Source organism: Delphinapterus leucas, chromosome X (genome assembly GCF_059928025.1).
Source record: "Delphinapterus leucas isolate spDelLeu-1000000601 "Yukka" chromosome X, BTC_Dleu_Yukka2, whole genome shotgun sequence".
NCBI classification, from domain to species: domain Eukaryota; kingdom Metazoa; phylum Chordata; class Mammalia; order Artiodactyla; family Monodontidae; genus Delphinapterus; species Delphinapterus leucas.
Genome location: NC_143150.1, coordinates 97,224,744 through 97,366,264, shown reverse-complemented (window position 1 = coordinate 97,366,264; position 141,521 = coordinate 97,224,744). Strand labels below are relative to the sequence as shown.

The 141,521-nt window shown below is 53.8% G+C and overlaps 1 protein-coding gene and 1 long non-coding RNA gene across 18 annotated transcripts; one reads left to right on the top strand and one right to left on the bottom strand.

The window, feature by feature from the left end:
* Nucleotides 1-44,291: 44,291 nt before the first annotated feature.
* On the bottom strand, nt 44,292-131,045 carry BCOR (BCL6 corepressor). 17 transcript variants are annotated; one of them, XM_089904626.1, is made up of 16 exons: nt 89,022-89,787; nt 70,037-70,162; nt 68,627-68,726; nt 64,825-67,665; nt 64,104-64,157; nt 63,446-63,632; nt 57,796-58,056; nt 57,098-57,457; nt 56,176-56,501; nt 55,590-55,844; nt 50,661-50,827; nt 49,308-49,453; nt 48,798-48,875; nt 48,439-48,595; nt 46,693-46,980; nt 44,292-45,259 (listed from the first exon to the last, which is right to left on the bottom strand). In XM_089904626.1, coding segments are annotated over exons 2-16 (5,307 nt in total). In that variant the 5' UTR covers nt 70,123-70,162; nt 89,022-89,787; the 3' UTR covers nt 44,292-45,258. The 17 variants fall into 17 exon arrangements, with proteins under 17 accessions (XP_089760752.1, XP_089760749.1, XP_089760747.1 ...); XM_089904623.1 differs by lacking the exons at nt 44,292-45,259; nt 89,022-89,787 and adding an exon at nt 130,905-131,045 and having other exon boundaries at nt 45,810-46,980; XM_089904621.1 differs by lacking the exon at nt 44,292-45,259 and having other exon boundaries at nt 45,810-46,980; nt 89,022-89,786.
* On the top strand, nt 100,726-108,429 carry LOC149744341 (uncharacterized). The gene is made up of 3 exons (XR_016391383.1): nt 100,726-101,009; nt 103,672-106,194; nt 106,664-108,429. It is a non-coding gene; the product is annotated as an uncharacterized LOC149744341 (long non-coding RNA).
* Nucleotides 131,046-141,521: the final 10,476 nt, after the last annotated feature.

Below are 141,521 nucleotides of genomic sequence, written 5' to 3'. Positions count from 1 at the left end.
GCAGGCTGGAGCCCAACATTGCAGGCAGGCAACAAAGAGTTCAAGTGTGCTCATGTGTGTAAGGGACAGTGCACAGAGCAGACTGGTTAGAGGGAACGGTAAACTGAGTCAGCTCACAGAGGCTTTCAAGTTCAAAAGACTCTGAGTTCTCGCTCCATCTGATATGAGGGCTTACTATACAGCTACCATCATCAAGATTGTGTGGTGTTGATGGAGGGCCAGATGCATACATCAAAGGGAAAGAATACAGAACCCAAAATAGACCCACACTTTTATTGTGTAAAAGCTTTCTTTATTCTTATGTTGAAACATAGCATTTTGTTCTTGTCATTTTCTATGAAGTCCACTTTACCCTCCTGTAGATGTTATAAATATGCTTCTATTTTCTTCTAAGTTTTTTTTTGTTATATTGTTCACTTTTTTGTTATGTTTTTATATTTAACTCTAACCCATCCAGAATCTCTCTTTTTTGGGGGGGTGGGAGCAGGGTCTGGTGTGAGATCCAAATCCAAGTTAGTTCTTCTCTAGACCAATAATTTGTGCTAATGGCATTTCTGAAATAAGTATTAAATATTAAATAATGTGATTCGGTTGCTTTGTTTGTCATGGATTAAGTTCTCGTGCTGTTTTCAATCTCCTTCTACAATCTTCCCTATGCAGTTGATCAGTTCTCTGTTTTAGAGCCAATTACATAGGATCTTCGTTATCACGGTAGTATATTCACCCCTTGACATTTGTAGGGAATTTTTTAAAAGGACTCAGTATTCTACTTTGTGGGTAAGAAGAACCATTAGCAATTTTCAAGCATAACAAAGCAGTCTTCCTATAATTTGGGTTAATCAGGGGGTAGTGTGTGAAATTTAGAAATGAAGCAATACATAAACAACAAGGACTTACTGTATAGCACGTGGAACTATATTCAATATCTTGTAACAAACTATTATGGAAAAGAATCAAAAAAAAGAATACAGATATATAAATATATATATATTTAATATATATAAAACCGAATCACTTTGCTGTACACCTAAAACTAACACAATATTATAAATCAACTATACTTCAATTTAAAAGAAAAAAAGAAAGTGGAGCAGACCTGGAAGTCAGGAGGCGAGGTAGCAGTCTGAGAAGATAAGACCTAAACACAGGCAGAGAAAACAGAAAAAGACACAAAGCTACATTCATAAAATCAGAATCTGTTAGTTATAAAAAATCTTCTGGGACTTCCCTGGTGGTCCAGTGGTTAAGAATCTGCCTTCCAATTCAGGGGACAAGGGTTTGATCCCTGGTTGGGGAACTAAGATCCCACATGCAGTGGGGCAACTAAGCCCTCAAGCCACAACTACTCAGCCCATGTGCCACAACTAGAGAGCCCGTGTGCTGCAACTACTGAGCCCGCACACCACAACTAGAGAGAACCCCATGCGCCACAACGAAGAGCCCAGACACCGCAACGAAAAGATCCCGCATGCCGCAACTAAGACCTGACGAAGCCAAAAATAATAAATAAATATTTTTAAAAAATAAAAACATAAAAATAAAAGAAATCCACACCTAAGCACATCATAATGTCATAGCTAAAATAAGAGTCTTGTGGAGATATACATATTATATACACACATAAAAAAAAAATCTTCTAAAGCATGTACTCACAAATATTCATTTTCCAAATAAGGAAACAGAGGCCCAGAGAGGTGAAGTCACTTTCCCAAGACCACACAGTTAATTAGAGCAGAGCTGGGAACAGAGCCCAGCTGTGTCAATTATAAGAATGCTACGAGGGACTTCCCTGGTGGCACAGTGGTTAAGAATCCGCCTGCAAGTGCAGGGGACACGGGTTCAAGCCCTGGTCCGGGAAGATCCCACATGCTGCAGAGCAACAAAGCCCGTGCGCCACACCTACTGAGCCTTCACTCTAGAGCCAGAGAGCCACAACTACTGAGCCCGTGCACCACAACTACTGAAGCCTGCGTGCCTAGAGCCCGTGCTCCGCAACAAGAGAAGCCACCACAATGAGAAGCCCGTGCACCTCAATGAAGAGTAGCCCCCACTCACCACAACTAGAGAAGGCCTGCGTGCAGCAACAAAGACCCAACGCAGCCAAAAATAAATTAATTAATTAATTAAAAAAATGAATGCCACGAGTAACAGAAATCCTGACAAACAGTGGCTTGAGTAAGGGGTTAAGTTTTCTCTTGTAAGGGAAGTCCAGAGGAACATACAGTATCCAGGGCTCACGCATCTGCTCCAGTTATCCAGGACCCAGACCCTTCCTGTCTTCCTGCACTGCATGCGGGTTTCATCCCCACGGTCCCAAGATGGTTGCTGCACCTCCAGGCACAGGATCTGAGTTCCAGACAGGAAGAAGACAGAGGGATTAAAATTCTTCTCTGTTCAAGGTTTTGCCCTATTTGGGAAGGGAAACCCTTCCCAGAGATTTCTGCTTACCTCTCCTTGACCAGAACTGAGTCACATGGCCACCACTAGCTCTAAAGTAGCCTGCAATTTGAGAACGTCACTATCTAGCCTCTATGGTAGAGAATAAGAAAGTAGAAGAGAGTTGGAATAGGTGTGAGTAAGACTAACTAGAGTTATGCCTGACGCCGGGTCTCCTCTTATCTCCTAGTCCAGGGCTCTTGGTATTTTACACTGTGACAGGGCTGGGGTAGGGAGGAAAGGGGGCCACACACGTTTATCTAGGCTAGAGCCAGGGAAGATGGCCACCTCTTTCTCGGATATTGCTAAGGCTTCATGAAAGACTTGGGGCCTTAGGAACTGTTCAAAAGAAGGGAGACAAAGTATCAATGCCTGGTGGAAAAGGGGAAAGGAAGCAATGTCATTGAAGCCACAGCAAACTAACAATTACCAGGCACTTACTACTATGTGCTAAGAACTGTTTCCAGACCCAGGCCTGGGAAGTGTCTTTAAAGTAGAATATATAGAAAATCCGATTAAGGGAATGGATGGGAGTCAAGAAAATGTCCTTGGAACAAGGAAAAGAAAGCAAAACCGAAAACCAAAAGAAAGGAAGTTAATCTCGGGAGAGGGTTTGAGAGCAAAGCATGAAACCCTGGACAGGCTCCACCAGACATAAAAGCAAACATTCTCCCCTGGCACCAACCACGATGAAGATGCCCCAGCATACTAGGGTCACTTCTGGGTGGGTCCTTTGGAAAGATGTAAAGCGGGCAGAAAAAGAGAAAACTACAATGTTGATAAAGTTCCTTGGGCCAAGCACTGTGGTGGAGGGAGATCTGAGTTCCCATCCTGGTTCCGTACCTCTTGGATTTAACTTTTCTGAACCCGTCAGGGGGTAGTGACCTTTATGCTTCCCCAGGGTGGCAGGTAAATTAAGACTCTCTCAACTACAAGTGACAGAAAACCCAGGTCCAAGTGAGTTAAGCAAAGAAAGGGAATTTATTGGCACATATAACTGAAATATCCTGGGGCAGGGCTGGCTTCAGGTTCAACGGGATCCAGGGCTTCAAACAATGAAGACTCTGTCACTTGGCTCTGCTCTGTCTTTGTTGGCTCCTTCCTCAGGCTGCCAGCCAGCCCAGGCTTATAGCCTATCTTTTTGGTAACCCCAGTAGAAAGCATGATTCTCTTTTCCACTAGAAACAGCAAGTTCTGAAACTGTCTCTCTGGGACCCACTCAGGTCACATACCCATCTCTGAACCAATCACTGTGACCAAAGTGGGGTGAGGGGGCAGGTTCAAATGCCCCGCTCATCCCACTTGTGCAGCTGGGAAATGGAGCCAATCCCCTCCCACAAAGCACTCGTACTTAGAAAGAAGTGGTTCCTCCAAACAAAGTGTGGGTTCTGAATCTAGAAGCGGGACCAAGTGTTGAGCAGACAAGCCAAAGCTATCTACCACATCTGAGGATCGGCCAACAAAGACATAAACACCAAAACCTCCCCATCAATCAAAACTTGCCTTTTCCCTGTATCGTGTCTTAAGGATGCGAACCCTACCTCCTTCCAGCCTTGTCAAAGAAATTACCAGAATGTCTGAGCTGAAAAGTCCCTTTGAAATCATCTCCCCCCCACACCAGGGCGCAGAGCAGGGGAGGCCTGCCTAAGCATGTAGGGCTAGATCAGCTGCAGAATGGACTAGAAAAGACCTATAAAAATTCAGCCAGGCATTCTTTCACTTCCTCCTGCAGCCTCTCTGGGAATGGTGTATAAAGGACGAAACAAAACCCTGGAGAATGTCACCAGAAATGGGAACAGGCCTGGTCAGCGTGCTGTGATAGCTCAATGAAGAAGTTCGGGGGTGGGGGGGCAGTAATCCTCGCAGGCTGAAGGCAGCCAGGCTGCATAAAGAGCTAGGACGTCCGAGGCCCGAGGCCCTGGATCAGGGACAGTGTGGCTAGGGACAGAGGTGGTGGCATGGCATTTTTCCATGACAGGCTGATCTGGGCTGCAGAGGGCAGGTCCAGGGCTGGAGGACCCCTTAGGGACAATCATGCAACAAACACCAATGAAAAGAGTTGGCTGAAGACGCTCCGAGAAACCACACACCTTTTTTTTTTTTAATTAATTTATTTTTGGCTGGGTTGGGTCTTCGTTGCTGTGCGCGGGCTTTCTCTAGTTGCAGTGAGCGGGGGCTACTCTTTGTTGCGGTGCGCAGGCTTCTCATTGCAGTGGCTTCTCTTGTTGCGGAGCACGGGCTCTAGGCGCACGGGCTTCAGTAGTTGTGGCTCATGGGTTCTAGAGCGCAGGCTCAGTAGTTGTGGCGCACGGGCTTAGTTGCTCCGCAGCATGTGGGATCTTCCCGGACCAGGGCTCGAACCCGTGTCCCCTGCATTGGCAGGCAGATTCTTAACCACTGCCCCACCAGGGAAGTCCAACACACACCTTCTTTCTGATTCCAACAGCACGTCTTATCAGCAGCACCTCAAACTCTGACCTGCTCCCCACAATGCGATATGCTTCCCCCAGCTCCCCAAGGAGGTCAAGTGTCCCCTTCATGTTTTCACCAAAAGGGAAACTATGGCCCCCTCACCTGGTTTCCCTTTGATCTTCCCCTTTGCCGCCAACATCCAGACCTGGCAGTACCATTTCTCAGAAACCTAGGGACCCACTTAGGAAGCTTATCTGGGCAAAAAAGCCATGTCAGGGGGGGTAGTTTTCAGAGCGATATGTTGCAATGTTCTTTATTACAGGCTGCCTTCTTCTCTCCTTGTCTTTTTTTTTTCCTTAAACAGGACTCAAGTAGGAACACCAAATGGCCTCAGACCCTAAGGAATTTGAAAGGATTATCATGATTACTTAAGCAAGGGTTTTCTGAAATTCCCAGCCAAGCGGGAGAGAGAATGAAACTTCTAAAGTTATATATACCCTTTCAGTGATTGGTTAGATAAGTGTGGGGCCTGAGCAAACAGACAAACCAGGAACAACATTTCTCCCATTAACTCTTTCAAGGCCTAGAAAATACACGCTGGAGGCCTCCCTGTTCCCTCAAGGCCCTGGAGCTCTGTAATTTACCAAGACAAGCCTTGGTTCCCTCTATAAAAGTTCATGATCCAATCCTTTCTTTGCTTTTACTCCTCCCATACCCCCTAAGCACTACAGCTCCGGCCCTTCCAGACCATCACATTCTTCCAGGTGGAAAGCAGTCCCTTTGGGAGGAGAGCCCTCATTTCCCAGGGGGGTGAGCAGCCAGCTCTGGACTGGATCCCAGGAATGCCCAGCCTTACCTCATTCCCTCCTCAGCCACCACAGGGCTGGGCAGAGACTGTCAGAGAGTCCTCACATCTGGTGGCCACAAAAGGCATCCCACCTGCCAGTCGCTCTGGCCACAGAACCAGATGGAAAAGCTCGGCCTGGTGGCTGCAGCTTCCCCAAGATGGCATCACGTGCCTCACCTGGGTCTAAGGAGCACCTGAGAGGGAGCCTCAGGCCACATACATCACCAGAAGCTTTTGCTGGAAAAAGAAAACTGCAGGAAACAATACTGAGGTGAGAGCTGGCCTGTACACAGGCATGGTGGCACAGAGCAGGGAGCCCCAATGTCAGAGCAAAAAGACAGGGAGTCTCTGCTTTCCATTTCCCCGCGAATTTGCAAAAGAAGAAAAGAATCCTACAAAAAGTGAGCTGAATCTGTACAAACCTGAGGGTTGAGGATCCAGATTCCAGGCCTGCCTGGGCCTGGGGGCCCCTGGCTGCTCCAAGGGATGGGTTCATGTTCAGTGAGGGCAGACCCAACACTTGCAGCTTGGACAAATGAAGGGAAATGGGTTTAAAAAATCAAAAAATAGTTGCTTTTGAATTCTGGAAACAACCCCTAAAACGCGTGAGCGTATCAGGACAGGAAGAAGCAGTAAGTTTCCCAGAAATTGGCAACCCCTGTGGGCCTTGCCAATCCCGGACCCCAGAAAGGGGGAAAGAGTTTAATCAGCCCCTCCTGTGAATGCGCCCACCCAAAATCAGCCCTCATTCGCCACAGACCACCACCTGCCCCGCGAGAGAGGCGAGAAGGGCCTCAAGCCCCCGGAACCCATCCCCGCCCCCGCGCCATTTCCAGTCCTACGGGCGAGGGGCGTCAATGTCGTTCAAGTAATTTCTCTGCGAACACAAGATGGCAGCCTTAAATAAATGCAACCCTGCGCAGCTTTTAATCTTACACATCATTAAATTCCTAATTTACACATTATGTTTTCGTGGGCCAACCCATAACTCATTAGTGTTGAACTCACGAGGTATAAAGACCAACGCACGACGGGCGCCAGGGCGCCATCACCTGCTTGTGTTAACAGTCCCTGCCAGGGGGCAGGGAGAAAGCTCAAGAGGGGCGCCGGGGCGTCCGCCGGGCCGAGGCTGGGGTGAGGGCGAGCTCCGGGTGCCAGGCCCTGCGCCGCACGACGCGATCGCAGCGCTGCAGCTGAGAAAGTGCTGAGGCCGGCTCCTTCTCCCTTCTCCCGGGTCTCGTGCGCGCGCGCGCACACACACATATATACACACACACACACCCGCACACACACACCCGGGTGGCCGCGCGGGGCTCCGAGCCGCGCAGGCCTCCTAGGCAGACATCTTCCTGTGGGAGGATTTCAAACGAGCCGTGAAAGCCAGAAACTACACGGGTTACAAACTCCGGAATCCCTGGCCGGCCGGGGCCCCCTTCTCCACCACCGACCCGGCCCCCTCTGCTCGGCGCAGGGCCAGGAACCCACCAAAGGGCAAAGTGCACCAGCCGACGGCGCGGGGAGATCCGGGGGCGCGGAGAGTGCCCGAAGTCCATCTCCCCTCCGACCCGGGGACAGGCGGCCAAGTGTGCGCCGCCAAGCTCGGCCTCGCCGAGCAGGGGTGGCCCAGGGCGACCCCCGAGGCCCGCGGGCTTCAGGGCTCGCCCGGGGCGAGGGTGGGGTGGAGGGTCTCCTAGGTCACCCACCACCCGAGGCTGACCGCCGCGCCCCCTCCAGGGAACGCCGCTCTCCAGTGACCAATGTCACCCGGGCGCGGCTGACTACCCCAGGCCCGGGCCGGGGCGCACCCTAAGGAAGAGGGAAGCCGGTGCCTGGAAGGGCCTGGGAGCCAAAGGAAGTGGCCGGCGCGCAGGAGGAAGGCCCCAGGCGGGAGCGCCGAGGACGGCTGTCCAGGAGGCGAGGGCTAGCACCCGCCTCGCCCTGCGCTGAGCCGGCCAGGCCCTCGAGGTGTTCTGCGCCTTCCCAGCCAAAAGCCAGTTCCGCGCCGGCGGCGGAGTGGGAGGGAGGAGGCCGGGCACGCGCCCCGCCCTCGTCACCCGCGGTCACAGGGGCAATTACACTCCTCGCTGCAGACGGTTACCAGCTCGCCCGCGCATCCCTCCCTCCCTCCCCTCCCCTCCCTTCCCCTCCCCTCCCCTCCCTCCCCTCCCCTCCCCTCCCTCCCTCCCCTCCCTCCCTCCTTCCCCTCCCTCCCCTCCCCTACTCCCCTCCCTCCCCTCCCCTACTCCCCTCCCTCCCTTCCCCTCCTCCCCTCCCCTCCCTCCCCCCTCCCCTCCCTCTCCCCCTCCCCTCCCTCTCCCCCTCCCCTCCCTCCCCCCTCCCCTCCCTCCCCTCCCTCCCCCCTCCCCTCCCTCCCCTCCCTCACCCCTCCCCTCCCCTCCCTCCCTCCCTCCCTCCCCTCCCCTCCCTCCCCTCCGCTCCTCCCTCCCCTCCTCCTCCCCTCCCCTACTCCCCTCCCCTCCCCTCCCTCCCTCCCCTCCCTCCCTCCCCCTCCCCTCCCTCCCCTCCCTCACCCCTCCCCTCCCTCCCCTCCCCTCCCTCCCTCCCCTCCCTCCTCCCCCACCCCTCCCCTCCCCTCCTCCCCTCCCTCCCCCCTCCCTCCCCTCCCCTCCCTCCCCTCCCTCCCCCTCCCCTCCCTCCCTCCTCTCCTCCCTCCCCTCTCCTCCCTTCCCCTCTCCTCCTCCCCTCTCCTCCCCTCCTCCGCGGAACTGCTGGCTCCATCTTAGTGAGTGCGGCCGGGAGGCGCGGCCGAGGCCAATGGCCCCTGGGTATCTCCCGAGGCTTCTCGCACGCTGCGCGCCCCCCAGGTCGCCGGGACCAGTCCTCCGCACCGCGCAACACGTCCCACTCGCGCCACAGCCCCGGAAGCCGCTGTCGCGGTCCCTTCAGGACCCCTCTCCACGCGCTGCAAGACCCTGGCAGCCGCGCTTTGCCCCGCAACCCTGCCCCCAGCCAGTGCAGCCACCCTAGCGCTCCAAATCCCAGGCGCGCCTCGGTTTTCCAGGTCTCTCTCCCGTCCAGCCGGTGTGCTGTCCAAATGCCGACTCGACGCCTAGACCACTCCGAGGCCTTTGCGCTGCTAGGCCTCCTCTGCTGCACGCCAACCGCCCCCCTCCTTCCCCCTACGGCTTACACTATTCTGGAAGGTGTCTTTGAAGCTGTGAATGAAAACGCAGGTTTTGAATTAAGGGCTTCATATCCAAGTAACAGCGTGATCTGAGGCAAGTTTCTTAACCTCAGTTTTCTTATCTGCAAAATGGGAGAAATGATGCCTATATAAATGCGCGACAGCGAGGTTTAAAGAAGATGTATGTATATATAAACTGCTTGGCACAAAAAGTCCTGGTGGTTAGCATTATTATTACCATACGGCCAGAACCGTAGCGGCATTAAAAAGTGAAGTGGCCTTTTTCCGACCTGGGGTGAACCCCTGCGGAGCCCAGGGTCACAACTCACAGATCTTGGTGAGTCCAAGACACCGGCTAGGCCTGAAGGGAAGACTGAGGAGTAGAAGGGCAGCCAAGCGAGCGAATCACTCAGCCTTCCGCCTTTGCAAATGAATAGGGCTCTGTCTACAGCCTCCGCCATTCCAGCGCCAGGTCTGCAACGCCTAAGGCTTAAACCTGGCGCGGCGGTAAATTTAGCCTGAAGGCAGAGCCTCCTAAGGGGCGGGGAGGTCTCCTTGGAGGAAGGAAAGGGAACTGGGTAAGAAAATGGAGTTGCCTCTAGGAAGAAAAACCAGGGAGAGGAAACCTTCAGGGCCGCTGGCGGACCACTGACAAAAAGAAATCGTACGCAAAAAAAGGCTCCCCAGAAATTGGGCCACCGTGGGAGCCGCGAGACAGACTTCCCATCTGGGAAGGGCTGCCTACGGGTAATTGGGTTTGCTCGAGTTGCCTCTATAATTAATAAGTGATTTGACTTGGAGATTGGAAATAGTCGTTGAAAGGAAGCCGCGGGCGTAGGGGTGCGTGGCCAGCGAGCCTCCCTCCGAAATCCAGTGACCGCGGAGGAGGACGGTTTAAGGAGCACGAGGAATGTGATAATATTGGCATCTAACCTTCTAGTGTTTGAGTAATTCGTTGCTTAGCTACTTTGGATAGACCATTACTTTGCAAACTGGAAACATTTGCAAGTGGTGATATTTTGCTCCTGCCTGACGCAGGGGCTGCAAACCTACCCCGGCTCTGCTGAACTCTTCGAAATATATATGCATAAATTGTTCCTAATGAGACCATCTGTTTTTTATGGCCCCTCTGGAAGCAGGAGGAACCCGAAGACTGCTCTGTCTTGCAGAAATCTGTGGCCAGGCAGGCCCGGGAAATAAATAGGGAAGATTAGAAGGGTGTGCGTGATTTAATATGCGGACAAGGGGTTCGGTAGTCGAGGAGGTTCCCATTTAGGGGGACTCTGGGCTGCTTGGGGCATGAGGGTTCCAGCCAGTGGGCCTCCTAGAAGGCCCAGGGATTGTGCGGGGTTTCACAGGACACACAAACCTCGCTTTTCCATGCCTGGAACATCGCCAGAGCCACTACACAAAACCACGAGCCTGCCGCTACTCCGGAGACCCAGGACATGTACCCTGTGGAGGGTGGCCCCCCGGCGTCGCCCTCTAGCCAGGGCCTCCCCACCTGCAGAGGTGAAGGGAGCCGCGCCTGGGGCACAGAGCCTGAGAACGCGCCTCACTCCACCCCCGACTCCCGGGCGGGAGTGCGACGCTCACGCGGGGCCTGTCCCAGAGGCTGAGCTTTCTGCCCGGCGTGCGTCTGGCAGGCCCAGCGGCGCAGCCTGAGCCCGCACTTGGGGTGGCAGGGCAAACACTTTTCACATTACCCGGTGGCTGTTAATTGGGGCAGCGCAAAAGACGCCGGGCCTACCCGCTTTGCGGCTGGGGGTGGGGTCAGGAGTGGGCAGTGGGGGCTGCTTAATAATTGAGGGGCTGCCCTGGGGAGCCTCAGATATCGGTAACCCCCATGATTAATTCATAACTCTCCACTGCGCCTGGCACCGTCTCGGGTCTTTAATCGGTTCTGAATGTCAGCGAGGCTTCCCCGACAGGCTGAGCGCAGCCTTTTGAATGTGTTGAAAGTCGCTGCGCGCACACCAGGAGACAAAGTTGCCATCTGCTCCGGGGACCACGGCAACTGGGCGCTGGGAGGGGCCTTCCTCCCGCGGCTCCGGCTGCCCCGGGCGGCCTCCACCTCCCGGCCGGCCCCAATCCTGCCCCAAAGCCCACATCCCCGCCCCCGCCCAGGGCTCACGCCTGATGGAAACTCCGGGTCGCGGCGAAGTACAGCGCTGCGCCGGGTCGCGCGCGGAGCCTCGCGGCCACCCAGATCCAGGCCTATGCTAATGAGATTATGAACCTGGGTTGTTTGTGTGCGCGGACGTGGAAGGGGGGCAGATAAAGTGTGGAGCCGGGGATGACTTAGAGGGGGGAGGGGAAGCCCCGGGAGAACAAAGCTCCGGGCCGTCGGCCTCCAAAGAGTCGCAGAAGTGACCGCCACTAGCTCGTGCACGGGCGGAAGCGAGGGGGAGGGGGGGAAGCCGGGCCTAAAGTGCCCTGGCGGGTTTAGGGAACGCGGAGAGGGCACAGGGGGTGGGGAAAGGCCGAACCCGTAGCTAAACGTTCGGCCCTTAGGCTATTTTTTAAGGAAATGAATCTCAGGAAGGGGAAAGGGGGCATCGCGCCCCGGAGAGGTAGGCGGGAGAAGCCCCGTACCCCTCCTCCCCCTCCCCACAGTCCCGCAGCCAGCAGAGCGTGTGCGGTGACGAACCTTCCCGCTCCGGACCGGGAAGGGGACGGAGCCGCAGGGGCGGGGGTACGGCGAGCCCGAGCCAGCCGGGGCGTCTCGTTGCTGCGGGCCTGGGCTTCCGCACCCCCCGGCTCTGCGCGTCGCGGCTCGCGGCAGCGCCTTGCCTCCCGACTGTAATTCCACACTCCCGCGGGCGCTGGGGCTGCGGAATCGTTTGAGGGAGTTGGAACTGCATCAGATGAGCACGCCGGGAGGTGAGATCGGGTAGAAAATGGGCGAAACTTTGGACTGTGCGCCGCCGCCCGCCCCACGCCGCCACCACACACCCACAGACACACACACACATTCTTTCCCCTCCCCCTTCCCAGCCGCCACCTCTCCCACCCTCTCGATTCTTCAAGGTTTGCAGCCCAGTCCTGTCATATGGTTTTGTTTCTGTACTGCTGCTTTTTTTCAGACACGAAAATTGGACACGTGGAGAATTAGCCCGGCTGGAGAAGCGCTGGGTGCAGACTCAAACAATGGTTCCCAGCAGCTAAGCTGAGGCAGCACCTGCCCCGCCTCACCCCCCAGTGGCAGCGGTCTCGGTGTGCAGTGGGTCCACCCCACCACTGCCCGCTCCCTCGCCCGGAGCCTGGGAAGCGACCGGCGGGGGCTGCACTTTCTGTAGCCCCTTCCACAGACGCACGCCCCTGGGTGAGCCTGGACTGCCAGCTCATTGTACTTGGGGCCTCGGGGGACTTCCAAGTAAAGGGCCTGCTGTTTTTCCCCGGGAAGGTGCTTGTCTCAAAGACGCCACCCCAAATCTTAATGTTTAAAAACCCAAGCTGGCTCCAGGCTCTCTATCCTTTGGCAGTTCTAAATTCTACCCCCTCTAGGCTGTACTTTCCTAAGTTGCTTGGAACACCTTCCCCCCATGCCCCCCAACATCTGATGAGCCAGTGTCCAGGTGCCTGGGCCTCTTAAGAGCAGCTTCTTTTAGCAGTTGTCTTCTCTGGAGGCCCCATCCATCACTGCAGCCCCAAACTTGGCCCCCAGCCTCCCTGTGAGCCTCCCCCCACTGCCGACTGCCCTACACTGGCAGCAGCCTCAGCCTCCCCCCGCCCCACAACAAAGGCAGTTCCTCTCTCGATGAGCGGCCTGTGCACGCATACACACACACACACACACACACACACACACACACACACACACATCGCACAGAAGCTCTCAGGCCTCCCGGAGCTGGTTTCCTCTTACAGGCTCCCGTCAGAGCTTCTGGGGCTGTAGCAACGCCTGCGGCTCCCTGTGCAGCCCCGGGTCTCCCAGCAGCGCTGCGAGCTGTGAATCCGCCTTCTCTTCCCTTCCTGTAAAGGTCAAGCCACCTCCTTCTCTCGCATGGCCACAGTTCAGCTCTGGTCCGCACAGCTCCAACACTGCGGCTTGAAAACGGGAATGGGGTGGGCATGTGCGCAGGCGAAAAGTCAGCCCCGCAAGCCAGGGGGCAGGGACCAGAGGGTGTGGGCTTCAGGAAGGGAAGCGCTGCAGGTAAACCCCAGAACGCAGCTGAGGATTTGCAGCCAGAGACTCAAGACAGGGAGACAAACCCAGGCAAAGGCTGTTTAGGCCTTGACTCCTGAAGAGACCCGGGGCTGCGCTAGGGGAAGGCCAGGAGAAGGGTGTCTGTATTGTGTCCTGTGCACTTCCTAGGGCCCGAGCACCTCTGGTCAGGCTGCCCTTCACTCCTAGCAGGAGTCAGAAGCAAGCAAACAGGCTAAGACTTCGAATTCAGTGGCCATGAGAGACCAAGTCAGCTGCGGGCCCCACAAAGAGGGACCCCAGAGAAGCCTTTCTGCCACCCCCAACCAGAGAGAGGCTACTGAACTCTGCAAGCAGCAGGGGGGACGACTGCAACACCTCGCAGTGGAGAAAAATGAGAGGAAATGCCATTAAACCTACTTCCTCTAAAGAGCGCCACCCCCAGTTTTCTCTGAACTGCACCTAAAAAGTCAGGAGAGAGAACTCATTAACCTTGGTTTGGTTTAACATTGCCAGCTTCAAGTCAAAACCCCCAAAAGGTTTTGTAAACTATTTCACCTAGCTCAGACAATTTCCTGCAGCCCCTAACCGGACCACCCCACTTACTGAGTAGCTGCCTGTACCCTCCACTCAGGAATCTGGACAAGGCCTTTCCCAGAATCCAGAGAGACCAAGACCTGGATAACCCGAGAAGTCCAAAACCGGAAGGAAGAAGCCCAGGAAAAAGAGTTAAAGACGCTTTTCTCACTAAGCTGGTGTGTGTTGTCTGTGTGAATTTCTGTCCCCACCCCAAGTCTGTACAATGGACCTGCGGATATGCTATGCATTTTGAAGAGCGGCACTGTGGGAGGGGGTGACCCCCCTGTGTACCCCCCCCCCCCACAGCGCCCTCCACTGCCACCCGTTCACTGTTTTCCAACGCATCATCTCACTGGGGAACACAGCAAGCGGGAGTGGGATCCTTCGACTGCGCTGAGCCTCAGCCCCTTCAAAAAACGTGAGGCTCACGGGGAGAACTCCTGCTCTGCCCAGTTTCCACTCCCGCCTCCAGAATAACGAGCCGAAAACATGTGTACTGTAAATAAAGCCTGTCTAAATAAAGCACTCGGGTGAAGGCTGCCGAGAAAACACTCGGCATCGCTCTGTGTTCGGAGCGTGAGTCAGCTTCCCAGCTCCCGGGGAACAATGGGGACCTTGCCAAGGGTCCCCTTCTGTCGACCCCTTACGGTCCCCAGGCCCATTTAGGTAGCGGAGGCGCCGGCCCATTGGGACCTTCGACCTCGAGGTTCGGGAACGGGAGGGGCGCTCCCGGCGGCCCGAGGTTGGGGTCCAGCTCCGGGATCAGCGCCGCCGGGAATCCCTCTACCCGCAGCTGCCGCGGAGGGGTTGAGGGTTAAATAAACACGGGGCAGAGGAGCGAGCCTGGGGCGGTGTGGGGCTGCGGCCCGGAGACGGGAGGGTAGAGGATGCTGGGGGGCGCTCGCTACGGAGCCTCCCGGGGGGAAGACGCCCCCTCCCCGTTCCCAAGCCCGGCTCTCGCCCACTCCGCTGGCCGCCTCTCCTCCGCGGCCTCCCAAGTCTCAGCGGAAACGAACGTAGCAGCTGCCAGAGTCACCCCACTCCTTTGAGAGTCCCCGTAGGCCCGTACATGTACACTGCCACACACACACGTGTGCTGGGGACTCGAGGAGGCCCGGCCCCAGACTTCGCAGTGTGGGCGCCGAGCCGACTGAAACGGCGCCCCTTTGATGGAGGGCAGTGTTGGGACCCGTGGTGGCCTCTGCGCTACGTCTTCTATCTCGTCCTCTGGGCTCCGTTGCGGAGCTGCGCACCCCCCAGGAGGGTTACGACTGGAGCGTTGGCCTCAGCTCTGGCGTGGGTCGGTGGTTTCCCCGCGCCCCGTGACCTTGAGGGTCAGTGATCCACCCGGCAGGCCCGCGGTTTCCGGAGTGGCGCGGCCAGCCCTTCCTCCCCGCCTCTCCGGCCAAGGCCGCCCCCTCTTCGCGCCGGGCGGGGGCGCGGGGGTGAAAGCACCGAGGACCTCACCCACGCCCTGCGGACACGCGCCCCGCCGGGGCCGGGGTTGGCGCTCTAGCAGCCTGCAGTTGCCAAATCGTCGCCGGGCAGGGTTGGGGGCGAGGCTCTGGGAATGGGGTTTGAGCTGGAGAAGGCGAGGAAAACAAGTGAAACGGGAGAGGCGGGGTGGGTGACGGCTCATAAATCACCCAGCCCCACCCTCGGGCCACACCGCAGAGGCGCCCCAGGCCCGCAGGGATGGTGGGTCACTCGGCCACTCCTGGCCGACCTCTGAGCTTTCCCGGAGCCAGCGCCCCACCCTGGGCTCAGGCCGCGCTAGGACCAGCTCCCGGCCTGGATGGTAAACCACCCGCCTGATTCGGCGGGAAGCCACCCTTGGACGCAGCGCGCATCCGCCCAAGGGGAAGTTTATTTATAGCTTGTAAACGTAAAGGAAACCAGACCGCGCTGGCTCGCCGCGCTCGGGCTCCTACGCTCCCCACCTGCCCACCAGGAGGGCGCGGCGGGAGGCGAGTGGGGCGTCTCGGTTCTTTCCCTGCCCCCCATCCCCACCCCAGCTCCGCTCCCGGGGGAGAAAAGGGTAGGGTCCTAAGGAGCTGGCAAGCCTTAAATTCCTCTCGGGGAGCCTATCTAGTGCCGTGAAGGCTGGGGAGAGTGGAGAACAGGGCCCAGGCACTGGCCTGGTAAGGGTAGGGGCGGCCGGGCTGTCCCACTTGGCACGCACCGGCGGCAGGCCCGTCAGTGCGGCGCGGGATTCCGCAGCTCCCGCTCCGGTCCCGGGGAAGTCCTGGAGAGCCCGGGATGGAGTCGCTCCGGGAGCCTCTCCTTGGAAGGCGGGACGCTTCCCCGGTTCCTCCCGAGCACGTGTCCTCAGCAGAGCAGGCAAGCGCTGCGTGCCTGGGGCTGCGATCCGCGGGTGACAGCGGCTTAGAGCGCTCCCTCCCCAACCCCCCACTGTCGCCGCCTCTCCCGGGGAGCTCCAGGCTCCGGGGTGCGCTCGGGGCAGGCCCGAGGAACCGGAGAAAAGGAAAAGTGCCGGGGAGGAGATTAGGGAGAGAAGACATTAAAAAGCCCAGCCCTGAATAGACAGAACAGCCGAGCTGAAAGAGACGCCTGCTAGCCCCTTCTCCCCCCAGCCCCCCAGCCCCAGCGGCCTCTCCCAGTCCCGGCGGAGCGCACCCACCCCCGGCCTAGGCCCAGGCGAATTCGTGTATGTGTGTGTGTGTGTGTGTGTGTGTGTGTGTGTGTGTGTACGCGCGCGCGCGCGCGCGCGCGAGCGCCGGGCGGGCAGTTGCGAAACGGGCTTTTGGCTGCAGCGCGGCATAATGGAGGTGGCTGGAACAATGCGCGCTTTGTGCGCGCGGGGAGTTGTTTTCCACCCGCCTCGCCCCCCTCGCTCGGGCCGTATGGCACTTTAATCCCCGCCACGGCTGGGCACAAATGCACTTGTGTCCTGCGGGTCACCGGGGGCCGTGCGGCTGGAGCCGACCCCCTCCATCCGCGGGCCCCACCGCCGGCTGCCCCGTCTTTCTTCTTGCAGCCTCCCAACCACCACCGGCCAGTGAGCCGGCTTGGAAGCTTCCGGGCCCGCGAGCCACTTTTTTTTTTTCTGTGGAGACGGCGCATCGCCCCCCCTTCCCCTCGCGAGCTCACACAAACACACACCCCGGCCGGCCGCGGGCCCCACACTCGCCGCCCTCCCTCTCCCAGTCTCAGCCCGCCCCGTGCTCCGGACTCCTGCGAACAATAGTAAATGTCAACAGATTCCGCGCGGCGAGTGTCTGACTCGGCCGAGATAAGGGTGCGCGGTTGGCCCCGCGCTCCGCGCCGCCGCGGGGGGAACCCGCCCTGACCCCGGCAGGAAAGAACCGGCTGTGACGAAACCCGTGCCGCAGCGAGGGTGGATAGGAGGGGAGGCCACCAGTCCCGGCCCGGTGGAGGAGTCTCGCCGGGAGCTCAAGCCCTGCCCCGCCCCCACCCGGCTTAACCCGGTGCTAATGCGGGGCCGGTGGGCACGGTGAAAGCGGCGGGGTAGACGTGGCGCTCCGGCCTGCTTTCAGATCACGATTCCAGTGCCCTGCGGATGTCGTAAAAACGCTGATCCGGGTCAGGACGCGGGCGGTTTTCGACCTACTGGGAGCCGGCGCCCGAAAGATGCGAAGGATTCGAGTGCTTGTCTCCGGAAACTCATTAAAATATAGGTTTTGAGCGCGCACCCACTCTCGCAGGTCCTCCTCCTCGATCGTCCGCAACCCACCACCCAACCGAGTTAAAATTCACAAATTGATTCTCACGAGTTGGTATTAACGGGTTGCTCCTCTTAAATTGTTGCCAACTTTGCTAATAGATTATTACTTAAATGATTTCTTTTTTATAAAGTACGTGTTGTTTTACAGATGCGTATTTACTTAAAGAAATCAACTGCATCTATTAACATATTAAAGAGAGAATAAAGCATCGGGGCCGGCGTAATGTGCTGTTCAGCCTTACTTTGGGTGCTCGCGAAGATAGGAAAATCTTATTTGTTTAATAATAAGTCACTCATGAATATGCAAATGACATCGGTGCAGTACCTCACTTCTGTCACTATTAATGAGTTGCAAATTAATGTGACAACAAAAGGAAAATCTATTTAGTGGAGGAACTCGGGTTTCTACCTGGGGAGATCACAAGCAGGCCTAGAACCTGGGTCTCCAGGAAGGACAGGAGTGGGGATGGACACTTCCTCACCCAGGCTTTTCCTGGAGACCACTATTGTTCGGTCTCAGGGACCTGCTTTGTCAGGAGCCCCTTAAAATTCCTGCTCCAGGCCTAAGGAAGAAAGGCTGTTCCAGGGTAATTAGGGCCAAGTGTGATTAATGGAAATCAGCCCACAGTTTGAAGTAAAGCAGTTGGTGAAGCAGATTTGGGGGGATCTCCTCCAACCAGCTTAAAGATTCCCCAAAGCCCTTTTGGTCTCTGTTGCTTCGGACAGAGTTAGGACTGTAAGTACTAAATCAGGCCTCACAGGCCTTACTACAGGTATTAAGAAAGCACCCTATGCGCTGATGCGAGGTTTAAGAGCAGATCAGCTCATTTTCCTGCTGACCTACTTCCCAGAGGTTACAGACTGAAATCTGGTCGTCTTCTATTCGAGCCTTTGCTCTTTTCTGGCCTACACATCAGAGCCTGTTTCTATTCCATCGATGGATGCTGAAGAGACTGTTTCTAATCCAGGAAAGTTTGGAAACATCTCTGAGAAAAAACAAATGCTGAGCTGCCCAGAACTGTGGGCTCATAGCTCGGGTGCCTGGTTAGTATTTCAAGAAGCTGTTTGACTGGGGAACCTTCTGGGGAGATGCAAATATCTATATCTAACCTGATTGATGACTACTTGATTATTTACAAATATAAAAGTTCATCAGGCTGTACATTTAAGATTTGTATGCTTTACTATGATGTAAACAGTAATAAGCATTTATTTTGCTCGAGAATCTGCAGTCTGGGCAGGGCTTGGCAGACAACTCACCTCTGCTCCACGCTGCGTCAACTGGGGCAGCTCAACTGGGACTCAAGAATCCATTTTCAAGATGGCTCACACCCATGGTTGGCAAGTTGGTGCTGGCTCTGGTTCTTCTCCACGTGGGCCTCTCCACAGGATCACTTGGGCTTCCTCACAGCATGGTGGCTGGGTGCCAAGAGTGAGCACCTAAGAGAGCAAGAAAATGGAAGCTGCCAGTTACTTAAGGAAACTAAGCCTGGAAACTAGCAGTGTCAGTTCTGCCATATTCTGTTGGTCAAGCAGTTACAGAGCCCAGATTCAATGGGGGAGAGGACGTCAACCCCTCCCTTTTATCTTTCAGTGGGAAGTATGTCAAAGAATCTTGGGGCTCTGCTTTAAGACTGCCACCTAGGGAATTCCCTGGCAGTCCAGTGGTTAGGACTCCGCGCTTTCACTGCCGTGGGCTGGGTTCAGTCCCTGGTCGGGGAACTAAGATCCCTCAAGCACGCTTCGTGGCCAAAACAAAAACCTGCCACCTATCTTATTTTAAATGAAAATAGAACACATAACTTCATTTTTTGCTTCACATCCTACCCCTCCTTTTTTTTTTCTTTTTCTTTTTTTCCGGCCCCTCCTTGTGGCATGCAGGGTCGAACCGTGCTCCCTGCATTGGGAGCGAGGAGTCTTAACCATTGGACCGACCGCCAGGGATGTCCCTCCTACCCCTCCTTTGCTTTCTTCCACATCTCTTTCCTCCAAACCATCAGTGGGAATTATTTGATATCCCAGTTAATTTGTGTGGGTGTATATAGAAAAAAACCATTCAATTTCAGGTGTTAAGTTACTATTGATTTTTTCAAGTTCCAGATTTTAAAATCTAGAGTTTCACAAGTTTTTAACTTGCATTTATTAACCTTGTTATTTTTATACAAAATTAGAGCAGTCATTTTCAGAGAGGGGTTTGATTAAGGCTCAGTCAAGACAAGTTGAACAGACTAAATGCTCTTAAACTGTCCCATCCCTTTATAAATTTAGCTAAATTTCCCTAAACATTTTATATATATTCACACACACACACACACACACACACACACACACACACACACACACACATATATATAATTTGTTTTATTTTCTTTTTAAGCATTCGAATGCCTGAATGGGCAAACTTATGAACCTAATACGGTATCCACAGGGGATTGGTTCCAGGACCACCCCTCAGATACCAAATCTAAGGATGATCAAGTCCCTTAAATAAAGTGCTGTACTATTTCCATGTAACCTACACATCCTTCCATATACTTTAAGTCACCTCTACATTACTTATGGTACCTAATACAATGTAAATGTTATGTAAATAGTTGTAAATACAATGTAAATGACATGTAAATGGTTGCCAGCATGCAGCAAATTCAAGTTTTGCTTTTTTGGAACTTTCTGGAATTTTTTTTGTTCCCGAATATTTTCGGTCCGCAGTTGGTTGATTCCTCAGATGCAGAACCCGCAGATACAGAGGGCCGACCAAAAGCAAAATCGAATCAATTAAATGTGTAAATATAGTGAATATCCAGTTGGCTTAAACATTGCAACTCTTGCCTTCCAAGTCAAATTTTAATTCCTTTTACCTTAAAATTGCGAGTCTAAAGTCTATTATACAATTTTAAGTTGGAATCATAAGGCTAATCTGTGAGATTCTTTACTACCTCCAACTTGTCATAAACACTACAGATTAAATCACATGCATAGATCGTTCCTGGACTTAACACCAAAATATCACTACAGTATATTTGATTGATTTCATCTTCTCCATATTCAATTCTCAACCTTCCCAAGGTTCAAAGGACACCCTCTGAGGAGTGTGTTTTGCCAACTCAAGAGAGTTGAGGTTACTTGATACAAGGAAAAATGTAAGGCTTTGGAATAAGCAAAAAAGATTACTGGCTATTCTTTCAATGGAATGCTGGAGCCTGACGGTGGGGGTATTTTCGGAACCTACAGAAAATGAACCTTTGTCTTTGCCAGGCTATTTTACAACTCTATACGACACAGAGAACTAACGGCACTGTGGATACTTCTCGCCTATAGATAAGCAAATAACTTCTCTCTGGGGCAGTGAGAACCCCTACTCCCACCCCAAAAGCCAGTTTTGCGTCCATTTGCAAATTTATTTCAATATTCCCGATCTACAAATGTTTCTGTTCTTGGGATGCTCCTTTGAGCCAGTTATACCTCACCCATTCCCTCATTTAATTAATGAGTTATATAAAACCTGTGATGTGTTCATTTTATATTTGTATGAGAGTCATGATTTTGCCTTCTTTTGAGACAGCCTTTAACACTGGTCAAGAGTTCATCACACTACATAGATAACATTAGTGGCTGGCTAGAAATTGGAGGCCAAGATGCAGGATGTGGGCCCTACAGATCTCCAAGGAGAATTTGCTTACGCCCCAGACAGACAACCAGAGCCCTTCTTAATTTTGTTTATAGTTGCTATGACAACTGAAGATCCACGGCCATACCCTTCAGGTGGAATTTTTTTTCTTAATCTCAGGTCCCCACTTCGAGGTAAATCCTACCCTGATTCTTTTCGAACCTCTGATTTCTCTCTGCCCTGTCATCCGATTGAAGGAGAGAGGAATATGTAGCTACCACCCATGTTGCCTCAACATTTGATTGGATTCAATTAACATATTTACCACCTGTGGTGGGTTTTTTTTTTTATTTTTTATTTATTTTTTTTTTTGCGGTACACGGGCCTCTCACTGTTGTGGCCTCTCCCGTTGCGGAGCACAGGCTCCGGACGCGCAGGCCCAGCGGCCATGGCTCACGGGCCCAGCCGCCCCGCGGCATGTGGGATCGTCCAGGACCGGGGCACGAACCCGCGTCCCCTGCATCGGCAGGCAGACTCTCAACCACTGCGCCACCGGGGAAGCCCTGTGGTGGTTTTTTAATATGTCCACAAATTCTTTGATTCTCCTCCCTTCAAAAGGTGGAGCCTGCTTTTCCTTCCCTTGGTTGTGGGTGGTGCTTAGTGACTCACTGCTAATAAATAGAATGTGACAGAAGTGACTGTATGTGACGCCCATGATTAGGATAGAAAAGGCGTTGTGGCTTCCTCATTACTATCTGGGGAAGCCAGCTGCCATGACATGGGCACATTCAGCCTCCTGAATGTCATGGGCACATAGCAACCCTATTGGGTGAGCCAAGAACTGAGGCCTCCTGCCAACAGCCATGTGAATGAGCCATCTTAGAAACAGATCTGGTAGCCCCAGTGGAATCTTCAGACAGACATCTTGAATACAACCTCATGAAGGCCCCTGACTCCTGAATTCCTGACCCACAGAAACTGCGAGATAATAAATGTTCTGTTGTTGTTAAGTCACTGAATTGTGGGGTAATTTGTTATGCAGTAATAGGTAACTAATACATGAGTCAACCTTGCATTTGGACACAGCTCTAAACCATTCTAATAACACTAAACACATTTCTGTTTTGCCTAGGGGGATGGATATGCCTCTGCCAACCCCCAAAGCAAGACACCCACCCAACTCTCAACCTTGAGAACCGTGTTCTAAAAGCCACGAGAAATAACCTAAATCACACTGCGGGGAGTGAGAGAAAAGAGTGAACTAAATATATGGCAAATTAATATTTCCAGCAATAACAGTGATGATAAACTAGCAGAGGCAGTAAAACAATTTTAAATATTTCTTTTGATCGCTTTGCAGTTGAAAGTCAGATCTTTGTAAGAATTCATTACCGTTTTAACTTACAGAGAGGAACCATTCTTGGAGGTGGATTCAAAACGAAACAAAACACACACTCATACCCTGCAAGAAGTCACCAAAAGTGTGAAAAGCTAAACTGGGATGATTAAGTTCTAGAGGAGCGAATCTCCTATAGGTATGCCCCGAAGTGCTACTTAAAGATAAAATAACTTCCTTTCTGTGTGCATGGTATTTTTCAACAACTGAAATGATCAAACATTTGGAGTGTGACCTAAATGACTCAAGCTGCTTCCTGTCCCAGGAACAGGGACTTCCTAAGGTAGCTAAGACTCTCCTCCTAGAAAAGAGTAGATAGACCATCACATAGTCAAATTAGTCCCACTGCTTTCTGAATTTAGATAGGAAAAAGGAAGCTCTGTGTGTGTGCGTGTGTGTGTGTGTGTGTGTGTGTGTGTGTGTGTGTGTGTCTCACATTCTTCCACAAAGGATTTTGAGTAAATTTTTAATAAAAATGTAACAAACTGATCGAAAAATATAAATAGTAAATAACAGAATCTGGGAGAATCTAGGAACAGAAGGATGAAACAATATGAAGGCCATAGGAGAAATACTTTTCTCCTAGCAATTTATCGGCATTCAGTATTCATTCATTTAAATAATATTTCTTGAACAGCGACTCTAAGCTAGATGATGATGAGACAAAAATATGTAAGACACAGCCCGTTGTTAAAGATGTTCACAGTCGGGGACTTCCTTATAGTTAAGAATCCGCCTGCCAATGCAGGGGACACGGGTTCGAGCCCTGGTCCAGGAAGATCCCATGTGCAGTGGAGCAACTAAGCCAGTGCACCACAACTACTGAGCCTGCACTCTAGAGCCCGTGAGCCACAACTACTGAGCTCGTGTGCTGCAGCTACTGAAGTCCACATACCTAGAGCCTGTGCTCCGCAACAAGAGAAGCCACAGCAATGAAATGAGAAGCCCGTGCACCGCAACGAAGAGTAACCCCCACTCACCGCAACTAGAGAAAGCCCATGCGCAGCAACGAAGACCCAGTGCAACCAAAAAAAAAAAAAGATGTTCACAGTCTAGGGACTTCCCTGGTGGTCCAGTGGTTACGAATCTGCCTTCCAATGCAGGGGACTCGGGTTCGATCCCTGGTTGGGGAACTAAGATCCCACATGTCCTGGGGCAACTAAACCTGAGCATCGCAATTACTGAGCTCGAGCACCACAACTAGAGAGCCCTCGCGCTGCAACTAGAGAGAAGCCCTCAACAAAGAGCCCCGTGAGCCACAAAGAAGACCCAGCGCAACCAAAAACAAAAATAAAAACAAAACAGTTCTTTGTGGCACTCTGAATAACAGTAAAATTAAACTTTGGAACATGCTATTTGAAAAACAAATAAATAAAAATGATGTTCGCAGTCTAATAGAGGGAAACAGAGACACAAATTATAGTGATTTGTTGGGACTTCCTGACGGTCCAGTGGTTAAGGCTCCGTGCTTCTACTGCAGGGGGCATGGGTTCAATCCCTGGTCAGGGAACTAAGATCCCACGTGCTGCATGGTGCAACCAAAAAAAAAAAAAAATTATAGCGATTTGCAAAAAAATGTTGCAGTTGTTTTAACCTGTCTTTGTAGGTTACTAGGAATATATTCAACCAGAATTGTGTACCCATGTTCCTCAAAAGGCAGGGCTCATTGCAGTGCTGTTGGTAGTGACCCCAAACTGGAAACTACCCAAATGCCCATCTACAGCAGAATGGGGAAGGAAACTGTGGTGTCTTCACACAATGGAATACTATACAGCAGTGAAAATAAACAATCCACAATTGCACCTAACAATAGGGAGGGATCTCATAAACATGATATTGAGTGGGAGAAGCCAGACATCAAAAAGCACCAACTAACACAACATTGTAAACAACTATACTTCAATTTTTAAAAAAAGCACCTACTTTGTGATTCCATGGATCTGAAGTTTAAAAGCCGGCCAAACTAGTGTTTGCACTTAGAAGTCTGGATAATAGCTCTCCTCAGGTGGGGAGGGGCGTAGTGAGTGGGAAGAGGCACGGGGGACCACTGGGGGACTGGGAAAGTTTTGTTCCTTATTCTGGGAGCTGCTTACACACAAGTACAAGTCTCTCCAGTCCACAAAAATCCATAGAGTGATACACTTACGACGCATGCACTTTTCTGTATGTGTGCTGTCCTTCAATAAAATGTATGAGAAAAAAAATCCACCCTTTGAGCAAGTAGGTGGGCCAATGAGGAAGGCATTGTTAGTTACGCTTAGGGTGGGGAGCTTATGAAAACTTCCTGGAGGAGGTGATGCTGGCCTAGTTTTCACAGGTATACCCACCTTAGCCTTGGGGATGAATTCGGAAAGATGTTGGGAGAGGGCAGAAAGGCAAAAGCAAACCCGGGGAGGCTGGAAGCAGCCTGAGCACTGGGGAACGATGAGGGAAGTGTCGTAGGATAACAGTGGCCAGGAGAGAGGGGCCTGCTTCCGGCTTGTCTTTGTCAGAGAAGCTTTTCTCCCTCTCGCTCACCGTTGTGGACTTGGGAGCTGGAGCTGGAGAGAACAGGATTACATTTGTGTTCTAGAAAGTTCTCTCAGGCAGGAGGGCAGTGGGTGGGTGGCACCGCGCAGGACTGAGAGAACCTTCTGCGTGGTCCAGCCCAGGAGCATGGGCACCAGAGCAGCTGGGTTCTGGGGATGGAGAGAAGCAGAGAGAACACTAAGGAGACAGCGAGAGCTGCTGTAGGAGAAAAATGAGAGAGAACATCAGAGAGCGGGGAGAAGAATGAAAGGAGGGGTATTTTTAAAGCTTCCGGTAAAACACATTTAAAAATACAGTCTGTTCAGCTGTCTATAAAAGCTGCTTCACTGAATTCTTAAGAAGGACAAACTCAGTCATCAAAGGGATGCCCCGATTTCTCTCTAAAAAGGGCTTCTTAACTTGGGATCCGTAGATAGAATTCAGGGGACTTGTGAACTTGGATGGGAAATCTTTTTATTTTTCTTTTCATTAAGCTTTACCTGAAATTTAGCATTTCCTTCAGCCCTGCATGTAGGCAACCATTATCATTGTATTAGCAGCACCTGTGACTTGGTCACCTCTCAAAATCACAGATATTTTCGTATCACAGTATAGTCGACGCCGATACCTCAAAATACTGATCAGACTCATCACTAATTTGAAATTATGGTATTTGTTAGGACTGCTGTTAGATCTTACTATTTAATTCATCATTAAATAGGCCCACCCATTAGCGTTCTGGTTATCTGTGCTCTGGAACAAATTACCTCAAAAGGTAATGGCTGAAAGCAGCAAAAATCATTTCTTTTGCTCATGAACCTGCCCTTTGGGCAGGGCTGGGTGGGCTGTCTCTGCTCCAGGCAATGTCGGGGGCCTCAGATTGGATGATCCCAATGACTGGGGGCTCCTTTATGCATCTCTGTCTCTCTGCACCCCTAGGCAGCCTCCTAGCTTCCCCCATGCCCTCTGCCCAACTGGGCAGCCTCTGGGTAGTGGGACTTCTTACATGGTGGCTCACAGCCCCAAAAAGAGTGTTCCAGAGAATAGGGAGGAAGCTGCCAGACATCTTCTGATCTAGCCTTAGAAATTCCAGAATGTCGGGCTTCCCTGGTGGCGCAGTGGTTGGGAGTCCACCTGCCAATGCAGGGGACACGGGTTCCAGCCCTGGTCCGGGAAGATCCCACATGCCGCGGAGCAACTAAGCCCATGCACCACATCTCCTGAGCCTGCGCTCTAGAGCCCATGAGCCACAACTACTGAGCCCTCGTGCCACAACTACTGAGCCTGCACGCCGCAACTACTGAAGCCTGCGTGCCTAAAGCCTGTGCTCTGCAGCAAGAGAAGCCACCGTAATGAGAAGCCCGCGCACCGCAACGAAGAGTAACCCGCGCGCGCCGCAACTAGAGAAAGCCCGCGCGCAGCAATGAAGACCCAACGCAGCCAAAAATAAATTAATTAATTAATTATTTTTTTTAAAAAAAGGGAATTCCAGAATGTCAAGTGGGCAAAATGGATGAAGGGGGTCAAAAGGTACAAAGTTCCAGTTATAAAATAAATAAGCCCTGGGGATATAATAGACAGCATGGTGACTATAGTTAATAACACTGCGTTGCATATTTGAAAGATGCTGAGAGTAGATCTTAAAAGGTCTCATCACAAGGAAAAGAAAATGTTGAAACTATGTATGGGATGGTAACTAGATTTATTGTGGTCATCACTTCATAATATATACCAGTATCGAATCATTATGTTGCACACCTGAAACTAATAGAATATTGTATGTCGATTGTACCCCAGTTAAAAAAAGGAAGTCCAGAATGTCGCTTCTGCCACGTTTTATTGGTCAAGCAAATTTCTTACTAAGGTCAGCCTAGGTACAAGGGGAGGGGACAAAGACCCCACCTCTCAATGAGGGAAGTGTCAAAAGACTTGCGGCCACAATGACAATATCACAAATTAGTGGGGTTTTGGTATCTTGCTAGCATATTTCAATATAATTGGTTTCCTTTGTAATCCTGTTGTTTTATTCTATGCATTGTAAAGCACGATTCTGAGAAGGGGGTTATATGATTTATCAGACCGGCACAGGGGTCCATGATGGAGAACCTCTGCTTCAAAATGTCCCTCTGATTATAAGCATCCTCCTTCTGTCCACTCCCCACAGCCTCAGCCTTGGCCCAGGCTCCCATCCTCTCTCTCTCTTTTGTTTTTTTTTCTTTTTAAAGCATAGTCTTTATTTATTTTGAAAGAAACACGTTATTAACTGAACATTTATTCTTTTTTAAATTTATTTATTTGGTTGCACCGGGTCTTAGTTGTGGCAGGCGGGCTCCTCTTAGTTGTGGCTCACGGGCTACTTGGTTGTGGCATGCGAACTCTTATTTGCAGCATGCACGTGGGATCTAGTTCCCTGACCAGGGATCGAACCCAGGCCCCCTGCATTGAGAGTGCGGAGTCTTAACCACTGCGCTACGAGGGAAGTCCCTCCCATCCTCTCTTGCTGGACCACTGCAATAGCATCCTGATTGGCTTCTGCCATTGGGCTCTTCATGTCAAATCCTTCTTCCAAAATCTATCCTTTCTTGGGAATTCCCTGGCTGTCCAGTGGTTAGGGCTCTGCACTTTCATTGCCGAGGGCCCAGGTTCAATCCCTGGCTGAGGAACTAAGATCCCGCAAGCTGTGTGGCGCCGCCAAAAAAAAATGCCATCTTTAAGCCCAGATTCATTACTTCATCTATTCATCCATCCATCCATCCGTTCAATGAATGAAATGTCTTTGATGGCCAAATATAAAATGATCCCATGTTGTCCTACTGAGAAGGTCCCCGAACACCTTTTTTGACTATCTTGAACTTTTAGGCCTAGAATATTCGATGTGGGCCACGGCTGCAGGGCTGCAGGGGCTGGAGAATCGCATAGCTGTTGGCAGGCCTCAGTTCCTCATTTACGATGGCCAGAGGGAGGCCTCCCTCACTCAGTCACCACGTGGGCCTCTCCCTCAGGCCCCTCCCAACACGGCAGGTGGCTTTCCCCGGACACAGTGATCCAAGAGAGAGCAAGAAACCGAGCAAGTAGATGCCCACAGTACCTCATGACCTAAGCTCCAGAGCCACACACCATCATGTACCCTTTAGTCTATTCATTAGCAGCCTCATTACCACGTCCAGCCCACAGTAAGGGAAAGAGGATTTGGCTCCGCCTCTTGAAGGGAAGAGTGTTAAAGAATTTGTGAATGTATTTTTAAAACCATCCCGGTTACCTTTATTATTTAGAAGAACTTATTATTAAAATAACACATAAGTTGAGATTGTATTGCCTTTTCCACTGTCATAGCCCAAAGCCACTTTATTAAACTTTCCACAAGTCTTTGACGTTAGTGATTTCTTCTGCACTACTCACTGAGTAGTTTGAGACCCTACACTTTCTGTGTGGAAATTTTATCCAAAGCCATAAGCACTTGTTGTCCAACCATTAGGTTCTCTCTTTCATGCCTTCCTTCTGTGTGCATTTGTGGCCTCCACAACAGAAACACTGACTGTGTTGCTTTTGAAAGCAGGCATTCAAGGGCTTGTCCAAAACAGCATCCAATATTTGTGTTGTAACCAGGAATAATGACTAAATCTTGGTTACCTTTCTTTGCCTCTACAAAGGACTGAATATTTGTGTCCCTCCCCAAATTCATATGTTGAAACCAAACCCCCTGGCATCAGGAGACAAGGCCTTTGGGAGGTGATTAGGTCATGAGGGTGGAGCCCTCATGAATGGAATTAGTGTCCTTATAAAAGGGACCCCAGAGAGCTTCCTGGCCCCTTCCACCATGTGAGTGCACAGCAAGAAGACAGCAGTCTATCAACCAGGAAATGGGTTCCCACCAGACACCAAATCTGCCAGCACCTTGATCTTGGACTTCCCAGCCTCCAGAACTGTGAGAAATAAATGTCTGCTGTTTTAAGCCTCCTAGTCTGTGGTATTCTATTATAGCACCCTGAACAGCCCCTCCTTTTCTTTCTTCTTCCTTCCTTCTCCTTCTTCTTCTTCTTTTTTTTAAATACACCAATTCTGCTAGGTGACCTCTCTAAGCATTGCAAACCAGCATCGATTGAGGCCATTTCGGGTTAATGGGTCTTCCCTAAACACCACTTTGTTGTTGGAAATAAAGTCATTGAGAGTGTCACCCAAATCAAGAGAGTTTTCTGGGACTCAAATACAAGGTAACTGTCACCAGTCAAATGGATCCATACATTGGACACATTGGGTCCATACATTGTGGACAGTTCACAGAATGGAACACCACATAGCAATGAGAGTGAACAGGCTACAACCACGCATAAACACATGAGCGAATCTCCCAACTTAAACGTTGAGCAAGAGGAGCCAAAAACAAAAGAATAGGCACAGTAAGATTCCATTTATATAAAATATAAAAACTGGCCAGACTCATTTATTGTGATAGAAGATAAACTAGGGGTTACCCTTGGTGGGGAGGTGCTTGGAAGGGGGCATTGACGGGCCTTCTGGGGTGCTGGTCACGTTCCGTTTCATCTGGGTGCTGCTTAGATGGGTGTGTTCAGCTTGTGAAAATTCATGTATTCATCAAGATGTGTATTTATGATTTGTGTACTTTTTTGTATGTTACACTTCCAAAAAAGTTTCTGTGAAAAACCTCTGGGGTAGCTTCTGCTTTCTGAGGGAAAATTTGGTTGCAGTAGTACTTGGGCTGTAGAGACAGGTCTGATCATATTCTCTTTAGTTTTATTTTCCTACTGCTCATAGTTATTTGACAAGACAGACGCTTATTTCTCTTCCATTGAAAGACATATAGAGGACTTCCCTGGTGGTCCAGAGGTTAAGAATCCGCCTTCCAGTGCAGGGGAGGCGGGGTTCGATCCCTGGTCAGGGAACTAAGATCCCACATGCCGCAGGGCAACTAAGCCCAGGCGCCGCAACTACTGAGCCCACACGCTCTGGAGCCCGTGCACCACAATTAGAGAGGAGCCTATGCGCCACAACGAAGAGCCCGCACACTGCAACAAAGATCCCACGTGCTGCAGCTAAGACCCGACTCAGCCAAAGAAAGAAAGAAAGAAATGTGGTGTTTTTTTTTTTTAAGTTAAAAGAAAAAAAAAAGGAAAGAAAAAATTGGAGGAGCACATGGATAAGCAGGAAGGGGACGGCTGTCTGAGGACGATGTAGCATGAGGCTTCCAAGGTTAAAGGCCCTGGCATAGGGGTGGCCTCAATTCTGAAATCGCCGGACCTCTTGTGTCCAGAAAGATTCTGGATAGTTTAATTAACTAGAAAATAAATAAATGAATAAACAAAAGCATAGGTCCCTCTGCTTTAGGCTTCCCTGAGGGAACACTGATTTCCTGGGTTGGGTCATTTCTCTTTGCTGATGGGGGGAAAGAGGTACAGTTGCACACATTTAGGCGGGGCCTGCCCTGACTCAGGCCTGGTGTTCAGGCTGAGGGAATACAAAGAAAACCCTCTCCAGCTTAATTTAGTGACTGACAATGCAAATTCTTACAGGTAGATTGCTCGAATCCAAAGTGGCTGGTGTATACGGAGTGAGCACTGACAGAGGGGCCATGGTGGGCAGACTTCTTTTTCTTTTTTTAATTAATTAATTTATTTATTTTTGGCTGCGTTGGGTCTTTGTTGCTGCGCGCGGGCTTTCTCTAGTTGCGGCGAGCGGGGGCTACTCCTCGTTGCGGTGCGCGGGCTTCTCATTGCAGTGGCTTCTCTTGTTGCGGAGCACGGGCCCCAGGCACAAGGGTTTCAGCAGTTGTGGCACGTGGGCTCAGCAGCTGTGGCCCACGGGCTCTAGAGCGCAGGCTCAGTAGTTGTGGCACACAGGCTTAGTTGCTCTGCGGCATGTGGGATCTTCCCTGACCAGGGCTCGAACCCATGTCCCCTGCATTGGCAGGCGGACTCCCAACCACTGTGCCACCAGGGAAGCCCTAGCAGACTTCTGCGGAGACTCAATACTCAGGTGGACACCAGAAAACCTTGGCCACTGTCCTCAAGGAACTTACAGCACCACAGGGCAGAAATATAGTGTGCCCGTTCCGTTCCAGGGGCCAGAAAAGACATAGGCTCCTCCTGGGTTTCCAGAAGCTTCATTCTAATCATGAATTTTTGGTGGTGGCTTACATTTTACTTCATTTGTTTTATTTCCTTTTTGTTTGTTTGTTTTTTGTTTTGGCCGTGCCACGCAGCTTGCGGACTCTTAGTTCCCCAACCAGGGATCAAACCTGGGCCTCCAGCAGTGGAGGCACGGAGTCCTAAGCACTGGACTGCCAGGGAAGTCCCTTTATTTCCTTTTAGAATGGCGTTGTAGGGGACGGTTTCTGAGAGAGCTAAAGGAGGGGGCAGCTGTGAGGGTGAAGCCACAGCTATGGGAACAGGAAAGATTTGGAAAGGTTGGTGCAGAAGGGGAGGGTCGGTGGTGGTGATATGACAGGAGAGTTGGGAATGTGAAGCCCTGGATGCTTTGGAGTGAGAGAGGGATAGAGGCAGGGGTGATATTTGAGGCTACCCCGACTTGCTGCTGGGCCCTGACTAGCCTGGGTTCTGGCCTTGGACCAGGGGAATAAGAGGAGAGTGGTTCTGAGGGACGTGGTAGCAAACACGGGTTGATCTGGGGGTTGAGAGAAGGACGGGCTGTGAAAGGGAGCTGGGAAGTGGGATGGGGGGAAGCTGGGAAGGGGAGAGGGGTCTCAGTGAGCAGAGTGTCATGTGGGCCTCAGCCAGGGAGAAGTGGGAGCTAGAAGCAGGAGTGCACTGAGACTGGGCCTAGTGTGTGGAAAATGGCGCTCTTCCAGTCTCCAGAGAGCTCCTTGAGGTGAGACCGAGTGTCTCAGCTAAGGGCTCCTGGGCGTCCAATCTGCTCAGAATATCCGCCTCCACCCTATCTCCCCCCCGCCCCCAAGCAAGGTGAGTCAGGAGAGCAGGGCCAGTTGTTGGAGATTCTGGGGGAGAGTCAGGGGCTTGGACAGGTCAGGGACTGAGGATAGGGGAAGGCAGAGGAAGGGAGAAATTTAAGGGAAAGCAGAAGTTTTTACATGAAGACCCAGGTGACATCAACAGATCCATCAGGCCTAAGGGGCCTAAGGCTACTTTTTTTCTTTTTTAGCCTGTTTCAAAGTTTATTTTGATCATTACATTTCTAATTCTTTCAAGATAAGAGTCTTTCTAAAAAAACTCAAAAAATTCCACTCCAGGTATATATCTGAAGAAAACGAAAACACTACTTGGAAATGATACATGCACCCCGATGTTCATGGCAGCTCTATTTACAATGGCCAGGACATGGAAACAACCTAAGTGTCCATCAACAGATGAATGGATAAGGAAGATGTGGTACATATATATACGATGGAATACTACTCGGCCATAAAAAAGAATGAAATAATGCCATTTGCAGCAACATGGGTGGACCTAGAGATATCGTATTAAGTGAAGTAAGCCAGACAGAGAAAGACAAATATATATGATATCACTTATATGTGGAATCTAAGAGGCTACTTTTTAAGAGGGGACTTTGGGGGACTTGTGAGGCCTCACCACATGTCCTTGGCCTCCATTCCAGTTTGTGGCCGTGTCTGGTCTTTAGCCCACCTGCTGGGCCTAGGAAATGTTGCTCTTAAGCTATGGGAAGTGTCAAGGTGATGGTAGTGGGTGACCATGGGAACAGGATCCAGGACTCACGGGACTAACATTCTTATAATAAAGTGAGAAGGGGAATCCAAGAAGAAAAACCTGTATGGGAATTCCCTGGCAGTCCAGTGCTTAGGACTCCACACTTTACATTTCAGGGGGCATGGGTTCGATCCCTGGTCGGGGAACTAAGACGCAAGTGTGGCACAGCCAAAAAAAATTTAATTAAATTAAAAATTAAAAAAAACACAACTGTATGATATGAAAAATCAAAACAGATATATGAACAGAAAAGGAAAGTTGAAAGGCTATTCACCAAAACCTTGTCTCCCCCCACCCATGGGCTTGCAGTTCATTTGCGTAATAAAAATTTTTTAATTTTTAAATTAAAAGAATTTTTTAAGTTCACGCTCTATACTGGATTCACTTATTTATTTACCAGGAAATTAACCAAGACCCCAGGCTCAAAAGCCTCACTGCACTGCTTCTCGGGGGACGTTTGAAGCAGAGGCTCTTGAAATTGTCTCTTTGCCCGCCCCCGCCCCGACAGGGGGTGAATCATCCATGGGCAATTTCCATGGGCAATTCTGGAAGTTTGTATTCCATATTTTCGTGTGAGTGAAAAAAAACCTCCACGGATTTACATCAGAGTTTGCAAACTGGTGGGCCCGGGGCCTCCCTGGGATGGTTCTGTTTGGCCTGGCCTACCCAGTGTTTTATCAATGTCATGAATGTTAGCGAGAGTTCACGCAAAAATCCAGATTACTGGCTTCTCTTCTGAAAGGTCAGAAGACCTGACAATCCAGGGTCTGATCGCAGCAACAGCCCATCCCAGAGCCGCACTGCCCCTTCAGACAGGGCACCGATGGTTCTCATAGCCCCTGTCGCAATCAGGTGTAACCCCAAGTCAGGTGCGTGTGAGTATTTGGCCCAAACTTCTCCTTTATGCCGTTTTGTGAAACGTAAATTCAGTGGCGTTCCTTGGTTTACACTCACTGAATGGTTTCCCTTCCATAAAGATTTGGAGCACGTATGGAGCAGAGGGAATGTGATGGCTTGAAAACCTGCCTCCAAATTCTTTGATCCTCTTCCCGCATAAGATGGAGTCTAGGGAATTCCCTGGCCGTCCAGTGATTAGGACTCCGCGCTCTCACTGCCGAGGGCCCGAGTTCAATCCCTGGTAGGGGAATTGAGATCCCACAAGCCACGCGGCGCAGTCTAATCCATCTCTTCTTGAGTATAGGCTGGGCTTGGTTACTTGCTTCTAACAAATAGAATGTGGGGAGAGTGACAGTGTGTGACTTTCAGAGGTGGATCATAAAAGGAAAGCTTCAGAGCGGTCCCCGCTTTTACAGGATGCTTGCCCTTGGAACCCAGCCGCTGTGGAGGGAAGCATCCCAGGCCACATACAGAGTGTAGGTGTTCCAGCTGCCAGACCCCCGGTGGAGCCCCAGCCGACAGCCAGCTTCAACCGCCAGACGTGTGAGAGAGAGAAGGAGCCTCCAGAAGATTCCAGTCCCAACCTCTGAGCCGCCCCAGGGGATGCCAAGCGGAGTATAGGTAAACTCTCCCAAAGGAGGCCTGCTCGAGTTATGGATTCAAAAATAATTGTTGCTGTTTTGAAACAAGAAGTTTCTTTTTGACATCTTTATTGACACATAATTCATATATCATAAACTTCACTCATTTGAAGTATATAACCCAATGGTTTTTGTATATTCACAGAGTTTGTGCAACCATCACCACAATCACTTTTAGAAGATTTTCATCACCCCCCCAAAAAAGCCCCATGCTCCTTCCACCCTTGTTCAGCCCCTGTCAACCACTAATCTGCTTCCTGTCTCTATGGATTTGCCTATTCTGGACATCTCATATGTACGGAATTGTGTAATACGTGGCCTTGTGTGTCTGGCTTTCTTCACTCAGCATAACGTTTTCAAGGCTCATCCACATTGTAGCAGGTGTCAGTACTTCATTCCTTTCTACGGCTAAGTAATATTCCGCTGTATAGATAGGCTACATTTTCACATTTATCCATTCATCAGTTGACGGACATTGGATTTAGATCCACATTTTTAAAAATAAATTTATTTATTTATTTTTGGCTGCATTGGGTCTTCGTTGCTGCATGCGGGCTTTCTCTAGTTGTGGCGAGTGGAGGGGCTACTCTTCGTTGTGGTGCGCGGGCTTCTCATTGCGGTGGCTTCTCTTGTTGCGGAGCACGGGCTCTAGGCGAGCGGGCTTCAGTAGTTGGGGCTCGCGGGCTCAGTAGTTGTGGCTCGCAGGCTCAGTAGTTGTGGTGCATGGGCTTAGTTGCTCCCTGGCATGTGGGATCTTCCTGGACCAGGGCCCAAACCCACGTCCCCTGCATTGGCAGGCAGATTCTTAACCACTGCGCCACCAGGGAAATCCCTATATCCACATTTTTTCGCTCATGAATAATGCTGCTATGAATATTCATGTACAAGATTTTCTGTGGAAGTGTTTTCATATCTCTTGGGTATATATCTAGGAGTGGAATTGCTGGCGCATATGGAAAATTCTCTGGTTAACATTTTAAAGTACTGCCAAACTGTGTTCTAAAGTGGCTGCAAATTTTCCATCCCTACCAGCAATGTACAGAGGTTCCAACTTCTCCACATTCTTACTAACTTTTGTTATTTTCTGTCTTTTGATTAGAGCCATCCAATGGGTGTGAAGTGGTATTTCATTGTGGTTTTGATTTGCATTTCCCTGATGGCTAATGATCTTGAACATATTTTTTAAGTACTTTTTGGCCGTTTATATCGATATATCTTCCTTTTTTTTTAAGTCCAAATCTTATTTTTTTTAATTAATTGATTTATTTTTGGCTGCGTAGGGTCTTCGTTGCTGTGCGCAGGCTTTCTCTAGCTGCGGTGAGCGGGGGCTACTCTTTGTTGCGGTGCACGCGCTTCTCATTACGGTGGCTTCTCTTGTTGCGGAGCACGGGCTCTAGGCGAGCGGGCTTCTGCAGTTGGGGCTCGCGGGCTCAGTAGTTGTGGCTCGCAGGCTCAGTAGTTGTGGTGCATGGGCTTAGTTGCTCCCTGCATGTGGGATCTTCCCAGATCAGGGCTCAAACCTGTGTCCCCTGCACTGGCAGGCAGATTCTTAACCACTGCGCCACCAGGGAAGTCCCTCTTTTCACTTTCTTGATGGTATCATTTACAACACAAAAGTTTTTAATCCTGAGAAAGCCCATTTTCTTTCTTTTTAACCTCATTTATTTTAGTTTTTAAATTGAAGTATAGTTGATTTACGATGTTTCAGGTGTATAGCAACGTGATTCATATATATATATATATATATATATATATATATATATATATGTACACCAGTTCATTTTTTGTTTGGTTATTCATGCTTTTGGTGCCATATCTTAAAAAACATTGCCTAACCAAGATTTGCTCCAATGTTTTCTCCTAAAAGTTTGGTAGTTTTAGTTCTTACATGTAGGTCATTGCTCCATTCTGAGTTTCTTTTTTGGTATGGTATGAAGTTGGGATCCAACTTCATTCTTTGCAGGTGGATCCTGTTTTCCCAGCATCATTTGTTAAAAAGACTGTCCTTTCCCCACTGAATAGTCCTGGCACCCCTGTTGAAAGTCAGTTGACCATCTACGTGAGGGTTTCTTTCTAGGCTCTCTTCTATTCCATCCCATTGATCTATGTACCTGTCCTTATGCCAATATAAGCCATAAAGCTTGGGAGTGACTGTCATGCAGCCATGGTAACTGGAACAGGAAGGAAGCAAGGAGGGGAGTTGACTAGAAGAGATCAAGTGTAAGATGGAGGAGAAAGGTGGCTGAAGGGAGAAGAGACAGGAATCTTCCTTGCTCCTTGTTGAGTCTCCTTAAGCCTATCTTTTGCTTAAATTTGCCAGCCTCGCACATGCATGAGCAGTTTCTTCCGAGCCCAGGGAACGGGCCACGAAGACTGCTCATTTCTGGGGAACTGCAATCTTGTGGTGTAACAGAACAAGTAAGCCAATTTACAAAGGTTTCAGGCTTGTCCTCCTCCGGCCCATCCTTTTAGCTTGGAGCCTTTGGCTGGGGGCATTGTTAGGACTTGTATAGACCTTGCAAATCTAGCAGATTTGGGGATGGGAGTGACAGAGGCAGAAAAGTTCAGTCTTGGGCCAAACAGCCAGGCTCACAGTTACCTCCAAAACGTGTTCAGGGTGATGCTCCCACCTGCTAGCGAGATTAATCTGTAGAGGTAAGGCAGACAGATGAGCTATAATTGCAAACTCTTGTAATTTTCCTTCTAGGATTGTGGACATAGGATGTGCCTGAAGACCAGAAACTATTTGTTATTTTATTTTAAGCATCACACAGGCTTCGGTCAAAAAAAAATTTCTGCTTCCAAAGTTCATATCCTTAGCATTCCCTTCCTTCCTTCCTTCCTTCCTTCCTTCCTTCCTTCCTTCCTTCCTTCCTTCCTTCCTTCCTTCCTTTTCTTCCCCCCTCCCATGCCCTCGTCCTTCTAGTAACCATTTCCCTTCCTCCACTGCCCCCTTCTGCCCCGCCCCACAGAGGTAACAACTATCCTGAACTAAGTATGTATCACTCTTCTTGTTTTTATATCTTTAGTAACTGGTCAGAAACCCATTAAGAGTATAACACGGTACTTGGCCTATTTGGAAATGTTACAGAAACATGTCATGCTGTACACATTCTTCTGTAACTCGCTTTCTATTTTGGTCAATATTACATTTGTGACATGCGTCTGTCTTGGTTGGTGTAGCTGGGGTCTAGTATCTCTTTGGTTGACTATAAACCAGTTTATTTATTCACTTGCCTGCTCAAAACGCCACCTTCCCAGAGAGGCCCTCTCTGTCCTGACCAGTCATCTAAAGTGGACTCTTTCTTTCTTCTTCCTCCTCTGCCTACTTTTGATATAAACACCTTGGGCTTCCCTGGTGGCGCAGTGGTTGAGAGCCCGCCTGCTGATGCAGGGGACACGGGTTCGTGCCCCGGTCCGGGAGGATCCCACGTGCTGCAGAACGGCTGGGCCCGTGAGCCATGGCCGCTGAGCCTGCGCGTCCGGAACCTGTGCTCCGCAACGGGAGAGGCCACAACAGTGAGAGGCCCGCGTACCGCCAAAAAAAAAAAAAAAAAAAACACCTTGAGGAAAAAAAGCAGTTTCCAAACTCATACTGGGTGCCTGCTAACTCTGGTCTTAGTCCTCTTTTATAGCATGTGTGGCAGAGGGAAAGTTGTATGCGTTTGGGTCGCCCAAGAAGTAGATGCCAAGATGGGATTAGATAGGAAAGCCAGCCGTCGGCGAGGAAGCAGGAAAATGAAAGGACAGCTTTCAGACCTCAGTCAGGTCAGACACTCGTGGAAGGAGAGGGGAAGGAACACTCTCAGAGTGCGGTGTAGTGCCAAGAAATCTCCAGCCAGGTTGTGGAGAGTCTTGAGCTAAAGTCAACCGTTGGAGGAACCCCACATCTGGCCAGAATGAGCGGCCTCTGTACTGCTGCTGTGCGCAGTCACTGGCTGGAACAGCCTCCGCCCCCCGGGGAAATGTGGCCTTGGCCTGAACGCGGTAGTGGTTTCAGAGGAGAAAGACAGCTGGTGCCTTCCATGAAATATGCTCCCCGAGCGGCAGGTTGGAACAGTGCGCTCTCATGGCCGGCACAGCAACCCTCCCCAGCAGCTTGGTTCTGGCTGCCTGCCTGCAGGGACTTCATGCAGGGACAGCCTGCTCAGGGTGAGGCCTGGCTGATCAATCCTCCCGTTTGTCCAAGCCAGAGGGCTCTGGGAAGGAGGGTGTTGTGGACTGAATGTTGGTGTCTCCCTCAAATTTCATATGTTGAAAGTTTAACCTTCAAGGTGCTGGTATTTGGAGGCGGGGCCCGTGGGAGGTGATTAGGTCATAAGGGTGGAGGCCTCATGACCGGGATTAGTGCCTTTATAAGAGGCCAGAGAGCTAATTAGCCCCTTTCTGCCATGTAGGGATACAAGGAGAAGTTGGCAATCTGCAACCCGGAAGAGGGCCCTCTCCAGAACCCAACCATGCAGATACCCTGATCTCGAACTTCTAGCCTCCAGGACTGTGAGAAAGAAATTTCTGTTGTTTATAACGTCCCCAGTCTATGGCTTTTTTTTTTTTTATAGCAGCTTGAACAGACTAAGATATGGAGTGACTTCAGTGTGAGGGGGAGAGACACCCCCTCCCCCAAACCAGACCCAAATCCAAACCCCAAACTCTGAACCTGGGCTTTGGGGGGGGCCTTAGTGGGGAGAGGCTGCAAAACCTTTTGAGCCTTCTGTTTGTGACAGAATCCTAAGACCTTTTAGAAAAGGAAGAAGAGTGTTTTAACCTGTCTTCGTTTCATCTCTCTCTGCGGAAGCAGTTATGAGAGGCATTGAAAAAAGTCTGAGATGAAAATTACATTTTTTTCTTTCCCCCCCCCCGCCAAACTTATTATTTTGAAATTTTTCAAACCTGTAAAAAGTTGAAAGAACACTTTAATATACCCTTTGCCTAGATTCACCAATTATTATTTTGCCATGCTTTTGTTATCTGTGTGTGTATACTCTTTTTGCTGAATCATTTGAAACTGAACTACAGACATCATGATAATTCACCCCTAAACACCCTAGCATACATCGCCCAAGAATAAGAGCATTTTCCTACATAACTGCAACGCCATTATCACTCCTAAGAAAATTTACATTTATTCAATAATATCCTCTAATTTATGGTCTTTATTTCAATTTCCCCACTGACTCTGTAGTGATAGAAACTACATCAGTGGTTGTCTGGGGTGAGGGGAATGTTGAAAGCAAAGAGGCACAAAGGAACTCAGATTCTTGACTGGGAGTGGTGGTTACATGGGTATAAAATTGTCAAAACTCACAGAACTATACATTTAAAATGGGTGTCTTTTATTGTATCTAAATTATACCTCAATGAGATTGAGTTTAAAATTTTCCCCAGTAGTCTCAAAAGTGGTTTGTTGTTGTTCTTGTGTTTTGCTTATTATCCAATTTATTAGTCAAAGGTGTTTTATAACTATTTTTTCCCTGATCTAGGATACTATCGAGGCTCGTGCATTGCATTTCATTGTCTTGTCTCTTCAATCTTCTCGAATCTAGAACATTCCCTCCTACTTTTGTTTTTCATGGCAGTGATTAAAAACTAGAAATAAAAGAAAGCCAGGCCACTTGTCTTGCAGAATATCCCACATTCTGGATTTATCCATCTCCTCATGATTGGATTCAGGTTCTGAATTTTTGACAAGAACGCTGCAGAGGTGATGCTGTGTCCTTCTTACTCTCATTCACCATGTTGGGAGGCATATGGTGCCAGTCTCTTCCTCTACGGGTGAGGCTCACCTTGTACGTTCCCTGCTACAGACTCAGGGTCAGCCATTTTTTCAAGCAACCCCTGGTTCTTGATAGTGGAGAATGATATTTAGAAACCAAGAACTTGGTCCTGGATGTGTTCATTGCTACTGGGGTATTAATGTTTTTCAGGCCCTTTTAGTGGGCAGACAGAGCTTGTATTTGTTTAAATACTGAATTGACAATTCAAATCCAACATCACAAGGTTCTTTCTCCCTTCTGCACATTCCATATTCATACCTCCCTTCTCACACAGAAGTTCCCAAAATTACCAATGTATTTATCATTTGCTCTATCTTATAATGCCTATAAAATACAATTTCAATACAAACATCACTACAAGAGATCTGCTAAGTAAAGTTCATGATATCTTTGCAGTTATGCTTGTCCTTAGAATATATTCCACTAAGGATGTATACTCTGTGTGGTAATGTTGTCAATGGGATACAAAGTTTCATTTGTTCCTATTTATATTCAAATTCAGCATTTATCTTTATTCATCTATTTTTGTTTTTGAATATTGAAAACTATATAATAGGTGTACACAGAGTCTTGCGCCACCCCTGACTGAGCTTTTGCCATTGAGGACTAGCATTTGCCATAATTTCTCTCTCTGCCAGTTTTCCCAGTGACCAGGTCATCACCAGATGGTAGAGATACGGAAAACAAATCTAATCTGCGGGAATTTACAAATGGTACGTGAAGAGACAGGATCGTTTCAGGGTCCTTTTGTTTATTTATTTATTTTGAAGTATACAGCTTTTTAGAAAGGGGAATCTAAGCATCTATCTAGTGCCCACTACCTGTTGGGTACTGTGCTTGGTGCTCTCATTTAATCCTCACACCTCTGAAAGACAAGTATTGATGCTCATTAATAAAAACGACAAAAACCTTTTAGTGTAGAAAATTTCAAATATACCCCAAAGTAGAAGAGTATAGTGCAAATAAACCCCCATGTACCCACCGCCCGCTTCAACAATTACCCACTGATGATCAGGCTTGTTTCGTCTATACATACCTCCCCCTTCCCCCGCCTCCTGGATGATTTCGATGCAAATCCCAGATATCTTATCATTTCATCCAGAAATATTTCAGCATGTATTATTAAAAGATAAGGCCTCTACCAAAAAAATGTTCAGTGTTCCTATTTCCGTGTTTTTCACAAATATTTTCTTTTTTTAGTTTGTCTGTTCAAACTGGACTCTAAGATCCGTATTTTGCAGTTGGTATTTCTCTTAAATCTCTTTTAGTCTATAGGTTCCCCCCTCCATCTGTTTTTTTTTTTTCTTTCCACTTACAGTTTGAAGAAACCAAATCATATGCCTTACAGAGCCTCAATCTGGCTTTTGCTGAACGCATACCCATAATGTCCTAACACCTTCTTCTGTCCCCTGTATTTCCCGTAAATTGTAAATAGATCCTAAACGTGCATTGTCCAGTATGGTAGCCACTTGCCATACGTGGCTACTGAGTACTTGAAATGTGGCCAGTCCAAATTGAAAAGGGCTATGAAATATAAATTGGATTTTTTTTAAAGTTTTAGTAGAAAAAAACAAAAGGAAACTATCTCGTTAATAACGATTTTTATATTGATAACATGTTGAAATGGTAATGCTTTGCATATATTGAGTTAAAATATTAAGATTAATTTCATCTGTTTCTTTTCCCTTTTTAAAATGTAGCTACTAGGCAATTCCCTGGCAGTCCAGTGGTTCAGACTCCACGCTTTCACTGCTGAGGGCCCGGGTTCAATCCCTGGTTGGGGAACTAAGATCCCATAAGCCGCATGGCATGGCCAAAAACAAACAAAGAAAAAAAAACCCTCTAAAAAAAAGAAACAAAACCCCAAAACACCTCTGAATAAAAAATGTAGTTATTAGAATATTCTAAATTACACAGGTGACTCACATATTTCTATTGGGCAGCGCTGGTCTGGAGGCTCATCATTAAGGGTTGTAACCTGGTAACACCTTACATTGGCTGTAATACTGTTGTAAAGCAAAACATTTCATGTAGGAAAGGCAGGGAGACGCTTCATTTTTCCTCCTATATTTGCCAGTTTCAAATGATGAGGTTTTCCCTATCATCCCTCCAAAGACATCCATGAGTTTGTTTTATATATACCATTCATCATGAACTCATGGATTTGAACATATTTAATGTTTACCGTACTCCCCCCTTATCAATGGGGGATACGTTCCAAGACCCCCCAGTGGATGCCTGAAACTGCAGACAGTATCAAACCCTATACCCAGGGGCTACGATACCGCGACGGCTGATCTGATGACCCAGTTGCCTACTAAGTGACTAACAGGCGGGGGTAGCATATACAGCGTGGATAAGCTGGACAAAGGGACGATTCACATCCTGGGCAGGACTGAGCAGGACGGAGCAAAATTTCATCATGCTACTCAGGACAGTGCACAGTTTAGAACTTATGAATTGTTTCTGGAATTTTCCATTTAATATTTTCGGACCAAGGTTGACCGTCGGTAACTGAAACCTCAGAAAGCGAAACTGCAGATGTGGGGGGGGGTGGGGTAGGGAACTACTTTATATTCTTTGCAGTTATCCTCACTGATGCTAAAAAGTGGCCCATATTTATAGGGGCTTCTCCAAGTTGGCTACTGAGTCTGACACAGCCCTACCAGCTTATACTGTGTATGTCCATACTCCCTGCCAACTCTCACTGGGATCAACCATTTCTCAAAGGAACCTCCATTCTCTTCAGTGAGAAAAGGTATTTAGAAACCACAGTCTGGGAGTTGGTGGTGCTCATTTCTATTAGTTATTATTTCTAAGCATTTTCAGTGGACAGAAGGAAACCTTTTTTTTTTAATTCATCATGAGTGCATACTGATACTTCTAATTCAAGTTCAGGACTACACAATTTGTTTTTCTTTTCGTTTCTTTTTTTTTTGCCACACCACGTGGCTGGCGGGATCTTAGTTCCCCAACCAGGGATCGAACCCACACCTTCAGCAGTGAAAGCATGGAGTCCTAACCACTGGACTGCCAGGGAATTCCCAAGGACTACACAATTTCTATTTAACCTCACCAATCCTATATTTGCATCTCCTTTCTCCCATGCCTAAAATCCCAGTTCTCAACCATGCCAAATACTTTTTGCCTCATCTCAGGACACAAACAGGACAGCATAACAATGCCGACACTATCGCCAAGGATAGGATTAGTGAAAATAATCTAAACCGTTTCTGTACTTTTTTGTCCTTGGGGCAAGGGATTATACAATCACTTTATTGTGTTTTAAAGTCACTTGAAGTGGCTCCTTTCCATGTGGTTATGCTTCTGACTGGATAGTTAAGGTTGGTTTCATTTTGCTTTTTGATTTGACATTGCTTTTGGTTTATAATTATGTAAACTCTAAAGTCAAATCGCTATTCTAAGAACATTCAGAGAAGTGAAGTTTCCACCCCTTTTCCTGGCACCTTGTTCTTCCTTACCCAGAGGTAACCATTTCTAAAGCAATTTAGAGCTAGCTCTCAATTCCTTGTACAGTTGCACAGTACCCACTGTGCAGATGTACCACTGTTACTTCAGACAGGGCCCGGCTGATGGTGATTTGGGTGTTTTCACCCCTTTGCTGTTACACTCTTGGGCCGATTTGATGAGGCTGAAAGAGGAAGATGCCCAAGTGCACACAGATGATAAGCATATTAAGATCAGATTTGGTGGGAGTCGTAGAAAAACTCAAAGTAACAGTGGCTTCAACAGAACTGTTTATTTTTCTCAAACATAAAAAGGCAGGCAGAGCAGGGCAGGGCTGGTATGGTGGCTCTGTGCCACTAGGCCCTCAGGTACCCAGGCTCCTCCAAGTACATCGAGTGCTTGACTTCCATGCTTCATGGTCCAGGGTGGGTGCTGTGGCTATAGCGGTCACAACCACATTGTAGCCAGGAGGTAGGACCAGACAAAGGGAATGACCTTGACCTTTAGAGGCACCTTCAGAAGAACCATACTTCTACTCTCCACCTTGGTAAGCAGTATGAGCGAATCTATACCTGGGAGCCCGCTGCCTCCAGTATGACCTCATTTATACCGTATCTTCACTGTGGAGAGCTCCTCTACACCCAGCGGGTGCACTCCCTCTGCTCCCATTGGGGGGGGGGGCCGGGGGGCGGGCGCGCCTACACCTGTGGTACCTGCTCTTTACCCATGGGGAATTCCTTGACATCCAAACTTTTCTAGGCCATGGGCAGCTCATCTATACCCTGGGTCAGATACCCTAGTTATCCTCTGTCCACGTTTTCTAACACCCTGATGGTTCTTAGAATAAATGTTCTAACTCAACGACAGCTCCTCCAGCCGCATAAACCACAACCTTAAATGCCTCCTAAACCAAGCCCATTACTTACTTCCCCTGCACCCCTTAAACCTGTGGCTCCCACTTATTTTCTTGGCTTTATTAATAAAATGACCTTCATCCAGGATAGAACCTCAGTTGGTCTCGGCCCCCCCCACCCCCGTACTGCCGGCACAAATACAAACAGCCAAGTAACTTGGAGTTACTCATTGCTTTTATTTGGGCTCTTAGGAGCTCCTTGTTACCTAAAGAAGTTCAGGCTCACTGGTATTCTTTCGTTTCGATCATTTCTTCAGGTCTTGCCCTTTACTTTGTCTTTCTCTCCTGTTGTCTGAGATGACTTCCTAATAAACAATATTCAGCAAACTGTGAACACTGGTTTTAACTCCGGGGCGGGGAATGGGAGGAAGGGTTGGCTTGGGATGACAAGAACCTCTATTTCTGAAATGCTGGGATTTTTTTTTAAAGCAATGAAAGTGTACTTGTTTATGATCAAAAGATTAGTAAATCAAGAACACTGTTGGTTCCCTTTTGTCTTCAGGACACATCCCAAGCATCATTTGGTACTCACCAACAATGGGCTCTCCCTCAGCACCTCTGACAGTGCTGGGTTTCCCCATTCCCAAACACGGCTCACTTTTCCCGCCTGCCAGGTCACAGAGCTTGCAGGTCCCCTCCCTCTGCATACTTTACGACCCCACTCCAGTACATCATCTCCATGGCCCCTTCCGTCTACTCTGCCTAGGTGTTCTCAGGGTTGGCTGCAAGACCGAAAAGCACTAAGGGCATTCTGGTCCCAAGTGGACTTGATACAAGGAATCAGATGCTGGGCTAGAGGAATGTGAGTCAGGGATGACACCGGAACCACTGGACTTAAGAACAGTCTGCTGAGGTTGTCATCCAGGCATCACCACGATCACTACTGCGTCTCATTACCCACAAAGCTGAAGACCCAGTGTTGGAAGGCTGGTCAAGTCACTAAAACTGGCCAGCATGTCTCCCTAACCCTTCTTACCAGCAGCCAGTAAAGCAGGAAGATGCCTCTACCTCGCTCTGCCTTCCAAACCGACCATTCAGAATCCTAGCGGCAAGGGAGTCTAGTGGTGTTCAGGTTTCTAGCCTCTGCAATGAAAGAAGGAATTAAAAGGATGTAGGATGGAAATTGATAGTACCCAACGGGGATACTGCTGCAAGAAGTAAGAGCAGTAGAGTAGCTGAGTGGTCAAAACTACAAGCCTCGACTACTGGGCCAAGCGGGTTTGGACTTCGTGTTAAAAGGTAACAGAAAAACACGAGGTCTGGAGGGAGAAGTGACACAATGAAAGTCCTGTTTCTGGAAAAAGTATTCCTAAAGATAAAGGGTTGGCCATGATGAAGCTACTGTAGTCCATCAGGGTCAAAGGCAATGTAAAAGCCTACTAGGGCATCAGAGGAGATAGGGTTGAGAAGGATCTGAGAAACATTAACATATATGTCTATGAATTGAGTTTTCAGGGTAGAACTTCAAATTGTCTTCAGAGTCTCACTCCCCTGAAATCCTCTAGTCTGTTTCAGTTCATAGAGACTATAAATTGCCCTAAAGTTATCTATGGGGAACCGACCATCAACACCGCTTTAAAAAAAAATTGTGGCAACAGTAATGTTTTAGGAAAATACATAGGAAACAAGGTGCTTCAATTTTCTCCTTTCCTCAACAGGTTTATTGCCTTTTAAGAAAATTTTTGTAAAATATAAATACAAAGGCAGAGAATTTACTTACAAAGTTAAAACACAGATTTCAAACATAAACACACAATTCAGAAAATTTTAGTTTTATGTACAATTTCAAGCAACCTCAACATATTATGTTAGTTTTCAGTATTTTACAGGGTACAGAAAAAAATAGCTCAAAGTCTTCTTTAAATAAGAGCATAAAATGTTTAAACATATAAACAATCCGGTTTGATGCGTGAAAACTAATTTCACAGCTTTTAAATTAGGATATAAAAGTTTCATACAATTAGTTGTTGTGTGTGGATATGGTTTGAATTTATATTAATTACACACTACTGGATCACATCCAATAGCATTGACCTGGCCTGAGCAGGTACTCTGTAAACAAAACATAAAGTTACAACGTCGCCAAGTGCCTTCCCCGAATTCAACCCCCCAAACCAGCCACACGGTTCTGACCACACTCTCAACAGTTATGGCCTCTGTCGTCGGAGCTTTGTACGAAATTAAGTCAAAGTGTGGAGCTCCTTTTCCTTATTTTTTTTTCTCCTTAAAAAAAGAAAAGAAACAATTGTTCCGAGTAAAAACAAACATATCCCAAAGCATGTGTGCATTGAAAAGTAAAGAAACATTATAACAACTTCATAAAAACTGACTTAAAAGTTTAAAAAGAAAAAACATGTTTCTAAGTCCTTCCGACTGGAGTCGTGTCTCTTATATAAAGAAGAGATATTTTCATATGTAATAGTGTCCTTTCTTTACAGAAATAGTCGTATTATGACACATATGCACAAGGATTAACACTATGGCACACTGTACATGGCGGGCCCCGGCGAGCTCACCAGTAGTCGTCTGAGTCCATGTCGCTGGGGTGGAGCCACTCCATGGATGAGCCCAGCAGAGTCTGAAGCTCGTTCGTGAACTCCACCAGATCTAAGAGCTCCTTACTTTCCGGATTAAAGGACTCCAGGTCTTTGGGGCAAGAGAATAAGAGACTTGCTGACACTTGCCGGTAGAACTCGGCCTCCGCGATGGTGACAATTTCTACATTTGGGAAATTGCAGCGGAATATGCGGGAGGACATTTTCAATTTCTTGAGCGTGTCTGACAGCAACAGCCAGTTCCGAGGCCTGCACCAGAGAAAGGACAGTGGTTTGAGTTTCCGGCAAAATGGGAAGGGCTCCCAACTACGAACTACCCGTCTCCTGGCGGTGAAAGGGCCCGTTACTTCCACTTTGATTACCCCACCCCACTTCTCACTGTCCTTAGAAGATCTACTTCTTTTTAAATTTTATTTATTTATTTATTTTTGGCTGCGTTGGGTCTGTTGCTGCGCACGCGCTTTCTCTAGTTGCGGCGAGCGGGCTTCTCACTGCGGTGGGTTCTCTTGTTACGGGCTCTAGGCGCACGGGCTTCAGTAGCTGTGGCTCGCGGGCTCTAGAGCGCAGGCTCAGTAGCTGTGGCGCACGGGCTTAGTTGCTCCGCGGCATGTGGGATCTTCCCGGACCAGGGCTCGAACCCGTGTCCCCTGCATTGGCAGGCGGATTCTTAACCACTGCGCCACCAGGGAAGCCCGGAAGATCTACTTCTAGGGGGGGAACTCTGGACTCGTGTGCATGTGTTAAGAGACCATCTAGGGCGGATCAGCCAACTTAGACCAAAGAAGGAGCAGTGTCCCTGGAACGAGCCTCGTTGCAGGCCACCCCGGTGCTGCCCTGGCTCTGGTCACAACTCAGGTCACCCCTCTCCAAGTAAGTGCACCCCGTTCTAGTCGCTGGGGAAAACCAGTCTGTATGCCAACCCAAGGGAGATGGCAAACGCCTCTTTGATCTCTCCTCCCCTCCGGCCCTCACTCGAGGTCACCTGGCTTTCCCTTCCTTTCCCACACCTCCAACCCGCCCCTCAATGCTTCCGGGAGTGAGGCTCTTTCGAGAAGGGAGGTGGTACAATCCTTCCTGGTACCCTGCCACGCCTTATGATCTCCATCCCGAATAGAATGTCACCACAAAGGCAGACACGTTCCCAGCCTCAGAGTCCAAGGAGGATGCTACTCCTTAGGCACCGGGGTCAACACACAGCAGAGCAAGGTCTCCTGACGTGTTCACTCCGAAGGGTTGGTCATGGGGCACGGCGGCCCGACCGTGGGGACAAGACTCGATCTAAGCAAATCTGAAGACACATAAGATCCCAGGTGCCACATATGGCTTTCTCTAATCTTATACGAGAAGAGGGTACGTCAGTATCGTCCCGTGGACCTCACGCGCCTTGGAAGGCCCCTACGGTAGCCGTTTGGGGAGGATCCCTTCCCCAAGAGTTTAGTGACTGAAACTGTGCGATTCCAGTCACTGACTCCCGTGTCCTTTGGGCCCTAGGGGTGTGTTCCAATGAAGACAGTTTGCTGGGGGGCCCTCCCACCCCCCACACTTTTCTGGAAAAGTTCTACTGCATTATGTGAGGTCAGTGGACACTTGGTGAGGAATTCACTCACCCCCCACCCATCCACCTTCATCTGCTGAAGGGGATTTCTAACTCCTGCCACCCCATAGAGCAGCTGGGCTGGCTCTCGACCACACGCTGGCCACGCTCACCCCTGAGCGACGGACACCTGGACGTTGTAACATGGCAAAAGGGGGCTTTCGGAAAATTCAAATTCGAATAGGTCACCATAGGCCTCGTCGCTGTCATCCTGGTCCTCCGGTCCTGGGGGGTTTGCTAAGACATCGTAACCACTTTCATCATCTGGTTCTAACCGGGAGGCAAACAAGAGAGAGGTCAGTAAGCTGGAGCAAGATTCCAGCTGTTCTCCAAAAAGGACCCTGGAAAAATTATTTCCCGAGTGAGCCCTGCTCACAGCACCACCACCCCCGCAAGCCCTCGCCCGCACCAGAGAGAAACGTTCGGTAGCTCGTGCACATCCCGCCCAAATGAAACGAACAAGGCTGCTCACCACACACAGAGCTGCCGTAGAACTCCCAAGAGCCACTGGGGTCATAGTCATCAGGAACCTGCAGGTCGTTTAAATAGTCTGGAGAGAGAGGGGGAGAGAGGGAGAGAGAGAGACAAGATAACGCCTGCTGGCAAGGGGCAAATGCTGCTGGAGCTCGGGAACATCTCACGCCGGGGATGGTGTCACCTCCCGACAAGTCCCACTGCACACGCCTCCAGGTACCTGACTGAAACCTACCCACGCGTCCACCCACCTCCCTGAGGGACTGCCCGCCTCACCGCCCCAGCCTGCCAAAGAAAAGCTAGCCTGGCTAGCTAAGAGTTTTCCAGCCCTCCCTTGCCAAACTCAAAGTATGTATCTCTTCTTTGACAGACTAACGTTAGGCCACTTTTCCCAGTAAAGTGTCACTTAGGGTAAACGGGGGGGTGGGGGTAGGGGGGAGCCAGGTGAAAGCCTGTGAAGTCACCGTCTAGATGCTTGAACAAGACCGTTTCTTGATCTCCGTCATACCTGTTAAGAACTTCTCCAGGAGTTCGCTGTGGGTCATTTTCATGATGGTTCTACCTGAGTACGTAGCCAGGGTGGGATCAGCACCATAGGAGAGGAGCAAGCGGACAATTTCGAGATGATCATTCTCGACAGCATCATGGAGAGGCCTAGGAGAGGTGCGGGGGGTTACACCTGTGCACGCGACGCGTGCTTCTAGCGACGCGTGCTTCTAGCGACGCAGGGCCAAATCGAGCGTGTGCGGCCAAGCCTTGTAGGCGCGCTATTTCACCGAGGAGGCGAGTGTACGGTCACTGCCATTCCACGTAGGGAACGGAGGCACTGTGGCTGGCCCGTGACTCTGTTAGTTCGACACATAACCCTTTACAGGACAGGTGAAGGGACTATCTCAGGCCTAATTCTTAAATGCAAATCTCTCTTAATGCACGGCCCGAGGAGGAACTCAGGCCACGATGAAAACGTTTCCAATGAACTTAAATAGTGACAGACTATAAGAAGATAACTTACGGCGGGGTGGGGGGAAGAATCCCAGCATCATGGAAGCCAATACGACAAGCAATCGTTATACCGTTACAAACAAAACCAAAAAGAAGTGCAGTTTGTAAAAGAAACTAGGGGCAAAGCGGAACCTCTCCTGAAACCAACTTGGAGATGAGTGATCAACCCTCACGCCCAGAAGCAGTCGACAGGCAGGGCGAGTTCTCAGGAGGGTACAGAGTCCTCCTGCCTGTGTCCGCTGGGGTCAGGAGCGCTGTCCGCAGTGCCATCCAGAAAGAATGCTATTTGGAAACCACGAACCACCAAAATACCTTTCGGTTTTGCTAATTTTATGACTGTCAGGAAAGCGCCAGTGCCCTGCCTCGTGGTAGCATCCCAGGCACAACCAGGAAGATGCTTGGGCTGACTCAGACCTGGGCCTCTGGCCAATAAACCGAGGTCAAGGACAGAGTGGGGGCCAGGCCCGGGGATGCGGGTGGACACGGCAGGTCCTATCAAGCCAGTCGCCATCGGACCTGTCTGTGCTCCTGGCACTTTCAACTCACATATATTTTAAATATTGTGATTCAACAGACGCTGGTGGAGAGTCCAGGGTCTTAAAAGAGAACACCCCTGATTACTCAGGCAGGCCCAACATTTTCAGGGACTTTCTGCCCCTGAAATAATAGCGTCACAGAGTTTTAAAGTTCTATGGAGGTTTGCCAGAAAGATCTGTCCGATTCCATTCTAGAGGTCTCCGCCATCGGTGTGCCCACGTGGCACGCACTCTCCGTCTTCCCTTCTGGGCTTCCCCGCACACCCTGAGAACCACTGCCTATGCCCCAGCAGGGCCAGGCCAAGAGGAAGACCGCCACTGACCTGGTTCCATCCTGGGCACTGCAGTTGACATCGGCGCCATATTCGAGGAGGTGTCGTACAATGTTGAGCCAACCCCTTGCACAAGCCTCGTGCAGGGCGCAGTAACCCGCGTTGTCGCGGTGGTTCACATCACAAATCTTGTTCTCCAGGCAGTACAAGACCACTTCCTACGGGGAGAGGAGAGGAGATACCATCAGACCACCATACAGTGAACCCTGCAAGGGTGACCTCTCCATAGCCTGGCGGTGCCCACTTTCAAAGGCATACATCCGTGGGTCCAAAAGCCCACCATGGCGCGGGCAGGCGGCAGGCATCTTGGGGCGGGGCAAGAGTGCGTGCGAAGGGCTTGGAGATGCAGACAGTGTTGTCTAAGGCTCTGCTGCACCAGTGGCCTGGCCACGGGCAAGTTACCCGTGAACTTCTCCAAGCGTCCATAGGGCTGCTGAGAGGACGCATTCGGATAGCGTTGAAAGCCCTCAGCCCAGGGGCCGACGTGACCAGTACAGAGGTGTCACGGCTGCTAACATCTTAGATGACACATTGCCGAGCACAGACCATCCTCACTTGATGGGCCCGTTCAGTCGGTGGTAGTGGATGATAACACAAGTTCAGATAGAAGTATGGCTGACCAATGCTTAAAGAGAGCTTAAGTCAGCCAGAGAACGTTCCCCAGCTTAGAGAAGGAGGGACACCCAGGTCAGCTACATCCTCGCGCCCCCTGTTAAGACCCCAAATCAGAACCTGGGCCTCAGACGCTCTTGTTCGTATGTTAAGTAGAGTTAAAGAGAAGCTCTCTCTCTCCATCCTCGAGGAATGACACAAAATGCTTCCAATAAGCCCACCCTGCATTTTGCCTCACTCCAGCCTCTCGGGGCAGAATCAGTCTAATATTTTCATATTTACTCAAGTTAATGACAGGAGCCTGATATACCACATGCTGCAATCTCCACATTTTAAGAATCAAATAAAACGTTCACCCTCCCCCGCTCCGAAGGTGTCCTGTGTCAACGCTGTGCGTTAGAATCACTGTTATTAATCTTATTTCTTTGGCTTGTTAAAATATTAATATGGGCCACTCCCAGTAAGCAGAGCAGTAATTTATTCAATGTTTTATCACCTTAAGAAAGTTTTCAAACACGTCAAAAGCATGTGCCACCAGAAAATACGTTATACTGTTTATACTGGTTAAGTCATGCCCAGCAGAGAGCTATCAGGTTCTGAGAGCTGGGAGTAGGCAGCACTTGCATGTGGCCCAACACATGGTCTGCTGGGTAAGGGGGGATGGGATGGGGTCAGAGCAGGCCTCCTTGTGACATCTCTCAGGTAACTTATCTGTTAAACCTAAAACGGGGGTCATTCTAGCCGCCCGTAAGTGCGAGATGGGTTCTGTGAAACCTTTTATGCCCTTTGGAGGACACGCCAATCAAAGGTGGCCACTCACTTGGGAGCGAACCAGAACGTTCCATTTGCTCACCACGTGAACCTAATGGGGCATGCTGGTAAACCTGGCCGTCGGTGCCCTGTTACTTCAGGTCACTGCGGCAGCTCCCTTCCAAAACAAGAGGAGGAAGAGAAAAGGCACGCCCACGAATGCGTTTCTCCGCTCAGATCCCAACCTGCCATAAAGCCCACAATCCTCTGGGCTCCCAGGCCACCTGCCCCGAGCCCTGGTATCCAGGATACCGCATGAAGCTGCTGCTCTTTCAGCAGGCCCTCACTAGCCAGACTTGAGTGGACGGCTGCAAGCTAATGAGTTGTGTGCCCCAGCCAGGGGGAGGCCCTGTCACGTGGCTCTGGGATCAGGTCTGAACGCCACCAACTGCTGTGCACAGATCAATTTACTCAACCCTGGGTTTATCTGCTGTGACAATCATGGCCTTCACCTGGAAACCTTCGTCACTACTAGGGCCGATTCAAGGGTACCTAGAAACGAAAGGCCGTCCAAGCTGATGTTAGGTAAGTCAACTCTCTTCTCCTCCTGGAGGATGGCAGCAAAGGCAGCAGTAGCCCCACGGCCAGGTCAGACTTTTTGCCACGGGCTGTCCTAACTCAACCACGTTGATACCACGTCTTCTGTCATCCACAGGAACCCAGGAGATGTCAGGAAAGGAAGGTAGTACTACCCTCCTCATTCAACACTTGGAAACTGAGGCCCAGAGATATTAAACCCCAAGTTCAGTTAACGTGAAGTACTAGACCTATAACTCAGGTCTTTGGTACCTGGTCAGCTGGGAAGATTCAAAAGGTCCAAGAGGGCCCCAGTTAGAGGGATGCAATCCAGCTGTGACGAGCATCCCACAGGCCTTCTCCGTTGGGGCTCAAGTGGGCTGACTACACTCTCCTCGCTAGGAGGGTGATGGCCTCTAAATGGATGGCAACCGTCGTCACCAACAGTTTCCCTAACTGAAAGGTGAAGAGGCGGGGCGAGTCTGTCTACGCAACACATTTCTTGGTTTATTTTCTCCGCTAGAAATAAACGGGAGCGTTTGAAGGGCAGCCCACCCATTCCCAAGCAAAATCAAACTGCTTTTGTTGGACAACTGTCTGTTAAGCGGCTATAAGCCGAATGCCATTACCCGCAAAATGTAACCATAAAGGCCATAAACCCGACGTTGTTAATTAATTAAATGCCTCATTAACTTTTTAAAAAACATGATTTATTCAATTCATAGAAAATTTAACCATCACCGCTAAAGGCACAAGCACGTGGTCGCACGCTGGCGTTTAGCCTTTTTCCCGGGAGGGAAAGGTTTGAGGTCTTCAGCCACGCAAGTGATCTATTTAACGCGGATCTGAAGCCAGAGTGTGTTTCTAGACTTCCAGAGCCAGATTATCACGACATAAAGCTCAGACAGCCTTTATACTGCACATGGTATCTTTGGCTAAGCAGAAGAAAACAACCAAGAATGCTGAAGACAAAACTTCAGGAAAACCCTCCCAAACCACACCCTTATCTGGTTAAGCAAACTGTCCTTCAATTTTAAAAGGTTTAAGGTGCCCCATCTCCCAACTGGGCCATCATCCCAACATTTAAAATTCTGCCCAGAGAAATCCCAGAAAGTTGGATTCAAAGTTGAAAGCGTTCATCTACTTGTCACAATGTCCAGCATCAAAACTGGTGATCTGTGTAATCTACATACTGAAATTTACATTTGAAGAAAAAAAACAAATCCGACCATAAACATTCCCAAGGCTTCCCGTGCAATCAAAGGCCAGGTAGCCTGAAAAAGTATGGATCTAGTGCCCCTTGGTCCAGGCCTCAGACCCACCAAACCGAAATGGAAACTGTCTTAGAGGACCAACCAGGGTCTTTTGAGGTCTCTGGTCCCAAAGGGAGACTGCTGGAAATGATGCCAAGTTCACAGGTGGGGCTAGGAGCCCCGCCCTCCACGGCGGGTGCAGGAGCACCCCGCCCCCCCCATCTCCAGCATTTGCTGGAAGCGGGAATCTATTTTCTCAACCTAACCCAAAAGTTGGGGTTAGGGGGCTCCCCCCCACCTCCAGCGTTTGCTGGAAGCAAGGAGTCTATTTTCTCAACCACGGGGGCTCTAGCTCAGCACTCTGCAACGTCTGCTCTGTCCTCCTAGGCGCTGCTGCTCTCAGCTCTTGGGAAACCAACTGCGCGCTCCTTGGACTTCACCTGCAAGTAACTGCGCTAGCTACCAGAAAGCGCTCTCTAGCTAGTGGCGAGGTCTCCAAGAGACGTGTACATATAAACAACAGCACATTCAACCAACAACAAAAAAACACCCCCAAACTAAGCATAGCCCTAGAGCTTCCAACTTCCCGCCCACAGTCATGCCTTAGGGCCAAGGCAGGCTCACCTCGAAGGGCTCACGGCACTATGGACGGTGGCGGGGGGCGGGGGGCGACGGGGGACAGGGGCACAGAGCTGGCTGAGGGTGTGGGCGCCAGGGCTCCGGGCCAGCCTGGGTCCTGCCACCCCAGTGCTCGTCCACACCTCCACCCTCGGCCTGCTGAGCCGCATTTTACTGTCACCATTCAACTCCCAGAGGGCTGATGCCAGCACAAAAAAATGCCTTTGCCCTGTGGGCTATTACATCACAATTTCTACTGACAAGTATGGTGGGGGAACTGCACAGGGCAGAGGGAGTCATCTGTCTCACAGAGGTTTTGAACTGTAAGAAGGGCAACTCCAATGTGAGCCAGTCTTGGCGAGAAGTGTGGTGGGGAGTGGTGGGCTAGTCCTCGTTACTCCCACGTGAAGATGTTAAAAGGGTGAAAGGAGTCACTACAGATCACACGGGCTTAGAAAGACATCAGCTATCTTTCTGTCTATGTTGCTCTAGCAATAGAGACTATCGCTGTCACCAGCCGTGCTGGGTTGGGATACAGCGGTGTGGACAGGGAGTTCTGCGCAAGGCTCAACCCCCCCCCCCCCCCCGCCCATCAGCCCTCGGCTCCTGTGCCCTCTCAGAAAGAGACTGCTCAGGTCTGCCCCACTCCCACCCCTACTCTGCACAGACACTTCCCACCCGCTACCCCACAGGGGCATCACCCCGCCCCAAACAGCACAAGTAACCCAACAGAGCTAATACCTACTCTCTCTCTTGCTACTCAGGATCCAAAAGGGCTCATTAAAATTCCCCTGGTCGCCAAGCCCTGGGTTAGGTCAGATTTTATATCAGAGATAAGTGAGCCGGACTGGCCGAAGCAGCCTACCTGCCTGAACGTGAACGGAACATCAGAGAGGCCTGCCTTTCTTTTCGCACCACGACTGAACAAGCCACCGAAGAGCCGGCAGTGTGAGCGGGGGTGGGGGGGGCAACACAAACGTTCCGCTGGAACGCCCAGCCCAGCCCGCCACGTGGCTCTGAGACCCGCCCCCCATCCCCAGCCAGTGCGTCTCCCACCCAAGGAGCAGCAGCCGGCGGATCCTGAATCCGGGGCACCCACAAGGATGCTCACCTCGTAGCCAAGCCGGGCGGCCCGCTGTAGGAGGGTCTCGCCCGCGTTCTTATTGACAATAAGTCTCCGCGCTTCCGGTGGCATTGGGCGGGACTGGGTGGTCTCTGGAGGGGAGCTCGAGCATGTCAGCTGCGAGGCCTGGGAACCTGGTAGCAATTGCTGCAAACGGTCCAAGGGCTTCTGGTCCTGCTTGGCCGGCGAAAGATCATAGTCGGAACTGGGCTCAGGCCGCTTTCGAAATCTCCGGACGGTCACCTATCACGAAACCACGCAGCACACACATTTCAGGCTGTCCTTCCACCACCCGCCTGGTTCCCCTCCTCCCTGAGTTACAAACCTGAGTGGAGGAAAGCACTTTTCCTCCTCTCTGTCTCGGGGAGGCGGGGTGGGAGGAAGGGGTTGCATTTTTACTAGCTGGAAACTTCACCACCACCCAGGAGACAGGTCCCCTAGGAAGGGGCAGTGACGTTCTGGGGGGAGGGGTTCGGGAAAAGGAAAGCTTTGTCCCCAGAAGCAGAGAAGTAGGCAGGCGGGATGTGCTCGCACAGGCCCGAGGGGCGGGGGAGAGCCAGGGGGCAAGAGGTACCTTGCCATCGGCATTGTCCACGTAGTAGTCCCCTGGCAGTGGCAAGCCCCGCCTGGGCTCCTGAGGGATCAAATGCTTGGTTTTGCACAGTCGCTTCCCAGATGGTTTCTCGCTGTTGTCGGTGTATTTCTGCAGCAGGGACGTAGCCTGGCAATCCTCTTCTACGTCCATGCACACCACATCTGTCTTCTGGCTTTCTTTAACTTGGTCATGTTTGGTAGGCAGTCCTGAGGCTGGCATGCAGCTTGGCTGAGTCTGCTTTCGGCCGCTTGCATTGGTGGATGAAAGGCCCTTCACGGGCGGAGAGCCGGAGAACACAGGCAAGGCTGAATCCACAGGGGGGGAGGGCGGGAGGCAGGGGGAGAAGAAGCGGGCGTTACACAGTTGTAGCCAGTGAGGAAAGAAAAGCCCATTGTTAGCACTGATCATTGGAGCGGCTTCAGTTTTTAAAGATACACCAATTATGTTTTCAAAGCATTAATATTTTAATTATCCCACATTCAACCGGCAAATAGGTTAACCCACGAAACGCCAAATGGCAAGTTGCTTCAAAGGGCCGCAAGAGAGGGCAGAAGCCAGCCCTTCGTGCGCTCCCGTCCCCACCCGTGGGGGGCCTGGGTGCTCGGGACAGGGCGACTGCGGACAGCCTGAGGCTGGAACGAGGACGCTGACAAGCGCCCGGGGTCACCCAAGACTTCCCTTCCTGCCCAGCCGCGGGCTGGGTGATGAGGAAGCCGAGCTCCCGCCTCGCTGTACACTCCATAAGGAAGCGTGCAGGCTGAAAGGACCTCATGAAGAAAACTCCCCGCTCGCCACACGCTACTCTTGTCAACTTGGATGGCGCTCAGGTCCCCTCCAGGGCCGTTTCCCACAGAGGGCGGGTGATCCACCCTCCAGGAGCACCCCCCCGCCCCGTGCGTACCTTGTTCATTGTCACTGCGTTTAACTGATTCCTCCAACCAGCTTCTGTTGCTTTTGGCCTCTGCCCTTTTCCTGCCAGGTTTCTCTTCGGAGATGCTATTGCCCTGGGGGGTGACCGCAGGCTGAACCGCCTGGGTCACTTCCTTCCTGCCCTGCCGGCCAGGTTTGCTCTCTGCTGCCGACACCTGCTGCTCCCACCGTTCTCTAAGGTGCAGCAAGTGGCGTTGCTTTTTGGGATGGAGCCCTGTTAATTCAATGCACACCTTCAGGTTGGTCAGCTCACTATAATGTGGCTCTTCTAAGTGGTTAGAGGAACTGTTTGTCATTTCCCTCTCAGGCCAGTCATCTAATGGAGAAATAACTACAAATTAATGAAGAAGCCCCCCGGGGGGTGGGGGGGAACAAACTGTCTTACACATCACTAATAGGGGTGGGGGAGGGGTGGGGTGTGGTCACTGTGTTGGCTGGAACTTGTCACCAAGTCTCGGGAGGGGGCCTACTTGCCTTTGGCCATCTTTGGGCTCCAGCCCCGGCACCTGGCTTTGGGGGGGGTGGGGGTGGGGGTGGGGGTGGGGTGGGGGGGGTGGGGAGGTGTGAGTGGCTCCCCCCAGGGCTCCAGGGTGGGACTGGAACTTTCCACTGCTCCGCTCCAGGACTTCCGCTGGGTGCCCTGCGGGCCTGAAGCCAAACCGAGCTCACCTTTGGAGACCCGTCTCCGCTTGGCTTTCAGCAGAGAGTCCTCCGGGAGCTCTTCCACAGTGGTCTCGGTGTGGTTGCTGTCGCCAGAGACCTTGCACTTTCTGTCCAGCCGGAGGGTGGGGCTGCGTGGCACGTCCGGGGCCGCCTGGTCGGCGGGGGGCTCGCTGGCAGGCTCCGTGTCCATGAAGTACTTCTCCCCGGGAAGATCTCTGTCCTCTGGGGCTTCGAAGGGGTCGTGTTTGCTTCCAGCACTATACTCGCCTAGTGGAGGGGAGACAACCCGGAAAGGAGGGAACAAAGGTCACCAGGAGCAGGCAGGACCCCCATGCCCAAGGCAATCTGCTACCAACAGACCCTCCTTTGCAGGCCAGGGGCCTCACACGCAGGAAGCACAAAACCCTCAGAAAGACAACGTCCCAAAGGAAGGGCAGCTGAACACAACCAGCAAAGAAAGCAGAAAATGAGGCGTGTAGCCCACTCACGATTTCCCTTCCTCCGGTTCATAGCTGGAGCAGTAGTGAGTCAAGGAGAGGCGCCTAGATGACCCTTCTGTAGGCACATGAGGTAACTCCCTAACTGCCTAACTCTCCAAGGTGGCTTACTTTTCAACTGAGGGTGAGTGACCTCACAGTAAGAGCCAACCAATCCAGGGCAGAGCTACAAATTACTATGGAAACAGCTGCTGAGGTCATTATCTTCTAATAAACAGAAAAGGCTGATGTCATAAAGAGACCAAATGTCCCCCAAATGTCATCTACACAGGGATAGCACCAATGTTCACTTGGGTCAGCAGGGGCAAAGGTGAAGAAAGAGAGTAAGGAAAGAATGGTGGGAGGCTGGGAAGCTGGGGAGACCAAGGGAAGAGGGGCCTGGCAAAGCTAAGGGAAAGGTTTCCTGGTGCACACACAAGGGTCAGGGGCAATTTCAAAGAACTCAACCAGATTGCTACAAGTCCGTCTGTCCTCTTTCCACACCCGTGGGGGGAAAAGCATTTCACTGCCATCAAGGGGCTGCTCCTATTTCCTGTCCAGGAAGAAGGCCCTCGGTGACACTAGGCACACCCACAGGGACACCCGTCACCCCACCTGGCACTTCTCCACGCCTTCCTTCCCAGGCAACAAGCATCTAAGGACATTTCAAAGACAAGACTCCAACCCCCTTCATGGGAGGGGGGCGGGGGCTAAACTGCTCACACCCCAGCTCCGCCCCCTCTGCTCAACCTAGCATCCACTTGGGGCTTTTCCTCCAATCACCCCAGCCTAACATCGCTCCTCACTTTTGCTCTAGCCAAAGAAACAGTTTAACTGCTTTGCTAGTCACATTGTTTCTAACACACAAATAATTCCGTAACGATCACTGTGATGTTAATGAGTTCCCCGAAGATGAGCGAAGATGAGGCTGTCCGTCACCGGCCGGGGGTGGGGGTGGGTGTATGAGTTTGGTATTTCGTTAACACCTGAGCTAAGCTCCCACAGCCCCGTTTCCCTAGATGAAATCATGGACACACCCCTCACATGCTGCTAGCATTCCTCCTCCTCTCCCTAGACCACTTCAAGTATCACTCCCACTTCTGCCCAGCCGGCTAGTCCCCTGATCAGCCTCTCTTGGGGGCATTCCCAGCATTTAATGGCAGTCAGTTGTGGGAATGAACCTCACCCTGGCCTTGGCTAGCCTGACCTGTGCTCTCAACGGTGGAACCCACTTTTCTCCAAGGGTATCCCAGGGTGGGACAGATCCCCATCTACTCTTGCCAGAATGGTGGAATCACCCCAACCGCGAGGGTCTCCTGTCATGGCAGCAGGAGAAACCCCAAACTCCTGGCCTGTGCTTACGGGTGACGCAGCCCACGCTACCGCAGGCCCGGTGAAGAGGGTGCGCTGCAACTCGGCCCCCTTCACTTGTAAAGTGGGAATGTTACTGCTAGCCTCCTCCCAGGGGTGGGCTTCATAATCACGGGCTGGGCTCAGCACAGAGAAAGGCTGGAAAAATCCCTTTAACCAAAAGACACCAAGACCGCCAGACCAGCCTGAATTTCAGGCCTGAAATGTATGAAATTTTAAGAGGTGAGCCCTCCTGGTTACACCGTCGGACTTCTCTGGTCCAATCAGCCTTCCCTAAGAGCTCCGTGGGAGGGGATCCATGGAGGAAATGTAAGGGCTACCTTAAGAACCCCCCAGGTCCAATTTTAAAGTTTCTTTTTCCAAACTAGGTCCATCCACCCTTCCCCCAACCCCAGAGCCTTTTAGGGCAAAGATCTCAATTCCCCTCAGCTAAGGCCCCCCAAGACCTTACGCTAGTGTGACCTTACCCAGGCCAGTAATAACCCTGAAGAACACCCACCCCGACTGCCCAAGATACCCATGGCCACCAGCTATGGGGGAGAGGCTCCGTGTCACTTGGAGCTTCTCAATGACTGTTCTAACCACGACCCACAGGAGGATTACCCTTGAGGGCAAAGGAGATGGGGAGATAAACAGATACACGGGGATCCTAACCATCAGGCTTTGCCATCATTGCTACTTTTGGCCCTTCTAAAAGCGGGAAGCCATGTGCCCTTGGTCACCCAGTCTAAGCAAGATGTGAACGTGGCTGTATTGTTTGAGGTTTAATGCTTGCTCCCTGCAGCATGGTCATATGACTCACAGCACATATATCCCAAATTCATTATGGTTGTACCATAGCATCACCTCACAGAAGCATCACCATAGCAACATTTACAAGTCACCGTGGCAACAGAGCACCCTCACCACTGTTGAGCCATGCCCAGTGAGGCCTAAACAAGGTGAGACGGTTCTGAGTTGTTGGAAGGCTCCCCAGGATTAAAATCCCCTTCTCTGTAGCTTAACTATAGCACCTCCAGTAAGGGCTAACCTTGTTAAAACTTACACCCTCTACAGAAGGAGTGCAGGGGATCTCTGTTCCAAAGTAGTTTACAAACGTGCAGGTGCTCAGCTGCAAGAGAAGTTCCCTGAGCAAAGAAGTTTCATGAAGCCCCTTGACCGAGGCTTCCTCCAGCTCCTGGCCAGGCATTGCCACTGAGCAGGTCCTAGGCCTGTCCCAGCCAAGTGGTTGGCAAGGGAGATGGTTACTCCAAGTTTGAGAAGGAAGGGACCAATGCCTCCTTGCCCCGCCCCATCCTCAAATGCCACTGAGGGTTCCTAGTAATGAACTTCCAAGCCTGAGGAACCTCCAAGCTCATTTGGTGAACTTCCAAAATAAAACTTTAACTCAGCCACCCATGTGATCACAAAGAATAAATGAATATCTCAGCCACTGTGTTTTCAAGCTAATTCATTTTTTAAACAAGCCCCTAGCAACAAGATGCACCCACACCGGGACAACCAGGGCCGCGCAGACAGCACCCACCATCTTAGAAGCTCCTGGTCCCTCCATGGATAGGGGCTGCCTCAGAAGGGGGAAGGCATCTTGAAGGCGTCCTGGACCCTCTTTGTGACCCCTGCCCGCCCCAACTGCCCGCCCCAGCTCCCATGTGCTCACAGCTCGGCTCTCGGCCACACCGACGCCCATGAGAAGGACCTGAGTCCATATCAGCTCAAGACGTGATGGCCCAAGAACAAGAAGGCCCATTTATTTCCGGCTGAATGGAATGAACACCTGCTGTGCACCTTGGATGCGGAGGCGGCAGTAAGAACAATGGCTCCTTCAGGTGACCTTTCTTGACCAACTATTTACAAACCCCAAGTCTCTACAAGACAGAGGGTGGATGGTGAATCCACCTCCGTTGCCCCAATCTTTCAAACGGAGCCCCTCACCTTCCCCAACCCTTCTCCTGCCCTCCCATGGTGGAGATTCATGGCTCACTGGGCCATGTCCCGGGTGCTGCAGGAAGAGACCCGTCGGTCGGTCTGAGACTGGAGGCGGGCAGTGGGGGGAGGGGGCTTTCGGAATCATCTGGGGCTCAGGCCCTGCTCCCCATCGGCCACACTGAGTTCTTGTCTCCACGCTCAGCAGGAAGGAAAGACTGGGAAGGACACACACAAGCTTCTCTGGGAAGAAGGGGGGGGTGAGGCCATTGAGACATGAAGGGCAGCGGCCACCCTGGGTTTGGCCACGTTGCTGGAGAAAAGGGCAAGAAGACTCGGGGCCGGTTAACTTCCCGCTCCCTTCCTCCAGCCTCCCTCACCATCCACCCAGAACAGGCAGATCCCCTCCTCAGAAAAGTGCATCCCCGTGAACTTGGCCTTTGCCCACCTTTATCAGATCTCTCTGAGAAACTTCCCCGAGAGCTGAGTTATGAGGCCACTCAGGAGGGTAAGGGCTGCGTGTCAGCTGTGAGCACAGGCAAGGAGGGAGGCTTTCTTGCTGCTTTACTCCAGTGGCCTGGACCCTCCGTCTTTCATTCCAATCCCGAGGGGGAGGAGCTCGGAATCGTCTACTCCAGGCACATCAAGAGCCCCATCACTCGGGTAAGGCCGCCACTGACTAGCCACAGAAATCCCCTTCTACGGGAGCCACGCAGGACAAACCGGTCCCGGTGTGGCTTACCCAGAACCCCGGCCACAGGCCTTTGCCTGACCCCAAAGATGAGCTGAGGGAGGGCAGTGCTCCAAGCAGCAGAGAGAAGCACACGCTGTTGCTGACCACAATTTTCCCGAACTGCATCAGGCACCCAGGACCTAAGCGTGTGCGGGAACGCCGACCCTACGACTGGGTCCAAGGGCCTGGACCTCCCAAACGTGCCCACCACCCCCGACTGTCCTGTCTCGGGGGGATTTCACGCCCACCCTGTCCTCGACGTTCACCTAGATGCCCTCATTCACCATCACCGGTGAGGTTTCTGGGGTCCGGAGCGGGCCGCAGGCCACAAGCACGCACACTGAAGAAAGCGGGAGGAAGACCTCCACTTGCTGCCAACAACATCTCATTAGCCCAGGAAGTCTCGAGGGCAAAGCCCGAAGTCATCCCCAGTGGGGAAGCAGCTGTTGGGAGCGCAGCGTGTGACTCGAGGCAGACGCTAGCTTTCTCTCCAGCTTTGCCTCCAAAACATAATACACCCCCCCCGTCTGGTAGGAAGAACGCCCTCGTTTATCCCACGCCCTTGGAGCGCGTTGTCAACTCCTAATGACTGCAAACAAGCCTGCCATAGAAAATAATTATGCTCATCTTGCTGGTGCCTTTATCAGCCCTCATCTCACTTTAACGAAACCTCTGCCTTTGGAGGGAGAATCCGAGTACTCTCCACTCCCTCCCATAGGAGACTGTCACTCTGGAGGGTCTGGCTCTGGCTGCAAGTGTCATGCCACTGCTACCAAAAACCCGCATCCGTACCTGCTACAAAACGGGACACATACCTGCTACGCTGGAGGTCTTGCACTGCCATTCCTCTGCTCTACCGTAGTAGGCTATTACTAACTACAGGACTAGCGTTTCTCCGGAAAAAGGAGATGCGTGCCAGGAAACATTTCATAGGTGCTTCACTCCTGGATGCCGCAGCGCTCCAAAGGACAAGCAGCCTTGCAATCCACAGCTGGGAAGGATGGCCAGAGCAGCCCGTTCTCCGAACAGCCACCACCCAGATGCTGGGCCATCGGAAGTGTATTGTTTCCTCTCGCCTCCCTCAGCACTGGGAGCGGAACCGCCCCGTTCCCACCGACGTGGTACCACACGCGAGCCGCCTGGGTTCACTTACATCTCTCACTGTCGTTCTGGTCGGCAATGGCCTCCTCCAGGGCGACCGACTTTGGCTTTTTGTCCTGACTTCCTTTCAGCCTTTCCCAGTCAGCGGGGCTGAATTTGCACACCTCGGAGTCTTTGGTCGTGGGGTGGCCACCTTCTCGCTCTTTCATCTCCAACTCTGAGAAGCGCATCATTGCACGCTAGAAAGAGAACGGAGATGGAAAAAAGACACACCTTACCACCAAAGCTACTTCACTGCCCTTACCTTAAAGGAAAGTATCTTCAAAGAAAAGTTTGCCCAAAACCAACCACAATTTATGATACAACTGAGATATTTTAAAATTTAACGATCAAAATGTAAGAGTGTCTATATGTAACTAGTCACACACTCTTTATTCATAAAGCCATATGTATGTAGAGATATATGTGGTGTGTATGTATAGCCATACATACACTGTGGCATAGAGACAGACATTCTCTTTCGAAGGTAAATAAAACAAAACAAAAACACAACGCAAGGAAAGCGAAACAAAAACACAACAGAAAAGGAAACAAATGCACAGTGAATAAAGACGACCATGGCCCACAAACTTCCCTTTGTATATTTGGAAATGAAATTTAACTCAAAAGGTTTATGTAAGATTCTAGTAATAAAAATTTGAAGAACTGACCTCACAGTAAGCAGCGGGTAGACATAAAATACTGTCCTCTTGTAATCCTTCCATCTATGTAATTAAAATGGGCACTCAATGGATCATTTAGATAACTTCATCCATTTTTATAAGCATAAACCAATTTTTTTCTTAACATTGCAAAACAATTTGGCTTTATTTATCTTTTAATTAAAAGTAAAATATCTTAAGGAAATTCCTATACAACATCTATCATTCACTAGCAAGTTAAATACATACTCTATCCCTTTAAGCAAGGTTTGTTTTTTTGGTTTTTTTTGGTTTGTTTGTTTTTTTGGTGGAAAAAAAAAAATTGCACGAATCTCACAGACATGCGGCCGCTACACACCTCCACCAAGTATCACGTAAGGCATTCTAAACAGCGCTTTTAGGTATATTTGTTAACGTACAGTAACGGCAGAGAAATCAAAGCGATTGATAGGTAAACGTCATGCAGTCTTTTAGACATCCTTCGCAATAATTAAAACTTCCGTTATCAGCATTCGAGTGGAGTTCGCTTAAAATCTACAGAATAACTTAAAGTATCCACTTACGTCCCCTTACTGGACACATTTCAAACATTTAAATTTATCATAAGCTTCATTAACCAAATCAGCCCGGTGTCCTGCCCTATCATACCCCTGGCCCCCTCCTCTTCACACATTAAAAAAAAAAACCTGACAACTGGTCAGGCTCCTGAAATTCGGGTGGGGGGGCTCACCTGCAATGCCCGCTGCTCCCGGCTGAGCTGACTGGAGTCTGCGTACAGTTCGGTAGTGACACACTTGAACCGGTCACCCACGTAACCAGCGGAGTTTGCGATTCTCTTTGCCAGCTTAGATGGCTTCGGTTTCAGAACTTTGCCATCGGTTGATTCTGCCTCGCCAGCTCCGTCTTTGGTGTAGGTGGGGGCGACGTCCACACTCGGTGGGGCACTGCCCACGCAAAACGGTTTGGGATCCTCTTGGGTTTTCCCGAAAGTGACCGCAGAGCCCTCGCTCCCCAGGGTCGGCTCCAGGAATGAAGTCGAGACCGGCATCGCCAGGTTCTCCTTGTTGGTTCCCGCCGGAACATTCTCCTTGCTTAAGCCGAAGACGGGCTGGCCCGGAGCCTGTTTGAAAGTATAGGCTTCGTGGAAGTCACTGATGCGCCCCAACTCCTCTCTCAGGGCAATGAAATCCCGGTGTGGCTGCAGGGCCGGGTCAGGCGGGGGTTTGGTGGGCTCGGCACTCTGGCCGACACTCTCAGCTGTGAAGCCGGGTTTGGACACGTTAGCGTCGGTCTTCGCATCTGGCTCTTCCCGGAGGAGGTCTACATAGACGAGCTTGTCACTCTTGACGACGGTCTTCCCTTGATTCCAGCTGGGGCTGGGCTTTAGGTTCTTGTCCGCGGGGACTTCTGGATGTAACTTGGTGCTGCCAGCCTCCAGCATCTCAGAAAACCGGTTCCGGAGGCTTGGGTCCTCGTAGCGGGTCCTCTCGTGGGACCGAGACCTCCTCTCCGGTTTCTCCTCTTTAGTGATCTCGATGGGCGTGTGAGGTATCAACATGGGATGCACCATGCCCAACCCCAGCGCGTCCTGGTAGGTCACAAACTCCGGCCTGCCCGTGGGTAGCCCATAGGGCAGTCCCGGCTTTGGGGCGAGGTGCCCAGGAAAGAGACTGCCATTGGGCAACAACACCGGGTGAGGGTAGACAGGGCCTTTGCCGTGTAAGGAGAGGGGACTTATGGCGATGCCCTCGGGTGCTGGGTAAGGCAGGTAACTCCTGGGGTAGGGGATTGGTGGGGACCTGAACGCCTCGTTTGGTGAGAGAAATATTGAGCTCGGCGGGAGGCCGTTCTCGTTCGCTTTGAAGCTCGGCTCTGGGTTGCTGGCTTTGGCGCCCTTGCTGCCGGTGCCGCCGCTGTGCTTGGCAGGTGTGGTCGGGGGCTGGCCCACGTGCTGGATGACGGATGGCGTGGTATCCACGGAGCTCCTGCTGGTCTTGCTGCCCTCGGCGGTGGCATTTGGGGCCGGCGACGCAGAGGCTGGGCGGCCGGCGCTCGACACCGACCCCGAAACGTTAGTGACCACGGCGTCGGCGGCGCCCATGCGGGGACACGAAGAACTGCGCTGCTGCGGGATGGCCCAGTCCAAGGCCTTGTTTTTCAGCGGCAGGCCCTTGCCATTGTTCTCTTCGTTAGGACTTGGCCCGGGCACCACCCAGGACGAGGGAGCCGTGCTAATGATCTCAGATCTATAGATAGCACAGCCATTTCCTGGAGGAGATAGAGTTTCTTTCGGAATCTCACTTCCGGAGAGCACTAGGCCGCTCCCAGCTCTGCTGTGAACCAGGACCGTGGGAGCCATCTTTTTCATGTGGTCAGCTTTGGAAGCATCTACATCCACCACTTTAGAGGACAAGTCTAGTGGCTTATCGGTGACGTCTTTGGTAACCGTCTGCTTCTCCAAGAGAGGAGGTGAGCTGCCATCTTTTCTGTCCTGACCTGCTGCTTTCCGGGTGTGCCCGGGAGCTGGCTGGCTGCTTTCGGCTCCTTCTGGAGCCTTAGGATACTTGCTGCTGCCGAGCCTGGCCGCGGGGAACTCGCTGCTGACCGTCATGTATGGCTTCGACAGGGTGACCGAGGGCGACGTGGAGATCCTGGCATAGTGCTTATGGAACTCGGAGTAGGTGTCCGCAGCGGGCTGCGAGGGAAGGTGGACGCGGGGTGAAGGCCGAGGCGAGGGGGGCAACAGGAGAGCCGTGTCCCCCGGCAGGCCGCTGGTGACCGCCTTGGCAGAGGGCACCCTAGGCTGCTTACTGTTCTGGATGTGGGGATACGAGTGGGAATCGACCGGGTTCCCAGGACTGACGCCCATCTTCCAGGGCAGGCTTTTGTCTGCGCAGTGGACCAGAGGCGGGATGGCTGGTGAGGCCGAAGGCGTCGAGAGTCTCATGGGCGAGGCCAGGGACGACGGGATGTGGGGACTGACGTAGTGAGGTGGCGGCAGGTAGAGAAATCGCTCCCCGTTGGTACAGACCGGAGAATACAGCGGCTGGGCCAGGCTGTAGGACTGCTGAGGTAGCAAGGCCTTGTACATGTTCAGGGAATACTTATTTGGCGAGTCGAGGAAAGGGTAGATGGCTGGCGTGGCCCCCTCCATGTAAGGATTGACCCAGGGCAGCCGCAGGTAACTAGCACCATTGATGTTGAGCGGGCTCTGTTTGTCGCTAGCAGGTCTGTCCAAGCCCAGTGTTTCTGCCGTGGGGACAGCACTTTTTTGTATTCCGGGTGGCGTTTTGTATATAGCACTGAAGCCATTTGGGGGTTTTCCGGAGACAGCGGAGGCCTCCACCGTCTCGGGTGTATTCGGTTTGAACTGCATCTCTGGGTTTCTTTCGGAAGAAAACCCCAGACCACCTATGGTTGTGGCAGCCTCCCGCCCTTTCTCTGAGCCCAGTCCACACAAGCTAGAATAGACGATGTTTCCGGGGACACGCAGCCCTTCCCGGATCAGGCCGGTGCGGTCCATGCTCAGCGCTGCCAGGCCATCGATCCGATGGGCCGTGGTCGCGTCCACCTTCGCAGAAGAAGAACACGGGTATTACCGAGGACACGCCTTCAAAGCAGCCCATCCCAAAGAGAAACCGCGGACTAGCTCAATAGGACATCAACCTCAACATCTGAGCCGAAAGGGTTTAAAAATAAAGGATTCACAAGGTCTTTGGCCCCCTCCCCGCTTATCCAGAACCGTCCCCTGCCTGCCGTCTCACTTTTGTCCAACTAGTATCCTGAAAGCACGTAAAACGCTGGTCCCTTTAGACTTGAGGCCCCTGCATTAATTCAGTCATCTATTCACTCTGGAAGATCCACCTTCTCAGCAGAAATTCTTTGCTGCAACTGAGGTGATACCAACTCCACTGCTCTCAGAACCACCCTCGTGGGGTACAGAACTCGGACTCACCCTCCCCAGGCCCTGTCAGGTTGGGGCGGGGCGATGTTCACTGTGTCGTCCCCCCCCCCCCCCGCCCCATGTAGCGAGGCATTATTTAACATAACAAAAAACAATCTTCAGGGGGACAGTAAGGAATGAAGGACTTGAGCTGTCTCATTTCTAAATCAATAAAGAGGCCATGGGTCAAACTGTAGTTGTGTCTTTTGACTTCCTCTCCCTGGTATCTGAAGACAGCTCTGTTTCATATTTTACTGGGAAGGTAAACCCTAAGGGTCTACTTGGAGGCTACAAATTTATCCAGCTGGGAGCACTGATGTGGCACGTAGCTTATCGAAGAAAAGGCGGCACATATCCCACCAGTCGCCAGGGGACGAGGACGTAAATGGCGAGCACAGCCAAGAAATCGAGCCAGGAAGAAATTGGGTGAGGCTTCGTCCTGCAGCCTAGGCTTTCTTTCTACTCAAGCCCTGCCCTGAAACACCCAGCCCCGCCCCCAAAAGGCCCTTTAATGGTATGCAAATGAATGCACGATTGATTTACAGATCACTGATACTGGGCACATCAACAGAAGCCATTAATCTCTTACCACGTTGTGATTCAAGGGATTTTCTTCCCTCAGTTCCAGTCTGGCCTTTGAAGCGTCACCATCGTTTACAGGAATTTTCCTATTTAGAAGGACACACCAACTTCATGAAAGCATTCCTCACTTAATCCATCTTTCATAGATTGCCCCAGAATAGACCAGTTTCTAATAACTCCGTTTTTCCAACTGCCCTTAAAAAAAAAAAAAAAAAAAAAAACCCTCCCCAATGGCCCATATTGAAAGTTGTCCCCGAATGGTGATTCAACAGGACTGGGAAAAACAACGGAAAGGCAGGGCAACAGGGATGTGAAATCACAAATACGTCCTCGAGTTGGGTAAGGCAGAAATTCTGCACAACCACGTCACCCTCACAATTTTTTCTCTAGAGAGGCCGGGCAGGGCAGTCCGGGCTCTGCTGTCCTAGCAGACCCTTATAAGCTCTACCTGAGGACAGGCATGAAGTAATACAATGTCCAAAGCCAAAGTGGGGACCTCAAGGCTGGAGTCTGCGAGCTGGCTACATCAATCACTTCTGTGTTACCCCGTGAGGACAGGCTTTCAAAACTTTTCCCCAAACAAAGTTAGGTACCATGTCCTACGAAACTGGTTTCCATGGTGATAATGAAGCCATATTTGACTGCCTCTATCAAAATGATGGGGGATACACACTAATATTCTACAAATGTCAGCTGCTCCAGGGGAAGCCGCACATCTGTGCCAGGCTGCTGCGGCTGCCCTGGAACTCGTTATCAGAGAGCATCGGTAAAGAAAGTGCTTGGTGCCAACTTCCAAATCCCCAGGATAAAATCACTGACAAGCGGCAGGGAAAAGTTTCGTCATTACCCGGAAGAGCAGCTTCAATTATCTACTGCTTAGCTGCCTCTACCCCGCACTCCAAAATTACTGATTAGGAAGCGTAACAGAGCTGTCGGGTGACTGAAACCAGGAGCCAATGGCCTCGCTGAACAGGCGGCGGAGGACGCAGAGAAACCTGGGCTTCAATGATGTGAAGGGTGGCTATCGCCCCATTTATTACCGAGCAAACTATTTGTTTTAAAAGCACATCGAATGCCGATCCACCTGGGCCCACACTCCTGACATTTAGAGTTAAAGCAGCATATAGACTGGGATTAATTCTCCTTCATAAATATGAAATAATAAATTAAGGACGAAAGTGCACTGAAAGGCCGCTTTAGGGGCTAATCTCTTAAAGGGCGGCAATGCTTCGCTGAGCCAGGTTGCCTGTTAAAACTGTAAATCAAGGGCCGCCAGCTAGGCAGGAGATCTCCCCCCTACCCCCTACCCCCTTTGGGCCCACTCTGGCTGTGAGGACGTGAAGGGGGGGGCTCTGCTCAGGAGCCCTGGGGAAGGACCCACGCTCTCCCCAGGCCTCAGCCGGACACGCGCATTTACCTGTCGTCGCTGATCCCACACATGCGGACCCTCTCGCTGTTCATCCAGCTGTGAACGTTCCCATACAGGGGGGTTGCTGAAAGCATGTCGTCTTCTTGGATGGCAGCTTTTCTTCAAGCGTCTAGTCTGTTTAAAACAAAAGGAATCCCAGAAGGTTGAATAAAAAAGGAGCCAAAGAGGGAACAAGAGAAAACCCTCCTTCTAGGCACTTCATACAGAACGCACTTGGGGAGGCAGACCCTGCTCCATGTTCTACAGATGGCCAGGAGCAAAGGAACACGCCTGAGCCAGAGGTTCAAGGAGGGAGATGGAACTTCCCTGGCAGGAGGCGCTGGGGACGAAGAGAGGGTTCAAGAACCACAGGCCACACACCATTCAAGGTGCAGCACATGTCACCCTTAACCTGCCCTTCTCCCTTCCCCTTTCCCAGCCTTTTGGAGAACACACTTGGATTGAAAGCGGACTGTGCTGGATTCCAGGGAGCCCCACATTGATTCTTCTTGCGGCTGAAAGGACCTGGGGACAGGGGTGGGGTGTGGGATAAAAGGCACACAGTCCGGTGTGGCGGCCCAAACTACGACTCACTTCTACGGCTGCGGTGCGTGTGACTTACAGACGGAGGGTTAAAAAGAGTCAGTGGGCTGGCGAGCCACCCCACCCGGGCCCTAGATTAGATTAAGCCCCAAACCTGGGTGGTTTGGCCTGGGAGCTGCAGAGGGAGGCGGCGGAGTAATTCAATGACGCCTGCTCGCTGGGGACCAGCAATCAGTAGCGAGTGCAGAAATCGTAGCAGCCCAGGCTGCCGGGCTGGGGCTGGGGCTGCAAGTTTCCGGCCCGCGGGGAGCAAGCAGAAGCCACCCGTTAACCGTCTACCGGGAGGAGGGGGGAGGCTGCCGAGGCAGAGGGGAGAGCCCCGCCCCCTCCTTAACTTCCCGGCCCACCAGCCCCACCCACATCACATTCTAGTTTGCTGCATGAGTGAAGGGTCAGGACAAGCTGCATTTTATTAACAGGATTATCACGGCGCGTGATTTATCCTCGTGCAGGATTTTAATTGCTCTTTGGAGGTTGAGCCGTTTCTTTTGACTGCGCTTCAGCCCCATATCCTGCTGTTAAATGCTGGGTTAATAAGTAGGGGAGCCTTTAATGCCTGGGACCGATGGCCCTAGGCAATTCCCCTGCTCGCAGACTCCCTTGTCCGGGGCGGGGTGGCGGGGGAGGGGAGGGCCCCCCCAGCCACGGCCTCTTTACACAGGACCCGAACCTGAGTGTGAAATCACTGGTGTGCAGCTCATGGGGGGAACTTTTCTTTCTCCTCCCTCACACACCCACCCACACAGTTTCCGAAAGCCCAAATGTTCCCTAAGTCGACACATTTCCTTTGTTAGCAGGAAGAAATATGCAAATGCTTGCTTTTACACTTTAGCACACGGAGCTGACTGCCAGGTCTGTTGGGTGGGAGCCACCAAGGACTGGGGACTCTTTTTCCGAGAGTGACTAGGGGTGGGGTCAGGGAGCACCTGGGAGACCTGAATCCCAAAGCCAGCCAGGCTATCCCCCTCTGCATTTCTTTGTCCTAACACAGGCTTTTGTCCACCAGCATCCCCCGTCGGCGGCCCCTATACAGAAGGGAACACCGTCTGTGAATCAAGAGCCACACGGCGCGTAGTTAGAACTCAACAATGAAGCTTGAGGAAAGGCAGAGATCTCCCAGTTGTGTCCGGCCTGGTGGGATTCTAGAGAAGCTATTTCTTTAGGAAGCATCCCTTACTTTAGACAGACTGGGGCACTTCCAGTGGCTGGCCACAGTGCCCCGAAAAGGTGGACTCAGATGGACTTGGGCATCAAGGAAGGTTCTGTGGGGGGCTCACGGGCTGTTCTTCCGTGTTTCGAACATACAAATCAAGTTGGGGGCAGGCCACCACTAGTGCAGGGCCGACGAGAAGGCACGTTCAACAAAGTGTCCCCTCCCTAACCCCTGCCGCCCCTTCTAACAAAAGGAAGACCAAAAGGAAGATGTCCAGGGAAGCCTCATCTAAAAGGTGGAGGAGCAACATTCCTCGGTGCAAGTGTCCTGGCCGTGGCTGCAGCGGGAGGACCACAACGTGCCACCCCCTGGCTGGGTGTCACGGTGAAATTTGGACATTATACCAGAAGCCAAAGGGTCACTCCATCAAACCCTTAAGAAAAGGATGAGGGAAGAAGCGTGTGTGCCCTCGAAGCCCCCAATCTTCTGGTGCCCCAGGCTTCAAAACTTACACAAGCTGCCTCTTACATGTCTCCTTTAGTTGTCACCTTGGGACAATGACCTCTGAGCACCTGACTGAGGAAACAGAAAGGCCGCTGCCACAATCACCCTATTGAGTCCTCTCCTCTCCCCCCAAAAAGGGCCAGCAGCCCCCTTCCCTTGAAAGGGCTTTTCTTTAGAAAGGGCGGCCTGGACTTAGCATGAGAGGGGAATGCAGTTTAGAGACACCTGGGACCACGGGGTGCTTTCAGAGCCTCTCCCCGCCCTTCCAGGTCTTGTCTGGTGGGGTTTTCAATATTAACGCCGCACAGATAAATAACACCCAGTGTCAGGATGAAGTGTTCTTACGTGCACAGGGTCAGATGGAGGGTTGAGGCCCCGAGCATGGTCCGGTGTCATGGGAGTGGGGGTGGGGCGGGGGGCTGGCCGTGAAGAAACAAGAGGAGGAGGGGTAAGGCTCAGTATTGGATCCTGCTGGCTACACCTACACCTACACACACACACACACTTATAATCTTTAGCTGCCCCATGAACTTTTTGTGAACTGTTTAAAAGTGGAGGTCTGTTGAACAAACAGCGGCGCCACTGCCAGCCATAATTTCATTGCAACGAGCTAAAGACTTTTAACTCTTCAGGCTCCGGGCCAAAGATGGACCTGGGTGGAAAGGGCCAAGGAGCTGAGGCCCTGCCTGGCGTGAGGCCCGTCTCCAGAGTGACAGCCCAAATCCTGGGCAGGAACACCCTCATCCTGGGCAAAGGCCATACTGCTTACACCCCACCATCACTGAAGAACGGGCCCACCCCCCATCTCTCTGGGATGCAGAACTAACTAAGGGGATCTTGGGCGCAAGGGACACAGAGACGGGGTCAGAGACACAGCCATGCTCACCCCACTCCTCTTCTAGAAGCGGCTATTCAAACAGTTGGGGGGTCTTTCTTACTTTCTTCTTCTTTTTTTTTAACCTCCAAGGAAAAGTTCTTCAAAAGTGACTTCCCTGACCCTTGGCTGTGGGTCATGGTGCAGGGGGGCAAATGACGTGATTTAGATGACAGAGCGGGCGCTTTGCTGCTGTATATAAGAGGCTCATCTGCCCTTATTTCTCAACGACCCCCCCCCTTTTCTTCCACAGGTGGGTGATGCTTCTGGAAGTGCCAAGACGTGTGAAGTCAGTCACGAAAAGCACTTTACAAGCACCAACCTGTTTCCAGTGGGAGCTGCTAAGCTACACCTTGGCTCTGGGTTTTAACCCTTTTTCCCAGCAGTGGAGAGAAGGGGGCAAGGATGTGGGATAGGGATGAAGAGGGAAGGTGGCCAAGAGAAGGGGTCAGCCGGGGAGACGGAGGAGCGTCTGGTTTCTGAAGAACAGGCCAGGAATTGTGGTGGCTGCCCGCTGAACACCCAGTTCTGGGAGAGACCCGGCTTGCAAAACGCAGACTCGCAGCGTGGTCTCCGGCTTTCGGTCTGGCCCTAAGGGCAAGCACAGGAGAGCCTGAGACTCCCTCGACAGACTTGGGCAGTCATCTGGCCCAGGAGCCAAGAGTTATGATTAGCATCGGAGCTTGGCCTGGACACTGGGGAGAAGAGCCTGATTGGCAGAAAGAGGTCAGAGGGACCAAGATTAGGAGCTGTCACCCCAACCTCGGCATCCCTGAGTGAGGGCACCTTGGCCCTCTGTGAAAAGACACGAGGGGGCACACGGGTCCCCAGCTGCACCCACCACCGCCCTGCCGATCCCTGCCATGAAGACACCATTATGGAACGAGGAAAAGGAGAGAACATTTGTTTTGTTTTGTTTTTCTTTAAAGGCGACTTCCCTTGGCAGGCAACAAACAGGTTGCAAAGGAAGGAGCAGTGGCCGTGAGAGGCTGGCGTGAGTGCAGGGAGGCAGCACCAGGCCACTCCTGGCACCTCTCCTTTCTCTCCACCCCAGCTCCTCCTGGCACCGGGCCACTTTCCACTGCCTCCGCCCTTGAGGCGCTGATGGATTGGTTCAAGTCTGCACAGCACGCTTGTCAAGTGACAGCGACGGAATGAGAAGCAGCGCCACCAAACCATCCCAACTCCACTCCAATACTAACGGTGCCCCTTCCTAGGGCCTCGCTCTCTAGGCACCCCTTGCCACATCAGGCACTTATCCAGTTAGTGACCAAGAAGACCTGGACAGGTTTTGGGGAGCTTCCGGCTCAGAAGGCCGGGCAGACGGCAGGGCTCCCAGCCAGCATGCCATGTGCCACGGTCCTCCGTATGCTGGGGACCTCCTCGGGGAAGGGGTGTCCCTCACTTCATGGGCATGGCTGGTTCTCTGTGGAGGACGCGCGCGCGCGCAGTCACCACAGCCTCCCAGCTCCCACTCTCGTCCACGGCGTGTCTCTGGGCAGGTGGCCGGACCTCTTCAACTTTGGCCCCCTCATCTGTAAATATTTGGCACCGTGTTTTCCAGAGGATTAAACTGCACTATGGACTTGAGTTCTGCCTGGCAATAGCTGGTGCAGGCCACATCTAACCCATTAAACAGCATCTGACTCCACTAAACATGCTATGTAACAAACAAACCCCAGAATGGCTACATAGTTTCTTTGCGGCAGAGGGAAGGCTGAGGCAGGGACACAGAGGGGGCCCGGGAGGGGTGACCTTCTGCAGAGTGTGTGGCTTTCATGGAAGCCCAAAGCTCATGGCGCGGGAGCCCTTCCTGGGACTGCTCCAAGCGCAGACTGAGTCACACACAGGCGCTTCTCTATTGGCGTCAAGGAAGGGAGGGATGAAGAAGTTCCTATTTTAGGACTGGGGGCCGCGAGGAGGTGGGAGATGAGAAAAAGCGGTCCAGGGTGTGCAGCGTTGGGGCAAGTCCTCCTGGGATGTTTTCCCCAGTATGTGTAGCAGTGGGGAGAGTGGAACCCCAAGGATGCCCCCAGGTCGGGGGTAGGGTCGCAGGCTTCGTGGGGTGTGGCTGAAGGAGGTCGCCGACTGGGTCCTGCAGCCGGGCATGAGTGCTGGGGGGGAGTGGGGAGTGGGGGGTGGGGGGTGGGAGGAGTGATCCAGCCTGCCCAGGCGCTGTCTCTTGGCACACTCCAAGTCATGGCTGTCGCCACCTCCAGAGGCGTCCCCACTCACGACCCAAGTTTTGCATTAGTAACAGAGCTGCGGAGCAGGAGTGGGGGTGTGACGGGGTGGGGGACGGGAAACTCACGCGGCCGGCCCTGACCTTTTGAGCAACCAGAACCTTCCCTGCCTCCTCCCAGGGCGCCAGAATAGAGCAGCGAGCCACTCGGTCAGTCGGGAGTGAACTTGGCCCGCAGCGGCGGCGGCGGCTGCGAGTGGGGGAGGGGCGCCCCCTCCCCCGCCTCAGCCCCGAGCGCGATCGGTCGGCAACAAAGGGATTTTCTCTCCCACCACACACACCCGCGCTGCCGCAGGCTCCTCGCCCCTCCTCCGCCAGGTCCCAGCGCGGGGCCGCCCCCCCCCCACGCACCCCCCGCCCGACCTTCCAGGACCCCCGGCTCTCTCGGCCAGCCCCCGACCCCAGCTCACCCCGCCCTTGCGCTCCTCTGGGCTCCCCCTTCCCAGGCGCCTGCCGCTGAATCTCTGACAAAAAGCAACTTTGGGTGGGCGCACGGAGAGCCCAGGATGTGCGGCGGCGCGCCCCAGGGGAGTGGGCACTGACTGGAGACCGCTCCGGGCCATCGTCCTGCGCTCCCTTCGGCCAGTCTGGAGTGTTCTCTCCGTGGACGCCTCCCCCACCTTCCCCGATTGAAAGATGCAAGCCAGGTGTAGCCAACTGTAAAAGGGGGCTCGGGGGCTTGGGGAGGGGGGCACCAGCAAGGATCGACCGGGAGAGCCGCTGCCAAACCGGGGCTGCCCGCCACACACCCCCTTTCCCAAAAACAGAGCCGTGTCGTCCCCCACCCCACCCACCTCCCCGTCAGCTCTTGGACCAACCTCCCCCGACGCCAGGCCTCGGCTTTTTGTTCCTTTCACTTTCTTTCACGGTTGTGCCACACACAACCACGTGTGTATGCAAGATGGGGCCCCATTTGGAAGCTGGTGTCCCTCAACAGGAGGCAGCAGCCCAGGACAGGAAACCTAGGTTGAATGCAATGAATCAACCTTACTCCTCTCCTCCCCGCCAACACACCCCCTCGGGTCTGGTCCCTACAGGCTGGGTTCCCACTTGGAGTCTACACAACCTGGAGGCAAACCCAGAATAAACGATCCATAGACCACAACTCTAGAGGGGGTGTCACTGCACTGCAGCCTCCATCAGGGCTTTGTAGAAATAAAGTGAACCCACTGCAAACTCCTCCCCCCACCAGGAACAAACTATACCATAAAGCTATTAACGACAGCTATCATTAGTACACACAGGAAGCACAAAGGAACTCTTTACGAATAAAAGATGCATAAAACACAGGGTCCTGTGATCTGCACCCAGCTTCCCTGCTGATTGTGTGCAGACTGGGAGTCCTGGGAAGGCTGGGGATGAGGGTCAGGGGAGGACAGGGGCTCCCACTTTCTTTACAAGGAACAATAGGAACCCCACGTCTGTTCATCTTGGAACCCGGAACACCCCAAACAAAGCTGTGGGAAAACTGCGGTAGACGTGGGGGCCCGTGAATTTTTCTAGCTGTTCAGAGCTTAATTACTCCTCCTTGATCCGTGGGACCAGACACGACACCGCCAAGGTTAAAATGCCCCAAACAGCGCCGAGCAGATGTGAGCGAGCTGGCAGACGCGCAAATGAGGCCTGCCTCGGAGCACGATAACAAGTGACTAATACATTGCATATCGTTGAAAGAAAATTATTTTTCTCTAATTTGCATTTGCTTGGGGGGAAAAAAAGCCAACCAGAGTCCCTCTTCACAAGCACGAGTCTAATCCTGGAAATACAGCCCGGCTGCTTTAAGAGAGCTGGAAGGAGGGAAAGACTGCCAGTGTTTTGGCGTTGCAGGCTTGTTTATCTTTCCGCCTTTCCTCCAAGGCGAAACTCGTTTTGCAAGCAACATTCCTACAGAAAATGGCACACGTCATAAAAAGAGACCAATTTATAGAACTGGCACCGAAGTTCATGTATCATTCCAGAAGCATCTCCCAGCTCCCCACTAGGGAACCCAACTAGATGTAGAAGTCCACATTATAACTCAGAGAGTAGATCTGGGGGCAGGGGTGGGGGGGGGAGGTGGGCCCATAATTTGCAGATATCCTGCAAGCTGTACACTCAGGGGCCAAAGTCACACAGAAGGGCAGGATATAGAATTAAGTCAGCTCTAAAGTGATCCTCCAAAGCCCGGGGGCCAGGGCTGCGAAGCCTTCAACCTTGAGATTGGGGGGAGTGGTTTTTACACCCAGCTTGCCCCAGGACAGCCCAGGGGCAGGCCCATCTTCCGGACCATCCAGAGCCCGCCAGCTTGGACCAGCCCAGCGGGGTATTGCTGCCACCCACCAACTGTTCTCCTTCCCACCCTGGCGCCTCCCCACAGTGCCTGGCAGAGGACCAGGAACTCAGAGAAGGCCGGGCTGTGGGCATCTAGTTGATTGAGTCACAGAGTGGGTGGCGCTGTGGGCAGACCTCAAGACAGCACCGTTGGTCCTGCAGCTGAAAGGCAAGTGCACTCTTAAAAACCGGGAAGGCAGAGGGAGGTGGGTAATCAAAAGCCGACTTGCACACCTCCCCACCCCCATTCACCCCCCTTCGGGTCCTGAACCTACACACTTGTGTTTCCAATCCAGGAAACAGGGCCGAGGGCATAGAACACAGCGGCCGCCTGTCTCTTGAACTTGTCTGAATAACAGGGCCATTTCAGAGGAAGAACAACGGCCTTCAGAGCCTCTGCGATTTCCAGAAAGCCTTCAGTTAATAATACATTCTTTCCAACAGGCTTGCTTTAGGGCGGAAAGTTATTTTCCCAAATCTTAACAACCCGGTCACAAGCCGCTGAGGCCCCAGGTCAACAGATCCCGGCCAAACCCCTCCAGACAGTTGGCACTCGTGACCCCGCAGGCCTTCTCCTGCCACCTCTGCCTAACAAGTTCCCTAAACCACAACACACCGGCCAGCGCGCACGTCCACCACGATCCCAGGAGCCAGAAAGATGCGTGTCGCGGGGCGCGGATGCCGCCGCCGCCGCCGCGGGCTGTCTCGCAGCGCATCCGAGGGCTCCCGGGCCAGCAAGGGGCGGCCACCTCTGCAGCTCTCCGCGGGCCTGCATAGTGCGCGCTTTGTGTGAGCGCCGAGGAGGCACAGCGCTGCTCGTGCACCAACAGCTGTCACATTATTTGCACTCGCTGTAAACAGCCTTCACATTCCCCCCTTACCACATAGTTAAAGCCAGACTAACAATCCACAGTTAGAGATCAAACCAACAACAGCAGCATTGTGTCTGCCTTCGCACCAAGCCCAGCAGCTGGCAGGTTTCTCCGGAACAAGAGACCCCCCTCCCCCCACCCCTCCAGGCTCCAGCCAAGGCTAGCCGAGGCAGCAATGCGTGTGTCGCGGTTGATTGTTAAGGCAAGAGAACACAGCCATTTCGCGCAGAGTTCTGTGGGGTTCATCAGCTCTCTCCCAGAGTTTCCTCCTCCCGGGCCCCCTCCCCCACTTCCTCAGCTGGGAATAAAGCTTGTTCAGACTCCCAGGGTCAGTTTCTCTGCTCAGCAAAGCGTGGGTCGGCCTGCCCCGGCCAGGCCTGGGGTCCTGCAGCCCTCTCTACCGTGTCCCAGAGGCTAGGCAGCTCAGCACTTTCTTCAGCCCAAAGCCTCATGTGTTTCGGAAAACCGTCCGACTCCCTGAATCCTTCCTGGTCGCCCCACTGATCAAAATGTCTCCTTTATGATTTTTGGTTAAGTCGAACATTTCCATAATCGTCATTATTAGCGCAAATTACACGCCTAATCGGTCCTTAAATAGATTTTAATTAAATAATCATACAAGGCTCATTTTATGACTTAAGAAAGGCATTAGTTTTCGTTATAAACTTTCCACCAGGATATAGAATAATGATAGCAGACAAATACTTATTCTTTGAAAAGCACCAATAACTGATGGGCAGAGTATTGGGAAAGGAGACCCTGCTTCACACCTTCTGGAATCGAAGTGGAGACTAGACAGACCACACCTGCACAACTTCCCTCCGGAGAAGGGAGAGGGGATTTCTTCCTCCAAAGCATTACTTTTGTCTTCTCTTTGGGGCCAGGAGAAAGGAACCCCAAATGTTCCTTTTCCATGCCCATCCGAAGAGATTTCTCCAGCTTAGAAGTCTCTTGTAGAGACCACTCCTCGCCACCCCCATCTGTTTTCCACCCCTCAGTCTGCTGAGAGCCGAGGTGGAAAGCAGGCAGGCTGTGCTTGTTAAATGCTGTGTAAAATGCTGTTAATAAAATAATAAATACAAAGGATGGAGGCTGCTGGTTCCATGGGTGTTTTGACTGGAAATGCCTTGGCACTTGTCATGTGTTTATGGGAGGGCAGACAACTCTAAGATTTACATAGTTTGGACATTTCTGTACTTCATTTATTCTTTCCTAAATGACGTAGGCCTAGAGCTATTTCAAGTTTGCATTTGTACAGAACTGTTAAATGCCTAAGAGTTTCTCCAATTAAACCAAGTTTTAAATCAGACCCAAGGCTGGAACGTACTCTCGGCCTCGCCCCACTCCGCCCCTCTGCCTCTGTGGCTGGAGAAAACAAACAGACACTCGACAACAATCCCCTGTCCTTGCTCTCCCCACCTTCACCACCAACCCCCCCGGGGGGGGGCACCTAGGGCAAAGGTTAAGGTGTCTTCAGATTACAGGCAAGGCCCTGGCTACACACACTGTAAAGCACTGCAGTTGGGCGCATCCTGGGCATACTCGAACCTCTAAAATAGTGAGCTAAGATGGGGGGAAAACTGCTGGCCTGGTAAAACCCACTGTTCACAAAACAATGTCAGCAAAGGCTGGAAGGCATTCTTTAGAGAGGTACCAGGGACTCATGCCTACTGAAGCTCTTTCAGCACAAAGGCTTTTAGGGGAAGAAGGGAAAAGGGGGGTGGGGGGGGAGAGAAAGGGAGGGCTCCTGTTTCAGAGCAGGCATCCCCAGAGAGTCAAGAACCAAGTGTAGCTTCAATCAAACGCTGACTTCCCCTCTGGGAGTCTAGTAGGAAACCTGATCACAGTAGCTTACTACCGGCCTGGATCCATACAGGTCTGGTTTTCTTCTCATGCTAGTAATTTTTTAAAATACATATCGATATAAAAGAAGCAATCCCTGACAGACTTTATTGAAAACCACACTGAGACCTCATAACATCCGGACTTAATCCCTATCAAACAAACCACAGCACCTCTGGCCTCTGCAGCGGGCCAGACCCTTTCACCTCTTCCCACCAGGTCTCTCCCCTCCAGCCGCTGCTGTTCCCTCCCCCCGAAAGAATGACGGGAGGACTTGCCAAAGAGCACCTAGATACCGGTTCTGGAATCAATTCCTAACCATATAAATGATCCCACTTAGGGGGAGAAAAAAAAAAAAATCCTAGCCTTTTCATATGGAATCCTTTAAAGCCCAGAATGCAAAGAACTGTAACAAAGGGAAAGAGGAGCCCACGGAGGCAGACCTGGAGGAACAGCCTCAGGAATACCCTTGGAGGGGAGCTTAACCTGCAGGTTGGTCCCCAGACGCTGGCCTACCCAGGTCTTGTGGGGGGGGAGGCGGGCATCTCAGGGGCAGCAGGGAACAGAGGAGCAACCTATAGGAATCTGACCAGTCATTCAAAGGAATTACTAGTCCTCGGGGCCTACTATGTGCCAAGTATTCTTTGATCCTAAAGGTGGATAATTATTCCCAGTCTTACAAATGAAGAAACTTACTGAGGCTCAGAGGCCATAAATAACCTGCCCCCAAGGTCACACAGCTAGTAAAAATGGGCCACGGTCAAACTCAGTCCTGGAGTTGCGGAGAGGAGCCAATTATTGGTCAAATTGTGCCATCCGGAATCCCCAAGAAGTTTGGAAGGCTCCCTTAGCCCTTGTACTCCAGTACAGAGCAAAAGGATAGCACTTAACACCTATGAAATTCAGTCCACAAGGAGCCTGGACCCTAGTTTCTCCTACACCCAGAAATCTCTTGGTCCATGTGAAGTCTTTCGAAATTTCTGCCAACATCCTACCCAATCTCCCTACACTGGAACACCCTGGTGTGAGGCCAGGGATCTCAAAAAGGCTCCACTTTCCCCTCCTCCAGGAGCCCAGAACAAGCATTGGGAGGTGGGTGCTACTCTTAGGTCTCTGTAAAAAGTGCTGACACCTGGAACTAGAACAAGGCTTGCCACACTAGTTTTGCCACATAAAGCAATAAATCAAATTATCTAGACAGAGCAAAAGCCCTTTGGAAAGAGTGCCTACATCTACCTTTCCTAGGACTTTAATGAAAAACCCAGGGACCAAAGGGGACTGGAGAGGCAACTGAGGGGGAAGCGGCTTGCAAGATGCTAGGCCCTCCTGGACTCCTGGGGGTCCCCACAAAAAGCCAAGTCCCAAGACAAGCCGGAGGTTGGGGTTATCTCTCCTCTCCCCAACTTCTCATCCCAGCAGCGCAGGGCCAGCGCTCAACATCTCCTCCCTACCCCATCCTCAATTTCCTGGTCTGCCCCGGGCTTTCAGAAGCTTCGGGAACTATCCACACCCGATGCCACAGACGCCACAGGCTCCACGACCGAGGGCCGTCTCCAGCTCAGCTCGGTGGGAAGGGGAACGGGCAGCAGCGCCGGACACTCGGCCGCCCCTGCGGCATCCCGGCCCCGGGCGGGTGGCTCCTCCAGTGGCCGAGGCTCCGGATGTGTGAAATGGCTCCAGGAGCGCCTGGGGCAGGCCAGGGCCTCCGCAGCGGGAGGGACCGAGGCGATGGCGGAGCCGGGTCCTCACCCCTCTAGCCAGCCAAACACGCCCCGGCCAGTGGCTCGCAGCCAGTGGCTTTCTCTCTTTTTTAAACTTTCCGGCCTTGGCGATCACCGCCGATTGGGACAGGATTTCCAGCCCCCGCCTTCCCTCTTCCACCCCCTCCGTGCAAGCCCTTCCAATCTCCAGGGAGGTGACCCCCGCCCCCGGGCACCGTGAGTCCCTGGCCCCGGCAGACCCTCCCCGCCCCCACCACTTGGGCCACCTGGAGCGAGACGCTTCCCAAAGCGATCGGCGTCCGGCCGAGTCTGGGACTGCTGCTGCGTCCGGGGAGGAACTCCCGCAGCCTCCAAAGGTCCAGGCCTGCCCGCGGCGGCATGCAGAACCGCCCCCTACTCTTGCTTTCTCCGAAAGACCTGACGCGGGGGACGGGGGGGCGGGGGGAGTTTAAGGCCTGTCTTTAAAAAAAAATTTAACTCTTCAGATGCAAGAATTTGGGTGCCCTTGGCACGGTTATGAGTGCTCGGGTAGAACAATAGAAATGGGGGGTGCCGGAAATGGTGCAGGAAGACCCCTATAACCCTATAAACCTCTCCTCCCCCCTAGCAATTACTATTAGCATTAAAAGATCCCAGTGCCCTCAATGCAATAGTGCCTGTTTATAACTTTTCCCTGCTGGGTCCCCATACCCTAAACAAGCCCCCTCCTCACGTTTTGAAATCACCAGGGCAAAGACCGCTCCCAAATCTGTGACCTCCCGGAGCTCTTGGGCCTCTCGCCAGCTCTGCCCCGGCACCCTGACCTGACTCACCCTCTTCCCCCCAGTAGTTCCTCTGGTTTGCACCTAGACAATAAATTTAGTTTAATTTAGCTTCCGGTCTTTAATTTTAGCAGGTCTCCTTTTTGCATGCAAATCAATATGGCAATTACCATCTAAAAGCTCGCCCAGCCCCGGGTCAATGTAAATTGATCATTGTCCGCCTTCCACAAAATAACACCGGGAGTCTGTGATGCATAATGAGATTATACTGGAAACTGTCTTTTAGATCAAATTATATTTCATGCTGTCAGGATCTTCTCCTAGCGGACTTCCCCGCTAGTCTAATCACGGGGCGCCGGAGCCCATGGGTGCTGAGGGGCGATGGCTGGCCGGGGAGACATGGTTCTAAGAAATAACGAAGTGCGGGGACGCCCCCCCCCCCCCGCCGCCATTTCCAACACCCTCGACTAGGGGCAGGCGGAAATGAGCCTGCGCTGGGAAAGGGGGCCTTCTACAGAAACGTTGCGGGGGGGAAAAGCTCGTTGGTTAATTCCCATCCAACAGAAAGTCAGCTATCCCTTCCGGAAGAACACATGGGGAGCAACCAGCGAAAGCCGTCGGGCCGGGCTGGAGGTTGGGAGACGTCCCCGGCCAAGTGCTCGGGGCACAGGCGTTTCGGCTGCCACGGGGGTGGCCTGAGAAGACCTTCCACTCCTGCCCCGGCTGCTTCTCAAGCCAGCGCCACCATCTAGGCCCCGGCAGCGCAGCCAGCCTTGCAAACAGACGGAATCCTGCCGGCCGTACACTCGGGCGAATCAGCCCGGTCGGGCCAGCCCGGCTTCGGCCTCCCCTCCCCTGACTGGGCGAGGCCCCTCCAGGCCCGAACCATGTGAGCCGAGGGCTGGAGGCCTCCAGCCAGGAGAAGGTCCTCCCGCCCTTGCGCGGCCCCCGGGGCACGGGTGTGACCCTGGAGCTTAACAAAGGGCCTTCAGAGCTCCTTTCGGCCTCGGGCTGGCGGGGGAGGGGTGGGGCCAGCGGGGAGGGGAGCGGTACGGCGGCCCAAGTGGACCCATGAGGCCCCCCGCCCCGCCGGGCTGGTTCTGCCGGGCCCGCCGCCCTCGAGGAAACCACCGAGGTGGCATTGCCGGGGCCGCTGGGCACTCCCGAGGACCGTCCTGGGGTTCGGGCGGCTCGGAGGCCGGCGAGCCTCCTGCCCAGCCCCGCGGCCCGGCTGTCGTGCCCGACCCAGTGCGGACTCCACCCGAGTGCGGTCTTCCCAATAAAAGCTGGAATTCCCGGCTGGGCTCAGACAAAGAGGGACCGCGGCAAATCGACGCCGCGGGCAAACCAAACCCAAGCCGAGTTTACGCGCGCGTCTGGGGTCACAGAGGCGCCTGCTAATCCTCCCTACGCTGGCCGTCCCCGCACGGTCTCCTCAAGGGGGAAAAAAACAAAAAGGGAAAGAAAGCATACCTCCCCTTGATTCCGCCCAGAGGCCGAGCTTCGCACTTCTTTCGGTTCAGTCTCTATCAGTTCACTAGGCCCCGCGCCACCTTAGCAAACAGGACTTAGAGGAGCGCAACATCCCTTGCTCCCGACCCAGAATGCAAAGCTACTCCTCTTTTTCCTCCACCATCCATCCTCTCAGGGTCAAGAACTCAGAAATCTTTCAGAAATCCTCCTACCTGCTCAAGACACACTCTCTTCCCCACTCTAGATGGGAAGAAACTATAACCAGAAGCAATCTTAGTAACCAAGGGCCATCCACCCTTAGCTAGGCACCGTTGCCCTCAGTTTCCCTCTAGCCAAAGACACATTATTTCCCAGTGAATGAGTGTGCGAATGTGGTTGTGTGGCCCACACTTCCGTGCCCAGCTCTGTCTCACTGGGCAGGAAAATCTTCATCAGGCATTGAGGAGTTTTTGTCATTCAGCCTGTGTATCTAAGCATGGATGTATGCATGTGAATGCTTTTTGTGTTTCCAAGTGACCCTCTTCACACCTTTAAATGGGCTTTTGTCTCTGGAACGAACTTACAGAAATTCTGCTCCAGTTTCCAGCTCAACAAAGTCTGGGATTTTCTCCTAGAATCTCGCTCTAGGTCTCAGTATTTGCATACCCATGTTTACATTCCTCGCGGCCAGTTCTTTATCTCTTCTGTATCTCTTGTTCCATGTGGGCACCAGAGCCCAAGTGTCTTGATTTGTCTCAGCACATGTCATTCAGGCGCACATCTTAATCTGTGCATTCCTGTCTAACACGTACACCTCCCCACGACTTACATTCTTGCTTTGCCTATAATGTGGATCGTTCCCAGACCAATATGGGTTTGCAGTTAAATGTAAGTAGAGGATCCCCTAAGCCTACAAACCCTAAAAGGAAGAGGAGGGGGAAGGAGAGAGGAGTGTGACTAATGATTCATTTCTCTATAGGGTAACCCACCCACCAATTTCTACCTCAGGGAAAGAACGAGACCAATGCCTGCAGAGTTGTATTAAATTTGTTTGGAGGCTGCCTCCCTGCACGTATCTTATGTGAACTCTCCACAAGTTCATGGTTAGAAGTGTTTTTATTTACACAGGCAACTCAAGGACCCCTTTGCTCTCTCCGATGCATACCTGTACACACTGGCCAGGCATTTCAGGCTTGGGTCGGCAGCACTCTCGGTCAGAGGCCCCACTGACTAAAGCTCTGAGCAGACCTTCACATACTGGGCCGCTGGGAACATTAAGGTCTAACCTCTGCATCTCCCCAACTCAGTTCCTTAAGTGAGGGTGCCCACTGTGTGTGTTCACACCTCCCCCATTGAGAAGTATCGGGTCAAATTAGATCACCTAGCAACTGCGTTTGGTTCGTCGAAGAATCGAGCCCAACGTACCAGGATGTGAGATTGCATACAGAGAAGAGAAAGGAAAACCCTAAGCCCAGACTCCCGCCTCCTCTCCCCAGGGGGCTACTTTGCCTCCAGGAATTTCTACTACACTCCCCACCCCCACTCTCCCTATCGTCTTTAAAGGGTTAAGAGAAACCCTCGCAGCCTTCCCTCCACCCTGGTCGCTGGGCCCGAAGGCTCGCTCGCTCAAGGGAGTCTGCCGCCGCCTCCGCGGCCCGCCCCCCCCCTTCCCGTCCTTCAGCCGGGAGGGAGCCTGCATGCCTGTCTAGACCGATCTATCACAGGCACACCAACAACACCCGCGAGAGCGCGGAGACCCTACCCAGGTCCCCCTGCCCGCACGGTTCCCGGCGGACAGAGCCCTGGAGCGTGACCGCGCCTGCAGGGTCTGGGTGGGAGCCTACGGGCTCGGGCTGCCCCGAGCGCACAGCGGGTCCGCCCCGGCCCCGGCCCCCAGCGCTCCCGCCAGCCCGGCTGCCGGGGCACAGTCACAGCTCTGCGCGCTGGGCAGTCCTATTTTTATCTTGTCTAATCCCAAACTGGGCGGGGAGCACAGGCGTCGTGCTTAGAGAACAAGAGATAGGCGAGGGAGGCGGGGAGGAGCAGCCAGGCAGCGACGCGAGCGGGAGCGAGTTAAAGACACAGTCGAGGCGACCGAGAGCAGGAAGAAAGAGCGGGCTGCGCGGGCCTCGAGGCGCCGCACGCAACGCGCCGCCCGGCGAAGTTACACTCGCCTCCCGGTCGCCCCTCGCCGCCCGTCCCTCCCCACTTCCCAGCGGCGCTCTCCGCAGCCCGGGCCGCGGGGCCCCGGCCTGTGTGGCAGGCAGAGGCCCGGCCGGCCCTGCAAAGGGCTGGAGAGAATCGCTAATGAGCTGTGCGGCCCATTGATCCGGAGAACACTTCCTAATTAACTCTCAGTCACCTACTGGTGACAGCGCCTCAAAGGACAGCGCTGGGGCCGTCCGAGCCCCAACCCCGACCTGCCCGCGGAGCGCCTGGCGCCCGAACCCCGCGCGCCCCCCCTCACTACCCCAGGCAATCCCGGTGAGTGGCGGTGTAAACCCGCACACTAAAGGCCAGCCTCGGATTAAACCTGGACGGCATATTAATCACCGCCATCTCCCCCCTTCCTCCACGCGGTGAAATCATGCCCAAAATAAACACGGGAACCAACACTGCAAAGCCCAGACCAGATAACAGGTCGGGGGTGGAGTGGGAAGGGTCGAGAAACAAACGTATTTTCCAAGTGTCCACGTACAGGAGTCTCGGAGGCCGACAATTAAAATGCCTTCCACACAAGCAATTCTGTTGGCCAAACCGAATCCAACACCTCGTAAGGATTGATTTCGGCCCGCGGTGTCCGTTTCCAGTGCCACAGGAAGTGTCAGATGGCTAGAAATACCCAAGTCTGTCTGCGTTCACCACCCACCACCTTCTGGGGTGGGCCATTTCCTCCTCGTTTTTATTCCCAAGTCATTTTAAGGATTTTTCTCCAGAGACTACCCCTAGAATCAAATACCACTACCCCTCCTCTGGCCTTCTCTCAAAAAAGAAAAAAACCAAAAAAACAGCTAAAACCCTGAGCTGTCTACTCTAGACACAGGAGGCTGTACGAATACCTATTTGAAGCGCGCTGGTTTCTTTTTTTAAGGTTTGTTTTTAAATACACATAACCCTCCCCCCTCCTTCGCTCTTCCAACCCCCCAACCCTTTAGACGCCGGCGGCGCGCGCCCTCGCGCGCGGGCACTCACAGCCTCTAGCTGGAGATCGCGGACTTTCTGGAAAAGATTCATTAACTGCAAATTAAGCCTCGCCCTGGCCTCGGCCTACACGCGGCCAGGCTCAGCCGTCTCAGGGACCCGGGGACGTGCCCACTCGAAAGTGCAGGCGGCGGGAAGCCCGCCGGGACCACGCTTGCCTCGAGCCGCCCTACTCCGCACACGGCGCCCCGGGGCTTGCTTGGTAAACAGCAGGAGCACGTCGCCGCCGCCCCGAGCCCCCTAGTTGGCGGAGGCTCTGCAGCGCAGCCGCCCGCCTGCTCCGAGCGCGGGCCCCGCGGCGCGGCGGCGCCTCGCCCTCCCCGCCTCGGCCGAGGATCGCGCCCGGGTGCGCAAGTTCCTCTTCGCCCTCAGCCTCTGCGCCGCACGCCCTCCGAGTGGGACCAACTTCCTCCGGCCGCAGACCCGCACACGCCCTACAGGGCTTTCCACCAGACTCCTCTCTGCCCAGAGGAGGACCCAGGTCTCGCCCCCCCGCCCGCCGCCGCCCCCGCACGATCTACCCCCACTCCTGGGGTCTCACAACTTAAAACCTACCCCACGACGTCGCGGGGAGGGTGGGGGTGGACCAGGGTGGCAGATTAAAATTTTAAAAGAACATTTACAAAACAAAGCGTCTGACCTGACTGGCTGGCTGGCGGGCGGGCCGAGTCGGAACCCCTCGCTCTGCTCGATTTCCTAGTATTTTTTTTTTAATCCACGTGATTCACGCTTTAGAGCAAGCCAAAAAACAAAAAAAAACAAAAAAACAAAAAACCGGGACTCCCCTCCCGAGTCGCGCGGCAGCGGCGGCAGGTCGAGCTCGGCTCGGCCCGGGGCGCCCGCCACACACACCCTCGCGCACGCACACGCCGTCGTTCCACGAGCAAGAACGAGCTGCCCCCGGAGAGGCGAGACGAGGCAGCAGCGGCTGGGGGTTTTTACAGTTCTTTCCCGAGTCGAAAAAGAAAGCAGACGGGAACCCGCCGCCCTCCCCTTCCTGCTAGCGAGCTAACGCCGAGCCGAGCTTCCCAGCTTCCAGCGCAGCTCACCCCCCCCCCGCCCCCCCGCCGCCCGACTCGCGGCGCTCAGCGACGACCGCGCTCCCGCGCACACAGGCACACACTGCCTGCAAACTTCCACTCCGCGAACTCCCTGCTCTCCTCCCAGCCCCCAGGGGGGCGGCAGCCACCCCCCCGCCGCGCCCCCCCTCCCCGAAGCCCACGCCGGGCCGCTTAGGTTGGCTGCATTTTTAATAACTTACAGCTAGGAAATAAAAACGAAAGCGAGCAAGGCAGCCAAAGTGAAGCGCGAGGCACAAGCTTCGAGGGGTACGCGAGAGAGTCAGAGGAGCCACCCGCCGCTACTCTGGGCCCCGAGGGAGGGGGCCGACTGCAGCCCGCCGCACGCACGCCCGCCAGCCCGCGCGGCCTCCCCGGGGAAAGGTGTTCCGGACACTGACCTGAAATCCCCGGCCGGGGAGTAAGCAGGGAGCCTGCGATCCGGCGCTTTGAAGTTTTCCCCGGAGCAGAGTCGAGGCGGCGAGGAGGAGCGACGGGAGGTGGGGTGGGTGGGGAGAGGTGTGCGGGCTTGGAGGAAAGTGGGGTGGCGACGTTGGCGATGGGAGAAGGGGCCGGGCCGGGGAAGCGCGGCGAACAGCAAAGTTTGCCGTCCCCCGCTGCCCGCAACCCGCTCGCGGCGCCGCAATCGCTCGCCTCCCTCGCCGTCTGCTGCCAGCCGGCTGCCCTCGGGGTCGGCCCCGCCGAGGGGTGGGCTCTGGGCCGGGTGGGGGCGGGGCAGGGCGGGGCGGGCTCAAAGCCTCCGGGCAGGTGGCGACAGCCCCGCGCGATCCTCCGGGCTCCGGCGGCTGGGCCGGGCTCGGCCGGGCTCAGCAGCTCTCGCGCCGCCGCTGCTGCCGCCCGCACTCGGGCAGGAGCCCCAGCGCCATGTTGACGGTTCGCCGCGAGCGCCCGCTCGGGCTGGGTGTGTGAATGTGTGTGTGTGAGTGTGTTGGCCAAGTCTTCCCTGCGCGGCGACAGCGCGGCTTGGGCTCCCCGCCCGGCAGCTCGCGGGCTCCCCCTCCGCCGCCGCTGCCGCCTCGCTCCCGCTCTCGGTCGCGGTCTGGGCTCCGGCGCGTCTTCCCCGCTGCCGCCGAGCTCGGTCCGCGTTCAGCAAGGAGCGTAGCTCTGCCTCACCTCGCCGCTGGGAGCCCAGGCTCCGTCTGCCGCCGCACGCCGCGATCCCAACGCGTCCCCCCTCCCTGGTTCCCTCCTCTTCCTCCTCCCCCTCCCTCCGCCCTCTCGCCCGCCCTCCCTCCCTCCCTCCCAGCAGCCGCCTCCCCTCCCCCCGCAGGCGCAGCGCTCGGGCGACAGCCGCCCGCCCGCCGCCGCCTCCAGCTCTCGCAAGTTTGAGCTCCCCCAGCCTCCGCTCACCCTCCGCTCACCCTCCGTTGCGGCGCCTGGGCGGTGGGGTTTCGGAGGGGTGATTCCCCAAGAAAGGTTTGCCCGAGTTTCCCCAACCGTCATCGATTCCTGGCGCGTTTCACCTCTCTGGGTCCGAACCCCAGACCACTTGGGTGGCGTCCCCCTCGCCCCTTGTCCTCCCCTCCCCCGCTCGGACCGAGTTGGCTGCGCACACCCCGCCCGGGCGCGCGTCCTGGGCGAGCGAGAGACCGACTTGGGCGGCGGCGGCGGCGGCGGTGCGGGCGGCCCGCTGATCCTGAGCCGAGGGGATGGGGGGCGGCGGGGGCGGCTCTCCCAGCCGCGCGCCGAGACTCCCCTCGCTACCCAGAAGGCCAGTGGAGGACCGCAATTACCATAAAGCGCCTAGCACTCGGTTCAGCCAAAGCTGTCAAACCCCAGCGGCAGCCGCCGCTGCCTCCTCTCGCCACCAGCGCTGCGCTCTCTCGGTCGTGCGTCCCCTCCGAGACCAAGCAGAGCCTGGCGAGTGCGCGTCGGTGCCCATCCACACCCTGGGTCCCCCCTTCCTCCCGGAGAAGCCCTTTCCCATTTCGGTGTCAAGAGCTACCTGCGAACACCACCTTGGGCAACGGTGGCCGTTCCGCCCGAACTCCGCGCCCGAGTTCCCCGGACGTTTCGATTGTGTGGGAATTGTTTGGAGAGGCGGGGGATGGAGGAGGCAGCCCGTGGGGCACAAGGAGGCGGGGGTGGGGGCGGTAGGGGAGTGGAGATCCACCAGAATTTCTCCCCGTTCTCGGGCATTTCACAGTCTGCATCTCGGATGATTAGAGGGTCTGTCCTGGCCCCTCACCCCTGCCTCGGGAGATTATCTCCCGCGTTTTATTTTCCTTGGCAGGGAGCAACTTTTGGCTTACACCGTTCGCTCCATAAATTTCCACTCGGTAACGTCGTGCTGATCGGAGCTCGGCGGCGGCGTACAGCCTGCGCCCGCAGCAGTTCAATTCAATTGACACGTATTGAGCTTCTCCAGCGCACCCGGCGCGGCGCTGGGCGCGGGGGGAGGGCAGGGGCAGGCAGGCGAGAGGGGGAAGCGGAGAGGCGAGGTTCCGGCCTCCCCAGAGCGCAGAGCCTCTAGGGCGAGCCGAGAAGCCCCAGTTCGTGAAGCGGGCGGGAAGGGGTGGGGGTGGGGGAGGGGTGTTGCGGCCTAACCGGGCCCGGACACCGCCGCAAGAGGTGACCCCACTCCGTTGCTGGATAGGCTCTTTTTATGCTGAACGTGGGGGAGTCTCTTTCTGCCTAAGGACAAGATGGTGCAGGCTCGATGAGAACATCAATCCGAAATGGAGGTGGCTTGTAAATCCACACGGAAAGTTTTAAAATATCCTGGAGTGTCTCCATGCCAAAATAATCAAGAGCATCTCAAGTTGATTACTAAGTCAAGGTCAAGGCCAAAATCAGCTCTAGCTAGCAGATCCCTTTAAAAAATTAGACTTAATACTGACTGCAGGACTGGTGTTAGGTGCGATTTTATTTATTCTGTTTTAGCTCTCAGTACATAGTTATAAAAACAGCCCTTTTCAAAGCAGAAGTGAAACATCTCTACCGTTTGAAACCCGAAACTTCGGGCAGAATTAAATCTTCACGCTCCAGAGCTGCTTAAAACAACTGATGCAAAAGACAGGCGGGCAAGTGCCCCTGTGAGCAGTTCCCAGCCCTGCTGGGCCGCCACGGCTTCCAGGACCCGTGCCTGCATAATGGAATGTACGCCTTTTTCTTCCTGGTCTCTCTGGAGGTGGATGTCTCTGAAGGCTAACCCACACATTTTTTTAATCTCCGGTAACAAGCAGAAAGACACCTGGACTATTATGCTGTAAAGCTATTTTTTATAAAGACATTTTAGGGCCAGACATTAAAAGTTATTAGACTGAACGCATGCAACTTACAGACACAGCTGGAGAAAAGGCCTCTGGTTGTGTGTTGTAGCAACATTTCTTTTTGAAGCAACTCCTTTTATTCAAAACAAATCTAAAATAACCGGGAAGGCTGAAGTTGGGTATTTGTGGGGAAACACTCTGAATGCGGTTCCAGGCAAGGAGACCGCTGTGCCACTGTGGGCCGAGAGGGAGAGCTGGCCTGGGTGAGTGCGGAGCCGTGCCAGGCTCTTCTGGCTCAGTTAGGCCACCGCAGAGACCCTGGCCCCATGCCCGGCCACCTTCTCTCCCCTTCCCATGCCTCCCCAACTCTCCCCCCAGGCACAGGCTTTTCCCGGAGTTGAAAGTTGCGTGTAACCGTCCAGAACTTTTGGAAAATCCAGGAACCAAGTTAAAACACGGAGTCTGCTGCCTCTCCGAGTCCTGTGGCCTCCCGGGGCTGCTGACAAAGGGGCCTGTTTGTCTGACTTTAAAAGTTAAAATGAATTGGGGAGGGGGGCGGTGCCGTAAATGCGAAGGGGCCAGAGGAGGGCTGACTGTGGGAGAAATTTGATGCTGGAGACAAACAGACCAGTAAATTCGCCTTTGACGTAATTTGCAGCATGCGCGCGCGCGCGCGCGCGCGCACACGCGCGCACACACACACCCTTTTTAAGGAGTCTTGCCTCCGTGGTATCCTTGGTGGGATTAAAAGCTTTCTCTTCCATCTCCGAGGGATATATTTTGCAACTCTGTGGGACTTTAAAAAATATCTTATTAAGGCAGTCCTAAGAGGCATGAATGTACGTGGGGGGGGAGGGGGTTCTTGACTCACTGGGGATTAAAATGTGAGATTTTTCCTGAGGTGCTCTAAGGTGGAGGAGGGGAGGGAGTTTACACCTATTGGCCCAGTTAGTTGGCATTATTCCAGGGAGGAGAAGCAGAAAGCTCAGGAATGGCAGTCCCGTCTTGTGTCCTCACTTGGGAATGGGCTCCGGGAGTGGGGACACCGTGGAGCCTGCAGCCTGTGCGGGCCCACTCCTGCTCCCTCCTCCCCTGCCCTCCCACGAGTCCCTCAGGAGCTGACCTGGGGGTCAGGCTGCTACACTCGGCACTCAGCAAGGGGAGGATTTCAATGAAAGCAAAGGAGGAGGCGGCGGGAGAGAGCCAGCGAGTGAGCGCAAGGGAGGGGAGGCCGCACAGGCAGCGGAGAAATAAAGAAATAGGCACAGAATGGCGAGGTGCTTCCAACTGAGCCGCAGGGCCGCTCCTCTCCCACCTGCCTCTTGTCCCCTGGGAAGGGTCTCCCAGTTATAACCTATGGCTCTCAGGCACTCTCTTGCTGCGGATTCTATCCAGCCTCTGCAACTGGACAAGCAGGTTGGCACTTCCGGGGAGCAGGCCTGGAGCCTGGTCGCCCTTTTCCTGCCAGGCTGACTGTGTAAGGTCTGCCAGGCCCTCTTCCACACCTTCAGTCACCGCCCAAGGCCTACGGGAAAGGCCATGCATCCCGTGGTGCGGTTCTTACCTGGCGTTTGGGGGACCCTGGGACCCTAACATGGTGCGCGGGGTTTGTTTGTAACATACTTGCAGGAACCAAGTCATAAAGCTCCGTAGGCCCCGATGGCGCTCTTCGGAGGCTGTTCTCACGTCTATGCCACTGGTGATCGGAATAGGTGGGATTTGTGTGATTACAGAGAATGCATTTTTACTCTATGTAGTGTGAGCTAGCCTGTTCATGTTAACTATTTTTAAAAACAAACACCTACAATAACAGTCTTCCCTGGTCACTTTGTAAAAGAGCTCTGGGCTTACCAAGTGGCACTTAGAAGGCCCACTGGCCCATCTTCCAAGCACAAGGCATCCTTGTCCCAGGGATTTCACTTATCTGGAAACATCTAAAGGTAGCTGCCTTCCCTGGTAGGAGTCTGCTAGACTTAGAGGTCTCCAGGTTGAAGACAGTTGCTCTTTCTGTCTAGTCTTTGAACGGTTACGGGGCGTTTGTGGGGGGAGGGTCCAGACGGCAGGCCCAACATGGTAGCAACTACCTCTCCGAATTTCTGGTCTGGGCTAGATTTTAGGCTCTGACCAGGCACCGGTGGGTGAACTACCGCTGACACTGAGGGGCTTGCTGGGTAGACGGATGTCAGCCGAATGAGCATAGATACTGGCGGCTTGGGGAGGCCCCGTCTTGCGCCCCACCTGGCCCCTGCTTAAGAGCCCTCGAAGCCACCGAGCTGGGCTGGATGCGCCTGTAGATAGACTCAGACGCCACGTCCCGCCCCGGCTGCTTATTTAGCGAGGTGCCTCCAGCTCATATTCTACCCAGTCGGGGTCAGCGAGTGGGAACCGCGGGGAGAGGGGGCGGAGAACACCAACTCCTCGCTCGCAGACCCAGCAGGGCGGCCTTCCGCCCGAGCCGTTTGATTTGCAGCTTCCCTCCTCGGTGGCCGCGGGCCCCCTGCGGACACGCACCACCCTGAGCCCCTTCGCGGGCACTATCCCGGGGACTGGAGGGACCTGGAAGGCTCCGCCAGCCCCTCGCTCGGGGTAGGAAGGGAGTACCGCCCAGCAGATGAAAACGCGGCGCTGGCCTGTCCCTAAGCACCTCTGAGGCCCACCACAAAGTCGGGCGCAGAGGTGAGTGGCGCGGGGCGGTTGCCCCGGGAAGGTCAGCCAGGGAGCAAAGCTTGGGGCTAGCGCAGGGCTGGGGATTCCAAACGGCCTAATCCGCTGCACTTCCCCCCCCTCCCTCCCTCTCCGCTCCGGGTCCAATCTGCTCGGCCTTCGCCCGCGATGCTCCCCCCATCCCGGCGTCTCCAGCACGTTGGCAGTCGCGCAGCCCCCGGCCGCGAGCGCGGGGGGGTGGGGTGGGGTGCGCAGGGTGGTTTGTTTTGCGAGGCCTGACAGAACCTTCTGTGTGCGGCGGAGGGAGGAGGCTAATGCATAATGCACAGCGCCTGGAAGCCCGGCCATTAGCGGCCTGTCGGTGACACAGACAAACGACTGAGAGGGAGGAGATCCAGCTCGCTCTGGAGTTTAAATATACCAGCGTGGAGGGGAAACGCCATGATTTAAAAGTGTGTGTTTGCAGACACTCGCATATATTTTAATGATTTCCAGCAGGCCGTGCGCCCCAGCCTTGCATCCCCCTCCCCCAAAGGGGGGACATGTATGGGGGGGTAAGAATGAAGGCAGAGTGAGAGGCCTCAACCCGAGACCCATCGCTAGCTTCCGAGGGATGAAGGGGAGAAGAGGTTGGTAAATGCACCGCGGAGAAAGTGAGGCCTAGGGAAGCCACACGACCCAAGGCCATCCCCAGATTTTTGTTTTTTTAAATCTGGCCATCGAGCCTTCCACCCCGGACTGGACCTTCTACGTTGTACTAAAAAGAAAGGCCTGGGGGAAAGAATAAACCCTACTACCCCGTTTTCCCCCCAGGCGCCCACATTTTTGAATCTTCCCTTTCCACTGACAATCCAGAGACCTCCTTCCTCCCCGTTTAACACACCAGTGTTTTTTGGCAATTAAGGCGAGAAGGGGGTGGGGATAAAGATAAGCCAATTTTTTTTTCCGCCGTGCAAGTGTGAAAGATAAGATAACGCTAAGCTGAGGCAAAGCGGTTGCTTACAACCTCCCCTCAGCGATTTTGATCGGTCACTTCTTATCTCACAAAAATGCTCCTTTCGAAAACTGCATCAAAAAAAGAAAAGGGCTGAAGGAAAGCATTTTCGTTTGGAACTGACATTTAAAACTCACCTTCTCTACACCAGCAACTCCTCCCCATCCGCGGGGCTCCCCAGGAAAAGTCGCACCTCGACTACAGGGTTTCAGGCTTTCTCGTGGGGGGCAGGATTACTAGTGTAATTAGGCTGAATAAAACCAGGGATGCGTGATGAGGATTTATCCTGCATCCAACCCCAGCCTCGCAGCCGGGTTTTCCTTCTCTGAGTTCCTGATCGCTGTTTGTGTTTCACCATCGCGCTCGTGTGTTAAAACTAAACAGGTAGTTATATTTGGGAGGATCATATAACTATGTCAACACGAAGCGGTTGTTAATGCGAAATAATAAGAAACTCTGCTGATTTTTACAGGCCCCTGTAAAGGATGGAAAAGGCGTCATGCGCCCCGGAACCCGAGAACTCTCAGCCGAACCGGCCTCTCGGGGAGTCTTACAAAATTCTTTTCTCGCACAAAAATCTCACCAAGGGGTTTCCGGAAGACTTTGTATTTGTTGAGGGAGGTTTCGGTATTGAACTCCAGGCCCGCAGGGCGGCCTGTAAATTCCCCCCAGCCCAGCCGCTGGCCCCAGATCGCAAACATCAAGGCAGGCGCCCTAGGCTGAGTTGATGAACCTCTGCGCCCACCTCCGGCTTACAGCTCCCGAGCTCCCACTTCTATCACCCCCCATCCCGGGTTCGCAACTCGGCGCTGGGCGCAAACCGAGTCTGCCCTCTCCGGGCACGACCTAAAGCCCGGGGCTAGCCGCGGCCGGATAGTCCCCGGGGAGCCGAAACCGCCGAGCGGGGAAACCCCTCCTCTCGCCCTTCCGCGAAAAGCCTGGCCCCGGCGTAGGCGCCAAGCAAACGGGCATCCGCTGACAGCCGGGCCTCACGTAAGGCCCACACGCGTCCCATTTGTCAGCCTGAGTTCCCCTCGGGCGAGCAGTCTGGCGCGGCCCCAAGGCCAGGCGCGGGCGGGGAGGGGGTGCGGGGCCGCGGCGAGCTGGGAGCGGGGCGGGGGCGCGGGCTCTGCGGGGCCCGGCCGGGCTCGGTTCCGCGTTCCTGGGCCCGCGGGTAAGCTGAGCCGGCGGGGCAGGCCGCTCCCTGGCTGGCGCCGAGGCGCCGAGCTGCGCTTCACGTGCCCGCCATATCAGCGGCGGCGGCGGCGGCGGCGAGGAGCGGGGGCAGGGAGGCGCGCCGCAGCTCCCGCGGGGCCTCCGGCCCCCCCTTCCCCCGCCCTGCGGGGGGCTGGGTCCGGACCACCCCGCAGCCCCCATCCCCGCGCCGGCCGAGAGCGGCGCTGCCAGACGCCAAGAGGCTTCTAGGGCGCCGTTCCGAAAGCTGCGCGGCGGCGGCAGCCAGGGGAGGGTGCTCCTCGCGGCCGCCCCGGGAACTTCCCAGCCGCCCCGCCGCCGCCGCAGTCACCGGGGCCGGAAGCCCTTGCGCCGCCCCGAGCGGCCTCCGCTGGCCCCTAGGGCTGTTCCAGACGAGGGCTGGTCGCGCGTCACCTTCGATCCCTCCTAGTCCCAGGCGGCTGCCCTCGCCCTGGGGCATCCCCATTTAAACCCGGAGGACCCTTGTAGAGGTCCAGCGGGACCTTCCTCTATTACCGCCATCGACGCGGCTCCCCCGGCAGCTGGGACAGGAGGGGCGCGGAGCCGCCACTCCGGCCGGGCAGGAACACCTGCTCCCGGGCCCTGCAGCTGGGCGCGTGGTGCCGGGAGAGGCTGCCTACTGTTGTGTGCAGAGATCGCGGAGGAGAAAATGGGGCTCCGAAGCTCAGGGCCAGGCGCAGCCGCGCCCTGGCCGCCCCCAACTCCCACCCTTTCTGTGCGATCAAGCCCGAAGCTCGGGGACGCGGGTCTCCCTGAGGGTCGAAGGGCCGCCACCCCTGGGATCCAGCTTCTGGCCTCAGGAGGTCGTTCGCAAGATAGATGGGGCAAAACCTGTTTTGGGAGTCTTCCCGGTGTCCGCCCCCGCTCTCCAAACCAGACACACTCATCTCCCCTCGGCCCCCATTCTAGCCTCCGGCGGGGGACAAGAGTAGGTCATGGCGGCACTGGTACGGGGTTCGGACTTTGCCACGCGGCGTGGGCAGGGCCGATGGACCCTCCCCATCTCCTGTGTGCCCAGAGGAGATCGGGCAGCCGAGATGACCTGCGCCGCTTGCCCTGCCTCACCTCCCCCTCCCCCGTCCCGCCCTCCCCGGAGCTCCTGGCCCAGGGCCCGGCCGGGGAAGGCGTTGTTTTGCCAGCGGGAGCCGAGCGAGTGCGCAGAGAAAAGCCTCCCTGCTCTAATGAGAGTGCACACAGCGCTGCAGCGAGGAGGATGATTACCCGGCGGGCGGGGGGGCGCGGGGCCGGGCCGCGGGCGGCGTGTGCGGCGGCCCCGCGGGCCCGGAGTCCCCGCCTGTCTGGCTGCTAATCGCACGCTTTCTGCTGTTACGGAGGCAGGCGGGAGCCGGCGGCCAAGCCCAGCGCCGGCGACTCGGCGGGTGACACGGAAACATGGCGCAGCGCCCCTCCCCCGCCCGCCCGCCCTCCCCGCGCTCCCGCCTCCCGCCTCGCACTTCCTCCCGCCCGCGAGGCTTTTGCAGTTCTAATGCTCTGCTGTCCGCCCGGCACCATTACGCTAGCAGCCGCTTCTCGGCCGCCGCGCGCGTCTCTTTCCCTTTTGTTTTCGGGGTCTATAGAAAACGTTTGCTTTTGTCCCGAGCTCTCGTTAAACCAAACTTGTGGTGGCAACGGAAGGCGGTGCGGGCGGGGAGGGGCCCGGGGATTTTGGCAGCAGCCGACCAGAGCGTGGTGGAAACTTCTCTCGCTGGGTTCCCCGCCACCCCGCCTTCCCCCCCCTCCCCTCTTACACACAGGCCAGTCGGCCTACCAACGCTTCCCCCCTTCCCCCCCTGAGAGGCCTCAGCGCTCCAGGAAGGAGGTCTGGGCTAGAGGGACTGTGACCAGGGGTGAAAAGCCTAGGGTGCGTGTCCGTGGGCCCCGAGTTTTTGGCACTCGGTGACCTCGCTCCTTGAAGTCTTGACTTGCCTCTCCCTCCCTTTGGTCATTCGGGGCTTTGTATCAGCCGATGGAGAAGGAAGGGGAGGGAAGAGAAGAAAGTGGTTCGCGTGTGTGGTTTTTATATTAAGGGTTTGTTGGAATCTCTCACCTCCAACTGTATACCCTCTTTTATAGGATCTATGGAGAGAAGGGGGAAGGTGGGCCCCACGGGGGAAAGGGTCAGAAACCTAGGCCTGGGAGCTGGATCTTACTCTACCGGTCGGCTCAGCTACAGCCCGGTCCGCAAGCGGGGTGGGGGGACATTGCTGAGAGGGGAACGGACAGGAGGGCCGGGTCCCTCGATCCAGGAGACGCCAAACCTCCCTCCCCCGGTCGAGAGCGCAGGTCCCCCTGGCGCGCTCCCCAGCCCAGAGCGCACGCCGTGGCTCCGCACCGGAGCTGCTCAGGCGGCAATTTTTTAAGCCTGCAATTAAGCGAGGCGTCGCCGTGTCCTCTGCTAGTGTCGATCCTGTCAGTCGCACATGGCCTTGGTGCTCCGGTCCGAGGCCCCGCGATTAGTCACAGGCTCGCTTCGCTCCTTCCCTAATCCGCCTCTGCAGGCAGCCTGGGGACGCGGCCGACTTGGCGGCGCTGGCAGGGAGCCACTGTGCGCGGGGCGGGCCGCCTGGCCAGTACCAGCCCCGCTGTGCCCGAGTCGGCGCGGGTCCCGGGGTGCGGGCTTGGGACTCCCTCCTCCCTTCACAGCCCCCAGGCTGGGGCGGCAGCGCCCCTCCTCCTCTCGCCCCACTCCCGGGCCTGCGAGATCTATTTGTGTGGTGTCATTTGCATAAAAATAGGACAAGTGTTTCAGTGCGTTCGAACGCGGGAGGCGAAATTCTTATTGATGTGTCTGTGTGGAGCCCTCGGTTGTCGGAGCGGTTTGATTTAGGGTGTTTGTGTTGCCTTCTGCGAGGAATGAGAGGAAATCCTGCGCAACGCCTTCGGCGGCCCAGCCCCCACAGAGCATCCCGCTCTGCACGGCCCGGAACGGTCCACCGCCTGGACCCCGGCGCGCCGAGTCCACAGCGAGCAGGCTGAGGGCCAGGCGGGCGACCCATTATGACTCATAAAACTGGGCGGCCTAATCACCAGCTGCCAACCCGTTTACGTGTGGCGCTTCCCAATGTTCCCTTCGCCCGGCCCGGGCCTCCAGCAGGTTCGCCCCGGACACGGCTAGAGCCGCTCAGTGGGGGCTAATCAAGTGGTCGCTCGTTCCCGTCAGCAGCGTGGCTTCCCTTCCCGGGCGACCCCCGCGCTCCCGGCCTTTGCGCTGCTCGCCAGCAACTCCTCAGCTTGGACAAATAGCTGGGAGGGCGCCGGCCGCGCGGAGCCAGTAAATCAATCATTAACTCCCCGGCGAGGCCTGGCCAGGGGAGGGAGCGGCGGCCAGAACCAAGTCAGCGGGGCGAGAGCGAGGCCCCCACCCCGGGTTGGGAGCCGTCCACGCGCCAGCAGACAGGGTGCGTGAAAGTGGGTCCCCCCGGGGCCTCCAGATCCCCTCCAGAAGCCTCCGCCTGCCGGGCCTTTCAAGCCCGCACCTCGCCTCGCCAGTCAGGTCGGGTTACTGTGCGGCCCCCGGGCAGGCTGGAACATTAACGAGCCGCCCCGGGCCTCGCGGCCTGCTCTCCCCAGGAGAGCCTGCCGCGCTTGGGCAAGCTCTTCGGATCCGGTCGGGCTCCCCCAGACACTGGCTTGCCAAACCAAACCGATTGCCCCCGTGTCGACTGGTCTCCCAGCGGCACCCTCCCCACGGAGCCCACCGTGGGGCGGCACGCAGGGGGTTAAAAGCTCCAGTTCGCCCTGGCTCCTCCACGGCGCTGAGGAAACGCTGATCAAAGTGCTTACGGGGAAGGAAACACACACGCACACTTGGGCCTGGGTCGAAGAAGAGCGACCGGAGAGACGGCTCGGGAGCCGCCTGCCCCGACCCGCTTCCCACACTCCCGGGAACGCGACGGCGGCGGCGGCGGCGGCCCGCGCGATTCTCTCCGCGGAGCTCGGCGCGGCGGGGCCGGGAGGCCGGCGGGGAGGGGGATGGAACGAGGGGGAGGGAGGCGAGCCCGGGCTGCGCGCCAAGAGGCCCAGAGCCGCAGATTAGTCACCGCTCGGCTGGGCGCTCACGGGTGCGCCCGGGAACCGGGAGGGCAGGCGTCGGCCCCTCTCCGCCGGGCTCCCGGGGGCTCGGCGCCGCGGCGCGGGTGCCCCCGCCCCCACCCCTGCGCGCGCCCGGCGCGGCTGGATGAACTCTCGGGGGCTCGCGCTGCGGAGATCCACTTGTCAGTTCAAGGGCAGGACAGAAACTCTGCAAGCAGAGTCTTGCGAACAGGAAATTTCTCATTGACAAGGTGCTGCCCCTCCCCCACGCCCGGCTTCAAAACAAAACAAAAACCCGGCGCGAGCGGTCAATGCACCCAGCCCGGGCCCTCCGTGGTCTGCGCCCCTCCACCGCCTCGGCGACCCCCGCGGATCGGCCCCGGTCCGGGGAGCGGAGAGCTCGCCGAGCCCCGGGCCCCAAGCTCAGGCGGCCGCCAACAAACAGGCCCGGCGGGCAGGTTGGGCTTGGGTCCCGCCGAGGGCGCCCAGCTGCCACCCTCCGGGGCCCTGGCAGGGTCGGGCGGGGGCGCAGGGCCCGGGAGGTTCCGCACCTTCTCGGGTTATGAACCTGGCGGAGCGGCTTTGCGGAGCTGGAGGCCGCCAGGTCAGCGGCTCCCCGGAGGCGTGGGGGCGGGGAGGCCGCGCGGCGCCGCCGACTCGGTGAATCCCGCTGCGGGGATCCGGGAGGGCGGCGAGCTCGGCCTGGCAAAGTTCCTGTAGAAACTCCATGTTTAGAAACTCCAGCGGCGTCGCGGGAGGAGGGGGCGAAGAGGGCGCGCGGGGCACGCGGGGGCGGCCGGCACCCGCCTTGCACTCCCGGGGAGGGGTCCCGGGGCCCCAGGCCAAGGCGAAGTCTGGAGGGCGGGGACGGCCGGGTTCCCGGCCCGTTCTTTTGTGTCTGCCCCTCTCTTTTCTCCACACTCTAAAGGAGATATTTAAACCCGTTTCATTTATTGAATTCAGCCAGGAGAGGAAGGCTGCCTTTTCAGGGACCCTGATATTCAGGGTAATTTCGTATTTGACATATGTAAATACTTAGTACTCTCAGGTAAGGTCAAATTATTTATCATCTTAATTTATATTTCAATAGGCCTACAATTTAGAGGCGCGAAATGCCTCCTTATGAATCATTATGGTCTATTAGGGGAAGTAATGTATAAACAGCACTATTTGGGAGGGAATCACTTACGTTGACATTTAAATGGCTCTTCAATAGTTAAAAAAAAGAGAGAGAGACATTCGAGTGCCTTTGATTAAATATACAATTTACACGACCATCAGCAAAGCCATCAGGAATATAAATTCTTCTTGGGATTTTTATTTATTTATTTCTTCCTTTCTTCCTCCTTTCCTTCCTTCCTTCCTTCCTTCTTCCTTCCTTCCTTCCTTCCTTTCTTCGTTTCCTTTCCTTTCCTTTTCTTTCAGCCTTCCAGGGCGTGCATGTCATTTAATCCCTATAGGAAAATCCACAAATTCCAGGCAAAATATCATTCTCCTCTCCTCCAGCTAATGGTTTATCAAAAACCCAGGGAATCACCGGAAGTGTGAGCAAATTCCACCAGCAGGCACCCAGTGGGATGTTTATAGACCTTTATACCTCAGTAACAGAATCAACCACTTTCTGACAATATCACAACTGATTTGTGAAACATTGTAGCTTCCCTGCTGGAGTGGAACCTTCCTGAAGGCCTGTGTCCATTCATGCAACCTTCTGTTCCCACAGCACTCAGCACAGGGCCTCGTACCATTTTAAGTCATCCTCCTACACCTGCAAAAATATCACTGGCAGAGGCTCTTCCTGACTGCCTCCCTCCCCCACCCCCATGCACTCTTTATTGAATTACTCTGTTGTATTCATTCCCTTGAAGCATCTTCCATCTTTAGAATGCCCTTCTTTAGCCCCACATCTCCTTCCCCGGCTCCCTATTTATCCGTTCCCCTGCACAGCTGTAGTTCTCAAAAGAGGTGTCTACGTCCATTAGTATTTCCATTTCCTTACCTTGTGTGCCCTCTAAAACTCAGCTCGTTTTGAAGTTATTCTAAGATATTGGGATAAATTACAGCTTTGTTTGTAACAGCATAATATTAGAAACAACCTAAATGTCCAGCAATGACATTGATGGTTCATGCATACAAGGGAACATTCTGTACCTCTTTTAAAAAATAAAAATTTGCTCTGCAGTACTGATAGGGAATGACCCCTAAGGTCTATCGTTAGGGGAAAACCATAATGTGCAGAATGGGTGTGTATAGTACGTTACAATTTGAGTACCTTACCGTTTGTGTAAAACACAACGTAGAGGGGATACAGACACATATTTGTCGGTACATGATTAAACATCTTCAACACCCTCACCACCACTTTCTTTATTTTCAGAAATGGGAACACACTGCACAAGCTGTTCCGTACCTCACCTATAAAACTTATTGCTACATCTTACAGATCATTTTCTATATCAGCACTTGGAGATGGGCTCTGGCTGTGCCAAGGCCTGTGGAATTTCACTGTATAGATGCATCATTTATCGCACTCTTCAACCCACACTCTTCAACCTCCACCCTCCCTAGCTATTCTGCAGAAAGGGCTCAAGATCACCTGCCACTTCCTTGTTGCTGGAGGGTGGGGATGCAGGGGGTGGGGGTCAAGCCTTCCTTGGCCTTGGAAGCACTCAACACCCCTGACCACTCCCCGCTTGAACTGCTCTTGGCTTCCCGGATACCACACACACATGGTTTGCATCCTACCTCTGAGTCTCTTTCAGTCTCTTTCTGGACTCTTCTCTATGCTATACTAGTTGCCTTGGGCCTGGGTCCTTCCTTCTCTCCCCCGCTGCCCCAATCTCATCCAGGCTCATGGCTTTAAATACCACCTACTTGCTGATGACCTGATAACCCTTCAATTTGTTTTTCCAGGTCCAGACCCCCATATCAAACGGCAGACCTGACATCTCAATTTGGCCATCTATGACCAGCTTCATGATAACAATAGTGAACATTTGCAGAGTGCTGGCAACCCTCTTCTAAGGACTTCCTAGAAATTAACGATTAATCCTTACAACTACCCTCTGAGGCAGGTAGAATTATTATCCACATTTTACGGATGAGGAAACTAAGGCAGAGAGGTCACAGAACATTCCCAAAGTCACTAGGAAAATGGTGGAGCTAAGATTCAAACTCAGTCAGCCGTAGAGTCCACATTCTTTGTCACCCTGCTTCACAGCCTACCTAAAACTGAATTTTTTTTAAAAAAATCAATTAATCTACAAATATTTTGGGGTATTTACTACATGTCAGGCCCTGCAACAGGTCCTGGGGAAAGAGTGGCAAGCAGGACAAACTGTCCCTTAAAAAAGAGACCTGCTCGTCCCTTGGGACCTGTCCTTTGTCCCAGTTCCCTTCCCTATGGCAGAAAATGTCTCAGCCACTTCAGTGCTTAAAGTATAATCTTGGAGGCGGGAGGGAAGGGGTCATTCTAGACCTGTCTCCTTCATCTCCCACCTCGCCTTCCTCCAGTCTGATGGCAAGGCTAACCGATTCTACTTCCAAGTGTTTTATCCGGTCAACCTACTTCTTCCCATTCTCCCAAATCCACCTTGGCCAGGGCACCATCATCTTGCCTGGGTTAGCACACAGGATTGCTAGCCCCACTGTTCTCTGTGCTGCCGCTCTCACCCTCCCCCAACCCATCCTCCACATGGCAGCTACAAAGTCTTTTGAGAAAAAAAAAAGCATGTCACATGTCGCTACCCCACTAGTTCCCACTGTACTTGGAACAAAACCCAAACTCCTTAACAAGGCTTCCAGATCCCTGCCACCTCATGGCTTGCCACTGTCTGCCTCACCCTCTGAGGGCCAGCACATATGGCCCCTGTTGTTAATAGGCTCTGAGCATTCCTCCCTGTTCTCATAATGTTGTTTGCGGCACATTTGTGGCACAACGCCTGGCACATATAGATGCTTAAAAATACACTTCATTTATTTTTTACTTTTGGCCTCGCCACACGGCACGTGAAATCTTAGTTCCCCGACCAGGGATCGAACCCGTGCCCCCTGCAGTAGAAGTGCGGAGTCCTAAACACTGGACCACCAGGGGATTCCGCCCCCCCAAATACTTGATAAACAGTAAATGAGTCACTGAATGCTTCATACGTTTTTGCTAACTCTAATCAATATTCTATATCATGGCCAGAGAAGAAACCAAATTCAAGAGAGCAAAACAAGGGACTTCCCTGGCCTTCCAGTGATTAAGACTCCGCCCTTCTAATGTAGGGGGCACGGGTTTGATCCCTGGTCGGGGAACTAAGATCCCACATGAATCACTTTTTTTGGTGCAGCTGGCCAAAAAAAAATACACAAATAAATAAATTTTTTTTTTAAAAAAAGAGAGAGTAAGGTAATTACGGGCATGTGCTTCAGGAAAAGCTAGGTGTCCGGGCTTGCAGGGAGTAGCTCTGTAGTTCTGGTGAGGATCGAGACCTAAGAAATTAGGAGAGTAAAGCATGAGGCCAGAGGAGCCATTATCGCCTGGAGAGGCTCATGGGAGCATGGGATGCAAGTATACAGGCTTTTGTCAGAGGAGCCAGGGTTCCTGGGTGTGCACGCTGAAGGCGGGCCTTGGACGTTCCTATCCTTGCTAAGTGCCACAGAATATCGGCCCCAGGAGGTGAGAGAGGGACGTCCTAGCCAAGAAGAGCAAGACAGAGCCCAAAACTCCTTAGAGTATTTTGCCTGTTGCCAACCACTTGGTCCTTACTTGGTGGCAAAAGACTGAGACCACCCTTCTTCTCCAGACCCTTAGAAACCAGAAGAGTGGGTTCTGGTCACAGGTGACCTTGGGCAATCGGAGTTCTTCTCTCAATCCCATGCCGCCGTTTGACTTTGAACAGTAACTATGGCATTATGATGCATTTGATAGCAAAGCAAGTCTTTTTTAAGGATGAATAATTCCTCCATGATAAAAATAGCTACTGTTTATTGAGGGCCTTCGCTCTTTTCAGTTACTTTATTAGGTAGATTCCCAAGTTACCTCACCAAAGCCCCAAAAATAACCCTATGGGTTAAGTATTATGATTCACATTTTACAGCTAAGGAGACTGAAGCTCACAATTGCCCTCCCGAAATATATAGCTAATCTAACTGAGTTTGGCGACGGGGATTCTACCTGACTCCAAACCTGGGCTCTTTCCAGTAGAGTAATTGTTTGTCTCCCACGCATATGCACTGTTCCCCCAAGCCTTAAACTATTTCTGGGATCAGATCCTACATAGCTTCTCCAATCCTGTCCCTCTGGGGTCGTCTTGACAACTCGCCAACTGGAGTAAATATCATAAAAGGAGTTTGTTTCTTTCTGGGATCAGCAGGTCTTGGTTGATCTGCTGTGTTCACCATGGGAACCTAAGAATTTATCATCTATGTGAAGAGTTGCCTTCCTCTCAGGTAAGCTTTGAAAAAGTGAGGGGCCAAGTTCAAGGGAAGGACTTCCTCCCCAGAACAAGTAGATTGTCTAGCTCTGTTTGGAAAATTTCTGCACCTCCACCAGTACTAAATTATGGCTCAGCGTTCGGTGAGATTATAAACCACCTTGCCCTTTCAGACTTCTGGGCAACGTTTTTCCCAGCTTTGGGCTTTGATAAAGATTACTCTGCTCTTACCATGGGGAGAGCTAAAGCAGGGAAGAGAGGATATTGGGAGAACCCACTACACAGCCCCTCTGAAGTTCTTGAATTTGGGGAGGAGGAGGGCCACTAGCCCTTTTCAGCTCTTAGGAGAACAATAGCTAGGATTTATTAAGGGCTCACTATCCACCAGGCACAGTTCTAAACACTTTATATGCATTACTAATCTCATTTCACATATGGGCAAACTACCCCATAATAAAGGTACTATTATTATCCCCATTTCACAGATGAGGAAACTGATGCTTAGAGGATAATTAACTTGCCTGCTTGCCTGGACACTCATTGCCTGATTCCTAGAGCCTGAACTTTGATCCATGCAGTCTTTCCAACTCTCCAGGCACCTGTGGTCAACGTCATTACTCTGCCAATTCCACAGGCGCATCATAATTAGGTGCTTTCTTTGGATCTAAAGGAAATGGCCTTCACTGCATGCTGGCATGCCAACGATGCCCTCTGAGGACATGACGACAGTGAATTTGTCCCAAAGGTCTCTCTGAGATGCCTCTTGTGTTCTGTCGCTTTCCAAGATGCAGCCTGTTCAGGGTAAGCAGAAGCTCTGGGATGACGCCCGTGACGGAGTGTGGTCACATCCCTGCCCTGGTCTCTTTGACAAAGCATGCTGGCCAGTCGGCGGATGCCCTCACCAGTTCAATGCCAGTGGTTGCGCCGGGACCTTCCTGCCCTATTTGCTGGCACAGGGAGCGTGCAGGAGGGAAGATCAATCTCCAAGATAATTCAGGTTCTGTCTTTCTTCAAACCAGCCTCTGTCCTCTGCTCTAGCTCCGCCGACAATGATTAATGCGCCACTGACTATTTCCTTTCTTCGGCTTCTCCCTGGCTTTGGGGTTTATTTCACAGCCTTTGCCAGAGTTTCTCCTCAGCAGAGAGTAAATACTTGGAGATTGGAGCACAGCCCTTGGTGTTACTCAGAAAGCGTCCCAGGCAGCAGGTGGCACGGGGCCATCCCTGGAGTAGGTGATGCCACTGTTTAGGGTTCAGTGCTAACCCACCACCTCCACCAATGAAAGCCTAATCTTTTAATTATTCTGAAAATACCCAAACTAAGGATGGCAGGGAAGACAATTAATAGGATTCATACGGTCTAGTCCTCATTTGTAATTATATATTATTATTTTTCTCCCTACTTTGTTCCAATAATGATTTAAGGCTGCTTCCAAAGATACACAAAACCCAGCAAAGATAAATAGAGTGGGACGTGAATTATAATGTCATGCCCACTCACAACCTCTGTGCTCCGTTCCACATATAGAACTGAATTCATAACGCCTTTCAAAAATGAGGTAATTGGGACTTCCATGGTGGGGCAGCAGTTAAGAATTCGCCTGCCAATGCAGGGGACACGGGTTTGAGCCCTGGTCCGGGAAGATCCCACATGCCGCAGAGCAAGTAAGCCCGTGCAGCACAACTACCAAGCCTGCGCTCTAGAGCCCGCGAGCCACAACTACTGAGCCCACATGCCACAACTACTGAGCCCGCGTGCCGCAACTACTGAAGCCCGCGTGCCGCAACTACTGAAGCCCCCGTGCCTAGAGCCTGTGCTCTGCAACGAGAAGCCACTGTAATGAGAAGCCCACGCACCGCAACAAAGAGTAGCCCCGCTCGCTGCAACTAGAGGAAGCCCGCGTGCAGCAACGAAGACCCAACGCAGCCAAAAATAAATACATTTATAAAAAAAGAAAAATGAGGTAATTCTGCTGTTTTGGTGGCAACACTAGGTTCTTTGAAAAGCAAGGGGGTGGTACACAGTAATGAAAGGACCGGGGAGGGCACAAGAGATCCCATTTCTAATGCTGATTCCCTCGGTGTGTGACCTTGGGCAAGTCACTCACCTTCTCTGGACTTTGGATTCTAAAATCCTCAAATGTCTCTGCCCATCTCTGAGGCCTCCCCGCCACCATCATCACCATCACGCAGGTGGAAGCCAGTACTGCCCATCTAGCATGAGACCCCCTAGGAATTACTATTAGAGAAATGGGTTCCCAGGAATACCTCTCTCCATCTCTCTCTCTCTCTCTCTCTCTCTCTCTCTCTCTCTCTCTCTCTCTCATAAACACACACACACACACACACACACACACACACACACACAGAGAGAGAGAGAAAAATCTTCCCGGACACTGGAACAATGGAACTTGAATGGTCTCTTCCCCTAAGGCAAGAACCCTTTCTAATCTTTAGCTAAAGAGACACTTCTGGGATCAGGGTAGCATGGAGAATGTCCTTCTGAGAGGCAGGGGTCTCTCCCTCCCTCAGGTGTGAGCTACTTTCCTTCCTCCTCCTATAGTTCAAGATCCTCTTAGAACTCAGCCCGACTCTCCAGATCCAGTCTCAACTGCCTTCACTCCCTCCTAACCCCATTTTTCATTTGTTTATCAATTCCAGTACCTAACACCACTGGCCTCAAGGCCGCCAGGAAGACTGATTTTAAAATGCAGGCCTGCCTCAAAAGCACACTCTCAATAGGATTCCATTTACCTCAAGTTTTAAAGTGGGCAAAGCCAATCTAAAGTGTCAAAAGTCAGCCTAGGGGTGACCCTGGAGGAAGGGGGACAGTGGAGAGGGGCATGCCCCTTGGGAGGGGGCACAACAGGGAGTTCGGGGTGGGGGGCCTGGGAATACGCTGCGTCTCGACCTGGGTGCTGGCTACGCGGGTGTGCCCAGCTTGTAAAGATTCACCAAGCTGTACATTTAGGATTTAGATACTTTTCTGTCTGTGTGCTGCACTTCAATAGAATGTTAACAAAATAAAAAATATAATAGGGGATTCCCTGGCTGGCCAGTGCTTAGGACTCTGTGCTTTCACTACCGAGGGCGCAGCTTCGATCCCTGGTTGGGGAACTAATATGATCCCCGCAAGCCGCGGGGACGTGGCCAAAAAGAAAAAAAATACAATAAATAAAAAAATACGGGGGCTTCCCTGGTGGCGCTAGTGGTTGAGAGTCCGCCTGCCAATGCAGGGGACACGGGTTCGTGCCCCCGTTCAGGAAGATCCCACATGCCGCGGAGCGGCTGGGCCCATGGGCCATGGCCGCTGACCCTGCACGTCTGGAGCCTGTGCTCCGCAACGGGAGAGGCAACAACAGTGAGAGGCCCGTGTACCGCAAAAAAAAAAAAAAAAAAAAGAGTAAAAAAAAAAAAAATACGCAAACAAACTGGGGAAGGAGAAGGCTTATAATTGCATGCGAGCTCTTGGGCAGGAGAGCCGGCTGCAGGAGAGCGGGGGACACTCTGGGTGGAGTCGGGGTGGGGAGGCAGGGCAGTGAGGTTTTTCTAGAGACAGCCAGGAAGCACGGTTTAAAATCACGGGAACAGAAGCAAACTTTCTGCTCCATGATAGAAGCAAGTCGTTGAGAGCAGTGCACCAGGTGGATGGGCCATGCTCAGGGGGAGGATTCACAGCACCCTGCCCACGGCCCAGGATACCAGTGCAAGAGCAGCAAGTACACAGCGTTAGCGGTTGGCCAGGCCCCCTGATCTGGCCTTTCCTGCCATCTTCCTCTCCTCCGCAGGAACTTCCTTCCACTCCAGACAAACCGCACTTTTCACTCTCCCCTAGACAGGTGAGCCTTTCCCCCACTGGTCCCCATGAATGTTCCCCTCCGGGAACCCCTTTCTCCCTTCTTTCCTCTAACCCTGCTTCTTCTCCCTGGTTCCCACACACCACCTGGTCATGATACCCAGTTATGGCCAGAAAGCAGTCCAGGGACCGGGGAGTCACCTCTGAGCTCTCTGACCACCCCACTCCTCCTGGGGCACATCCTGGGGAGCAAAATGGATGCCTGTCCTTGAGGTGCTTGTATTCCAGCAGGAGAGAGATGGATGATAAACAATAAAGGTAACGGGTCTTAAAATTGCCTCGGACAGTAGACAGTGATACACACCAAGGAAAGACAAGTGGGAGCAGGTAAGGGCCAGCAGGAGGGCAGGGGGTCGGGAGAAGGGGTCAGGATTCAGGGGTGGTCAGGGGAACCCTCTTTGAGAAGGTGAGAGGTGAGCAAAGACTCGAAGGAGGTGAGGGAGCCCAGAGGATTTCTGGAGGAAGAGAGTTGCAGGCAGAGGCATAGCCAGTGCAAAGGACCTGTGGCGGGAGGGTGCCTGCGGTGTGTAAGGAACAAGCAGGATTCCAGTGTGGCCAGAGTGTAAAGCAGGAGGATGGATCAGAGAGGTAATAGAGGGCACAGCGCCCTGGAGCCAGAGCAATGGTACCCCTACAGCTTTCACTACTGAGATGAAGGTGAAAACCCTCAGCCAGCTCACCAGGCCCTACCCTTCAGACCTTTGCTCTCGGCTTCTGTTTCCAGCCCCTTCCCACATCCGGGCCATCCCAGGAGACTGCCCGGATCCGTCTTCCCTCCACCCCACTCTCCTAGTCATTTGGAGCTCTATCTAAACAGCATTGCCTCTAAGACACATTCCCCCGAGCCAGGTTAGTCCCCCAGCTTCGCCCTCTCAAACCACCTGGTCCTTAGCCTTACATCACAGGCCTCACCAGTTCGCAGCAATCTATCTTTAAGTCTATAATTAGTTCATTTGGTTCATCGCCATCTCTGACAGGTGTTTACTGTATGCCAAGCACTGTCCTGGGCACCAGGGCACCGTGGAGAACAAGATTGACAGGGTCCCTGATGATATGAGCTGCAAAGATGAAACAGGGCAGCGTGGCTGCGAAGGGTGGGGATGGCGGGAGGCCTCATCCCGGGCATGGCTTTTGAGCTGAGAGGGGACCAGCTGTCTGGGGATACGGGAAAAAGAGCTCCAGGCAGCTGAAAGGTAAGTGCGCAGGTCCTGAAGTACGACTGCCCCTGAACTATTTGAGCAAGTGAACGACGACGGCCTGTGTGGCTGGAGCCGAAGGGGCTTGTCTCTCCAGCTAGAAAGGCGGTCCCACAAGACCCAGGACCCCTGTGTTTCCTCTGTGGCTGCACCCACTGTGCCTGCCCACAGCTGCCACTCACCACATTTGTTGGATGAAGGAGTAGAAATTTCATTTCTGCGCCTCCTTCAATCCCACTTTATCCCTGAACTCTTCCCAGTCGTCTCCAGACCTCCAAGAACACTTCCTCCCCTAAGCCAAAACCTCAGAACCTTTGCTTGAGATCCTTGGATGGTCAGCTTGGGGCCGGGCAACCCCTTGAAATAGTGCAAAAATGGTGGCCTTGGTGCCCGTGTCCATTTTTCCGGGGGCGCATGCATCAAAGTCCGGAAGGTCTGAGACCTGACCTTTCAAAACGTTTATGAAACAGTGACCCGAATCCCTGGCTTTGCAGATGTGGGAACTGGGGTGTAGAGGACGGACCATGTATCCCGGGCTCCCCATCAGGCCGCCAGCTGCTAGGCCACGAGACCCACCTGATGTGGCTTCAGGAAGCCGGTGTGGGTGCTCTCTCTTTAACACTTGCAGCCTCACAGACGCATGTGAGGTGCCTTGCCGCCGGCCCCTTCTGTTTGGTTGTCCTCGCTTTAACCTGCAACGCGCTCTAAGTCCCTTGTGGCTGACGTCCTTCCTCCTGGGATTATGCATTCCTTGGGGGCAGCATGGGCTTCTTGGATTTTTTTAAAATGTTACTTAACCCTACTCTTTACTTCTGCGTCTACACACTTCCAACTGAGGGACCCCACGAGCACCAGCTGCCCAGTCAGCTCCCTCCTCCCACGCCTGAAGGACCACGGAAGCCGCCACGTGGGGCCTTCACTGGCTTGTGGTCAGGCCTGTGGCTGGATATTCTTAGCAGCCTTCAGCCGTTCATCCCGAGATCTCAACTCCCCTGCCACCAGGGCTTAGATCGCTCACCGCCAGGGCCAGGATGTTCTCTGTTTCCAAGCAGACAACTCAGAGTCCAGAGTGAAGAGAAGCGCGCTTGTTTCAAAGGCCCACAGCCCAGCGTCACACTCAGCCAGTGGCTGCGCACTGCCGCCTGGGCCTGCCGAGCAGCCAGACTGTTGGGAGAACGCGTTCTGACTTAGCAGGAACTGCGCGGCGCAGCAGGGGCTCTTGGCCACAGCAGGGCGGTTAGTGTGGCTGACCTCTTTCCTGGGCCCTGGGGCAACTCGGAGGCCAGGGAGTCTCAGATACTGGCTGACCTTCCTTTCTACAGGTCGAAGGCATCCACTGTGGGTCAAGAGGCAATTCTTTTTGGTCGTTTCTTACCATTATTATTTTTTTAATTTTAATTTTATATTGGAGTATAGTTGACTTACAATGTTGTGTTAGTTTCAGGGGTACAGCAAAGTGATTCAGTTATACATACATATATCCGTTCTTTTTCAGATTCTTTTCCGTTATAGTTTATTGCAAAATATTGAGTATAGTTCCCTGTGCTATACAGTAGGTCCCTGTTGTTTATTTTATATATAGTAGTGTGTATATGTTAATCCCCAACTCCTAATTTATCCCTCTCCCCACCCTTCCCCCCGCCCCCCCCCCCGTAACCAGAAGTTTGTTTTTGAAGTCTGTGAGTCTGTTTCTGTTTTGTAAATAAGTTCAGTTGTATCATTTTTTTTAGATTCCACATATAAGTGATCTCCTATGATATTTGTCTTTCTCTTTCTGACTTCACTCAGTATGATAATCTCTAGGTCCATCCATGTAAGCAGCAACTTTAAAAAAAAAAAACGGGGGGCTTCCCTGGTGGCGCAGTGGTTGAGAGTCCGCCTGCCGATGCGGGGGACGCGGGCTCGTGCCCCGGTCCGGGAGGGTCCCACATGCCGCGGAGCGGCTGGGCCCGTGAGCCATGGCCGCTGAGCCTGCGCGTCCGGAGCCTGTGCTCCGCAGCGGGAGAGGCCACAACAGTGAGAGGCCCGCGTACCGCAAAAAAAAAAAAAAAAGGGGGGGGGGTCCTGGGGATCAGAAATCCCCGTTGTGGCTCTTTCCTGAAATCCTTGGGTGAATTCCCCTTCTGGATGAACCTGTTTCTCCCACCCTGGAGGGTACCTCACACCTGGCCTGCCACCAAGCTGTGTGTGCAGTGGCAGGGGTGGGGACGCGGGTGGGTGGTCACTGTGGGCGGGAGGGCAGTGTAGTCAGTAGGGACGCTACAGTCAGTTAATCGCATTTTGGGGGTGAAGGTTTCTGCACATTCACCGTTCCGTCAATTAACAGTGGTGTTCAGAGGCAGAGCTCGTCGGGCCGACCCGCAGAGCTGCGGCTCTGGCAGTGGGTGTTGGCTTTGTCAGCCTTTTCTGCTGGGCTGCTACCAACACCGCATCCCTGAGCTGCGCTGTGTGCCCATCAGGACTGCAAATAATATGGCACTTGACCTCTCCCAACTCCGCACCTTTTCTTCTTGTTTTCTTCCACACTTTCTCATTTCTCTTGGGGTGGCTGGACCTACAGCTGTGTCTTACTTACCTGCATTTGTCTGGCTCCGGGAGTGTATGTGTGTGTGTGTGTGTGTGTGTGTGTGTGTGTGTGTAAGGGGGTTCTGGGGGGAGCAGAAATGTTTCCTCTCTCCCGGCATCACCGTTCCACCAATCCACAGCAGATAAATGTCAGGTTCAATGTCAAAACCCCTGCGTCTTTGAGGATGCCACGTGGTGAGGAAAGGCAGCTGTGGAATGGATTTGGGGGAAGGGGCAGGGGCCTGGGAGGGGAGGAATAAGAACCAGAGAAGCTGTGATAGGAGAAACCTTCCAAATCCCCAATGGGCTCTTGGTGACTTTGGGATATGAGGACTGGGAGGAATCGTTGAGCTAGGGGTTAAGGGGACCACGAAGATTCCGAACTCAATTCTATTCTTCAAACTCTTATTAAACACTCCGTATGTATAAGTCAGGTGTTATGGGAACTAGACTGCCCTGAAAAAGACACCCCCAGGCACCTGGGGGAAGCGGCAGGCCAGGTGGAAGATGGAGGGGTTTGTCTGGGGCCTGGGGCGTGGGGTGATAAAGGCCGGTGAGGCCAGCCTGGCTTGTCCTGTTCTGGGAGATTGCCCACACAGTCCCTTCAAAGCCAGGGAGCCAGTGGCACAGGCACGTGAGGTCCTTGCAGCCTGCTGAGCCCCTGCAGTGATGTACTAAGGGGCAGCTGCCCGGGGAAAGATGCGTGTTTGTCGGAGAGAGTGAAACTGGAGGGTTTAAGGACCTAGAGCTGGAGTTCTTCCTCACTAGGCTCACAATGGGCAGGTAATAAAATGGCAGAAATAACAGTACTAGCATGTTTGAGTCTTTACTACAGTCTCCTGTCATAGATTAAAAATGGCCAAAAAAAGATGGTCACAACTTCTTTGTAGCTCTCCCCACCAAAGGGTGTGTTATGGGATGAATTGTGTCCCCCCAAATCCACATTTTGGAATCCTAAGCCCTAGTAGATCTGAATGTGACTGTATTTGGTGTTAGGGTCTTTAAAGGGGTAATTAAGTTAAAATGTGGTCATTCAAAATGAGTTCACACAGGTGGGCCCTAATCCAGTCTGACTGGGTCCTTATAAGAAGAGGAAATATGGACACAGACACACAGAGAGAAGACCATGTGAGGACACAGGAAGAAGGTAGCTGTCTACAAGCCAAAGGAGAGAGGCTTCAGAAGCCACCAACCCTGCCCACACCTTGATCTGGGACTTGCAGCCTCTAGATCTGTGAAGCAGTATATTTCGGTGGTTTTAGGGGCCTAATCTGCGGTACTTTTGTTATGGCAGCCCGAGCAGACTAATACAGAGTGGAATCTATGTCCCCTTCCCTAGAAGCTGGGCTGGCCTGGTGACTCACTCTGACCAACAGAATGTGGCAGAAGTGATACTGTGTGACTTCTGAGATAAGGCCTTAAAAGACCTTGCAGCAACCTGCTTCACGCTCTCAGGCAATTCTGAAAATGCCACGTAAGGAAGCCAGTCTTGTGTATTAGAGGATTCGAGGTGACACGTTGGAGAGCCACTGTTCACCCCAGCTGAGAACTGGTACCGACTGCCATACTGTGCACGGGGCCATCCTGGGCCTCCCCTGAGATGAGTGAGCTGCATGAACGAGCCCGGCCAACCCACCCAATGGTGAGGAAGAAGAAATTGTTGTTGTGTTAAGCCACTGCATTTTTAGAGCAGTTTGTTACACAGCAATAACAAAGTAATACATCTCATTGAGACATACTATAGAAAGGGTTCCATCCCAGAGTTTTAGAAGAAAGTTATGTTTTCGTGACTATTGGGCAAAGCCCTCCATTAAGTGAGAAAAATCTTTATCTAGAACTCTTTCTTCCCTCAGCTACCTCTGGCTTGACCCCGCACTTTGTCTGTGCCTGCTGTTTCCAATTCTGAGGCACAGCATGGGGTACCTCTCAGGAGGGAAAGGGGGCAGGGAGCGCTTTCCCTGAATCATCAAGAGAGAGGAAGACCTCCATTTCTTTATCTGCCAACAAGGAGCGGCTGCCCATGCCAGTCAAATCCCCGGATGTCGTTTAACCAAACACCTTCTGGATACACAGCCGTAGAATCACTATGGAAATAGCCACCATTTATTAAGCACCTACTAAGTATTAGGTACATATTGAATGCATTCTCTTATTTAATTCTCCTAGAAGTATGGGCAAAACAAGTCACTAGTCGCAATGATTACCCTCTTGTTGATGAGGAAACTGAGACTCAGAGGGGTTAAGTACCTCTCCTAAGGTCACAAAGCTAGTGGGCCTGGACTTGCAAAGTGACAGTCTTTCTTCTCCCCCAAGGTTTGATGCTTAAGGAGAATGGGGATCTCCCCTCCCCCGCAGTGAATAGAACTAGGAGGAGCTGGTCTATAAGGAGGAGCCAGGCCAGGTTTGCAAGGGAGAACCAGGGTGGAGCCACCTGGAAAAGCCTCAGGGAGCAGGTTGACGCAGTCCAAACGGGGGAGGAGCTGGGAGGCCTTGGGGAGGTGGAGGTGGGGGGTGTGGGGAGCTCTTCATTGTCCTTGCCTGGGGGCAGGAAGGGGCGGATGGAACCCACCCCTGTAGCAGGCCGCCCCTCCACCACCTCCCTCCCGGCTCCCCGCTGGTTTCTCCTTCTGGATGACTCCGCCCTCCCATGGCAACTCCCCAGGCTCTCCTCCGTCCTTCCCTCACTCCTGCTTATGCAAATCCCTAACCACCGAAGACCAGCTTGATTAGGGGCTGACTGTGTGCCCGGGGCCCTGTCAAGTGCTTATCTGCATCCCCTCATTTCATCCTCATGACTGACGCTTCAAGGCGGGCACCTCGTTATCCCCACTTTACAGATGGGGAAACTGAGGCACGGAGCTGTGAGAGGATGAGCAGCCTGCATTATGGCCTAGCCCAGTTAGTCCTCTCCCGGCCTCCCCAGCCCTCCGAGAGCTGTCCGGCCATGGATTCCTGAGGTGCTTACACACGTGTATCATTCACTTGGGCACGTGGTACCTGTTCATCAATTTGCTCTCCTGGACCGGCATCACGAGGCCTGTGGACCATTTCTCGCCCTCAGCACGGTGTTGGGCACGGAGGAGCGCAATAATGTGAGCTCTGGGGGCTAAAGTGTTGCATGGCTGTGCGGCTCTGAGCCTTACCCTGCCCTGCTCTGAACAACACGGTCGCCCAACGTGAGGTGAGGCTAGTGGCGGTGATGAAGGAGGTGAGAGAGCCCCAGGAGGAAAAGCAGGAGGACCAGAGGAAGCAGCGTCCTCAGACTGCCAAACACAGGTCCCGCCGTCTTTTTCCAGAATAAGGGTCCATGGGAGAGCACCTCAGGGAGAGCACCAGGCCACCTTCCCAAAAGGCAGCAGCTCACTGGAGCAGACGCATAAGGGCTCCTCCCTCTTCTGTCCTGCCTTCCCTGTTGGGCAAATTCTACCCACTCTGGCACCAACTGGAACCCAGCCTCCCTCTTAACGCTGCCTTATCCGGAGGCACCCTTGAATGCAGCTCTGGAAGGCAAGCCATCCCCCATCTTCCCCTGGCAGCCCGGGAGCTGGCCCAATGGTCTCCCTTTGACCTCTCCTCAGCCCCCGACTCTCTCCCGACCTGGGGGCGAAGAAAGCAAGGGCAGAGATGGGACCCACTCCTGAACAAGAGAAGGAGGAACAGTGCCGCCAAGAGCCACTCTCTCTGACTGCTTTCTATTCAGCTGCTACTCAGTTCCCCATCCCAACACGTGTGGGCCTCCCAAGGGACCCACACCAGGGCATCTGTCCTGGAGACATTGTGTCCTCAGCCGGGTGTTCCCATTTGGAGCCCAAGAAGGTTCCAGTTGGGCCCAGGCACTTGGTTGGGGCTGATACGGGGTCTCAGGGGACCACGGGAGACCTTGTGCACCCAACAACCCCCATCGGGGAATCAGAAAGTACCTCACTGCTGCCCTGTACTAACTAACCCAAGGCACTAGAAATGACTGGAAACTGAGAAAGAGGGAGTTCCCTGGTGGTCCAGTGGTTAGGACTTGGCGTTTTCACTGCCGGGGCCCAGGTTCAATCCTTGGTCAGGAAACTAAGATACCGCCAAAAAAAAAAAAAAAAAGAAACTGAGAAAGGCTGTCCCTTCACCCCATCCTTACGGCCCAGTAGACATGAACAAAAGCAACTGGAAACCTGGCACCTGGCACTGACTTTGCCCTGGGAGCTCCTGGGCCTCCAACTAGAAGAAGAGGAATTCACATTTGTCCAGCACTTCAAAGATATCTCACTTAATCCTGATCACAACCCCATCAGATACCGTGGCAGTTTTAAACAGGTCCGTGGGTCATTTGACACTCTTCCCATCAAGAGGTGGGGGCGATGCTCCCACTCCTAGAAATCTGGGTGGGCTCATGACTGCTCTGAATGCAACAGAAGCGATGCCGTGAGACTTCTAAGGCCAAGTCAGAAAAAGCCATGCAGCTTCCTCTTGGCTTTCTGGGGCACCCATTCTGGGACAAGTCAAAAAGAAGTCACGGCCATGCTGGGGAGTCACAGGTAGATGCCCCGGTTTACAGCCCAGCTGAGGTCCCAGACAATGGCCAGCAACAACTGGTAGCCGCGTGGGCGTGCCATTTTGGACATCCCTCAGATGGCTGCACCCCCTGTTGATATCTGACTGTAACTCCCAAAGAGAACCACCCGGCTGAGCCCTTCCAAGAACTCCTGACCCACAGAATTGTGACCAAAATAAAACAGTCGTTTTAAGGGGCAGAGTAATTTGTTGATAAATTACCAACAAATCTGGGGTAATTTTTGCACCAAAACCAGATCCATAGTGAGGTTCCCACTTCACAGAAGAGGAAACTGAGGCTCAGAGGTGTTGAGTACCTTGTCCACGGTCACACGCCTGGTAAGTGGAAGAGTTAAGACTGAAACTCTGCCTCTCTAAATCCAAACCGTCTATCACAGCCCCTCGTCACATGCCCCCTGACATTTTCTCACTTCCTAGAAGGGAACATTCTTCTCAGAATCAATTAGTTTCCAAACCTGGCTGTGCATCCGCGTCAACTGTGGTGAGAGGTGAAGATAGAGATTTCCAGGTCCCACCCCAGGTCTAAGGAGTAAGGCCAGGACACTGCATTCTACACTGGCACCCCAGGTGATACTGAAACCATTGGCGAGTGAACCAACCAGCAGGCCCTGCTCCTCAGCCAGGTTATCATAGACAATTAGAGGGGACCAGCAAGCTTTTCTTCAAAATATACCCAGTGTCAGGACATCACTCACCATATGTGCTCATCTGAGTCAATTGAGACTTTCTTGATCTTACCATCTGAGAAGTCTTCTCCGGCCCCACACAACTAAGACACAGAACCTAACGGTCATGTACCTGATCAATAAGCACATCGTGGGCAACTGGTGTGTGACAACACCTTGCTAGACAACGTGGTCCCTCCAAGAACTTACAAGTGAGCTGAGGAGATAAGGTGTAACCGAACAAACAAAGGATAAGTTTTGTGGCTGTGACGATAAGCACAAAGGCACCTGGGAGATTTCGACTTAAAGGTGGTCTGGGAGGGCTCTATGGAGGAGGTGTGCCTGGAGCTGGGCGTCAGGGTGAGCAAGGAGGTCACTCCAGGTGGGGGATCCAGGAGCTGAGCCTCCCTCAGGGAGCAGAGGGGGCAAGAGGGTGTGGGTGGGCAGTGGGAAGCCTGGGGCTGCCGGGCAGGTGTGCTTGTGTCATATGGAAACCACTGTAGAGCAGGGCCAGATTGGTGGTGGTCGGGGGTGGGGTGGGGGAGTGGGAATTTGAGGCTCGATCCAGATTTTTCTTTTCTCAGTTTCCAAAAGCTACTGTCATTAAAGATCAAGGACCACATTTCAGCTTTTCCTGAAAAGTAAAAGAAAACCATGTGCTTTTCTTTCCCAGGGCATCAGCTAACATCTTCCCCAGGATGGTTTTTCGGGAGACACTTGGGAGAACTTTCAAGGAAGAAAAATCCTTTGTTTCTGCCCTTCAGGAGCTTGAAATCTCATAGGGTCCACCAGAATGCCTAAAAGGAAAGAGAAAATTCCAAGTGCTGGCAAGGAGGATTCTCCTGTTCAGTTCTGGGAATATAAATTGGCGTGACCACTTTGGAAAAGGTTTGGCGCCATCTATGAAAGCTGAACACAGGCCCAGCGACTCAGCTTGTGGGTATAGAGACACCAGGCAGAAACGTGTCCATCTATTCACTAGAAGGCATGTACATAAGTGTTCATAGTGGCACTATTAGGAATAGCCCCAAAGCAAAACTGCCCAAGTACCCATCGACAGGAGAATAGCAGAGAAATAAAACGTACACAGCAAAAAGAACGAGTGAACCACCAGCACACACTATGGATGGATCTTATAAGCAAGAGGAACCAGACACACAAAAATTTCATATTGTCGATTCCGTTTCTATGAAGTACCAAATCAGGCAACGCTAATCATGCTATCAGAAGTTAGGTTAGCAGTTATCTCTGGGGCCATAGTACTTGGAAGGGGGCACGAGATGATTTCTGGGGTGCTGGTGATGTTTCCTGATCTGGGTACTGGATATACGGGTGTGTTCATCGAGCCCGACGCTAATGATCTGTGTGCTTTTCTGTACAGCTATCTTGCGTCAATAAAAACGAAATCAGCACCATTGTCATCACCATCTCATGGGGAATGAGGGCAGAAGGCGCAGAAGGGCCTCTGGGATAGGGTTGCGAAGAGATTTACATGGAGAGTGACAAAGAAACAAAGCCGAGGGATGTTCCGACGTGGATGAGTTCAAGATGGACCCAGTTAAATCAAGCAAAGTTGTCAGTGAAATCAGAGAGCAAGTCGCAGTTGCAGGAGTGCCCGACACGCTCCATCATGGTGGCTGGTCTGGGAGGCGATTACATCCAGCTGGTCCCCTCTCCAGACCTAGGCTAGGATTAGTTACAGAAGATGGATCACCTCACACACCTTTGGAGACTGGAGGCAGAATTGCCCCAAATAAGAGATGGTCTGAATCCTCATGGGGCCCCACCATTAAACGTCTTCCCCCACACTCCATTCTCTCTGCTTGCAAGATGTAGATCTTGACGCTGCCACCTTGAATTTTTAGACAGTGGATTCCTTTGATTGGAATCACTTTGGGCAAAGGTGATTATACTCCATTAGCTGTCGGAATCAATTGAACAGCGAGCTTTCCTTTCTAAAGGGAAGGGCCAGTTTCCAGTACTTGGCTTACTGCAGAGCCCTGGAGGAATTCATTGAAGGGAGGCCCGATCTTAAACATCATCGCTTTTTGAAGAGACATTAGGCATCCCTCCCACATTATTCAAGGATGGCATGAGAAAGGCAGGGCAGGACTGGGGGGAAAGGAGCTGTAGGGAAGAGCTGCAATCTTCGACCGATTCCCTTAAACAATCAATGCATGAAGGCCTGTCCTAGACAGCCAGTGAGATTAGCTAGAATGTCTACTTGGTAGTAGAGTGAGGGCCAGTGGCGACACTTCCTGGGTCTTACTCCAGATTTGTGTCACTCCAAGACATGCTCAGAGGCCAGCAAGGACACTTGCTAGGTCTCGGGTCTCCTGTGGTTTTTCCCACCTACACCCCCATCCTTACGTAGGAAACCCAGGCAAGAAGAAAAGTCTCCATCATGGTGTTCTTTTTCAGCATTGGGATGGCCTGTGATCCATCTTCCCAGGTTTCCTGAGGTTGGCGGCCATGATTCAGAAGCATCTGGACCCATAATAAACCACCTCAGGGATGTGAATGTGTAATTATTGCATGGATTTAATGTAATCTAAAACAGAGGATTCCAGCAAAGGCGGTCACATCATTTCATATACGTATTTGTATATATAAATGTCTTAGCTAGAGATACATAGTTTTGGTTTGAACCATCTGTTTCAGATTGCATTACTGTTCCCAAATCTTCATTCTGCCCTATATCCATGCCCTTTGCCATGTGACTTTACAGCTCATCCCTCTAGAGGTGGAGTGGCCCCCCCCACACCCCATTGATGTCAGGCCACGAATGTCCTTCGGCCAGTGGAATGTAAGCAGAAGTAACAGTGTACAAGCTCTGAGTCTAGGACTTGAGTCATTGCATTTCTACTCTACCCTCTTGCACTTCTGCTATTGCCAGGAGGCCGTGACCCAGGTAGCCCGCTCATCCTTGGAGGATGAGAGACCCAATGGAGCAGACTGGACAGGAGGCCGTGTCCCAGGTAGCCCGCTCATCCTTGGAGGATGAGAGACCCAATGGAGCAGACTGGACCCAACCCACACTTGCAGTCAAGCCCAGTCGGGCACAGTCTAGATCAGCTAACCACAGGGGACCCATAGACACGGATGTGAGAACTAAATGCATACTGATGTCAACTACTAAGTCTGGGGATGGTAGCTCGTTATACAGCAGAATTGCAGCAAGCGTGGACTGATACACCACCTGGGCACTTTATTCCATCAATGCACAATCTACCATCTACAAGAGCATCTCATCTCTCCCTTTCCCCGTTTTTTTTGACCGTGCTGTGCAGCGTGCGCATCTTAGTTCCAGAGCAGGGATTGAACCCACACCCCCTGCATTGGAAGCGTGGAGCCTTAACCGCTGGACCGCCAGGGAAGTCCCTCCCCTTACCCTTCTTAATTCTTCATAGATTTATTATAACCTGAAATGTTTATATATATATATATGGCTCATGCACTTATTGTTTCTCAAGTAAAACAAAGTTTTATTATGGCCAAGATACTGTTTTGTTCCCTGCTATAAACGCCCAAAGCCCTAGTAGGTGCGTGGTAGGTGTTAAATAATTATGTGCGGAACGGATGGAGAGTCCTTTTTGCCTTCAATTAATATGCCTCTCGTCTAATTTGTGTTCCTTTGTGAAGCTCAACGACTTGGTGATAGGCAAAGTTGAGGAAGAAGAAAACACTTTGTGCAGAAAAAAAAAAAAAAATCTGTGAGCAGGAGATCACCGGATACTCTCCCTGATGAGGGGTGAGGGATTTTTTTCCTCAAGGAGCCGCTCCCCGTGGTTAGGGCGCTCAGAAACCACAGCAGGCCTCCAGAACTGTGACAAGTCAGCAGGTGGCTCGGCCAGTGCCATCCAATGGAACCACGACACTGCAAAATTTCTGTGGCCCATCTCAGGGGCCGTCCTCAGCCTTAGGAGGTTTCTGTGTGTCAGTTCACTGGGGGGAACTTCAAAGGGACTGATGTGGCTTCCAAGAGCCATCAGGACATTTGACTCCCTGGCATTGGGCCAGCATCACACGTTAATTAAATTATATGGCAGAAACACCACAATGTCAAGGTCAGACATTACAGCCGTCAAAGCCGAACATTAGGTGCAGTATTTTATAGCACAGAGCAAAGTATACCTTCAAACAAATTTCCTTATTTTTCCCGTGTCGTCTGTTGCCTCTGGTTCTTCAGACATCTGCCATTCGACGCTGCCCATGTGAAGAGCATCGGACAACTTTGTCTGAGGGTCCTTAAGACCCTCTCTGGTTTGTCAGATGCGGGGGCCGGGGGGTGGTTCCTGGGATCGTACCCACTTGCCCCGTCTGACCCTCAACTTGGGCCTGAAATGGGCCTTTGTGAGCCAGGAACTCCCTGAGGGAGAAGGACGTATTCTTCCCGGCTTTGTCCCGAAAGTAAACGCTAGTTGTTTCTTCGAAGATGGTTCTATCAGCAGGGAAGCAACTAGCCAGGCTAGAAAATGGGGAGGAAAAAAAAAAAAAAAAAAAAAGAAGGCTTTCCCTCCAAATGTCTTTTTAATAAGCACGGCTAGAAACTCTTCATGAGTGTGGAAACTGTCCAGGGGAAGCCCCCGGCTCCGAGCAGAGCTGAGCCAGAGCAATTCTCTCAGGCTGGGAAGGATTATGAAGCCACATTCTGGGTTTCATCCGGCCTCTCTCGCGGTTACTGATGAAAACTAGGAGGCCATGAACTCAGGGCCAGATGACTCACGTGCAATCACCGAAGCAAAGCTGATACCAAATGTGTTTGTCTTGTCTCCCCAATACCTGTTAAGCACCTTCTATATGCCAGGCATTATTTTACTTGCTTTATCTCCATCAACTAACTTAATTCTCCCAACATGATGAAATCTGTTGTTTTATCTCCCCCCCCCTTTATAGACAAGCAAAGTGAGGCACTGAGAGCCATTGCCCAAGGCCACACTGAGAGCAATAGCCTAAGGCCACGCAGCTGGTCAAGTGGCCGAGCCAGGTTTGGAAGGAAGGAGGGCAGCCTGGCTGCGTCCTACCAGCTACTGTGTTGTCTTGGCTATTGAATCCCACAAACCTCCCACGAGCCAAGAGCAATAATAAGGTGCTGGGGGCTATAAGGGGAGCACCCTGTACAAGCAATGTATCCATGAGGGCCTAAGTAACATTTTAAGATAAAGTTAAATTAATTCAGATCTTTGAAGGGGTTTTGAATTCTTTCCAAGGGTAGGAGTGTTGAATAAATATAGTGTTTTCAAAAACCTGTGTTCATTGTACTTGTTCTTTACATTTTTCTGTGGGTTTGGGATTTTTTTTTCAAAATAAAATTTCAATGTTTTTAAAAAGAATAAGCTTTGGGCTTCCCTGGTGGCACAGTGGTTAAGAGTCTGCTTGCTAATGCAGGGAACATGGGTTCGAGCCCTGGTCCCGGGAAGATCCCACATGCCGCGGAGCAACTAAGCCCGTGCACCACAACGACTGAGCCTGTGCTCTAGAGCCCGCGAGCCACTACTGAGCCTGCGTGCCACAACTACCGAAGCCCACGTGCCTAGAGCCCGCGCTCTGCAACAAGAGAAGCCACCACAATGAGAAGCCCGCCCACAGCAACGAAGAGCAGCCCCCGCTCGCCGCAAGTAGACAAAGCCCGCGCACAGCAATGAAGACCGAACACGGCCAAAGATAAGTAAATAAAACAAATAAATTAAAAATAAATAAATAAAAAGAATTAGCTTTAATAGACTATCTTGGGGGACTTCCCTGGTGGTCCAGTGGTTTAAATTCCATGCTTCCACTGCAGGGGGCACGGGTTCGATTCCTGGTCAGGGAACTAAGATCCCGCATGCTGCGGGGCGAGGCCAAAATTTTTCTAAAAAAGAAAATAGACTGTGTTGGGGAGGGTAAGCAAGAAACCGGGAGCGGTGATTGCCTATAGCGAGGCAGCCTGGGTGGCTGAAGAACGGTGTGGTGGGACTGCGGAGAGGCGCCCCTTGATATTCTCGGAATTTTGTGCCACAGGCAGGTGTTATCCGTAGCATCTGCCGTGCACGTGACATCGTCTGGGTGGAACCTCAGGAAAGAAAGCGCAGAACTCCCGGTTCCCAAGTCCCTATCCAGCAGGCTGGCTGCTCAGAGTGTGGGGGGATCTTTGGTTATCCAGCTGTAAGTGGAAAGTGGGCAGAAACACTCCATCCACTCTTTGGCTTGAAAAATATAAGCTTGAGGAGGAAAATCAAGTGCAGCTTTCTGCCGGCTTTAGGCGCTGTGAGCACAGGGAGGCTTTCAGTCGCATGGGGCTTAAGTGTCTCGGGGAGACTGTAGGTTCTCTAAGGAGGGACCCAGAGCCTGGTAGCCTGGGGTCTCCCCCAGCCACCCCCAACAGTCGCAAGCACCGTGCTCAACAGACAGAGGGGGCTCTATGGAGTGCTTGTGGAATGAATGAGCCGTGCTCACCTTCGGACAGGGTCCATCTGGCCCGATACTCTCCCCGTGATATGAAGGGGTACCTCTTGGGGCCTGGATGTCACACTTATCGCGAGTTAGCAGTGCTTCCCAGCCTTGGCACACATAGAACGTGATGATATTTTTATGACGCACAAGGGTAAACAGCGACCAAGTGTTCACAACGGCCACACTTGGCTGCTCAAGGCCTGAAGCTACCCCCACCCCTGCCAGACCCACCAGGCCACCCCAAGGGTCTGGCCCACTGGCAACCCCGTCACTCTTGGCAAGCTCTGGGTGGACGGCTGCAGGGGCCATCCGCTGGCTGTCTGCAGCTAGCCACCTAGATGAGGAGAGGGCGGGCCGAGGGCACTGCTACGGGGCAGCAGGCTTTCCTGGGGTTCGGGCTAGGTGCGAGGGTGTGCCCCGGGCTGGGGGGCGACGTGGGCCTGAGTGGTGGGCTGGACGGGGCAGGCTGCCAGCTCCAGCTGGCCCGCGGCCAGGAAGTCTGACTGAACTTGGGCCAGCCCTGTTGGCCCACAGACTCTGTAAGCTGAACTGCTCCAGCGCTCCTGGGCCTTTGTTTTCGCTTCCCCACCGCTCTCCCTTAGTGTTTAGGAATGTGCTTTGAAGGTTCCAGCGTGTTTCGCCTCTGCTTAGAGAAACCAAGAGCAGAGGCTGGGCGGAGGCCAGATGGCTGCAGGGAGGGCACCTGTGATCACACTGCGAGCGCCCCAAGGGGCAGGTGGAATCCAGAGGGTGCAGAGCGGGGGGGGGGGGGGTGGCGCGGCACTTAAGCCAGCCCCCTTTCTCTGCTGAAAGACTGTTTCCAATGCTACACCTTGGAGAGTCTCGGGTTTATTTTGTTAAGGGAGGCGGTATTCCCTTACCAGCTCCCCCAGAGAGCCTCCATTTATCCAGGAGCTTTTGGGGGGTAAGCTACACTCTCGTATTTGTCCAAAGCAAGAGAGAGAGCTGTAAGTAGTGCTCGAGCTAGAAAAGTTGCCTCCTCCATTCGCACGAGACTCACTTTCCCGGCCTGCCTTGGGCAAAGCTGGCAGGCCCTCTGACGACAGAGTAGTGCAAGGCCCTGGTCCAGATGGCCTCTCTCGCACCTCCATCCCTGGGAGAGTGGCCTCATGTCCAGGCTGCCCTCCCGTAAACCTCGCTGTGGCCCTTCGAGTGGCCAGCTTCCTTCTTCCCTTGCCCACCGTCCTTCATGGCCTGTGTTACCCCCTACTCATCTGCTCGGGCCTTTGAGGGCTCCTAGCACTGTGGTCTCGTAGGCCCAGCACAGCGCTTTGCACACAGCAAGCGCTTAACAAATGCTATGTGACAAAAATACCTGGGCTCTGCAGTGACCAAGATCACCCTGGGTCCCTCTCTAACCAGAAGTCCTCTTCCTCCTCTGATTCCCGAAGCGGGGAGCTCTGGGTTCTGGTCCTACTTTTGCCACTGACGTGTCACCTTGAGCTAGCGTTGTCACGCTCCGAACCGATTTCCTCAGCTGGACTAAATGGGGGCTCAGTCAAAGCCCTGGCGGCTACGCTCTGAGATCCGCGCGCACTCCTGTTTTCCCAGCTGTTGCTTTAAGCCCTGGTCTGGCCATTTCCGTCCTGCCAGGGCTCCGGTCTTAGTGGGGTCCCTGGCCTTTGGCCGAGGATGCTTCCTCTGCTTTTCCACTGTCCGTTTAGCTTCACAACATACACACCTGGTCCTTGGGCTCCTGACATGTCTGCTCGTTTCTGCCCTCATAGCCATTTATACAGCTCCGGCTCCCACGTGCGACGGGGCCATGGCACATGAGCAATAACTCCAATGCCACAAGGGCACGCGAGTCATTTTTCTGCAGCTAGCGTTGTCTGTTTGGAGCTACGGAAGACCTCCCTCCTGCCTGGTGGTGACACAGGCCCTGTTTAGTTATGTGTGGGCTCTGGACTTCTTTTTTTTCTTCCTCATTTTCATGTTTCCTTGATTTCAGCGCGAGAGTTATAAATGTGCCCTCAGAGGCTCTGCTGAGGACAAACAGAGAGTGACCCGAGGGATCCCTTCCTGTCTCTCTCAGAAGATTCACTTTCTCTGCCCAGGTAATGACCGCCTCCCCCCCACCCCAGCCCACCCCAGCTTCCTCTCAGCCTTCGTATATTTAGTGCACGTTGCCCTGGATAGAGTTTAATTAGGCACCAATGCACCCAGGGGCAAGGACCCAGGACCCCTCTTGGGCTGAGCAAATGGGGCCCAGCCCAGGTACAGGAGCCTGCAGCCAGCCTCCCCCCTGGCTGGTAAGTGATGGGCTGCCAGCAGGTAGAGGAGGCTGTCCATTCTCAGCTAATGATCGCCTTAGGCGGCGAGCTGCAGGGTGCGGCCAGGGACAATTGTATGGACCAGTTTAACAGGGCTGAGGGGGGAGGAATGGCAGAAGGAAAGCTCGGTGCGTGTGTGTGCTTGCGTGTGTGTGCGTGTGCGTGTGCGTGTGTGTCCTGGTCTCTTTTCTCTCTCCTCCCCGCTGCCTTTCCCTCGTTCTTACTCTCGCTTTCGGTTTTCTGTTCTGTTTCTAGCCCACGCGAGTTGAAATTAGAAAGGTCTCTGCATTCATTTATCTGTTTTAATAAAGACAGCATTTTTAAGCAGCGTATTTGCAGCAATCGAGTGCTGAACTAAACACCAAGTCAACTAAACGTGTTAGGGGGAAATGAAAAGTCAGTTTACAAGAAACATATAATGAATACGTTCTCTGACTTTCCCTAAGCCTTTGTCTGGCTGAGGACAAGACAGAGGGACCATAATCAACTTTAAGAAAATGAAAGATGGTACTGAGGCAAAAGGAGAACAAAAACGTTTGGAGTAGGAAACGGTCCTCGAGAGGGGATTCTTGAGTTAATAATAAATGTTTTAAAAAATGAATCTTTCCTTGCCTTATTTTTAGTCAACAGCCATTTTCTCCTTCTAACTACAGAGGCTCCAGAAGGCGCTAGTTTGTACTGTACCTGCTCACAGTCACTGAAGCTGAGACCTGGAGGCGGTAGGGGGAAGGTGGTACAAGGCACCGGCGGAGACGCATGGGACCTTCCAGAGGCTGATATACCCAGGATAATGGAAATTACTGTTGCACAACAGCAGAATCCTCACGTGGCCTGACTTCCAATAAACTGTTCCCCTCCTCACCCCTTGGAGAAAGTGAAATGAGACATTAGACTTTCAATAATCTCATATGGTGATGATCAATCAAAACCCAGAGGAGAAGTCCAATTTACAGAAACTGTATCTGCTTCACCGGGCGGCTGAAACCAGGGAGCTGATAAAAACACTGTGCTCGCCTTTGATGTGTGAAGTTGCCCCGGAATGACAAATGCCAAAAAAAAAAAAAAACCCAAACACTGCCCGTACACATGGGGGCTTTTCAAAGGGAGAGGGTGCTCGGGAGAGGCCCATGCCGCTGCAGATCACTGTAGCGAAGCACATGTACAGGCCACATAAAAACGATTTATTTTTATTATCTTTTGGCTATTTTAAGTTGGCCTTTCCATCTTTCCTGTTTGTATTATCGCAAATGAAGTTTATTTGCTGAATTAACTTTTAATGGATCCCCTACTTTATTCTTCAAAGTTGGCTTCCAGGACTTGGGCCTTTTTAGTCCGGACCCCTCTCGCCTTTGTGACCAGCTCTCACCCCTCACCCCCATTCCAATCCTGGAGGTGAAGGGCTCTGCCTCTGTTAACTCCTTGCCTGCTGGTGTCTTTTCTCTGTAGCTACTAATCACCTCCTTTTGATCATTGCCAAGTTCTCAGGTTGAAGGAAGGAGAAAGGACCTCTTGACCATACTGGCTGGCTTTCCACATGAGCCTGAAAATGTCGACAAATTTGAAACATCTGCCGGTCTGCTTTGGTCTGATTGCTAAAATATGCCGACCCCAAGCCCCCTCCCCCCCGCCCCTTTTAATCTGTTTCATATTCACAAATTAAGCATTTAGTCTGGGTAATAAATCAGGGCGGTTTACGAGGCTCACACGAGACAAACAAGCGAGTAGGGCGCAACACAAGCCCCTGGAAGCTGCGTGCGCGGAGCTGCCAGGAGTCGGGAGCTCCACGCGCTCGAACGCGGAGAGCAGCCCTGGCGCGCCCTGACATGCCGCCAGCACCCACACTTTGGCTGGTCCCCGAGCGGGCGGAGCGGACGGGTGCAGAGCAGCAGCCCCAGCCTGGGCCCACACCCTCCAACCTTCCGCGCGAACCCGCGGCGCCCGGCCCGCCCCAGCTCTGGGCAACTCGGCGCCCCCGCCCCGCCAGGGAGGGGCCACTGGCAAAGGCGACAGCCTCAGCCGGCACACACCCTGTGGTGGGCCCATTAAGCCTCTCCCAGCCGAGAAGCCCAGAAAGCTGGATGCCCCTCCCCCACCTCTTCCATCCGGCTGGGCTCAGCCTTAAAGATCCCAGGCCCGCAGTCGCAAGCAGTACGAAGGATCCCCCTCCACATCCACGAGTGACCTCCACTGAGCCTGGGATCGAGGCACCGCCACCTCCCCCCCCCGCCCCAATCTCCCCGCGTTGCCTCCTCCCAGGTTTTGGTCCCAGCAGCCACAAAGCTACTTTCCGATTCAAAGGCGGGGGGGGGGGGGCGCAGGGGAAGGGCTCTCCTTTAGAGTGCATCAAGGCTTAAGAGAGGCATGGGGAGGGGAGCAAAGGCACAGACGGGGCTCAGGGCCCCGCTGCAGAGACCCCCGTCCGGGCTTTAGCGACCACCCAAACTCAGGGGGCTTCAACCTGTGCGTTTCCCGCCCTCCCCTGTGCATCAGGGAGAAGCAGACCTGGACCAGGGGTCTCGGACCAGTCCCAGCCTAGAACCTCGGGAGACCCTGAAGGGGAGAGTGGCTCCAGGTCACCTCGTCCGAGCCTCCGTCGCCGTGCCATGCTCAAGTTCCCTATCGATTGGCGTTCTCAAACACTATCGTGGGACGCGGCGGCAGAGAACGGAGGGCGGGAAATCGGGAAGCCGGAACCTGCAGCCCACCCCGGACCAGGGCGGGGGGTGGGGAGGAATAGGAACAATTCCCCCATCTCACAACACAGTACACGCATCGCCCTTCCTCTCTTCTCCCAGTACACATTCCGACTGCGAAAGCCATTACCGCCGGCGCGCGAGAGACTTTTTAAATATTTACAGCCCGCTCTCCGCACGGTAGCCTGATCCATCTTGTGGGCGCGGAGGCGGGGCGCGGGGCTCAGCTCCGGGGGAGGTGCGGAGCTGGGGCGGGGGGCTCCAGCCGCCTCCCCCCGCGGCCCGCGGGTCCGCCCGGAGCTCCCCACCTTGTCCTCCCCACCAGGTGGGGAGGGGGCCGGAGACTGCGCGCAGCGCGCCCGGGGCCCTGCCAGGGCCTGAGCAGGCGGGGGGCAGCGTCCGGGAGGAGGGAGGGCCGGGAGGCTGATTTAAAGGTTCTCACCGGGAAGCGAGCGAGGCACAGACCTGAGAGCCGCCGCGCGGTGAAATCCGAGGAGCTCTCTTGGCGAGGAGGGGCTGTCAGAGGCCATTTATCTCTCGCCAGAGTGGAGGCTCGGCTCCCACACCGCCCGCGAGTAACAATGGCAGCGATCAGCAGCTCTGCACGCGCTTCAGTGCATGAATGGATTGCGGAAGATGCCTGAGCTCCTCTCGGCTCAGGCGGCTCTCGGAGCGCCCCCTCCCCGCCCGCCGCCCCCGCCCCGCCGGCCTCCTCCGGCCGGAGAACGCGCGGTGCGCCTCTGGGTTCGCGAGTCCGGTCACTCTCACCCCGACCCCCCGCCGCCCTTCCCCCTGCCGCCGTTCCCAGGGCCCTGGCACCTTGCCACCGCGAGTCATTAGGGGCTGAAACTTGACACAAGCCTTCCAGACGCAGACACCCCCGCCAGCCCCCTTCCCCCTTCGCTCCCCTCGCGGCAAGTTTACTTTCAAGGAGTTGGACGGTGTTTCCGCCTCAGAGACCGGCCGCGCACGGGTCCCAGGGGGCGGGGGCGGGCTCGGAAGGGTGTCTTCACCTGTCCCGGGGCCTAGGGTGTTCGCAGGCCCCCGGCTGGCCCCCAGCCCCAGCGTCCAAGGCCCGCGCCCCCTCCTCCTCCCTTTGTGGCGGCTAATCCACCGAGAGTCCCTGCGATCCGCACAGGCACACGCAGTTCGGGCACCGCCACCCGGACCCACACGTCCGGCCAACTTTCGGGTCAGCGGCACAGCCGTGTACTCAAATTCTCAGAGGCTTACAGTCTCGAGAGTTCGCAGAACGCCACAGACGGCGCGAGGTCGGCCGCAGAAGTGGTTCCCTTTAACTCTGCAAAGTAGGTCTCATAAAAGTCCCCCTCCAGTTGCTGCCTAGGGCTGGGAGCAACGAGGAGCGCAGTGAGGGATACTCCGAGCCCTCTTGGGTTTGCTTTCGGGGAGCTAAACCAGAACCTCGGCATGTTTCAGTCCCGGAGGTCGCCGAGCCCCGGACGCTGCAGCCTGGGGCGGGGGAGGGGGCGCCAGGGGTGCGCACTCGCAGCGATCCGAGGGCAGTGCCAAGTAGCCCGCGAGAAGAGGCCGAGCTGAGCCTGGGTTGAGGGAAGGCGGTCACACACGTGCGCAAAGAGCGAGGCAGCGTAAAAGCTGAGACGCACTCGGGGAGGCAGAGCGCGACCGGCCGACCCAGGAGACTGGCGAGGGCAGGCGAGAAGTTGGCCGCGAAACAAAGCGGGAGGAGAGAGCCAGGGACGCTCAGCCGCAGACCCGGAAACGCAGGCAGCAGCAGATGCCCGAGCCCCGACGCGGAGGCGTGCGCAGCCAGGCCCTGCCTGGCGTCCCCCGGTTTGCGCGCCCAGGGAAGCCGACGCGGACTCCCGGCAGGGCCTACTGCCAGAGCTGGTCTCTGTTGGGCCTGGGCTGGCTCGGCGAGTCAGCTTGGACCTTCCCAGCAGATGGTGGGGTCCACGGAGTTGGCTTAAATGATAGGTACCCCTCTGGTCCCCGCCCCTCCCTGACCCCCGGACAAAGGTATGGGTTTGAGGAGCTCCGCACTTTCTCAAGGCAAGAGTGCAGCCCTCGAGTCTCCACCCTGGGGTGGGGGGCGGCTCTGGCAACTGTTTATCTGACTTGGAGGCGCTGGGAGGCCGCCACCCTCGACAGAATTGACATTCCAGCTTCCCGATCGCAAGACCCCTACGGCAAAGCCCACGCCCTGACTTTCCAACAATCGGGAATCAAGACTGGACTTCCCGCAAGGAGGAACAGCGTCATGTGAGAAGAGACCCCCAGCCTCAAGTTCTCCGCCGCTCCTTCCCACCCCCACCCCCCACTGGGCCAGCAGCGCCCCCTACTCACTGATCCTCCCCACTTCTCCCCACGCTGGCTCCGCAACCCGGGGCAGCAAGCCGCGGAGCGCGCCTCTCCTCCTCGAATGAAGCTGAGCGCTTTCCCGCGGCTGTTGGCTTGGCGGCACACTGGCTGTACCCACCCCCACCGCGCGCGCACACACACACACACACACACACACACACACACACACACACACACACACGAGTCGTTCTCGCCCTTCCTGTCTCCCTGCTGGGCGTCCTCGAAACCTAACTGCACAGCCTGAGTGCAGAGCCCCGGCAGAGTGGGGAGCCCGGGAGACCAAGCGGAGGTGGCCAGAGGAGAGGAGGAGAGGGCCCGTAACAGGGGAGGGGGCGCACGCCTGAGAGAAAAGAAGCCAGCCCGGAGCCACAGCCTGGAGGACAAGGGGAGCATAAAGGGAAAGCAAGCACTAATCCCTCAGCCAGCCTATGTGGGGCCTGACGGTTTACAAAAGCCTTTTCCCTGAATATTATCTCCTTTGCACCGGCCTCACCACCGGGCTATGAGGGAGGTAGAGCAGATAGCGTTACCCCCACTGGCAGAGGAGAGAGATGGGGCCCAGAGGGGTTAAGAGAGGTCTGCACCAAGGTCTCAGAGCTAAGAGTGGTGGAGGAGGCCCCAGGCCTGGGGTTTCCTGCTCCCAAGTTCACTTTCCTGTTCAATAGCTCTGTGTGTGTGTGTCTGGGTGAATATCTGTGTGGAGGGGAAGGGGGATGGCCAGACGGGAATGAACAGTCCAGTTAGGGAAGTCCAGGAAGGAAGGACACAGCCTCACACCTCTTCCTCTACTCAGGTCTCACCCAACAGCCTCCGTCCGCTCTTTCCATAGCAGCCTGCGAGCTGGCCCCCAACCCACCTGCCCAGGGGTGAGCTGTCGGTGCCTGGCCATGCCTTCAGCAGTGGCTATTCCAGAGGTCTTGTATCTTTGGGAGGCCCCGCTCTGCTTGTCTGCTCAGCTCTCCTCTCTGCCTGTCATCCCCACCCCCAGCCTCGGCTGCAGGATGCCTCGCGTCCAACTGTGGTTTCCGGGCAATAAAACAACTATTAAAGTCTCAGGCACGGCTGGTGATTTGCATCATATCCTCTCGTGCATGGATTCAATATTTAATACACAATATTGAATACGGATATTAAAAATCAATAGCTGGGGATCCCTGGGGAGGCGGCACAGTGCGATCCTGCTTCGGGAACACAACCAGCTCCTCTAAAGAGACAGGAACGGCAAGTTCAGCCAAGCTGAGCCCAGAGCCAGGGGAAGTGAAGAGTAGCGGGTGCCTCTCAGCTCCCTGATATGCTGAACTGTGCCATTCCTAAGTCACGCTAAAGGGAGGCCAAAGGAATGAAGTGCTCCCAGGCTTTACTAGCTGGGGTGTGGGATGGGGTAGGATTTATTTCCAAGCAAGCTACCAGGTGGATGGAGCCGCCCTTTTTGCTGCCATTTGCACTTCAGTTTGGTTCAGGTCTGAGTCCTGCAGGCAAGCACTCAACACTTCCCACCATAATGGCTCCTTCCCAGGGCCTCATGACATCCATCACCGATAGGCCCCATGGGGAGCTCTTGGCATAAGCTTTCAGGGAGATGGACTGGGAATTCCAATGGCTCAGAATATTCTTTGCACAGTAAAAGAACTGTGAATTAGGCTCGGAGTCACAGGGTCTTCTGAGGCACCACCAGCCTTCAAGACAGAAACCCTCGGCCATGTGACCTGCTGAAGGGCCTGGTGATGGCTGGCTGGTGACAGAGAAGGGGACGATGACGAGAAGGAGGCTGGGACACTGAAGTACTCCTGCTACAGAACAAGAATCCAGATTGTCTGTTAAACAGCCAGGAGAAGAGCGAGCTCCCGGGACGCACAATTATCTTTTCAGGCCTGAAGAGGAACACAAATTACTTTCTTCTTTATCAAAACACAGAAATACACTTTCCTCTACACAGAAACAAGGTTCTCGCACACTGATAGCGAAGGGGTGAAGAAGAATAAACATCTTTGAAAGGATTCCTTTTTTTCTACTACAGAAAGAGAAGAGAAACTAACAGTGGGAGACACACTTAGGTTATCTGATTGGAAGGGCCTGGAGGTTTATAGATGCCAAAGAACTAGGTGAACTTGACCTATTGGAGTGTCATCCCAGACACTAACTTATAATATTAGTTTTATAGATTCCCTTTTTTTTTTTTACCATAGCTTAAATCAATATGGATCGAGTCAGAAATCTTGCTCTGGTTATAAATAGAAAGCACACCTCAGGAAAACCCCAAAGTGGCAATTTGGGTAAAAGTTAGAAGGGAAGGAAAGAGGTGTTAGAAAATGACAGTTAATGAGCCAGTGGCCTTGCCTCTTTGTTCCCTAACAGTTGTCAGAGAAGCCATCAAAGGGAGGGAACAGGGGGCCCTTCTCAGAACTGTCACAGAACTGTCCCCTTGGTGGTGGCTCACAGACCCAGCCCCCTGGGAGTTTGCCTGCCTGTATTTATGCGTTTCCGGGCTGGGGGGTGCAGTCACTTTTACAACACCGGGCCCCGGGCCTGTGAAACCCACTAGCAAAAGTTCTTTTCAGAGGAAGACCTTCTAAGGCGAATGTTGGATATAGAGCAACTGCCCCAGCATGGTCAGCAACGTCCTCCTGAGTCCTTCGGCACTACCAAACTCCCTGGCTCCTTCCCACCTTGGCCGTCGGGCCAGGCTCTGGGCCTCCTTCAGACCCATGCAGACCTGACAGTTTGCACCTAGCAGGGTCATGTGACTAGGGTATGAGACAGCTGGCCAAGGGAGAAGGGAGGCTCAGCTGGGGGGACCCAAGGGCCCAGGAGGGCCTCCTGGCACAAGCTCAGAGCTGATTCGCTTTGGAGGAGGTAGGCAGCCCCGGTGGGCCTCCCCACCACCCCGCCCTTCTGAACGTTTTCCTGGAACCAACCAAAACTGCTGGTGGAGTTGTTCCTGAAGCCTCTCCGGGACTCTCACTACCTCCTGGTTCAAGACAGCAAGGACGATGGCTCTCTGCCCATAGGATCCCCTGGATACTATTTGCATCCACCAAAACAAGGGGCTTGAGATTCTGGCGCGAAGCCTCACAGTTCGGATAAGACTCTACCTCCCTTCCCATGCCCCACACAAACACACCTCCGAACTGCTGGGGTGTACACCGAGCTTGAGGCCAGGGTCAGCGGAGGGACGGTCCCCACCACCAACAAGTTGCCGGCGGAGATAACAGCTGTGGGAGGGGGAGGGGAGCCGCAAGCAGCCACGACTGAACGGTTACGATCTAGAAAATTCAACAAGAGGCCGCCGCGGTGGCGGCGGCGGCTCCAATTAGCTGAGCCAACTGGGAAGGCAGAGAGCGAGGCGGCGGCCCCGCCGATCGTGCCCGGGGCGAGCAGGCGGGCGGGAGCGCGGGGCCTCGGAGCTGCCCGGGCGGCCCTCGCCCGGCACCTCCCGCGGGCTCTCGGAGCGCGCCTGGTGTTTACACACTGTCCTTCCGACACGGGATCAAGTTTCAGCCCGCGCTGGAGGCGCCGGGGACCGGCCACAGGCCCGGGAGAGGGGAAGAACTGGAGCGGGATCTAAGGCAGCGCTGCGCGGACAAGAAGGCCTGGCGCGCGTGGGCACAGCTAGTGCAGCGGCTCCCCCGGCGGTGGGGCGAGGGGAAGTCCATCGGGCAGGGTGGGCAGGGGCAGGTGGGCCTGCGAAGAGCTATCCGGAGGGAGAAGCATCTCCGAGTCGCAAGAGTGGTGTGCTTTGCTCACTCTGGCCGGAGAACTAACCCCCGGCGAGGGGAAGGAGTGCCCAGAAGCCGGGCGCAAAGACTGCTCTGAGCGCCCCTTGCGAGCTCTTCACTCCTTCCCCCCAGTTCCTTTGATACACTACCGGATTCAGACCATTGTTGGGGAGGGGGGGGGGGAATGCCTGTGGGCTAGAAGAGGAATGCGCTATTGGAGACCTCGAGCTTCCCCGCGCGCCCGGGCCCCGGGGCTGCCGAGGCCTCGGGCCGAGTGCCGGAGGGCTCGCCGCCCCGCGCCTCCTCTGAGCTGGCAGCGCGCGGGTGCCCCACGCTGTCAGGAGGCGGCGGGTGAGCTTCCAGCAGCACAGGCACACTGTAAACAGCTGCGTGCGCCCCCCCCGGCCCCCCGCCCAGGCTGGGAACCTCACCCAAACACCCTGTCGCCTTCTCTCCGGCTCCCGGCAGAGGCTGGGGGGGGGAGGGGGGAGGCGCCGAGGGCGAGGCTTTTGTAGCCGAGCCCGGAGAAGGAGGGCCCCCACGCCACCCCCAGGCCACCGGGGCCCGGGAGCGAGCGTTCTGAACCTGCAGGGGTGCGGGGTGCTGCGGGGAGGGGAAGGAGTCAGCGCCTGCCCCCTCCCCACTGAATGTCTGCTTTGTTCCGGAAAACAAGGGAAGCATTAGGCTGCTGCCCCCGGGGAAACACAAAACTTCTTTTTGAATCTCGGGAAGGGCGGTTGACTGCGCTACGGGGCTCCTGAGACAGACCGAGGAGGGGAAAAGCTGAGAGGGCGGGTGGAGACAGGGAGACTCCGGAGGGAGGACGACGGACGGGGGGGTGGGGGTGGTCAGCCGCTCAGGGTGACCGGGCGGGAGACCCGGGAACCCGACTCGGCGCGAAGGTGCCGCGCGAGTTCCAGCGAGCAGCCGGCCCGGCCAAGTGGCGCCGGCCCAGCCGGCGGCCGTGCCAGCTTCCTGCCCTGCCCAGGACCGCGGAGCAGTCGGGGACGCCGCCGCAGGCTGGCCCAGAATCGCAGAAGGACAGCGGGGATGGGGGGCGCAAAACTACAAGTAAACCCTGACTAGGACTTTCTGCACCACAGTTCCCCCCCCCCCCAGAGTGGGCCCGGACCCCGGGCCTGTGGGGCGTCGGCTCTGGGCTTTCAATCTTGGAGGAGGAAGGGGGCAAAGGCCCAGGGAGCTCCCCCGCGCGGGAGCTGGGGGACAGTCTGAGGTGTCTTTGGTCCCATTTGATGACCGCTAATCCGATCGGCTCCCAGGCCCGCTGTGCCGTTGCGAGGGGGCGGGTCACTTCTGCCCTGGCCGGTGCGTGCGGGCGAGGGAACGGAGCGAAAGCAGACCTGGAGCTCTCGCTCTCCAGCTCCCTGTCCTCCCCCGACCGCCACCCCTCACTTCGCCCTTCCCGCACCTGAGGAAGGGGAGGACACCCAGGCTCTGCCCCACCCTCCGCGGGGCGCTCCCCTCCGCCTCGGAAGCTCAGAACGAGAGCGAGGGTTTTCCCCCTTTCCCCTGGGCTCGCTGGGTTTCCAACTTCCTCTAAACCTCCCTCCTCGTTCCGAAAAGCCCCGAGGAGGGGAGCGGAGAGGAAGCACGCAGCTAGTGTGCGAAATGAAGACCATGTGTGGGGACGGCGGCATCAGAGTGCAGCCGCCGCGGGGTGGGGGGTGGCGAAGGCCCCCGCGCGGCCGGAGGCTCGGGGCGGCAGCAGCCAGCGCCTCTGCTCGGCGTTGGGGACGCGGAGCCGCAGCGAGGAACAGCGAAGAGGCTGGGCCGGCCTCGTGGCGGGCAGCAGGGAGGGGGGTGCGGGGGCGGCCGTGCCGTGGGGGGCGGGGGGCGGGGACGCAGCCCAGGCTTCCTGGGCCGCAGCTGCGACCGAGGGCGCAAGAGCAGATCGTGCTCGGTGGCGGTGGCGGCGGCGGCTCGGGCCCGCCGCGCTCGCAGCTGAGAATCAACAAAGGGAGGCGGCGGGCAAGCGGGGGAGGGGCGCCGCCGAGCGTTCGCTGGCTGCTGTGGAATAATAAAAAATAATTAATAATGATAATAAGAGAAAAATCCCCGGGCTTTCATGGCTCTGGGTTTCCGTGTGGCTGCAGCGGGAAGCGCGCTGTCCTTGAGGCGGCCTCTCTCGCCTGGTCTGCCCGCCCCTCCCCCTCCCCTTCCCTCGCCCCCTCCCCTCCCCGGGAACCGGGAAGAGAAAGGTCTGCAGCTGACAAATATTATCCATTCTCCCCATCGATCGCGGAGTGTACAGATGTGAGCGCTTGATGTGCCCGCGGAGCGGCGGATCCTCCCTGCTCGCTCGCTCTCGCCCTGGCTCTGCTCGCCGCCCCCCTCCTCCCCCTTTGTTCTCCTCCCCTTTCCCTCTCTTTAAATAGATTTCAGGGCGCTGCCTGTTGGAGAGCAGCTGGCGATCTCTCCCGAGAGAGGGAGCGAGCGCAGCCCGAGGTGCCCTGTCACCAGCCTCCCCTCCCCCACCTTGCCTTCCCAGCGCGGTCCCACCCCCCACCCTTCTCCAGTTTCCAAAACAGAAAACACTGGGAACACCCACGTCCACTGCACAGCGAGTCTCTCGGAGCCTTTGGACCCCTCGCGTTGTCCCCGTGCTGTTCCCCGTGTCGGTGTCTGTGTGCGGGGGAGGGAGGGGGCGCACGGAGGGGACCCAGAGACGTGCCGGAAGGGCCGAGGGTCGGGATCTTTCCCCGGCAGCAGGAGGGACGCAGCCCCGGTCACGCTGAGAGGGGACAGTTTACCCATTAGGGAAAGTCGGCGGAGGCGGCCCTTTTATTCCTCTTTTGCAGATGGCAGATTAAGCCAGCAGCGTCCGGCCTCAAAAGGGCCGGCCGCTCGGCTAAGGGTTAACCCGTCGGCCGGTAATCGCGGACACACACGCGCGCGCGCGCGCGCGCACGGCGCGCCCTCCCTGCCCGCCCGAGCGCCCGCCACAGCCCGCAGTGCGCCCGAAGCTAGGGGTGGGGAGAGACTCGGGGGGAGGGGCGGAGCGGGCTTAACCAGGCCGCTCGACTGAGCCGAGGCCACCTCGCCGTCTGTCACTTAAATGATTGTCCTCCGCTCCGCTCGGTGCGGTCAGTACGGGCTGTTAACAGGCAGTTGCAATCAGTTTCCGAAAGGTCAGCCAAGGTCCTCCGGCTCTCGCAGACGGAAGGCATTACGAAACCGCTTTTGTATCTGCAGGCACTTTAGAAAAAGAGGCGAGGAGGGGCGCACTGCAGCGCCGCGGTGCTGCGAGCCCCGGGAGAGGGGCGGGAGCCGTGGGGCGGGGTAGCTGCCCCCCGCCGCCTGCGGCCTGGACCCGGCAGCGGGGAAACCGCACGGCGAGTGACCCAGGCCCTCCCGGTTTCGACGGGGAAGCAGGAAGGAAGGGGGGGGGGCAGGCGGGGAAGGAGGAATGGGAGGAAGTGGGAGAGGCGTCCTGGCTCCCCTCCTCGCCCGGCCTTCGGCCCACACCAGGACCCAGACCGGGGCGGGCGGCCTTGGGTGCCGCAAGATCCAGCTCGGACTCTCAGGGCCTCCTGTCCCTGGGAAGTGGGGCGGGGGAGGAGTTGGGGGGAAAAAGAGAGACCCTCGCAGAGCAAGCGAGTCCCCGCGCGGTGTCTGAAGACGCTGCTGCTGCAGCCGCTAGAAGTCGTCCATCAGCAACCAGTCCAACCTGCCAGTGATAATGTGCGATCAACACCAAATCACCCCCGCCAGGCGCGATCCATCATCGCTGCGCGCCGCGGGCCCGCGTGGAGCTGACTCGGGGCTGGGGGCTGGGGGCTGGGGAGCAGGAGGCTGTCGCCCAGCGCACTGGGATTCTCGGCGCACCTAGCTGCCCCTCCGGGAGGCCTGCATCCCGGCGTTCATAACTCTCCAAGCTCCCCAGACGCTAAGCGCAGACCCGGTGGCTCCGCGTTCCCGGCACAGGTCACTTAAGAGCCCTCACGCCCAACTATCCAGGTCACACCCTACAAAGCCGTCCCTTCCTCGGAGCTGCCCTGCCCGTCCCCTCCCTCTCCTTCGAGAAAGACTGGCTGGCGGGAAATTAATATTTAATATCGTGAAATTGATTAAAGGGCTGGAAGCCGGCGATGGGGTGGGGGGAAGGGTAGGGGCGTAATTAAAGATCTGAGAGTTGTGGCCGCTCCTCGTCTGCTCCAGCCGCACGCGGCCTTTGTGAGGCTGAGGCGGAGCCGCGCCGGGCTCAGCCCGGCGATCCCGGGGCGGTGGCCCGTGCTGCCCAGGATCCGGCCGGCGCCCGAGGGTGGAAGGCAGGGGCCGCACTGCGGGGGCAGGCTGTCCTGGAGGTGGCCAGTTAACCTTAGCACACCTGGGGCTGCGCGGACAGCCGCGCTTCCCTTGCCTGCCTGTATCATGGGCTCATCTCGGCTGCAGGAGCCTGAGGGTCGGGTGCTGCAGCTTTTCCCAGTTAGTTTGGCGCAGAAGCGCCTTCCCCGCCAGGAGGGTGCATCTCCCCTCCTATTCCAAGGTCCCCAGCGCTGCCTCACACTTCGGGACCCGCTCGGAAGCCGCCGCCCCAACCCTTGCCTGGGGCCTTCCGAGCCTCCCACGCAGCCCTTCGGGAGCAAGGAGTCAGGTCCATCCAGTTCTGTAACTGGGGGATCCTGAGGCCGAGGCTGCCCGGAGCTGCCGCCGGTTCTCTCTCGTCCAGGCCCCACCCCGGGCCGCTCACACCCGGGGCAGCTTAACTCGTTCAGCTGCACTGCAGATGGGGCCTGCCGCTCGAGGCGGCGGTCTCCAGGGAGCCGTTACCGAACCAGTTCGGCCGGCGCCTGTCGTACCGTTTATGGTTACTGCGCCTCCCGAGAGGGGCACGGGGCCGGACAAGGCTGGAGGTGGGTGCCCGCGGGCCACCCGAGCTGGCGCTACTAGAGGAATTCGGTGGGTGCAAGGTCTGCGGTAACCCGTTGGCGCGGGCTACGGTTTAGAAATCAGATGGTTGGCTAGGTGGCAGGCTGGCTCCTGCAGGCCTGGCTTCAAAGGGCCG

Bases quoted from the DNA above. Each gene is read 5' to 3' on its own strand.
- BCOR (XM_089904623.1), bottom strand. From the start codon at position 70,122: ATGCTTTCAGCAACCCCCCTGTATGGGAACGTTCACAGCTGGATGAAC. The intron at 56,502-57,097 runs GTACGCACGGGG...CTGTGGATTCAG, and splicing joins ACGCAGTGACAATGAACAAG to CCTTGCCTGTGTTCTCCGGC. The intron at 46,981-48,438 runs GTGAGCGTGGCC...TCTCTGGTGCAG, and splicing joins CAGGTGTCCGTCGCTCAGGG to GCCTCGGAACTGGCTGTTGC.